The sequence below is a fragment of the Salvelinus namaycush genome, chromosome 7, assembly GCF_016432855.1.
Source record: "Salvelinus namaycush isolate Seneca chromosome 7, SaNama_1.0, whole genome shotgun sequence".
Taxonomy (NCBI): Eukaryota; Metazoa; Chordata; class Actinopteri; order Salmoniformes; family Salmonidae; genus Salvelinus; species Salvelinus namaycush.
Window position 1 is genome coordinate 42,400,790 of NC_052313.1, and position 122,214 is coordinate 42,523,003.

The 122,214-nt window shown below is 44.7% G+C and overlaps 3 protein-coding genes and 1 pseudogene across 3 annotated transcripts; all 4 read left to right on the top strand.

Annotated features, from left to right (window-relative positions):
* The first annotated feature begins 471 nt into the window (after positions 1–471).
* On the top strand, positions 472–71,346 carry ahr1b (aryl hydrocarbon receptor 1b). The gene is made up of 13 exons (XM_038997047.1): positions 472–512; positions 1,308–1,328; positions 1,452–1,642; positions 25,648–25,763; positions 31,081–31,170; positions 33,297–33,420; positions 35,815–35,948; positions 48,248–48,450; positions 51,356–51,465; positions 59,384–59,525; positions 65,390–65,878; positions 66,115–67,276; positions 71,179–71,346. The coding sequence occupies exons 1-13, from the start codon at positions 472–474 to the stop codon at positions 71,344–71,346; spliced, it is 2,991 nt and encodes a 996-aa protein (XP_038852975.1).
* Positions 44,878–46,750, top strand: LOC120050263 (polyadenylate-binding protein 4-like). The gene is made up of 3 exons (XM_038996841.1): positions 44,878–46,111; positions 46,193–46,388; positions 46,633–46,750. The coding sequence occupies exons 1-3, from the start codon at positions 44,899–44,901 to the stop codon at positions 46,748–46,750; spliced, it is 1,527 nt and encodes a 508-aa protein (XP_038852769.1). The 5' UTR covers positions 44,878–44,898.
* A 10,536-nt stretch (positions 71,347–81,882) lies between the features above and the next one.
* Positions 81,883–97,938, top strand: LOC120050726 (annotated as a pseudogene).
* A 693-nt stretch (positions 97,939–98,631) lies between these two features.
* On the top strand, positions 98,632–115,588 carry LOC120050460 (major facilitator superfamily domain-containing protein 6-A-like). The gene is made up of 11 exons (XM_038997048.1): positions 98,632–98,855; positions 106,141–107,483; positions 107,605–107,675; positions 107,904–107,949; positions 108,083–108,405; positions 109,372–109,469; positions 113,431–113,592; positions 113,868–113,966; positions 114,172–114,251; positions 114,359–114,559; positions 114,986–115,588. Exons 2-11 carry the CDS (start codon positions 106,143–106,145, stop codon positions 115,235–115,237), a joined length of 2,673 nt encoding a protein of 890 aa, XP_038852976.1. The 5' UTR covers positions 98,632–98,855; positions 106,141–106,142; the 3' UTR covers positions 115,238–115,588.
* Positions 115,589–122,214: the final 6,626 nt, after the last annotated feature.

Below are 122,214 nucleotides of genomic sequence, written 5' to 3' on the forward strand. Positions count from 1 at the left end.
CACTTATGTTAACTTTGTATCGAAACGAATGATGACATGGACTTTGCATGATGAGGAAGGCATTTAATATCGGATGTCAACAGCATTTTACGCACAGGTTCAACACCGTGGAAGGGATGCATTTGCTGTCACTTTTTGACGAATGTCAATTTAGCATTGCTTATTTGTTGGAAAACTATATTTCATTGTGATACGGCGTTCAGTTGCATGCAATGGCATTTATATAATCGTTGTCAGTATTTGTTTGTAGGCTTAATTATTTGAACCGCCTGACAAACATCAACGTCATTGATGTAGGACAAGAGGACTGATGAATCGGTGCATTGCTTGATCCAGTTCCTTCTGGACAAGATCTGGGGATGAGTAGATAGGCTATTAGACAACCATTACCGGGTTTATGTAGATCGGCTCGGTCTTCACTTAACATAGAATAATTCGGCTTTACCGCAGGCTGCTAGTAAAGCCTCAACCATGTATGCTGGACGGAAAAGAAGAAAACCGGTGCAAAGAGGGTAAGTGAGAGTTTTTTGAACGTTGTATTAGCTTGCATAATGAACTAAAATGGCCCACAATAAAGTTGTTATTCTTTTTTATTATTTGATAATATATGAGTCAACGCTATATGACATGATAGTCACTCACGATCCATCCAAATAGCATGTAAATATCTTCAATATTCTTTGGTGCAGACAGATGTGTATATATATATATATATATGCAGTATGTTTATCCTAGATAGTATATTGTGTCAGGATAATGATGCATAATGTTATGCATAATGTCCTAAATAAAAATAACTCAACACATAATTTGACTCATAATCATGATGAGGTCAAATGGTTGAAGTGATGTTCAATTCAGATGGAGAGAGATGATTCAATATGATGATTCAATTTGATTCAATTCGAATCTTAATGGACCCATGCCAGTGCTCCGGGCACAGGTGCAAGGCGCGCAGTGCTCGTGCTCATCATTCTCAGGCCTTTTGTATCTATTTTCGTTTCAGTATTTTTCATAGTTCAATGTGCCCTTATTGTATCGTGTGAAACGTTCAAGTACTTGACTATTCATATTTTTTTCACACTGTATTTCAAATGTTATTATTGCTTATCTATAACTGGTTAAAAAAATTATCTAAAAAAGGAGCAAAAATAATAATTAAACTTAAGGAAATAAGAAAATTATTATAATAATATTATTGTTATTATTATTGCTATTAGTATTATTATTGATATGATGATTATTTATTATTAAACGTATAGTATTATTATTAATACCAATATTTAATTATATGATTTATCATTCAGCATCGAAGTGAAAGACCAAAAGTGAGTACGAGTGGCAATATGTCCACTGTTTACCTTCTTATCAACATTGAGAGAATTAGCCTACTGGCTTCATAATTTCCTCTGTGATTCCCTAATAAACCTCATGTCTCTTCTACTGCTCAGAGAGAAACAGACAGCTCCATCTGAAGGGACCAAGTCTAACCCATCAAAGCGCCACCGGGACCGTCTGAACTCTGAGTTAGACCGTCTGGCCAGTCTACTGCCCTTCCCAGAAGAGGTCACCTCCAGCTTGGATAAACTCTCTATCTTACGGCTCAGCGTGAGCTACCTGAGGACCAAGAACTTCTTCTCAGGTGATTGTGTGTGTGTGCGTGTGTGCGTGTGTGTGTGCGTGTGCGTGTGTGTGTGCGTGCGTGCGTGTGTGTGTTGGCTGCAGGTAACTGTGTGGAGGTTATAAGCTTAGGATATGCACTGTAGTGACATACATATGACCAACTATTTGGACATTTTCTTAAAAGAAAATACAATTATTATATATTATATATTATTTTTTTTAATTGTACTCTGCTGAAAATAATGTATTAGGTTGTATTATTCAATTCCTTCTAAATGTATTAAATAATTGTGTTATCTTGGCAAGGCCTTTCTAAGAAATGTTGCAAGGCTGTATCCTTTCACATTTTCTTCTCAAGACACACCACATACATGATGTAAAGACAATACTGAACTACTCAATAAGCTAATCAATGACATACAAAAACATATTTTTATACACTTTCAATATGGGGTTTTCTATGTCAGAATCCCAACCTTTACCGCCCTTCCTGTCTTCGGAGGACGCTGCAGTGCAGGCGCTGAGTTCTGGTGGTGGTGATGCATCATGCATAATTAAAAGAAAATGAGCATAAATCATTTATAAAACGGAGGGAGGAAAATGTTTGTTTTAGACAGTCAATTTTAAAATGGCCGTTGAGGTGAGTCGAATGGAAACAGTGGGCATGACCCGACTCTGCCGTGGGTAAGAGCTGTGTTGGAAGATGCTGCATGGGGAATGGAAAGTGCATAGCTGGGGAGGAGAGGAGAGGAGGAAAGGGGGCAGGGTTGAGATTGCTTATGGGACTATCTTCAAGGCACACCGAAACAAAGCTAAAATATTGTGGAGATGTTTCACCTCAATGACTTCTGGACCTTACTACCCAACATTTATGGTTTTAAGAGAAATCATCTGAATAAATGAATAACATCAAGTAGGTTCCCTCCATCTATTTGGAAATGGAAGGGAGATTGGAGGTTTGCGTTTGAATCAGCGTGTGTCTGTGGAGACAATAACAGGTTTAATATTTGAGAGGACTCCACTAGGAGTTGTTTTAATTAGAACACCAGGAGCAGAGACCCCCAGGACAGGTAGAGAGATTAACCAAGGAGAAGTCCTTTCCTTCCCTCCCATCCAGCACACTGCTTAACATAAACTGGAGGAGAAGAAAGAGGAGAGAAGGATAGGGGAGAGAATGAAAGGAGGAGAGAGGAACTAAAGGGCTATATGTAATGAAGTTTGAGTCCTCCATTACGGTTTTCATGTGATCAACAATATGATCATGTATGAACATGTCTCGTCTCTGTCTCGTCGCTTTGGATAAAAGTCGCTGCTCAACAACATATATGATACATTATGTTACACTATAAATCAACAATTGATTAAATGCAATTGGAAGAAACTGTGTTTCATTCAATTGATTGAAAACTTTATATTTTATAGCTGCATTATATCAGCAGCAATGTAAATGAACTTGGACAATGTAACACTTGAAGGAAAAATACAAATCTGATCAAATTTTTTGAATAAATCATGGCTAGCTACAATAAAGCCTAGTTACAGAAAATAGCTGTGTGTCTTTCTGCATTCGATGGCACCATTTTGCACCATTTCTCCCAAACTGCTGTACCAGTGTACCACTATAGATAAGGGTACAACATGTGTATAACACTCTTGTGTAGCCTTTGCAGTGAACCATTTTTTTTATGTGAAAATAGTACAAATGCTATTTGATGTACAGGGATTAGATGAGCTATGTTATGTTTAACAGGCTTTTAGTGAAGAACTTGTGTGGTTTTTAAATGGAAGTTTAGCAACATGCCAGCATAGCTCTTTAGATTCAACTGGCAACTAATACTTCATCACAGCATTTGTGCTGCGCAGTAGGATGGCTTAGGATTCTGGGTATTGGAATGTGACGTGGCTTTGATTTGATAGGTTTTGACCAATGGGAGCTTGACTGAGGTACAGCAGCCTCGTACTGTACATCATTTAACATTGGTAGATCGCTAGTTCCATGGTTGTCCACTTTGCCCTGGGTCTGACAGAGACTGTTAATGAGTCTGACCATTGGAGATATTCAGAGTGGCATTGGAGCACACATAGGGCAATCTTTACAGGCTTTTGTCACAGAGAAGGAGCGATCATGAGAGAGAGAAAGGGAGAGGGAAAGACAGGAAGGGTGTGTGTGGGGTTATGGGTCACATAAGGATGGAAACAATTAAGCCAGACCGTAAAGCCTGACTTATTAGAGTTTTTTGGTCATGTTTTTGCTAATGTCATGGTAATAGTCTTGTGTGGCTCAGTTGGTGGAGCATGGCACTAGCAATGTCAGAGTTGTGGGTTCAATTCCCACGGGGTGATCAGTATGAAAATGTATGCACTCACTACTTTAAGTCCCTCTGGATAAGTGCGTCTGATAACTGACTCAAATGTAAATGTTAAGCTATTACATGACTCAGCTGAACTGTTTCCAGATGTGCAGCTTAGTGTCGATAATCATTCGTATGGTGACAATTAAATATTGTGTAAAGACCAGTTGTCAAAGAAATGTTCACACACTAAGTGCTCTATTTTCGTTTGGTGCTAAGGAGGCGCAAGTGTCAAACGCACGTTAGTTTGCAATTTCGTCATCACTGGCACACTGGCATTTTCCAGCCATAACGCGAAGTTCGGTAATTTACCTGTCTTAACATCGGCTCCCTTGGGCTGAGGTGGTAGGGTTGGCAATATTTGAGTTGTTTCCTTGAAAACAATTGTTTTCTCCCAATTTAATTTAATTTGATTAAAAACCAAACATAGCCAACCCTCCCCTTAATCAAGACTGGTTTAGCAACATCGCATAGGAGCCTATTTTTATCCTGGCCATTAGCCAACTAGCCTATGAATAAAGAGGCTTTCAGTGGTCTACTGAGAGTGCTTTGAAATATTTTGAAGGTTTTTGCTTTTTCATTATTCACAATTCACATACCTGCATACTTCGTTTCACTTATTCAGTAGCCTATCCAGCCACATTATCAAAGAGCGCCCCTGATTCGATTACCGAAGACACGCTACTCCAAACTATTCAGTCATCCATATCAACGGGTGATATTTTAAAAAATCTGCCTCAAACATAATCAACGATACAATTGACAGAGGCCTAGTATTTTGTATAGACTTGTGAATGTTATGCTTAAAACCATTTAGGACTAAGTTTAGGCCCATTTAGGCCCAAATTTTATTGGTCACATTCAAATGGTTATCAGATGTTATTGCGAGTGTAGCGAAATGCTTGTGCTTCTAGTTCCTACAGTGCAGCAATATGCAACATCGAGAGCATCCTGACTGGTTGCATTACTGCCTGGTACGGCAACTGCTCGGCCTCTGACCGCAAGGCACTACAGAGGGTAGTGCGTATGGCCCAGTACATCACTGGGGCTAAGCTGCCTGCCATCCAGGACCTCTACACCAGGCGGTGTCAGAGGAAGGCCCTAAAAATTGTCAAAGACCCCAGCCAACCCAGTCATAGACTGTTCTCTCTTTTACCGCATGGCAAGCGGTACCGGACTGCCAAGTCTAGGACAAAAAGGCTTCTCAACAGTTTTTACCCCCAAGCCATAAGACTCCTGAACAGGTAATCAAATGGCTACCCGGACTATTTGCATTGTGTGCCCCCCCCAACCCCTCTTTTTACGCTGCTGCTACTCTCTGTTTATCATATATGCATAGTCACTTTAACTATACATTCATGTACATACTACCTCAATTGGGCCGACCAACCAGTGCTCCCACACAGTGGCTAACCGGGCTATCTGCATTGTGTCCCACCCACCACCCGCCAACAGCCCTGTTTTACGCTACTGCTACTCTCTGTTCATCATATATGCATAGTCACTTTAACCATATCTACATGTACATACTACCTCAACCAGCCTGACTAACCGGTGTCTGTATGTAGCCTCGCTACTTTTATAGCCTCGCTACTGTAAATAGCCTGTCTTTTTACTGTTGTTTTATTTCTTTACCTACCTATTGTTCACCTAATACCTTTTTTGCACTATTGGTTAGAGCTTGTAAGTAAGCATTTCACTGTAAGGTCTACTACACCTGTTGTATTCGGCGCACGTGACAAATAAACGTTGATTTGACTTGATTATTAAAGTGACTAGTGTTCCACTTATTAAAGTGGCCAATGATTTCAAGTCTGTATGTAGGCAGCAGCCTCTCTGTGCTAGTACACTTTGTGTACACAGTGCCATGGAACGAGAGAAGCCATTTAAGAGATCATGCGTCTGACCCCATCCTGTTGAAAAGTATTGTGGTGTTTTTAAAAAACGATTGTTTTCCATTTCATATCAAGCCCTCTGCTACCCTAAGCCTAGGCTACTAAGCCTGGTTCAACAGCAATGTGTCGTGTCTTCCTTATCCTGGCCTTGCAAAGTAGCCTATCCTTAAAAGGTGTTTAATGCTTTATACGTCAGAGTGCCTTGAATTGAAAATATACTGCACATCCTAAAACATGCACACATGTGCCTACCTGCATACTTCATTTAGCTTGTTCAAGTATCCGTCCCCATCTCCAAAGAGGGCATCTCATTGGGTTAACAAAGACACTCTCCTCCAAACGTATTTAAATGATTCAGTCCTATAATGCAGTATCAACGGTAGGCCTAGGCTATATTTTTGCTATTTGAAAACGTGCCTCACACAAACAATATAATTCACGGGAGCCTAGTATTTTTGTTTTAAGGAGAAGTGCGATGCGTAAAGACATGTAGGCTAGGCTCTGACTGCCAACACTCCAAACATAGGCTATTGAGCAAACATTGTTTTTTGTTGTTGTTGCTATTACTCGTTACTGTAGCCTATGCTATTTAACATTTAACTGTAGTATCAATCCACAATGGACCAGGACAAGAATATTCCGTTCCCCCAGCAGAATTGGAGTTGATGACGACGCAAAGACGCCAATAACCTACAGAACTTGAGACAAAAGCCCTGCAGTATTAAGCCAGTGAGTGGCCGAGCCCTCGACACATCTACAACTTGTTTATCCATCAAAACCAAGCCCTTTCACGCCACCGCCAGCTATTGTACTCATAATTCCGGGTGTGAAAATAGCAAAAATATTTCTGACACACCCTCAGAAGCGCTTAGATTAATCTTTGCGTTAGGTTTGTTAAAATAGAGCCCTAAAAGTTGTATACTGGTAGACTGTAAATTATGAGATAAGATTTACAAATATGTTTCAGATGAAACTGGCCGTAAATGATGCCTATGATGCCTCAAGCAACCTCAGAGACATGAGGATATACTAAGTAAATAGAACATATTTTAAACTCGTTTATCAACCATTGTACCCTCCATATTGAATGTTCTTAGTAATTTGAAAGAGGGCTTGAGATTGCGTTATACTGTAGCAAAGAAAGACTACAACTGGAAATGATTTAGGCCCTGACTGCAGATTATTGTAACAGTGTGTGTGTGTGTGTGTGTATGTGTGTGTGTGTGTGTGTGTGTGTGTGTGTGTGTGTGTGTGTGTGTGTGTGTGTGTGTGTGTGTGTGTGTGTGTGTGTGTGAGACCACTGTCCAGGTGTTTTCAAACGCTGGAAGTGTTCTGCCTCACAACCCTGTAACCCTGCTACTTTCTCTCAAACGATCTCTCCAACGGGGTGTTTGATCATACTCTTGTCCTTTATTTAAAGTATTTTATCTGGATACTGGGTAGAGCCTCTGCATGTTTCCCTTCTGCTGCCACATGACAGTATGCAGGACCGACGCCAGCTTCAAAAAGATGGAAAACGTTGATTAGCACAGTTAGGGTGGAGAACAGAAGACCGATTATCAACTGGTCATTTACTCAAAATCAACCATCATGTCGTAGTTTGTTCACCATTGATAAACGTGATAAACTGTGTTGATAAGTTTTACCCAGTTTAAAACTCTGCAGTCGTTCCGTTTCAGTTTACCCTCCTGCTTCTGGATTTTGTTAATATACCGTTTGATTTAGATAACGAGTATTCCGTCTTTTCGATGTCTCTCTCCAACCAGCGGTGATGATGGTGTTGTTGTATTTTCTGGTTGCCTCGTGCCGTTACACTAACCCGGTCACCCCCGACTGTGCCTGCCCCCTCTCTAAGCTCTGTTTAACTGAGTGTATCTCCATGTGTCCTATTCCCACTCTGTTGTAAAAGCCTCCCACAGACCGTTGCCACGGTTGTCTCGCTCACAAAGGATGGATTCCCCACTCAACGTGGGTTACAAATGTGCCCGACTGTCTTAAGACAGCTTACGGCACAGCCTTTGTGTTGAGTTACAACGAAAGCTTAACCTCAGTGGCCGGAGTAGAGTAGATCTGTCGTCTAGATCTGGTGGGTTTTTGCCTCAGATCGCCTTGTCTTCTTACATCCATGGTTCGATTGATTTGAATGAGTCTCAACCATGACGGTTCCAGATCACATTGGTAAATGAACTCCCAGTGATTTTGCATGAGACCCCTTCTCTTCTCACATGGAGAGAGAAGGGGGCCTTGTGCTAACTATCTTATGACTGGTCCATGATGAATTGACAAGAGCCAATGGAAAAGTCATGGAGGAGGACTTTGTGGACCACACAGAGCCAGAGAACCAGACAGAGATTTGACTAAAACTGGTTAAAAAAGCAAAAACAAGTGGGTGGCTAGAGAGCAAAAACTAACAAAGAACCCGTACTAGAAAGTTCAGTTCCAGGGCTTGGATATTAAAGAAATATAGCTTTTATAAGTGTAATATTGTTAAACAGTTCTCAGAACTGAGACACAAAATAAAGTGTCGCTTTTGTTTTCAATGTCTTACTAACAACGTATTGTCATTACATAGAGCTGAAAAGGAGCATTTGAGGATGAAAGTATTTTGTAATAAAAACAACAGGGTTAATCCACTTAAAGAGGGTTTATACTCCTTTGAAAAAGAAAATAAGAAAGGGGGTGGGTGAAAAAACCACAGCAGCACATCAGAATCAAACCTTGTGGACACAAAAGGGCCAGTCTTGTGCTGCTATGTCAAGGTAGCCAGCCAGGAATACATTGATCTTAAAAGGTCACTTTGGTGTGATTACCAGAGTGTACCTTCCCATCAACTGTCCTATTTTCTCATGGTTCAACCTACTGTAGTGCCCAGTGCTATTAGAGAGAGAGATAATGAGATTCGGTAGATGAAGAAGAAACTGAACTAATAGTCTCTCTCTCTCTCGCGCTATCTCTTCCTGCTCTTTACCTTACACCATCAGTCTGTCAACAAGCTTTTCTTAATTCCTGGAGAAACTGATCCCTTAGAATGCACTCCTGCTAAATAGGTGTGTGTGTGTGTGTGTGTGTGTGTGTGTGTGTGTGTGTGTGTGTGTGTGTGTGTGTGTGTGTGTGTGTGTGTGTGTGTGTGTGTGTGTGTGTGTGTGTGTGTGTGTGTGTGTGTGTGTACAAAGCACTGTCGGTATGTTCCATCAATGAACCCCCTCACACACACAGACACACACCTTGCTCCAGCCACAGGCCTCCATATTTTCACAACAACGGCCATGTTTATTTTGGCTAAGCCTGACCCTAGTGCCCCGTCCCTCCCCAGTGTGATTGTGTGTTTGCGTGTGTGTGTGTGTGTTGAACTGATCACAGCCCTGGTCACTTATTAGACTGAAGCTTCCATACAGATCAGTCAAACTGTTTAATGTGAGGAGTAGAAGAAAACAGACCCCTGCCAAAACAGCTTACAGTTCTCTTAATTGCTTTGGTGGCTTTCGGGTAAACTTTGAGCATGATGACAATTTTAGCCAGAGAGAGGCTTACTGTAGATTTGAAATAGAGACATGATGACCTACCAGTTCCCTCCTCCTTCTCCATCTCTCTGCTCCTGTTAGCACTAGTCACAGCTATCTCTCCCCTCTCTCTCTCTCTCTCTCCATCTCTCCCCTCTCTCTCTCTCTCTCTCGCTCTCTCTCTCTCTCTCTCTCTCTCCTCCTGTTAGCACTAGTCACAGCTACCTCTCTATCTCTCTCCCCTCTCTATCTCTCTCTCTCTCTCTCTCCCTCTGCCATGACTTGTGAAACAGTAGAATAACTAGAGACAGTGTTGGGACAAAGACTCTCTTATCTGAGCAAGAACCCGTCCCAGCCATGGTACCCACTATTAAAGGCCAGGGAATCGTCGATCATTGTGTGTCAGTCACACATTTTTCTGCTTTAAGTGGCAATTAACGCTCATTAAAATCTGATGGAGTGGGGACCGTTCCAGTGCTCTGCTGCCGAGCTGTCACAAGGCAGTCTCCTGATAGCTATCCACTACTCTACTCGCTCCAATAAAAACTAAAGGGAAAACAGTCTCCACAAAGTGAAATGGAGAGGGAATGCGCTGTGACAAAAGCGTCATGCTACTGAAATGAAATCTTACCGTTGTTTAAAAAATTGTAATATGACATTTTGTGACATTCATTTGGCCTAGCGTGTTCTTTTGACCTCTTATGATCCGAGTTTTGTTCACGTAATGTTTTTTTTATTTGGTCATCATGACTGGAAGCAGGAGCTTTATTGCCTGTGCTCTGTGTTGGTTTTCAGCTGAGATGCTGCTGAATTAATTGTTGGACCAATTAACATTTGACATGCAGTCTCAGCCTTCTCCAGAGCAATGCCAGGCCACCAAAGGTCCTTCTAAACCCAGATCCCAGATTCAAGTCAAATCAAGTTTATTTGTCATATCCACAGGATACACATGGTGTATACACAGTACAATGACATGCTGGTTTGGAGGTTCGCCTCTCAATAATGTGACAACAAGAATATAAAAATTTAAAAAAGTAATTAAGTATACACATTTTTTTCTATATAATATAAATACAAGGAAGGCATTCAACACATTTACAGCACAGTATTTACACGTGTGTCAGGAAGGGAGATATTGAGAGCAAAGTGTTTAAATTGTGCAGTTTAGCATTAATAAATAGATGTCTTAATAGCAGCAGTCGCGATGTGTGTGTAGCTTGAATGTGTGTGTGTGTGTGTGTGTGTGTGTGTGTGTGTGTGTGTGTGTGTGTGTGTGTGTGTGTGTGTGTGTGTGTGTGTGTGTGTGTGTGTGTGTGTGTGTGTGCGTGTGTGTGTGTGTGTGCGTGTGTGTGTGTATACGTACCAGCAAAGCAAAGCGCTGGGAAGGAGAGCGAAGGCTGTACAAACCCACACTGACAGATCCACTACTACCTGGGACTTATTGGTCACGTCAATGTTTACATTGACAGATAGCTGCTTCTGGCAGACATGTAGTAGGGCCAAATAACGTACATCTCGGTGTTTGTGCGCGTGTGTGTGTGTACATGTGTTGTGCATATGTGAGGCTGTGCGAGTGAGTTCATGTGTGCTAAGGTGTGCAGAGTCAGTGCAAATGGTCAGTCCCAGATCAAGTGTTTAGCAGTCTGATGGCTTGTCCTAGACCCCATGCTCCGATACCGTCTGCCAGGCAGTACAGGAGTGAACAGTCCGTGGCTGGGGTGTGTGGGGTCCCTGATTATGTTGCGGGTCTTCCTCAGACAACGCTTTGAGTAGATGTCCAGTATGGTTGGGAACACGGCCCCAGTGACGGACTCGTTTATGTGACTATTTCCCGCCTGATCCCTGTCACTTTCACGGTGTGTTTATCAGACCCTTTTCTTCTGTCTACTGTGTTTACTCCCAGAAACATTTCATGCGTTGTCCACATGAACAATATTTCATTTCTTCTGCTTTTTAACTATCGTATGGTGTAACCCGACACCCACATGGTACACTGTAGGCCTATAGAGCTTATGGAGTTGACTGAAATTGATACATAGGGAGAACGGTGGTATGCTGTACATTGTTGGGAGTCACTGCTACGGGCGGTTACAGAGCATAAACAGCTTTATTTAATCAAGAGGCATATTGATGTTTGTCTTTTGTAATTAGTGTGTAATGAAACCAGCAGACAAACAGGAGATCCATCATTTAGTCCGGTTAGTGCCAGGGCCTCTCTTTCTCTTCCAGCAGGGCCACCCCAATTGTGCCTGCCCTGCCCCGTCTGGCCACCCAATGGCGCGTGTGTGTGTGTGTGTGTATGTGTGTGTGTGTGTGCACTCCCCTCTCTGCCACCCCATGAAACAGTGAGAACCCATGTCAGTGCTGCCAGTTGGCTAGCTACAGTATTGGCGCCCTGTAGGCAACATCAAACAGGATCAGTGTGTGTGTGTGTGTGTGTGTGTGTGTGTGTGTGTGTGTGTGTGTGTGTGTGTGTGTGTGTGTGTGTGTGTGTGTGTGTGTGTGTGTGTGTGTGTGTGTGTGTGTGTGTGTGTGTGCGTGTGTGTGCGCGTGCACGTGCACGTGCGTGGTGTTGCCCTGTAGGCTACATCATCCAGCGTCAGACACTCCTAGTGGAACTGGAATTGCCGATGCATCAGTTCTTGGAAGTGTTTTGTTGTTAAAGAGGAAGTGTTGTTGATGACGAGTGGTGCACAGCGCTGAGGTTTGGCTCAGCTGGATTCAGAGCTGCTATTCCATTACTCTACGTAGTGAAATTTTACACATAAGAAAACACAGTTACAGTTGAAGTCGGACGTTTACATACACTTTAGCCAAATACATTTAAACTCAGTTTATCACAATTCCTGACATTTAATCCTAGTACAAATTCCCTGTCTTAGGTCAGTTAGAATCACCACTTTATTTTAAGAATTTGAAATATAGTATTTATATATACTGTATATATATTTATATATATAGAATAATATATTTCTTTCATCACAGTTTACATAAACAGTTTACATACATTCAATTAGTATTTGGTAGCATTGCCTTTAAACTGTTTAACTTGGGTCAAACGTTTCGGGTAGCCGTCCACAAGCTTCCCAGAATAAGTTGGGTGAATTTTGTCCCATTCCTCCTGACAGAGCTGTTGTAACTGAGTCAGGTCTGTAGGCCTCCTTGCTCGCACACGCTTTTTCAGTTCTGCCCACACATTTTCTATAGGATTGAGGTCAGGGCTTTGTGATGGCCACTCCAATACCTTGACTTTGTTGTCCTTAAGCCATTTTGCCACAACTTTGGAAGTATCCTTGGGGTTATTGTCCATTTGGAAGACCCATTTGCGACCAAGCTTTAACTTCCTGACTGATGTCTTGAGATGTTGCTTCAATTTATCCACATACTGTAATTGTCCTGCCTCATGATGCCATCTATTTTGTGAAGTGCACCAGTCCCTCCTGCAGCAAAGCACCCCCACAACATGATGCTGCCACCCCCGTGCTTCACGATTGGGATGGCGTTCTTCACGGTTGGGATGGCGTTCTTCAGCTTGCAAGCCTCCCCCTTTTTCCTCCAAACATAACGATGGTCATTATGGCCAAACAGTTCTATTTTTGTTTCATCAGACCAGAGGACATTTCTCCAAAAAGTACGATCTTTGTCCCCATGTGCAGTTGCAAACCGTAGTCTGGCTTTTTTATGGCAGTTTTGGAGCAGTGTCTTCTTCCTTGCTGAGCGGCCTTTCAGGTTATGTCAATATAGGACTCGTTTTACTGTAGATATAGATACTTTTGTACCTGTTTCCTCCAGCATCTTCACAAGGTCCTTTGCTGTTGTTCTGGGATTGATTTGTACTTTTCGCACCAAAGTACATTCATCTCCTTGAGACAGAACGCGTCTCCTTCCTGAGCGGTATGACGGCTGCGTGGCCCCATGGTGTTTATACTTGCTTACTATTGTTTGTACAGATGAACGTGGTACCTTCAGGTGGTTGGAAATTGCTCCCAAGGATGAACCAGACCTCAGAAAATTCTGAGGTCTTGGCTGATTTCTTTTCATTTTCCCATGATGTCAAACAAAGAGGCACTGAGTTTGAATGTAGGCCTTGAAATACATCCACAGTAAACCTCCAATTGACTCAAACTATGACAATTTGCTTATCAGAAGCTTCTAAAGCCATAACATCATTTTCTGGTGAAATAATCTGTCTGTAAACAATTGTTGGAAAAATGACTTGTGTCATGCACAAAGTAGATGTCCTAACGAACTTGCCAAAACTATAGTTTGTTAACAAGAAATTTGTGGAGTGGTTGAAAAACGAGTTTTAATGACTCCAACCTAAGTGTATGTAAACTTCCGACTTCAACTGTATGTGTTCTTGTATTACAGTATGAACATGTACACTTAAGGCTAGTGTTCCAAACTGTACTTCAATGTAGGTTACAAAAGCAGTTCTAACTTAGCATGTCCTCAGCTCTGTCTTACCATTTCAGAATCCGCTTCCTTCTGTTACCGACATCAGGAAGAGAGACTCATGGTGTTGCGTTGCTAAGCATGGGGGGCTGAAATCCCCCGGCTCACCCAAAATAAATGACCCCCATATCCAGCTATGGGGTGTAATGTGGGAGCTAGCCCTGACAGCCAGGGATTCATTGAGTCCAAGGAGGTTGAACGGTACAGCATGGCTATGTGCTTGGATCGGGTAACCTTGGCAATGAGAGTCATCAACGAACCACTGTAAGCCAATGTACAGCTCATTGCAGCATCAAAATGTATCCCAGGTATTCCAGGAAGAGGAAGGAGTCCTCTTAGCCAGCTACATAGTCCTCTCCAACTGTACTGTGTTATACGTTCTGCACTACTCAACTGTCCTGATCGGATCAGCTGATTCAAACCACATTATACGACAATAGTAGCATTGCTTGTTGTGACCATGATACAGTGGTACTGTGATCATGTTAGCTGTCTGTTGTTGCTGTACAGCTGTCCTCACCCTCAGATGAACAAAGTGCTTTAAGACAGTCTTGAAGAGGAAGAGAATATAATAGTGTACTTTAATATCCCTTTGGGAAATGCTTTGCAACAAGGTATGTGCTTTTGAAGACAGAATCACAAAGAAGTACCGGGGGGAAAAGAGAAACAAATAACACATTTTCTCACTCAGGAGACCAACTATCTTTTGATGAAATAAACATCCTAATTTTAATCAAGTTGACAGCCTCAAGGACATTTCACGGTATATGTTTTTTTTTTAAGTGTTGTTTATACAGACAGACAGCGGGATCTGGCAGGGAGCCAAACACACATGTTCATTAGTCTCTGAGGACAGCTTGCTTCATCAAGTTTTCTTCCTGGACCATTTCTTTAAGCCATGTGTGCGCTTTCCTCTCAGTTGAATGTCATCATGATTCATGGATTGATTTATTCAGTCGAGTGTGGTGGAGGTTATTCAACTGTGGGCTCTCCCTCTCTCTTTAAGCTTTCAGTATTGCCTGGGGTAGTCAGTCAGTCAGTCACAAAAGCACTTCACACAGATGTTGAGAGTCTTCGAAAACAAATCATAATCTTGTAACTTGTGACCTTCGTATTGTTTTCCATAAAAAAATAAAGACTGCGTACTTGGTGGTTGTTTGGGATTGACAACGGTACGGTAGTGTTCTAGTCCAGGATTCAGTCCGAACGCTCTTTGTCGACTATGCACCTTTTAAAGGCGATGTTCCAGCGTTCACGGTAAACACTGCATATGTCAGCTCAATCGGAAATGACCTTTAAATGGCGCATAGCAGACAAGACATGATCCGATTGAACCCTGACCTAAGTTGTATTGTAGTTGTATTTGGCTGCAGGTACTCTAGCGGTTAGAGCGTTGGGCCAGTAACCAAAAGGTCGCTGGTTTGATTCTGTTAATGTGCCATTGAGTAAGGCACTTAACCCTAATTGCTCCTGTAAGTCGTTCTGGATAAGAGGGTCTGCTAAATGACGTAAATGTAAAATGTTGTATTTACACTGTGTTGTCCTGATTGCCCTTTATGGGCATCCAAACACCACTGTTTCCAGGATAGGCCATCTGCTCTGCTGTGATCTGAGAGCAGGCAGATTAGGGCTTATGTAACACTACATCGCTTTTCAGTTCATGTTATTATCATCCTCGTGTGTGTGTGTGTGTGTGTGTGTGTGTGTGTGTGTGTGTGTGTGTGTGTGTGTGTGTGTGTGTGTGTGTGTGTGTGTGTGTGTGTGTGTGTGTGTGTGTGTGTGTGTGTGTGTGTGTGTGTGTGTTGTAGCAGTACATACTGCACTCTTCAGATGTTGTTTATGCTAGTGGTTAATTCATTCATTTATGCTAGTGGTTTGTTTATGCGAGAGGTTCTGTGTTCTAATATAAAGGATGGTTTGGGTGGGGAAGGGTTTGTGAGTGTTGTGCTAAGCTACACCTGTTCTATTTCTACTTCCTGATCCTAAGCCTCCCTGGTGTGTGTAGAGGGTTAAGTCGATCCTCCCCACCCCGAGAGCCACTGATCTCCCGCTAGAATGGAGAGTGGAAGTAGCCTGGGTACCAGTCCGTTTGTGCTATCATTCCACTCCTTGCCACTCCTTGTTTGGCATGACAACAAAGCACAAAGACTGGTACCAAGGCTAAAGTGGAAGCCCTGTAGAGCAACTTTCTAGTGCGGTGTCGTAGTACAGCATTAAAGTATCCTGGTCCCAGATCTGTTTGTGCTGTTTAACCAACTCATATGGTCAAGTTTGGCATGACAGTGACCGTAGCAGTTGGCAAGACAGCACTAACAGATCTGGGACCAGCCTGTAACGTTGTAGTAAAGTTGTATTATTGTTGTAGTAACATTGTAGTATTCTTGTAGTGATGTGGTATAGTGTTGTGTCCCAGGCAGCATCGCTCTCTCTCTCCTCTACTGTACCTGCTCAGCCACTCATGAAATCCATGTGCCTTGTCGCATGGAATACTAGCTGTATAATTACCATGTTTTGATTTATATTATACAAAAGCTCACATCATGTCATAAGCATAGAATGAATGGCCTTAATCACATCTTAATAATGTTCCTCATTACCAAGCTAAATATAGGGTCATATAACGTGATTCAAAGCGTTTAGCATGTTATTGTGCTGCACAGCATGACAGAGATATCAATGAGGCTAAAATACGAATATACTGATATGTCCGGTTCTAGCATCTCACTGACAGGAGAAGGGAAATAGCATAACATGAATGGAACAGTCCTCTAATGAGTGAACTATCTCAATATTGTACCATTTCCGTTCAGTCCTGGAGTCCTAGTGCTTTATATTTATCCAGAGTTTACAACTAGACAGTCAAGGCCTATGCTCGGGGCTTGAACTATCACTAACAACCAGTGGTGTAGTGGTGGGTAAACGCAGGTAACCTTTTAAAAAAAATTGAGAGCGTTTACCCACTTTTTGCAGAAAATAATGTATTGAAAATATAGGGAGCGTTACTTTACTTTCCATTAACGGAAATCAGCGTTTTCCTACCTATTTTTTTTTAACCTCTACGTCACTGCTAACAACCTATGATTAGGTTGAATGTTCTCTCCCCTACGGTTAGAGATGGGGTTTAGCAGGAGGATTTGGGGACCTCAACTGGGATTGACCTTGTTTGTTTGGGCCATTAGCTACATACATATTTCACACGTCCCATTGGTGTCTCTTGGCCCATGGTGTGCTGGCGGGCAGTTCACTCCTTCCCCTGTTCGTGTGTGTGTGTGTGCGTGTGTGTGTGTGTGTGTGTGTGTGTGTGTGTGTGTGTGTGTGTGTGCGTGTGTGTTATCCCCACCCCTTTTCCCAGTGTGCGCTCTAGCTGCTTCCCCTGTACACATACACACACACACAGACACAGACAAACAGAAACACACAGACACACACACTTTCTGGGTAATTTTCATTAATGATTCATGAATCGGGGGGGTTGGGTTGGAGGGGTGCATGTGTCCCCAACACAAGCTGTCACATTTAACGGGTCACTCTTTATGTCACACACACACTCTATTGGTGATGTGCGATTTGTGGGAAGGCGGAGGAAGAGGTAGAGGGGGGGAAGAGGGTTTAAGAGAAGGAGAGTGAGAGCTAACTGTAAATTGATTCATTTGTGTTCATGGTTGAAAGCTATCAGTGACACTATTTAGTAGAGTAGTTCAGAGAGCTTTAAAATAGTACAGTGCAGTAGCTGTTTACATTAGTACAGTAACCATCTTTAAAATAGTACAGCGCAGTAGCTGTTTACATTAGTACAGTAACCATCTTTAAAATAGTACAGCGCAGTAACTAATTACATTAGTACAGTAACCATCTTTAAAATAGTACAGCGCAGTAGCTGTTTACATTAGTACAGTAACCATCTTTAAAATAGTACAGCACAGTAACTAATTACATTAGTACAGTAACCATCTTTAAAATAGTACAGCGCAGTAGCTTTTTACATTAGTACAGAAACCATCTTTAGGGTTAGTCACAAATCAAATGAAATCAAATTTTATTTGTCACATTAGCCAAATACAACCTTACGACCTTACGGTGAAATGCTTACTTACAGTGGGGCAAAAAAGTATTTAGTCAGCCACCAATTGTGCAAGTTCTCCCACTTAAAAATATGAGAGAGGCCTGTAATTTTCATCATAGGTACACTTCAACTATGACAGACAAAATTAGAAAAAAAAATCCAGAAAATCACATTGTAGGACTTTTAATTTATTTATTTGCAAATTATGGTGGAAAATAAGTATTTGGTCACCTACAAATAAGCAAGATGTCTGGCTCTCACAGACCTGTAACTTCTTCTTTAAGAGGCTCCTCTGTCCTCCACTCGTTACCTGTATTAATGGCACCTGTTTGAACTTGTTATCAGTATAAAAGACACCTGTCCACAACCTCAAACAGTCACACTCCAAACTCCACTATGGCCAAGACCAAAGAGCTGTCAAAGGACACCAGAAACAAAATTGTAGACCTGCACCAGGCTGGGAAGACTGAATCTGCAATAGGTAAGCAGCTTGGTTTGAAGAAATCAACTGTGGGAGCAATTATTAGGAAATAGAAGACATACAAGACCACTGATAATCTCCCTCGATCTGGGGCTCCACGCAAGATCTCACCCCGTGGGGTCAAAATGATCACAAGAACGGTGAGCAAAAATCCCAGGACAACACGGGGGGACCTAGTGAATGACCTGCAGAGAACTGGGACCAAAGTAACAAAGCCTACCATCAGTAACACACTACGCCGCCAGGGACTCAAATCCTGCAGTGCCAGACGTGTCCCCCTGCTTAAGCCAGTACATGTCCAGGCCCGTCTGAAGTTTGCTAGAGAGCATTTGGATGATCCAGAAGAAGATTGGGAGAATATCATATGGTCAGATGAAACCAAAATAGAACTTTTTGGTAAAAACTCAACTCGTCGTGTTTGGAGGACAAAGAATGCTGAGTTGCATCCAAAGAACACCATACCTACTGTGAAGCATGGGGGTGGAAACATCATGCTTTGGGGCTGTTTTTCTGCAAAGGGACCAGGACGACTGATCCGTGTAAAGGAAAGAATGAATGGGGCCATGTATCGTGAGATTTTGAGTGAAAACCTCCTTCCATCAGCAAGGGCATTGAAGATGAAACGTGTCTGGGTCTTTCAGCATGACAATGATCCCAAACACACCGCCCGGGCAACGAAGGAGTGGCTTCGTAAGAAGCATTTCAAGGTCCTGGAGTGGCCTAGCCAGTCTCCAGATCTCAACCCCATAGAAAATCTTTGGAGGGAGTTGAAAGTCCGTGTTGCCCAGCAACAGCCCCAAAACATCACTGCTCTAGAGGAGATCTGCATGGAGGAATGGGCCAAAATACCAGCAACAGTGTGTGAAAACCTTGTGAAGACTTACAGAAAACGTTTGACCTCTGTCATTGCCAACAAAGGGTATATAACAAAGTATTGATATAAACTTTTGTTATTGACCAAATACTTATTTTCCACCATAATTTGCAAATAAATTCATTAAAAATCCTACAATGTGATTTTCTGGATTTTTTTTTCTCATTTTGTCTGTCATAGTTGAAGTGTACCTATGAAGAAAATTACAGGCCTCTCTCATCTTTTTAAGTGGGAGAACTTGCACAATTGGTGGCTGACTAAATACTTTTTTGCCCCACTGTACAAGCCCTTAACCAACAATGCATTTTTTTAGAAAATACCTTTAAAAAAAGTAAGAGATAAGAATAATTAAAGAGCAGCAGTAAATAACAATAGCTGGGCTATATACAGGGGGTACCGGTACAGAGTCAATGTGACAATGTGCGGGGGCACCGGTGTCGAGGTAATTGAGGTAATTATGTACATGTAGGTAGAGTTATTAAAGTGGATAATAACAGAGAGTAGCAGCAGCATAGCGGGGGGGCCTCTTTTAGAAGCCTCTTGGACCTAGACTTGCCACTCCGGTACCGCTTGCCGTGCGGTAGCAGAGAGAACAGTCTATGACTAGGGTGGCTGGAGTCTTTGACAATTTTTAGGGCCTTCCTCTGACATCGCCTGGTAATGAGGTCCTGGATGGCAGGAAGCTTGGCCCCGGTGATGTACTGGGCCGTACGCACTACCCTCTGTAGTGCCTTGCGGTCAGAGGCCGTGCAGTTGCCATAACAGGCAGTGATGCAACCCATCCGGAACAGCTGATGCTCTCATGCATGTTTCAGTGTTACTTGCAAGCATAGAGGTTATTTAGCTCATCTGGTAGGCTCGTGTCACTGGGCAGCTCTCGGCTGTGCTTCCCTTTGTAGTCTGTAAGCCCTACCTACCACGCTTTGTCTGTTTGATGGTTCGTCAGAGGGCATAGCAGGATTTCTTATAAGCTTCCCAGTTAGAGTCCCGCTCCTTGAAAGCGGCAGCTCTACCCTTTAGCTCAGTGCGATTGTTGCCTGTAATCCATGGCTTCTGGTTGGGGTATGTACGTACAGTCACTGTGGGGACGACATCCTCGATGCACTTATTGATAAAGCCAGTGACTGATGTGGTGTACTCCTCAAAGCCATCGGAAGAATCCCGGAACATATTCCAGTCTGTGCTAGCAAAACAGTCCTGTAGTTTAGCATCTGCTTGCCTGACCACTTTTTTATAGACTGAGTCACTAGTGCTTCCTGCTTTAATTTTTGCTTGTAAGCAGGAATCAGGAGGATCGAGTTATGGCCAGATTTGCCAAATAGAGGGCGCGTGAGAGCTTTGTACACGTATCTGTGTGTGGATTAAAGGTGGTCTTGAATTATTTTCCCTCTGGTTGCACATTTATCATGCTGATAGAAATTAGGTAAAACTGCATTAAAGTCCCCGGCCACTAGGAGCGCCGCCTCTGGATGAGCGTTTTCCTGTTTGCTTATGGCGGAATACAGCTCATTGAGTGCGGTTTTAGTGCCAGCCTCAGTCTGTGGTGGTATGTAGACAGCTACGAAAAGTGCATGGGTATGCACACAGCCATATATTTACAACAGTACAATGCTGTTTGCTGTTACAGTATGCAGTACAGTAGCCATCTATCCCCAGTGCACTCAGCCACAGAGTCACAGCCAGAGGTAGGGAGGTTAGAGAATGCCGGTGGTGGACCGCCTCGATGGAGTCGGTCATCTGTACACTGGAACTGAGGAGCTCCTATTCGGATGTTTATATTGCTTGTTGGCTGCCACCACATTATGCCAACAGGGAGTGTGTGTGTTCAGTAAGCGGGCGGCAGGCAGGCACTCCCCTTGTTCTACGGAGTCAAAAGCACTTTCTGTTTCCTAGGCGCCCCGGGCGCTGTGTGTGTGTCACAGGCATCTGCTGCTTCTGTGGTGTCATCAACACGTAACGCGGCGCACAAATAGGCCCTGGTGTTAACGTTTGATGGCTGACATGCCTCTCCTCTCCCGGCTCTCCCTTCAACAGCAGCAGCAGCCTGTGTGGTTCCACGACACTGCACTCTGTCTCAGAGAAAGCTCTCATCGCTCCCCTGTTCATTCACTTAGACCGGTGTGATGTAATGGCGCTTGTCGTCAAGCTAACACCAGCTACAGCTGACGTTATAGTGGATTTTCTCTTGTCTGGGCTGTTGATTTCTAGGGCTAAGTACGTCGAATGTTTGTCAAGCGCTGGGTTAATTATGAGCATTCCAGAATCCAGTTGATCTCTATGTTGAATGAAAGAGTTGATTGTGTTGGCGAGACGGGATGGATATGAGTTCCAGGAGCCAGGGTTCTAACTGAAACCTGTTCTGTTCTGTCCCGAATAGCAGCACGGAGCCGTCTCTTCTTCTTCTTCAGAAAACCACCGCTACGCTATTTGCACCAGCGTGTTAATTCATGTTTTGTGAGGATGATCCGACCGCCCACTTTCACCCAATTGATGTTCAGCCTCTCTTCCACATGCTTCACTAGCTACCTGACTCGAGATTTCATGCAGCTTGGGAATCATCCCCGCTAACTAGGAATACTCTTCCTTGTTGCCCGGAGAGAGAGAGGAAGGCAGACTGACACGCTACTGCTCTACTGCTTCATTGTGGAAATGAGATACAGGTCCGTGTTCGTGAGAGCAACATTGGGTGTGTGAGAGAGAGGGTAGCACGCTTTTAACCCCAAGCTGACAGATAGACAGGCACTAGACCCTATGTAGTGTAGGATAATGTACTGTAATGTACTGTAGTGCACTGTAATGCATTGTAGTGTAATATACTGTACTGTAGTGTACTGTAGTGTACTTGTAGTATGTCCCTTAGCTTGTTCTGTCCCTCATAGAGCAGCATTTCCCAATCCCCTTTTAAACAGGGACTGCTATGAGGGTCATTGGTGATATTGTGCGCCAACACCAACCTCACATCAATATCAGCGGTTTGTCTTTGAAGCCATTATCTGTTGTCCACTTTACAGATGTGCTTGTTCATTTGCGGTTTATTTTTGAATTTTTTTACCGTCTGTAAAGTTCTGTCTGTGATCAGAGAGGCTACAATATACAGCTCATATCACTTCAACTCATTTTCACTCGTCTTTACAATAAGGAATCGCTGAGTAAAAGGTTAAGTATACTATTTCTGTTGTCTCTAGTCACGGTGAACCTGCGTTTCCCAACCCCTTTTATACTGTACGTGGAATGCTATCAATTCTATCATTTCAAATCTTTATTACTCGTTTGGACAATGAGTTTCAGGGGATCTCTGCATGCAAGGTGAAGACGGTTAGTATCTCTGTTTTGCCTTCCAGTCACAGAGACTGTGTTGGGGTCCTGAGGAGTACCATTGGTTGCGTGCTGGCCGCCTGGCCTTTTAGCCCTGTCGCTGGTGGGATCCAGCTAAAGCCATGGGAAAGAGGCCACAGAACTCCCACAATGCCTTTGAAGGAACAGACCGATGTAGACGAGGCAGAAAGCCTTCAATCTCTTTCCAATGCTTCCCCTTGGCTTTTAACGTATAAACTTCTCCATTTGTCTCCGTCAAAACAGAGTCAAATCTTTCTCATTGAGGAGCAGGGGAACATTGTTTGGTCGTGTATTAATTAAACTGTGTTAGAGTGCCTTTTTTTTCTTTTTCTAACAGATTAAACAGAGCTGAAACTTTTTTCTATCAAGTTGAACTTATCTTCACCAAACAGAAAAGGAATGCTGATTTGTATTCTTTTACTGATACTTCCCAGTAGATGAGTTTATATCATTGCCAAGCAGAAGGGTTTAGTGTGTCAGTATGAATCTGTGTCTGGGTCTGATTATGAGTCTGGGTCTGAATCTGAGTCTGAGTTTGGGTCTGAGTTTGAGTCTAGGTCTGAGTCTGAGTATGGGTCTGAGTTTGAGTCTGGGTCTGAATATGGGTCTGAGTCTGGTTCTGAGTTTGAGTCTGAGTTTGAGTCTGAGTTTGAGTCTGGGTCTGAGTCTGGGTCTGACCCCCAGCACATTGACCTGATGGCGATAGACTTAACCCCCACAACTGAGTCCTAGGATGGTGGGTGTGTTGACCTTGTGACCCCTCTACTGTCCCCTCTAGCCTCAACCCCCAGCCCCCTCAATCAAGTCCTACTCCAGATCACTATAGACCTGTGTGTTGGTCATTTAGAGCATCATGTCCACACACTGCTCAGGGGTCAGGGAGTTGTATAGGGGTCATGCTGAAAGACTCTAGAGTCTTGTGTTACAACTCAAACTTCATTTTCTACAGTTGAGCAGTAGCCTACATCCAATATGATACGTTCATTTTGATTCCTAATATGTGTTTCTTATAGCTATATGTGTGTGGTGTTTAACGGTATATCAATATTGTAGGGCCAGGCTACTGGTTTGAGCCTGTGATCCAGACTGTGGACCATGTGGGATGTGGAGGGGGTACTGTGGGTAGAGTACTCCTAGTTAGTTCTCCGGTGAGGGCAGACTGAGTGATGGGCATACACACACACACTCACACACACACACACTGGACAGAGTGAGGCTCCATAGTGATGCTCCAGCTTTAGAGGTGCTGTGGAGATGTCACACCTGTTGGTGACCTTTCTCTCGCCGTACAACACTAATGCCTTTTCCACGTCTCACACAAGTGAAAAAACGACACTGTCCTGTCTGTCCTTCACTTTTCTCTCTTTCACTCCCTCTCTTTGTTTTCTCTCTCTCTTACTCAGTTTTTTCTTTCCCTCTCTCACTCCCTCATTCTTGTATTTTCTCTCTCTGTCTCTCTCTTTCTCTCTTTCTCTCTCTCTTTCTTACTCTCTCTCTCTCTCTCTCTCTCTCTCTCTCTATTTTCGAAAGCATATTCAGTATACTAATAATTCAGAATACTTTATCTCAGTGTCTAATTGTAAGGCTTTAGCTCTTTTCATTCCCACATCTCCTCCTTCTCTTTCTCCCCCTATCCCCTCCATGGCCTTCTCCTCCCCCTATCCCCTCCATGGTCTTCTTCTCTCCCTATCCCCTCCATGGGCTTCTCCTCCCCCTATCCCCTCCATGGGCTTCTCCTCCCCCTATCCCCTCCATGGTCTTCTCCCCCTATCCCCTCCATGGTCTTCTCCCCCTATCCCCTCCATGGTCTTCTCCTCCCCCCTATCCCCTCCATGGTCTTCTCCTCCCCCTATCCCCTCCATGGTCTTCTCCTCCCCCCTATTCCCTCCATGGTCTTCTCCTCCCCCTATCCCCTCCATGGTCTTCTCCTCCCCCTATCCCCTCCATGGTCTTCTCCTCCCCCTATCCCCTCCATGGTCTTCTCCTCCCTCTATCCCCTCCATGGTCTTCTCCTCCCTCTATCCCCTCCATGGTCTTCTCCTCCCCCTATCCCCTCCATGGTCTTCTCCTCCCCCTATCCCCTCCATGGTCTTCTCCTCCCCCTATCCCCTCCATGGTCTTCTCCTCCCCCTATCCCCTCCATGGTCTTCTCCTCCCCCCTATCCCCTCCATGGTCTTCTCCTCCCCCCTATCCCCTCCATGGTCTTCTCCTCCCCCCTATCCCCTCCATGGTCTTCTCCTCCCCCCTATCCCCTCCATGGTCTTCTCCTCCCCCCTATCCCCTCCATGGTCTTCTCCTCCCCCCTATCCCATCCATGGTCTTCTCCTCCCCCCTATCCCCTCCATTCTGGGGCAGCAGGTAGTCTAGTGGTTAGAGCGTTGGACTAGTAACCGAAAGGTTGTAAGATTGAATCCCAGAGCCGACAAGGTAAAAATCTGTCGTTCTGCCCCTGAACAAGCCAGTTAGCCCACTGTTCCTAGGCTGACTTGTCTAGTTAAATAAAGAAAAAAACAATCCTCCCCCTATCCCCCCCATGGTCTTCTCCTCCCCCCTATCCCCCCATGGTCTTCTCCTCCTTCTGTCCAGGCCAATGTTGTCTGCTTCACTGGATCATCCTCCTCTCATAATGAATGTTTGTAAACACATCAGTAGTACTTCAAACTAACATGGGCTCAGTCAGAGCAGACATGAGCCATTAGCACAGCTACAGAGAGCGAGAATAGACAGCAGCATGTGCTAGACTAGGCTAAAGAAAGCACCCCGCAATGCCTGCTGGGAAAACCTGGAACGCTGGCAGAACCCACATCAGCCTTTAAACGGTTGAAAGTTTTCATTATCAATGCCATATGATTGGTTTCATATTTGTGGTGGTGGATGGCGTTTGTTGTTTGCTAGTCAAAGTAAATGAGCCTGTTCAGAGATGGTGTTTAATGAATTGTTAATGAGCTAGGGACTTGTCATGCCTGTGTGTTTATAAAGCACTCTGACATTCACAGCAGTTCTCTGTAAACACTATTTCAAAGACTTAATCTCTCTCTCTCTCTCTCTCTCTCTCTCTCACTCTATAGTTGCCCTGAAGACCCACGCTTGCAAGGGTTTGAAGGCCAACGGTGGTAACCATGACAACAGCAAGACAACGGGATTGGTGGATGGCTGGATGCCCGAGGGTGAACTCCTATTGCAGGTTGGTGGGCAGGCCCCAGGTGCAGGGCACAAACACATGACAAGCAGTGGTACCCAAGCTGGCGCCTGCACTACACCATACATTCTGTGCACTGTAACTGTATCAAAATATGTTTCAAATCATTGCATCAAAATGTTCCATTATGTCAAGGAATACTATGAGCTATCTTTCCACATACACACACACATGCACCCGCATACACACACATCTATACACACACCACCACCTGCAGCCCAGGCACATCTGGTCTACTCCTCTCTACTCCAAACTGACCAGGAGACATAAGAAGACAACTCACTCTGTGAAGCTCATCTCATCTAGCGTGTCTCGCTTCAGATCAGGGCTGGTTTTATAGAGCACGCTGCCTGCCTGCCACAGTGCATAGCTACATGTCTTAGCATTTCCCCAAACTCTCTGGACTTCTGTTCTTTCCCTTAAGCATGCCACGAGCTTGGAGAGAGAGAGAGAGAGAGAGAGCCTGGAGAGAGAAAGCCTGGCGAAAGAGAGCATGGCGAGAGAGAGAGAGAGAGAGAGCTGTCTGGCTGAAGCGTAGCTAAGTTAAGTGAGCAGTGCTTAGATTGAAAGCCTTCCCAGGCAGGCACAGTAAGAGCCTTGATAGAGAGGCAGGTGAGACAGGAGACTGCAGGGCTCTCACACACAGCAGGCACAACATGGCAGACATGGAAAGTCTGTCTTGTAGAGGGAGTGAGCCACATGGGGACAAGCATAGATATATACAGCTGAAGTCAGAAGTTTACATACACCTTAGCCAAATACATGTGAACTCAGTTTATCACAATTACTGACATTTAATCCTAGTAAAAATTCCCTGTCTTAGGTCAGTTAGGATCACCATTTTATTTTAAGAATGTGACATGTCAGAATAATAGTAGAGAGAATTATTTATTTATTTCATCACATTCCCAGTGGGTCAGAAGTTTACACACACTCAATTAGTATTTTCTATGGGATTGAGGTCAGGGCTTTGTGATGGCCACTCATACCTTGACTTTGTTGTCCTTAAGCCATTTTGCCACAACTTTGGAAGTATGCTTGGGGTCATTGTCCATTTGGAAGACCCATTTGCGACCAAGCTTTTACTTCCTGACTGATGTCTTGAGATGTTGCTTCAATATATCCACATAATTGTTCTGCCTCATGATGCCATCTATTTTGTGAAGTGCACCAGTCCCTCCTGCAGCAAAGCACCCCCACAACATGATGCTGCCACCCCCGTGCTTCACGGTTGGGATGGTGTTCTTCAGCTTGCAAGCCTCCCCCTTTTTCCTCCAAACATAACGATGGTTATTATGGCCAAACAGTTATATTTTTGTTTCATCAGACCAGAGGACATTTCTCCATGTGCAGTTGCAAACCGTTGTCTGGCTTTTTTATGGCGGTTTTGGAGCAGTGGCTTCTTCCTTGCTGAGCAGCCTTTCAGGTTATGTCGATATAGGACTCGTTTTACTGTGGATATAGATACTTTTGTACCTCTTTCCTCCAGCATCTTCACAAGGTCCTTTGCTGTTGTTCTGGGATTGATTTGTACTTTTCGCACCAAAGTATGTTCATCTCTAGGAGACAGAACGTGTCCCCTTCCTGAGCGGTATGACGGCTGCGTGGTCCCATGGTGTTTATACTTGCGTACTATTGTTTATACAGATGAACGTGGTACCTTCGAGTTTTAATGACTCCAACCTAAGTGTATGTAAACTTCTGACTTCAACTGTATAATGATAGTGTTCTAATTCTATTTCTATGGGGGAAAGTTAAGTATTGCTGGTGGATATTGGCAGATTGGGCTCTTTCCTTAACATACAGGATCTCAGCCTAGAAAGAAAAGGTTGTACCAGGCCTGCTGAGACCAGCTGATTAGTTTGGACATTTAGAGTAGCTTCAAAAGTTATGTCCATGCCATAGCCTACTTTGGTGCCATCAAAGACAATGTTCTATTCTGTCCTGCACTTACAGGGCCCTATTTGGCCCTGCACTTAAAGGGACAGTGCCCTATTTGACCCTGAACTTAAAGGGGACAGTGCTCTATTCTGCCCTGTTCTTTGAGACTGTATCAACAGTTAACTAATGAAACAAATACCAAAATATTGTTTTGGAGTGGAATTGTCCTTTAAAGGGACAATGCTCTATATTCTGCCCTGCTCTGTGCTCTGTACTGGATGTTCAGTCAGGGGAGATGTGATCTGCTTCCTCTGCAGCATCCCCTGTTGTGCCATCAAGCAGAATCACACCGTGTCAGAACAGTCAACACAGAATCTCTTAAGACAGGCTGAGCTACGGAGGGAGGGATGGAGGGAGGGAGGGAGGGGGAGAGAGAGAGGGAGAGAGAGGGAGAGAGAGGCTTGGGGGGGAGGAAATTAGGGAACTATTGTATTTGAGAGAGAAAGAATAGTAAATGGAGAGAGAGGGGGAGAGAGAGAGAGAGAGAGATGCTAAATGAAGGCGAGGTCCTTATTCATGACATTGCTGTTGAGAGGGCCGGAAAGAGAAGGGAGGAGAAGAGATGGGGGAAGCAGAGGGGAGGGGGAGCGGTGGAGAGGAGAGGCTATTTCTGACCAGGGCTGGCTGTCTTGCTATGTTCCATTTCAGACACTTGGCCATGAATTATCGAGTGACTGTGAGGACATCCATTATTGAAAAGGGCGGTAAAATGAGAGCAGAAAGGTGTTATTTGATATTCTCCATATAGCCTAATGTACTTGACCTTTTTTTAGTCCACGTCATTCAGGTTACTTTTTCAGTGGATCAAAATATAATTCCACAAGCATTTTAAAGTTCACTAAAGGCATGGCAGAATCAATATCAGTACAATATCAGTACATACCAAAAAGTAAAACAACTGATTGTACAAAAAAGGAATGCACCCGTGTGTGTTCCCTATGGCCTGCCAGTCTGTGACATTGTTTGCCCTGCCAGTCTGTGCCAGTGTTTGGCCTGCCAGTCTGTGACATTGTTTGCCCTGCCAGTCTGTGCCAGTGTTTGGCCTGCCAGTCTGTGCCAGTGTTTGGCCTGCCAGTCTGTGCCAGTGTTTGGCCTGCCATACTGTTCCAGTGTTTGCTCTGCCAGTCTGTGCCAGTGTTTGGCCTGCCTGTCTGTGCCATTGTTTGGCCTGCCTGTCTGTGCCAGTGTTTGGCCTGCCAGTCTGTGCCAGTGTTTGGCATGCCATACTGTTCCAGTGTTTGCCCTGCCAGTCTGTGCCAGTGTTTGGCCTGCCAGTCTGTGCCAGTGTTTGGCCTGCCATACTGTTCCAGAGTTTGACCTGCCAGTCTGTGCCAGTGTTTGGCCTGCCATACTGTTCCAGTGTCTGGCCTACCATACTGTTTCAGTGTTTGGCCTGCCAGTCTGTGCCAGTGTTTGCCCTGCCAGTCTGTGCCAGTGTTTGCTGTCACTCTGTCAGGGGGCATACATCCAGACCAGATAGCATACAGGCTGGGAAAACAAACAACTAGCTGTGCCATGTTGCAGACTGGAACAGGCTTGCTCTCCCCCTCTCTGATCTTTCAACCAGTCTCTTTCCCTCTATCCATTCCCTGTTCTCTCTATCATTCCCTTGTCCTGTTTTTTTCTCTCTCAATCTCTCTCTCACTCCATCTCTCTCTTTTTCGTAGCCCTCTCTCTTTCAATCTCCCTTCATCCTTCCTTCCTCTCTCGTGATCTTTTCTCTCTCTCCATTCCCAGTGCGCCTCTCACATCCCCTTGCCACTCTGTGTTTTGTTCTGTCTGTCACGGCCGCTATAACTACAGCAGGCAGCGTTCTTTCATCCTGGACAAGTGCATGATGTCCACAGCCCCATGAAATATGAAAAATACATTTTTGATCAAGATTTTTGGTGACTGCCCAAGTCCCCCCCCCCCCCCAGGGAGGGGGCTGTGTGTTCTTCAGCTAGACAGAAGAGTCTAAATATTTATACAGAGAGCCTGAACACCGCTCTGCTTTCTGAGTGTTTATGTACGGTGTGGGGGCGTCGGGCCACGGAGATAGAACTAGGAAGTGGAGGACGGGGCTGCTGAGGAGGAGAGGTGGAAGGACTTACAGATGGCCTGGGTTGACAGTGGCAGCTTTCTGGGTGTTTTTTGAGAGAGCGTAGGCCTGCATAATAAAGAAGAAACTGAGCGAGGCTCCTCGGGATCCCATGGATGTCAGGGTTTCAGACAGGACTAGGAGCCTTCAGGCAGCTGCGAGGCTCCTCGGGATCCCATGGATGTCAGGGTTTCAGACAGGACTAGGAGCCTTCAGGTTTAAAGACAGAAATAAAGGCAGGCCAGGACAAGCAGTGTGTGGCCCTTGAGTTCATTATAGCTTACCCAGACAAACGCTAAGTAGTACGCTGCACAGCGCTAACTGGGGGAATATGATTTTGGGTCTGCCAGGTAGAATTTGAGTCATATAGCTATTTACTTGCAAAAGGGATGGAATCATCCAACCTGATATTATCTGGGTGATGTTTCTCTGGGTACCATCCGTGGAAAAAGGAAGATAATGACCGTGTATGGTAGGCTATGAGGCTATAGTTTCCATCCACTGTAGCTTGTGTAATGGGGTTCTCGTTGCTGACATGTCGGTTGGTTTAAGGAACGTGTACCCACGCACGCATATACACCTAGAGCGAACAGAGTGACGGAACGACTCCTTTGCCCCTGAGCATTGTGGGGGGAGATGGAATAGCAAAGTGTGAGACACTCTGTATGGTTCTGTGACCTACACCCCTGCCCCCTCCCTTTCTCTCTCACACCTCCCCCTCTTCCTCCCCTCCTCCCCATCTCCAGCCTGTCTTTGTGTTCAGGTGACACGTTCTCAGAGTGGGGCCGCTTGCCTCTCCTCCTCTCCTCTCCTCCCCCTCTCCTCCACAGCCTGAAGTGGTGTCATGCCCGTGTCATTGCAGTTTCTCTTTTTTGTTGCCCTCTGTTTCCCCCCTCTGTTTCCCACCTTCCGTTTCCCCCTCGCTCAGTTGTGTCTGTCAGAATAGACCAGGTTTGATAGGACCACCTGTCCTCAGGAATCTATCTTGTCTGTCTGCACGCTGTAGTCTGTCCTGCTGTTTTATACACGCTTGGTGTTGGCAGTGAAACACAAAACACACCAAATGGCACAAATGTATCACTAGAATATGGGTTGTCACTGTCTTCTCGTGATGGATACCGAACACAATCATTCAGAAGCTGTTATTCATTTGCGTCAATCTCCTCTATATCCTCTTTGTCCAGCCAAAATAATTGCCCTCTCTAAACGTCTTTGATAGCAGTACGCAGTGAAGGACATTCCCTAACTTCCTGTCTGTTGTGACTTGTTCTCCCTCCTCAGGCCCTCAATGGTTTTGTCCTGGTCATCACTGCAGAGGGGATCATATTCTACTCCTCTCACACCATTCAGGATTACCTGGGATTCCACCAAGTAAGTCTCTGCTGCTGATCACAGGGCTCGTAGCCACTCAAACCCACTGGCACACGCACCACACACGCCATACATCGTACACACACACACTGCTGCTCAAACGCGTGTGCACGCACGCACACACACACACACACACACACACACACACACACACACACACACACACACACACACACACACACACACACACACACAGCAGAGAGAGGAGGATTGGGCCTGCCTACAGAGCCACAGCATGGCACAGAGGGAGTCTGGAAGAGGTTAGCCTAGGCCAAGCCAGTTGGACTAGGCTTTACATGACTCTGCCCTCATTCTATTTACTATAGAACGACCCAGGGAGTGCTGGGACACGGACTGAAAACTATAGTCCTACAGGTTTTTGTGCCAAACCGAATCTAGCGCACCTGATTCTAATAATTAGCTGGTTGATAAGCTGAATCATGTTAGTTACAACTGGGGTGGGAGTGAAAACCTACAGGAGGGTAGCTCTCCAGGAACAGGGTTGGGAGAGCCCTGTAATACACTCTACTGCATCCTGCCCCTTCTTTGCCCCAACAGTTACAGCCAGAATGAGGGTGGACATAAATATGCTACTGTACAGTGCCAACATTCACCCAACAGTGCCTTGTGTCCTTGCCTGCCCTTTTGCCCCACCTCCGCCCCCCTCCGTTCCCTAGTCTTGCCCTCTCTGCCCTCTGGTACCCAGCCCTGCTCTGTGCTAAGCGCTTTAGCTTGCTTGAGTCCGGATTTCCACTGGATAAGAGTTTGATAACCCCGTCCAGAGAGGTCAAACGCGGGTTAATCAGTTAATAAGAGCTGATCGATAGCATATTTAATCACAGACCTCTATAAGCATGCATACTGTCTGTCCTGCGTTTGTTTCATTGATTTAACCCACAGCAGCTGATTAACTGCTCTAATAGCCTTATTTATTCAGGTTGGATCAGTTTTTGATAACGCCCATGCTTGCGTACCCAGACAAGCTGTATTAGCAATTACTATCACCCAATAAAGCTCTCTCTCTTTCCTTCTCCCTTTCCTTCTCTCTCTCTCGCTCCCCCTCTTTCTCTCTTTCCTTCTCTCTCTCTCTCTCTCCCCCTCTTTCTCTCTTTTCTTCTCTCTCTCTCTCTCTCTCTCTCTCTTTCCTTCTCCCTTTCCTTCTCTCTCTCTTTCCTTCTCCCTTTCCTTCTCTCTCTCTCTCTCTCTCTTCCTTTCCTTCTCCCTTTCCTTCTCTCTTTCTCTCTTTCTCCCTTTCCTTCTCTCTCTCTCTCTTTCCTTATCTCTCTCTTTCCTTCTCTCTCTCTCTCTCTTTCCTTCTCTCTCTCTTTCCTTCTCTCTTTCATTCTCTCTCTCTCTTTCCTTCTCTCTCTCTCTCTCCCTCTAGCTCTCGCTTTCTCTCTCTCTGTGTTCATCAGTGGAGGCTGCTGAGGGGAGGACGGCTCATAATAATGGCTGGAAAGGAGCAAATGGAATGGCATCAAATGTATATGATTACCATTCCCTTAATTCCGCTCCAGCCATTACCATGAGCCCGTCCTCCCCAATTAAGGTGCCACCAACCTCCTGTGGTGTTCACATTGCTGTAACTGCAAGCTGCTGTAGAATAAATGTTCCCAAAGTGTGAACCACACCTCTCAAGGCCTTGTTTCATTTCAACAACCATCACTTCACATCTACAGCGCTAACCGAAATCCCCTTGGATGTGACTGCCTGTCGTGGAGCTGTGTGTATGGTAATGAGAGGTAGCACTGAGATGCTAGTGTGACACGGAACCTCGGGCTGTGCTGTGTCCATGTCACCACTCTCTGTGTCCATGTCACCAACTCTCTGAGGTGGTCCAGCTCATGCCCTAACCTTCCTCCTCGCCGCAAGCCCACAAAACAAGGAGGTGTGTGTGTGTGTGTGTGTGTGTGTGTGTGTGTGTGTGTGTGTGTGTGTGTGTGTGTGTGTGTGTGTGTGTGTGTGTGTGTGAGAGAGTGTGTGCGCATCATCTTACTGATTCTACAGGAGTGAATTCAGTTGTGTTTAGATCCTTTTTTCAGTAAGTCAGACACAATAGTTCCCAGTCCTATGTGTTGGTGCACGTAACCGTTCCAAAGACCTCTCTCTTTCTCTCCTTGTTCCAGACGGACGTGATGCACCAGAGTGTGTTTGATCTGATCCACACTGAGGACCAGCAGGAGTTTAGGAGGAACCTCCACTGGGCTCTCGACCCCCCGGCCGCGCCCCAGCAGGCGGAGTCACCCCCAGGTCAGTCTTACACTGCGTCTCACTGTCTATCCCGGGCCGACCCATTTTCACAAATCTGTTCGAAGCCACTGTGAGCCTTTCACATGACTGAACTCAGCAAAAAAAAAAGAAACGTCCTCTCACTGTCAACTGCGTTTATTTTTAGCAAACTTAACATGTGTAAATGTTTGTATGAACATAACAAGATTCAACAACTGAGACATAAACTGAACAAGTTCCACAGACATGTGACTAACAGAAATGGAATAATGTGTCCCTGAACAAAGGGGGGGGGGTTAAAATAAAAAGTAACAGTCAGTATCTGGTGTGGCCACCAGCTGCATTAAGTACTGCAGTGCATCTCCTCCTCATGGACTGTACCAGATTTGCCAGTTCTTGCTGTGAGATGTTACCCCACTCTTTCACCAAGGCACCTGCAAGTTCCCGGACATTTCTGGGGGGAAATGGCCCTAGCCCTCACCCTCCGATCCAACAGGTCCAAGAACGTGCTCAATGGGGTTGAGATCCGGGCTCTTCGCTAGCCATGGGAGAACACTGACATTCCTGTCTTGAAGGAAATCATGCACAGAACGAGCAGTATGGCTGGTGGCATTGTCATGCTGGAGGGTCATGTCAGGATGAGCCTGCAGGAAGGGTACCACATGAGGGAGGAGGATGTCTTCCCTGTAATGCACAGCGTTGAGATTGCCTGCAATGACAACAAGCTCAGTCCGATGATGCTGTGACACACAGCCCCAGACCATGACGGACCCTCCACCTCCAAATCGATCCCGCTCCAGAGTACAGGCCTCGGTGTAACGCTCATTACTTTGACGATAAACACGATTCCGACCATCACCCCTGGTGAGACAAAACCGCGACTCGCCAGTGAAGAGCACTTTCTGCCAGTCCTGTCTGGTCCAGCAACGGTGGGTTTGTGCCCTTAGGCAACATTGTTGCTGGTGATGTCTGGTGAGGCCCTGCCTTACAACAGGCCTACAAGCCCTCAGTCCAGCCTCTCTCAGCCTATTGCGGACAGTCTGAGCACTGATGGAGGGATTGTGCGTTCCTGGTGTAACTCGGGCAGTTGTTGTTGCCATCCTGTACCTGTCCCGCAGGTGTGATGCTCGGATGTACCGATCCTGTGCAGGTGTTGTTACACGTGGTCTGCCATTGCGAGGACGATGAGCTGTCCGTCCTGTCTCCCTGTAGCGCTTAGGCGTCTCACAGCACGGACATTGCAATTTATTGCTCTGGCCACATCTGCAGTCCTCATGCCTCCTTGCAGCATGCCTAAGGCACGTTCACGCAGATGAGCAGGGACCCTGGGCATCTTTCTTTTGGTGTTTTTCAGAGTCAGTAGAAAGGCCTCTTTAGTGTCCTCTTTAGTGTCCTAACTGTGTCCTTAATTGCCTACCGTCTGTAAGCTGTTAGTGTCTTAACAACCGTTCCACAGGTGCATGTTCATTCATTGTTTATGGTTCATTGAACAAGCATGGGAAACAGTGTTTAAACCCTTTACAATGAAGATCTGTGAAGTTAATTGGATTTTTATGAATTATCTTTGAAAGTCAGGGTCCTGAGAAAGGGACGTTTCTTTTTTTGCTGAGTTTAGCTAGCGATGTATGTTTGATGCTTTGTTGCAAATGTACAGATGGCATACATACAGTATATATGCCATACTGAAATTGAACTTGTGGAAGGGGCTGAGGTGAACTACTAGCAGAAAAAAAACAAAGATAAAAAGGAGATGCTTTGTTTCAGTATGGTAGTTAGTCGTAGTGAAGTCGTCATTTAACTTTAAAGTGACACATACGGGGACAGCATACACCACACTGGTTGACGTTCACGACTAGCAGAGACAAAAACATGGAAACATGATCAAACGAAGATCTGCAATGAGTCAGCCTGAAGTCACTCAGACCCAACGGGTTAACTCTTCCCTAAAAACAGCTGACCCCAATTTCATCCAGCTGAGCTCTGTACAGCGAGGGAAGGAGATGAGAGAAAGAGAGAGGAGGAGGGGGAGAGAGAAAGAGCATGGAGAGGAGGAGGAGAGAAGATGGAGAGAGGGAGGTGACCTTTATCAGGCTCTCCATGGCATTGAGGGTAAATGTTAGAACACACACACATCCGTCTGTTTTAATTAGGCAGGGGTTAGAGCTAGCTACCGTAGCGTTACCGTGGTACTTTAGAACAGGGACGGAATGGACAAGAGGCAGGGACAGACTGGAGCTACACACCCACACACACACATAAGTGCACAACACACACATACACACACTCACCAAACATAATGTGGGAGCATCTGGACCCTGTTAAACTCTGTTCAACAGACATATTAATAGACCACAAATGACGTAGGCATTGAATATAGTGATTTGACTTGGTCCTTGACCTGTTTCTATTCCTCAGATGGAAAGCCAGTCCCCAGCTCATCCCTGGTGACCTATAACCCCGATCAGTTGCCTCCAGAGAACTCCTCCTTCCTGGAGAGGAACTTCGTCTGTCGCTTCCGCTGTCTCCTCGACAACTCCTCTGGCTTCCTGGTTCGTAACCAATCATATTCCTCCTCTCTCAACCTCATATGCACAGGAGTACTGGAGACTGACATGTCTCCTTTTAGGAATATTATTCTTGCAATGATGTTTGAGCTCATGTTCAAGATTTGCCCTCCATTGAAGACAGCCATTGTTGGACTTATGGCCTGTGTATGCGTGGATATAAGGGAGAAGGCGTGTAAGTGTCTGTGCGTGCGAGCGTCCTTACTTCCATGTGTACTGCATTCTTTCTTGCGTGCGTACGTTTACAAGTGTGTGTGTGTCAGATCACACCTCGAGACATCAACTTTATTAGAAGAGAGTGTTCCGGCCTACTTTACCACTGTGACTGTGTCCCATGACTGTACTGAGGGAGGCTGAGCTGTACAAGAACAAAGGCCTCGGAATACCCAGACACTTCTAGTCTGGCCCCTGGCGTGGGGTGTCCCGACTCCCGCCAGAGAGCCCCAGAGGCAGGCGCTTTACAGTGCTACTGTACCACCTCCCCCCTTATCCCAGAGCTACCCTCCATTACTGACCCCTGAACTACTAAATCTCCCCTACCCCCCTATGCGGGGGCACCTATCCTCCCTCTGCAGAACTCTGAGCATTCTACTTTCCAGGGCTACCTCCCCCATTCAGACCCCTACCTCCCACTTCCTCTGTCCCCCCCCCCTCTCCTCAGAAGCCCAGTGGTGTGAGACCAAAATATGCTATTTTCTCCCAGCTAGAAAATACAGGGCTCCCGTTCACTTCTGACTCCTGCACCCCTGCCTCCCCCTATCCTTCCTGGCCCTACCACCCCCTTTCTCCACTTCTCCGTCAGAAGCCCAGCACTCTGAGGCCAAAGGACACTATTTTCTCCCAGCTACAGTAGCTAGAGAGCTTATTAGCCTGGTCAGCGTGGTGTCGTACCACTTCAGACCACGGCGGGATCAGAAGCCACTACCCACCCTCAGTAATCCAGCTTAAAGAGCCACAGGGTCGTGGGGAAAGGGCTTTAATCTGCCTTCCAGAGGAGGAGAGCACCCAGAGAGGAATTTGCTTAGTCAGAGTAGCCTCGAGGACTCCCAAAGAGCTCAATCTTCTCCTCAGACTAAAGGGTGAGAGGGAGAGAGAGAGAGAGAGAGAGAGAAGGACAGAGCCAGAGCACATTGACTGGGCTAGAATACAGTAACATACAAGTAAATGTATTGCTGTAGGGGCCTAGAGTATAGTCCGCGTGCAGTTAGTATAGCATACTCAGAGAGCTGTGAGGGATATCAGCCTGTGCTTGCTGTTAAATCTGGCATGCAGAGCTCATGGTGGTGGCGTGGGTGTGTCATAGTGGGCCCTCCTGCCTGGTGAGCAGAAGGGGGAGACCCCCTCGCGCCCTCCTCTCCTGCGCTCTTCCTAGACTCTCCATCTCACCGGTACAGAACGTGACCATGCAGAGTAGCGGGGGTCTGGTGGTAGGGGAGGGGAAGGGAAGGGAAGAGGAGAGTAAGATCGGGGTACTTCCCAACTCTGTGGAGGTCATTTGCGTGAGCGGTAAGTCCAGGGTCTGCCTCAGTCTAATTTCCATAGCATTGTTTTGGTAATCCTATTGCTATTTGAGGGTAGATTATTGCACCTCGCCTTATGCCCAGCAGGATCAATTAACAAGTGCTAGGGGGAGATTTTTAATTTTTTAATTTCACCTTTATTTAACCAGGTAGGCTAGTTGAGAACAAGTTCTCATTTACAACTGCGACCTGGCCAAGATAAAGCAAAGCAGTTCGACACATACAACAGCACACATGGAATAAACAAACATACAGTCAATAATACAGTAGAAGAATAAGTCTATATACATTGTGTGCAAATAAGGTAAGGGAGGTAAGGCATGGCCATGGTGGCGATGTAATTACAATATAGCAATGTACAATATAGATGTGCAGAAGATGAATGTGCAAGTAGAGATACTGGGGTGCAAAGGAGCAAGATAAATAAATAAATACAGTTTGGGGATGAGGTAGTTGGATGGGCTATGTACAGGTGCAGTGATCTGTAAACTGCTCTGACAGCTAGTGCTTAAAGTTAGTGAGGGAGATATGAGTCTCCAGCTTCAGTGATTTTTGCAGTTCGTTCCAGTCATTGGCAGCAGAGAACTGGAAGGAAAGGAGGCCAAAGGAGGAATTGGCTTTGGGGGTGACCAGTGAAATATACCTGCTGGAGCGCGTGCTATTGTTGGGTGCTGCTATGGTGACCAGTGAGCTGAGATAAGGCGGGGCTTTACCTAGCAAAGACTTGTAGATGACCTGGAGCCAGTGGGTTTGGCAACGAGTATGAAGCGAGGGCCAGCCAACCAGAGCGTACAGGTCGCAGTGGTGGGTAGTATATGGGGCTTTGGTGACAAAATGGATGGCACTGTGATAGACTGCATCCAATTTGTTGAGTAGAGTGTTGGAGGCTATTTTGTAAATGACATCGCCGAAGTCGAGGATCGGTAGGATGGTCAGTTTTACGAGGGCAGCATGAGTGAAGGATGCTTTGTTGCGAAGTAGGAAGCCGATTCTAGATTTACTTTTGGATTGGAGATGTGTAATGTGAGTCTGGAAGGAGGGTTTACAGTCTAACCAGACACCTAGGTATTTGTAGTTGTCCACATATTCTAAGTCAGAACCATCCAGAGTAGTGATGCTGGACGGGCGGGCAGGTGCGGGTAGCAATCGGTTGAAGAGCATGCATTTAGTTTTACTTGCATTTAAGAGCAGTTGGAGGCCACGGAAGGAGAGTTGTATGGCATTGAAGCTCGTCTGGAGGTTAGTTAACACAGTGTCCAAAGAAGGGCCAGAAGTATACAGAATGGTGTCGTCTGTGTGGAGGTGGATCAGAGAATCACCAGCAGCAAGAGCGACATCATTGATGTATACAGAGAAGAGAGTGGGCCCAAGAATTGAACCCTGTGGCACCCCCATAGAGACTGCCATAGGTCCGGACAACAGGCCCTACGATTTGACACACTGAACAGAGAAGAGAAGTAGTTGGTGAACCAGGCGAGGCAGTCATTTGAGAAACCAAGGCTGTTGAGTCTGCCGATAAGAATGTGGTGATTGACAGAGTCGAAAGCTTTGGCCAGGTCGATGAATACAGCTGCACAGTATTGTCTCTTATCGATGGCGGTTATGATATTGTTTAGGACCTTGAGCATGGCTGAGGTGCACCCATGACCAGCTCTGAAACCAGATTGCATAGCAGAGAAGGTACAGTGGGATTCGAAATGGTCGGTAATCTGTTTGTTAACTTGGCTTTCAAAAACCTTAGAAAGGCAGGGTAGGATAGATATACGTCTGTAGCAGTTTGGGTCTAGAGCGTCTCCCCCTTTGAAGAGGGGGATGACTGCGGCAGCTTTCCAATCTTTGGGAATCTCAGACGATATGAAAGAGAGGTTGAACAGGCTAGTAATAGGTGTTGCAACAATTTCGGCAGATAACTTTCGAAAGAGAGGGTCCAGATTGTCTAGCCCGGTTGATTTGTAGTGGTCCAGATTTTGCAGCTCTTTCAGAACATCAGCTATCATGATTTGGGTGAAGGAGAAATGGGGGAGGCTTGGGCGAGTTGCTGTGGGGGGTGCAGGGCTGTTAACCGGGGTATGGGTAGCCAGGTGGAAAGCATGGCCAGCCGTAGAAAAATGCTTATTGAAATTCTCAATTATAGTGGATTTATCGGTGGTGACAGTGTTTCCTAGCCTCAGTGCAGTGGGCAGCTGGGAGGAGGTGCTCTTGGGAGGAGAGGGCCATAAGACCTACCACACCATACTGACCTCGCATGAGAGGATACATGCCGAGAGGAGAGGAGGAGGAGAAGTAGGAAAAAGGAGAGCAGAGGAGGGGTGGAGAGAGTTAGGGAGAGGTTAGTTGAGATGAGGAGAAGGGAGGACGAGGCCCAACTTCAACTCATCAATCAGAAGAAAGAAATGAATTCCACCATTTACCGCTCTCATAAACTTTGTGTACTATTTCTATCTCATCTTTGAATTGTTGATGTAATCACTACAGAGGACTCAGAGCGGAGGACAAAGTATCCAGTTACATTACAGTACTTTGGTGTGTTTTATCCCTTCCTTGCATGTTCTCTAATCTTCAATGACTTCCGTCTCCCCTCAAGGCCCCCTCAGCCTTGTACAATGTTGTGTTCCAAATGACACCCTATTCACTATATAGTGCACAACTTTTGACCAGAGCCCTATAAGCCCTTGTCAAAATCAGTGTGCTAAATTGGGAATAGGGTGCCATTTAGGACGCAGTCCAAGTCTCATCTGGTGACATCAATTCCATCCTAAACATCATGCTCCTATTATATGATGGTTATTACATACAGCATGGTGTATTGTATCTGACTCTAGTAGAAGAATAGTGAACAAGTTAATTGAATCATTTTGCGTTTCCTCATTTTGCTGAAGTACTGGGAACTCTAATGACATTCTCCCTTGAGCATTCAACTGTTATAGAAGGTAAAAGAGATGCAAGTCCATTAATGTTAATGTTTCTTTTGTTCCATTCTTGTTTTTTATATGGGAAAATATTCAACATGACATTGTTGATTATAATAATGCATGTTGTCTAGATCCTTGCACGGTTTTTGTTGCTGTTAGAATCCATCAACTAGTAGGCCATGAAATCTTAAGAGGCTACCGTTTGGCTCAGGAAAAAGCTATTTCTTCCTGTGAGAATGTCTTGCTTCGACATTCACTCATGTGCAATGTTATCTGACTAAAGATTGCACTGGAGACTGACTTTGAGCAGGAGACACAGCCCCATCAATATTCCAGTAGGATATTCAAGCTGTCACACAAATCAAGCTCAAAGAATGATGCTTTTGCTGGTTTGACAGTTGCATGTCCCAGTGAATTGACACACATACAGTAGTTTCATTAGTTCGTCCTGGTCGTCTGTGCTGTAGTCTCTCTTTGACACACTGTTAGCTGACCAGCGCATTCAATATTTGTTTCTGGTTCCGTGATCATTTGTAACCTAGTAGTAGCAAGTCCAGACCTTCATTAAATAAACAAAAGGTATGTTCCCCAACCAGAACCAAATCTTGCGTGCTGGCCATGTAAACGAGAGACTAGGTCATTTGTACTGCTCTAGTAGCGTTCTATTCAACTACAGCCCTTCATTACATAAACAGAAGGTCCAGTATGTTCCTAACCTGAAGGTCCAGTATGTTCCTAACCTGAAGGTCCAGTATGTTCCTAACCTGAAGGTCCAGTATGTTCCTGACCTGTAGGTCCAGTATGTTCGTAACCTGAAGGTCCAGTATGTTCGTAACCTGAAGGTCCAGTATGTTCCTAACCTGAAGGTCCAGTATGTTCCTAACCTGAAGGTCCAGTATGTTCCTAACCTGAAGGTCCAGTATGTTCCTAACCTGAAGGTCCAGTATGTTCCTAACCTGAAGGTCCAGTATGTTCCTGACCTGAAGGTCCAGTATGTTCCTGACCTGAAGGTCCAGTATGTTCCTGACCTGAAGGTCCAGTATGTTCCTAACCTGAAGGTCCAGTATGTTCCTAACCTGAAGGTCCAGTATGTTCCTAACCTGAAGGTCCAGTATGTTCCTAACCTGCAGCTTAAGCAGAAATCCACAGGACAGGCGTGAACTCAAAAATACCGTCCCAGTGCACCTCAACTCCTAGTATTTACCCAAAGCCAATTAGCTCTAAGTCTTGATGTTTTAACAGGGACAGAAGAAGAAGTTCCCTTTCATTAGCTCCATGGCACTCCATCACTGTCAGGAGAGGGACTGATGTGTTGCCGTGGAATCGCACCACGGCGAAGGAACAGAACATAACATGGCTCTCGAAGTATCTTCTCCGATCCGTCCTGTCCTGTCCTGTCATGTCACACAAAGAGCTCAGAGCGAGCCTGACACTGACATGTCGTGCACGTCACATGTCGGTTACTTACTGTGAATGTAAATAAGTATTCCTGCCCCTCCAGCGAACCGTGCGACCTGCGTGCTCTGCTGTTCTGTGTTGTTTCTCATCAAGGTGTACCACGCATCCACGTGATGGAGATAGATGGATGGTTCTACTGTAGTGTAGTTTGTGTATGTGCGTGTGTGTTTAATGTAGTGCAATGTAATGTACTTCTACAATGTCCCTCTGGGGCTCTGGCAGGCAGGGGAGGAGGAGAGTCTGAAAGTTTTATCAGCCCAAAAGCCACATGCAAAGGCTTCCCTGACTTTTCTAATTAGCAATTTGACGAGCAACGTTATGGCCTGCTAGGTTATCACTGGGGATGACGGGGAATCTTGGATGTTTACAGTGTGATCGAAGGGCCCCCAGGCCTCCAGCCAGCCTAGCGAGGGACAGAGAGACAGGCTCAAAGACAGGCTCAGCCGTTAAGACTGGTCTCTCTCTCTCCATCTTCCTCTCGCTCTTTCTTATCCTGTCTCTCTCTTGCGCGCTCTCTCTGTCTCTTTGTCTTTGTCGCTCTCTTTCTTCTTTCCAGAGGTGACTGTTGTAAATAACGCTTGATTGCGTGCGACAGGGAGAAAACGAAACAGGCACTCTGAGTGGAGTAGGGAGAAGAGAGCACGTGTGATATATCATTTTCATTGTCACAGAGGCAGCAGGGGAATGTGTCATGCAGTTGAATGGGAGAGCGAAGGGAGAGTCCTAGTCTCTCTCTAGTCTAGACTGCTGTGGTTGGCTAAGGGAGATTGTTTGAAACATTTACTCTCTCCTGTCACTCCTCGGCTCTCATACAAATGAATAACACCCCCACTGTAGTATACAACCAGATATATAGCAAACGGTTCAGTTTTACAGGGGTATTGTTCATTCAACCTCTCACTGAAGGCGCAACGACTGTGAACCAACCGCTATTCCTCTAACCTGAGTGCGTGGTTCCTCTCTCTGTCCGATTTGAGTATAGAAATCATTCCAACCTACTATTTTCTATTTTATTATTTGTGTTTTATCCATCGATAAAGAGAACATGCTTAGTGTTGGCCATGTGTATCCTGTGTTGGAGTTATAATCGTCATTTATATCTACAGTTGAAGTCGGAAGTTTACATACACCTTAGCCAAAGACATTTAAACTCAGTTTTTCACAATTCCTGACATTTAATCCTAGTACAAATTCCCTCTCTTAGGTCAGTTAGGATCACCACATAATTTTAAGAATGTGAAATGTCAGAGTAATAGTAGAGAGAATTATTTATTTCAGCTTGTATTTCTTTCATCACATTCCCAGTGGGTCAGAGGTTTACATACACTCAATTAGTATTTGGTAGCATTGCCTTTAAATTGTTTAACTTGGGTCAAACGTTTCGGGTAGCCTTCCACAAGCTTTCCACAATAAGTTGGGTGAATTTTGGCCCATTCCTCCTGACAAAGCTGGTATAACTGAGTCAGGTTTGTAGGCATCCTTGCTCGCATATGCTTTTTCAGTTCTGCCCATACATTTTCTATAAGATTGAGGTCAGGGCTTTGTGATGGCCACTTCAATACGTTGACTTTTTTGTCCTTGAGCCATTTTGCCACAACTTTGGAAGTATCCTTGGGGTCATTGTCCATTTGGAAGACCCATTTGCGACCAAGCTTTAACTTCCTGACTGATGTCTTGAGATGTTGCTTCAATATATCCACATAATTGTCCTGCCTCATGATGCCATCTATTTTGTGAAGTGCACCAGTCCTGCAGCAAAGCACCCCTACAACATTATGCTGCCACCCCCGTGCTTCACGGTTGGGATGGTGTTCTTCGGCTTGCAAGTCTCCCCCTTTTTCCACCAAACATAACGATGGGCATTATGGCCAAACAGTTATATTTTTGTTTCATCAGACCAGAGGACATTTCTTCAAGAAGTACAATCTTTGTCCCCATGTGCAGTTGCAAACCGTTGTCTGGCTTTTTTATGGCGGTTTTGGAGCAGTGGCTTCTTCCTTGCTGAGCAGCCTTTCAGGTTATGTCGATATAGGACTTGTTTTACTGTAAATATATATACTTTTTACCTGTTTCATCCAGCATCTTCACAAGGTCCTTTGCTGTTGTTTTGGGATTGATTTGCACTTTTCGCACCAAAGTACGTTTATTTCTAGGAGACAGAACCCGTCTCCTTCCTGAGCGGTATGAGGCTGCGTGGTCCCATGGTGTTTATACTTGCGTACTATTGTTTGTACAGATGAACGTGGTACCTTCAGGCGTTTGGAAATTGCTCCGAAGGATGAATCAGACTTGTGGAGGTCTACAATAAAATGTTACTCATGTCCAAGTTGGATATATGATACAGAGGTCTTAGCTGATTTCTTTTGATTTTCCCATGATGTCAAGCAAAGAGGCACTGCGTTTGAAGGTAGGCCTTGAAATACATCCACAGGTACACCACCAATTGACTAAAATTATGTCAATTAGCCTATCAGAAGCTTTTAAAGTCATGACATCATTTTCTGGATTTTCCAAGCTGTTTAAAGGCACAGTCAACTTAGTGTATGTAATCTTCTGACCCACTGGAATTGTGATAATGAAATAATCTGTCTGTAAACAATTGTTAGAAAAATTACTTGTGTCATGCATAAAGTAGATGTCCTAACCGACTTGCCAAAACTATAGTTTGTTAACAAGAAATGTGTGGAGTGGTTGAAAAACGAGTTTTAATGACTCCAACCTAAGTGTATGTTAACTTCCGATTTCAACTATATCTATCTCTCTCTTTGACTTCCCAAACTGTTAAAAAATAACGATTGGGGTACATTTATTTATGTGTTCAAATTGTAAATATTTCTGTTTGCTATCTAAATCCTGTTAACTACATGACTATGATGCAATAAAGAAAAGATGGAACATCAGAATTGCATTTCACGCTACATCACTTATGACATCACAAATGAGTTAGTTCCGGGAATTTAAGTACATGACAGCTGTTCATTCACCTGTCATTCTGTGTTATTGAGCTAGCTTCAATACGTGTGAATTAGGTCCAAAATCTCCAAAATGAATTCTTTGTATGTTGGTGACCTCCACCAAAATGTCACCGAGGCAGACCTAAACGAGATGTTTAGTGAGGCTGGACCAATCTTTTCTGTCCGTGTATGTAGGGATCGGCATACACATCGTTCCCTCGGGTACGCCTACGTTAACTTTTATCAGCAAGACGATGCTGAGCGTGCCCTGCTCATGTTCAGCAATGATATGCTCGAAGGAAGATATCCACGCATCATGAGGTCTGATCCTGACTGTACCCTGAGGAAGAGTGGGGTGGGAAACATCTTCATCAAGAACCTGAACAAGAAGTCTATAACAAACAAAAACCTGTACGAGACCTTCTCAGCATTTGGAGACATCTACTCTAGCAAGGTAGTTTGTGACGAGAATGGCCATTCCAAGGGTTATGGTTATATTCAATACAAGACCCAGGAGGCTGCTGATAGAGCCATCGAGAAATTAAATGGCATGTTAATGGATAACGAAAAAGTGTTTATCGAGCGCTTTAAGTCACGCAAAGAGCGAGAGGAGGTGCTTGGAGCCAAGGCCAGAGAGTTCAACAACGTGTTTGTCAAGAACCTTGGCAGAGACACGAACGATGAGAAACTGATTGAGCTTTTTGGAAAATATGGACCAACCGTTAGTGTCAAGGTTATGAAAGACGATAACGGGAAGTCGAGTGGGTTCGGTTTTGTTTGCTTCGAGAGGCATGAGGATGCACAGAGAGCCGTGAACGAGATGAACAGGAAGGAGCTAAACGGGAGACTGATATATGTAGGCCGCGCCCAGAAGAAAGCAGAGCGCCAGGCGTTGCTGAAACTCAAGTTTGGGCAGAAGAAGCCTGAGCCCAAGGCCAAATACAGAGGTATAAATCTCTTTGTAAAGAACCTGGATGATGCCTTTGATGATCACCGTTTAAGGAAGGCGTTTTCTGCATTCGGAACAATCATCAGCGCCAAGGTGATGACGGAGAGCGGCCGCAGCAAAGGCTTTGGCTTTGTTTCCCTCTCATCCCCCGAGGAGGCCACCAAGGCTGTGACGGAGATGAATGGCCGTATTGTGGGAACCAAGCCACTTTACGTGGCCCTGGCTCAGAGCAAGGAACAGCGCCGACAATACCTGGCAGAGAGGTACAAGCAGAGGATGGTCAGTGTCATGGCAGTGCCTAACCCCATCATCAACTCCTACCAGCCTCCTATCCCACAGGTAAATCCAAACAAGAGTCCATGCAGAAAATCATATATCCAACTTGGACATGAGTAATGAACATTTTATTGAGAAATGCTAACTTCGAATTCCATAGCCTTTTACTTCAATGTGTACATTCCACAGGCCCAGTCCCATGCAGCTGCCTACTACTTCAGCAACCAACTGGCTCAGCTGAGTTCCAGCCCTGGCATGATGCCCGTTCAGCGGATAGCAACTCAGGCCTTGGGCCAGCGCCCACATCATCCTGCCAGTGCAGATGCAGCCACTGCCATGATCAAGCCTCAGTACAAGTATATGTGATACAATTAAATGTGCCTTAAATAAATACATAAGTACAGTACCATAAAGTGTACCAGCAATCAATATGCTCATCATTCATAGTGTGAGCTGTATTGATGTCTAAGCAGTTTGATTGTTGATGTTTAGGAATTCCTATATGTGGAACATACCGCCAGCTTCTCATTCATGAACAAACGTGACTGAAGCAAGCTTTGTTGTGCTCGTGAATCATTTCTCATATCTTCTCCCTTTCAGGAATTCAACATTCGCAGCTGGCGATGGCGTACGCAATAATCCTCTGCTCCCCACGGCAGTCCAGGAGCCTCACCAAGCTAAAGCCGGACAGAAATCTGTCCCAAACACTGGAGCTTGAAGCCAAGAGAGGAACAGGGTCCTTCAAACTTCTTTCACAGAAGAAGAAAGAAACATTTTAACAAAATTATATTTTACAGTAAAGGCCCAGTGCAGTCAAAATTATGTTTCCTGTGTTTTGTGTCATATAACAGCTAATGAAACTAAGACTGTAAAAGTATGAAACATATTTATCAGTGTTATATCCTAATAGTTGCTGGTTGAAAATACAATCTACACAGGACCTTGTAATCAGCATGTTTTGCATGGGTGGAGTTATAGCCTGCCTAGTGACATCACCAGGCAGCATAAGTTAATATACCAATAACAAAGAGAGTTCCAAACCTAGCTAGTTTTCAGGTTACATATCACTCCCACTAAGCCCCTCCAATTAGGTCCCTCACTCAGACCACTCCCAGACAGTCCTAAAAAATGTGTTGTTTTGCTAAAAAGCTATTTTGGATTATTTTTGACTATTTTATTGGAAAACTATTACAGTAAGGCACTTAATTGTTACGCAGAAATGATTTAATATTGAGATGAAAACGGCTGCATATGGACAAAAACAATTAATGTCATAAAATAAGCTAGACCTTGAAAGAAACAAGGGTCATTTTAGGTCTGGAGAAATGTGAATATGAGTTTCCTTTGTTTTCCTTTTTTTTTTTTATGTGTGTGTTTGTGTGTAGCTGACATGAGTCGTGCTCATGGTTGATCATGGTCTCGTGATGGGGAAGCCATGCCTGCGACTTTAAAAATCATTGTCGGCCCATGGCCCTAAAGGGAGTTTCCTCTTGGTCTAATGGATATGATGGTGTTGTTGCTTGGCACCATGTAGACACTTGTGTACTCCATACCCATGTTCTCCACCAGCTTACAGCACAGCTCCACGATCTGAGGGACAAACTGGGGGAGAGGGAGAGTGGAAGAGTGGGAGAGTGGAAGAGTGGAAGAGGGAGTGACTTAAGGGATGGAAAGTTGCCAAAACACTGTTCTTCAAAGCACACACTGTGTTTTCATCCATCAGTGTGTCTCCCTCCAGGATGCAACAAACCTCGGCACATCTTAAAGGCCATCAATGGGACGACAGGCCTAAATACTGCGCAGTACATCCATGTCTTACAGTAGCTGCACCGCTCTACACCAGACCCGGGATCAATTAGTATCCATTTTCTTTCAAATACTTTAATCTTTTCGATTTCCTCTGTCTGTGGTGTCAGATGGGCAGGGTTTACACTTTGCACTTTTGAAACTATTCCATTGGTACCAGACAAGCTCAGTCAAGTGCACAAACACTGGTATTATTTACATACTACTATTTTATTTTTTTATACTAGTAATACAATAGTATACTTTCAGTATTTACTAATAGTATTATCTAATAGTATTTACTATTAGTACTACTGTTGTCTCACGTTGCTATCCTTCCAAGTCTCGCTCATTACTCGGCTATTGGTTTCCAAACGAATACTGTATGAGGAAGCCTGGACCAACCAGCTACATTTTTTTTTCTCCCCAGGCCCTGACCCTCCAGGGCCGTCTGAAGTTCCTGCATGGCCAGAACTGCCACCTGGATGACGGCTGCAACGTGCCCCCCCAACTAGCCCTGTTTGCCATCGCTACCCCCCTCCAGCCTCCATCCATCCTGGAGATCAGGACCAAGAACATGATCTTCAGGACCAAACACAAGCTGGACTTCACCCCCATGGCCTGCGACGCCAAGTATGCCACACTATTTAGTCTTACTTCACATTATGATGGAATGTTGTTAAAGTTCCACCGGTTATAGCTGGTTGAATTAACCTCATTAGAACCCCTTTTAAAAATGGAACTCGTTGTAATCTGGTTTTAATGATGTCATTTCAACCAGTTTTGCCTGCTGGGGTGTTGCTAGGGTGTTTGTTACTGTGAAGAGCAATTTCTTGTCATATGGCTATAATATGTTTGAAGTAGTGGTATTTCAAACATATTTTCACTGCCATTGATGTCCTATTGGATTATGGTCTTACAATGATTATTCAGTCTATATTCTGTCTCTAATAAAAATACAAATAAGTGTTTTAAGTGAGAATAATCTGAAGCCGAAAGAGAAAGGAAATTCACGAGCACCACAATACCTATTCCGCCCATGCTCTACTAAGGTTTTCAGGCACACAGCTTTGACCTACTACAATAACTATGTTGGTATTGTACTTCAAACTATGTGTAGGCAGGATAAATAGGATTCAAACCTTCTCAAACAGTCTAATTCATACTCTTACAGGAGGTGCTTCCACGATAATGTGATTTGTACCACATGCAAGGTAAAGTATTTGATTCTTCACACTCCACAGTGAGAACGTTCTCATTACACTACCTTTTCATGCATTTTTTATTAAATGAAAGCAAGCTTTGCTATAAATACTTACAAGACCTTCAGGCTTTATTGAGCTGTTTTGTCTTGTAGTATATGGTGCATGCCTGTATTTCCTAAAACCTTTATTTTAGCAAAACATGTAATTGAAAAAAATATACCATAATAACATCCTTTTTTGGTCAGTAGGTGCCCAACATATCAACAGGTGGTGTGTTGGACATAGTAGCTCAGATAGATAGAGCCTGTCTGCATGCCTGATTTCTGTAACCGTTAGCTAACCTGTGTAATATTGACATAAGCTCAGAACCAATTGTGTTTCAAACAAGTTATGTTTGTACTTGTATTTCTTTTTGCAGTAAAGATGGTGAAGCAACAATAATACAAATTTACAATAGGCCTAGGTCTAAAAATACATACAGCCAAATGATACATAGTTTGAAGTACAATATCAACATAGATAGTAGGTGAAAGCTATGTGCTGGAAAACCTTGGTAGAGCATGGGCGCTCGTGATTTTCTTTTCTTTTTTCGGCTTCAGACCAATGCCTATTCTCACTTAAAAATACATATATTTTATTTCCGTGTTTTTTACACTGGAAGGTGATTATGCAACATTATTATACAACATTATAATTAAGCAATAAGACCAGAGGGGGTGAGGTATATAGCCAATATACCACGATTAAGGGCTGTTCTTTACCACGACACAATGCGGTCTGATATACCACAGCATTCAGCTGAGCATTCAGGGCTCAAACCACCCAGTTTATAATACAGCATAAAACATACTCTCCTTGTGAACCCTCACAATGTCATGTGTTTTATCAATCGATTTATTGATAAGATCCCAGCTTATACTCCTACTGATCATTGCTCAAAGCAAATTGGCAAGAGCAAGGAAACAAAGACTGAAGCAAATATTTACTATGCGATTACACAATGTAGCTGGCTAGATGACTAGAGAAGTGCAAAATATGGATGAGCTGTTTTCAATGGAAGGGTTCTGAAAAATTATTTCTTGCAAAGGCGAGGAGTGATTGTGAATATATCATAGTTATCCACCTCGGTGGAAACGTCTTGGGACACATAAAGGGGACAGCCCTGGTGCATGAGACACCAGCTGATTAGGAGGTAGTCATCCGAATGTTCCCAGGACATCGGTGGTCTACTCTGTCATCACACAGTAGAGGAGTTGGATGTTTCAGTGGGAGGAGGACATCAACAAGCGCATAGAGATGGCCCGGCACTCTGTCAACCAGCTGGTGTTTGCATTTCTCCGTGACAGGCGCATGCACACAATTGGCCACTTTGCCATAAATCACTATGTCCTTGGGCATTACCGTAGGGCAGGGTTTCCCAAACTTGGCACCCTGGATGCAAGTTTTGGTTTTTGCCCTAGCACTACAAATTCCAATTTGTTATGGCTAATGTTAGCTAGGTGGCTAACACTAATGTTAGCTAGGTGCCTAACGTTTGCTAGGCTATGGGTTAGGGTTAAGGTTAGGAGTGAGGTTAAAGGGTTAGCTAGTTAGCTTTCAGCGGACTGGTGTTAGTTAACTAAAGAAGCTAGCAGCTGGACTTTGTACAAGTAACGTTAGCTACCTAGCTAATCAAAATATCCGTTTGCATTCATTGATTAACCTTAGCTTGAATACCACGATATAGCTAGCGATATACATTAGACTAGGTTTTGTCATATACACTTCATATGACTGGCAGCATGGTGCAAGCAGCTCTGCTGTTGCCAGGCAACCAACCCAGTGTTAGAACTATGAGTTTCGGCTAAAGAATATGTTAGCATTGTCAGCTACAAAAAGGTAGATGATCGTTATTTCTTAACAGACGTAAATGTACACGTGAGAGCGATAAATTATACATTTAATAAAAACTGCTGCACCTGCAAACTTAGTCAAGCCGGCGCTTTTTAAGCCCAATAGTCACTTTATGGACTCTTTAGTCTTGTTTTAATCCAGCGTCTAGAATTTGAGCTAGGTAGGCGCAATAAATACTTTTAAAAATCAATTGCTAACTGCTTTATAAAAAAATCTGCAGTTAAAAAATCTGACATGTGCTTCTCGGTAACGGATGAAAGGCTCATGACGAGAGGCGGATGAGTGTGTTGTGTACCTACAAGTTGATTTTGAATTTTCATTGAGATTGGTGTCATATTGGCTTACATATATTTAACACTGAGCTTCAACCAATGCCTACAATAGACGATTATTGTCTCGTCTATAATAATGGTGTTTTTGTGTATCTTATTTCATTGCAGGGGGAAGATCGTGCTGGGCTACACTGAGGCTGAGCTCCGGGTTCGAGGCTCTGGATACCAGTTTATCCATGCAGCTGATATGCTCTACTGTGCTGAGAACCACGTCCGCAGTAAGGCTTTTACTATGACGTCTCTACCTTTAATAATAATAATGGAATATTCCAAATAACATTGGTTTAGAACAGTAACTTGACAATTTAACTTGATGTACACTACATGGCCAAAAGTATGCTTGTCGAACATCTCATTCCAATATCATGGGCATTAATATGGACTTGGTCCCTCCTTTGCTACTATAACAGCCACCACTGTTCTGGGAAGGCTTTCCACTAGATGTTGGAACATTGCTGCAGGGACTTGCTTCCATTCAGCCACAAGAGCATTAGTGAGGTTGGCACTGATCAGTCGGCGTTCCAATTCATCCCAAAGATGGATTTGAGTTCAGAGCTATGTGCAGGCCAGTCAAGTTCTTCCACACCGATCTCAACAAACCATTTCTGTATGGACCTCTCTTTGTGTACGGGGGCATTGTCATGCTGAAACAGGAAACTTTTGTGAAACATCACAGCACAGTTGAAAAATATATGGAAATCAAAAATGGATGGTGTTAAGAGACAGATGGGAGGGTATGAGTGGAGCTGAAGGGTGGGATTAATAACAAGATAACTCATGTCAAATATACTGTGTCTGTAAAATGTGTATAGGTTCAGAGCTTTTGTGAAACAGCACAGTTATATAGCAAAATAGAAATCAAACTGGATGAGCTTCAGCGATAGATGGGAGGGGTTGATGGTAGCTGAAGGATGGGATTGAAAACCAACAAAAAATAACTATTGTAAAATACATTGTGTCTGTAAAATGTACAGTACCAGTCCAAAGTTTGGACACACCTACTCATTCAAGGGATTTTCTTAATTTTTAGTATTTTCTACATTGTAGAAAAATAGTGAAGACATCAACACTATGAAATAACACATATGGAATCATGTAGTAACCATAAGTGTTAAACAAATCAAAATATATTTTATATTTGAGATTCTTCAAAGGTGAATAAGAATATTTTGAAGATAAATACACAACGCAGAGGATGAGAGGACTAAAAACTAGAGTACTAATGGTATCTGGCCCAGATGTACTGCAAGGACTTCTGATTGGTCAACCCCAGGCTAGGGTGGGGGGTTATAAATGGCATCCTGTCCTTTGTTCTGTGGAGAAAAGCTGAGGACAGGGGAGACTGAACATCTACCTCTTAGCATAACGTCTATGGTATGTCCTTCTCAAATAAACCAATTTTTCTCCCCCTGATTTGCTTTGGAACTTGTGTTATTGAAGAATTACATAAATTGCTAACAGTAGCAACCCCTTGCCTTGATGACAGCTTTGCACACTCTTGGCATTCTCTCAACCAACTTCACCTGGAATGCTTTTCCAACAGTCTTAAAGGAGTTCCCACATTTGCTGAGCACTTGTTGGCTGCTTTTCCTTCACTCTGCGGTCCAACTTATCCCAAACCATCTCAATTGGCTTGAGGTCGGGTGATTGTGATCTGATGCAGTACTCCATCACTCTCCATCTTGGTTAAATAGCCCTTACACAGCCTGGAGGTGTGTTGGGTCATTGTCCTGTTGAAAAACAAATGATAGTCCCACTAAGCGCAAACCAGATGGGATGGCGTATCACTGCAGAATGCTGTGGTAGCCATGCTGGTTGTGTGCCTTGAATTCTAAATAAATGATTGACAGTGTCACCAACATAGCACTGCCCACACCATCACACCACCTCCTCCATGTTTCACGGTGGGAACCACACATGCGGAAATCATCTGTTCACCTATTCTGCGTCTCACAAAGACATGGCGGTTGGAACCAAAAATCTCAAATTTGGTCTAATGTCCATTGCTTGTGTTTCTTGACCCAAGCAAGCCTCTTCTTATTAGTGTCCTTAAGTAGTGGTTTCTTGGCAGCAATTAGACCATGAAGGCCTGATTCACACAGTCTCCTCTGAACAGTTGATATGTGTCTGTTACTTGAACTCTGTGTAGCATTTATTTGGTCTGCAATTTCTGAGGCTGGTACCTCTAATGAACTTGTCCTCTGCAGCAGAGGTAACTCTGGGTCTTCCTTTCCTGTGGCGGTCCTCATGAGAGGCAGTTTCATCATAGCGCTTGATACTTTTTGTGACTGCACTTGAAGAAACATTCAAAGTTCTTGACATTTTCCAGATTGACTGACCTTCAAAGTAATGATGGACTGTCGTTTCTCTTTGCTTATTTTAGCTGTTCTTGCCATAACATGGACTTGGTCTTTTGCCAAATAGGGCTATCTTCTGTAAACCACACCTACCTTGTCACAACACAACTGATTTGCGCAAACGCATTAAGAAGGAAAGAAATTCCACAAATGAACTTTTAACAAGGCACACCTGTTAACTGAAATGCATTCAAGGTGACTACCTCATGAAGCTGGTTGAGAGAATGCCAAGAGTGTGCAAAGCTGTCATCAAGGCAAAGGGTGGCTACTTTGAAGAATCTCAAATATAAAATATATTTAGATTTGTTTAACACTTTTTTTTGTTGCTACATGATTCCATATGTGTTATTTCATAGTTTTGATTTCTTCACTATTATACTACAATGTAGAAATTTGTAAAAATATAGAAAACCCCTCGAATGAGTAGGTGTGTCCAAACTATTTACTGGTACTGTATATAGTATGAATAAGCTGGAAGTAGAAGCCTAGGTGTTGTTGTCCACTAGTTTACTTCAATTATGAGAGGGGTAGTAGGGTTAGGGGAAAATAAAAATCTATTTTAAAATCTATATTTGGGAATGAAAATCATGCAGACAATTAAATTGATGGAATCTACAATCTATCTGCAATATTACAGCAGATCTACCCCCAAAAATATGTTTTATAAAAAATTTAAAAAACATGGAAAGGGCCTTCCCCAAACGTTGAAAGCACAGACTCGTCTAGAATCTCATTGTATGGATGTAGCGTTAAGATACGTTCTCCTGGCATCCGCCAAACACAGATTCGTCCGTCGGACTGCCAGATGGTGAAGCGTGATTCAACACTCCAGAGAACGTGTTTCCACTTTTATTTTTATTTCACCTTTATTTAACCAGGTAGGCTAGTTGAGAACAAGTTCTCATTTACAACTGCGACCTGGCCAAGATAAAGCAAAGCAGTTCGACACATACAACAACACAGAGTTACACATGGAATATACAAACATACAGTCAATAATACAGTAGAAATAATAATAAAAAGTGTATATATACAGTGTGTGCAAATGAGGTAAGATAAGGGAGGTAAGGCAATAAAATAGGCTATAGTGGCGAGGTAATTACGATATAGCAATTAAACACTGGAGTGATAGATGTGCAGAAGATGAATGTGCAAGTAGAGATACTGGGGTGCAAAGGAGCAAGATAAATACAGTATGGGGATGAGGTAGTTGGATGGGCTATTTACCGATGGGCTATGTACAGGTGCAATGATCTGGGAGCTGCTCTGACAGCTGGTGCTTGAAGTTAAGAGTCTCCAGCTTCAGCGAGTTTTGCAGTTCGTTCCAGTCATTGGCAGCAGAGAACTGGAAGGAAAGGCGGCCAAAGGAGGAATTGGCTTTGGGGGTGACCAGTGAAATATACCTGCTGGAGCGCGTGCTATGGGTGGGTGCTGCTATGGTGACCAGTGAACTGAGATAAGGCGGGGCCTTACCTAGCAACGACTTGTAGATGACCTGGAGCCAGTGGGTTTGGCGACGAGTATGAAGCGAGGGCCAGCCAACCAGAGCATACAGGTCGCAGTGGTGGGTAGTATATGGGGCTTTGGTGAAAAAACAGATGACACTGTGATAGACTGCATCCAATTTGTTGAGTAGAGTGTTGGAGGCTATTTTGCAAATGACATCGCCGAAGTCGAGGATCGGTAGGATAGTCAGTTTTTTACGAGGGTATGTTTGGCAGCATGAGTGAAGGATGCTTTGTTGCGAAATAGGAAGCCGATTCTAGATTTAATTTTGGATTGGAGATGCTTAATGTGGGTCTAGAAGGCGAGTTTACAATCTAACCAGACACCTAGGTATTTGTAGTTGTCCACATATTCTAAGTCAGAATCGTCCAGAGTAGTGATGCTGGGCAGTCGGGCAGGTGCGGGCAGCGATCGGTTGAAGAGCATGCATTTAGTTTTACTTGCATTTAAGAGCAGTTGGAGGCCACGGAAGGAGAGTAGTATGGCATTGAAGCTCGTCTGGAGGTTAGTGTCCAAAGAAGGACCAGAAGTATACAGAATGGTGTCGTCTGTGTAGAGGTGGATCAGAGAATCACCAGCAGCAAGAGCGACTTCATTGATGTATACAGAGAAGAGAGTCGGCCCGAGAATTGAACCCTGTGGCACCCCATAGAGACTGCCAGAGGTCCAGACAACAGGCCCTCCGATTTGACACACTGAACTCTATCAGAGAAGTAGTTGGTGAACCAGGCGAGGGAGTCATTTGAGAAACCAAGGCTGTCGAGTCTGCCGATAAGAATGTGGTGATTGACAGAGTCGAAAGCCTTGGCCAGGTCGATGAATACGGCTGCACAGTATTGTCTCTTATCGATGGCAGTTATGATATCGTTTAGGACCTTGACCATGGCTGAGGTGCACCCATGACCAGCTCGGAAGCCAGATTGCATAGCGGAGAAGGTACGGTGGGATTCGAAATGGTCGGTGATCTGTTTGTTAACTTGGCTTTCGAAGACCTTAGAAAGGCAGGGTAGGATAGATATAGGTCTGTAGCAGTTTGGGTCTAGAGTGTCTCCCCCTTTGAAGAGGGGGATGACCGCGGCAGCTTTCCAATCTTTGGGGATCTCAGACGATACGAAAGAGATGTTGAACAAGCTAGTAATAGGGGCTGCAACAATTTCGGCAGATAATTTTATAAAGAGAAGGTCCAGATTGTCTAGCCCGGCTGATTTGTAGGGGTCCAGATTTTGTCGCTCCGGTGTCCAATGGCAGTGAGCTTTACAACACTCCAGCCGACGCTTGGCATTGCGCATGGTGATATTAGGCTTGTGTGTGGCTGCTAGGCCATGGAAACCCATTTTATGAAGCTCCTGACGAACAGTTCTTGTGCTGACGTTGCTTCCAGAGGCCGTTTGGAACTCGGTAGTGAGTGTTGCAACCGAGGACAGATGATTTTTCACGTCAGTCCCATCTGTGAGCTTGTGTGGCCTACCACTTTGCGACTGAGCCGTTGTTGTCCCTAGACCTTTCCACTTCACAATAGCAGCACTTACAGTTGACCGGGGCAGCTCAAGCAGGGCAGAAATTTGACGAACTGACTTGGAAAGGTGGCATCCTATGACGGTGCCACGTTGAAAGTCACTGAGCTTTTCAGTACGGAGCATTCTACTGCCAATGTTTGTCTATGGAGATTGCATGACTATGTGTTCGGTTTTATACACCTCTCAGCAACGGGTGTGGCTGAAATAGCCAAATCCACTCATTTGATTGGGTGTCCACATACTTATGTAGTGTATACTTGTGGGGTGGCAGGTAGCCTAGTGGTTAGTTGGACTTGGAACCGAAAGGTTGCAGATCGCATCCCCGAGCTGACAAGATAAAAGATGGTGGTCTCCCGGGTGGCGCAGTGGTCTAGGGCACTGCATCGCAGTGCTAGCTGCGCCACCAGAGTCTCTGGGTTCACGCCCAGGCTCTGTCGCAGCTGGCCGCAACCGGGAGGTCCGTGGGGCGACGCACAATTGGCATAGCGTCGTCCGGGTTAGGGAGGGTTTGGCCGGTAGGGATATCCTTGTCTCAGTATGTAAATGTAATAAAATGTATTCACTCTACTGTAAGTCGCTCTGGATAAGAGCGTCTGCTAAATGACTAAAATGTAAATGTAATAAAAAATCTGTTGTTCTGCCCCTGAACAAGGCAGTTAACCCACTGTTCCTAGGCTGTCATTGAAAATAAGAATTTGTTCTTAACTGACTTGCCTAGTTAAATAAAGATTTAAAATATATATATATTAGTACTACATACTACTAATTATATTTATGTGCAGGATGTTAACTACATGTGGGTTAGAAATATTACCTCAGAGGCAGACTGACACCACCCACTCCTGACAGAGAGAGAGAGAACAATCGTTCAGCAGTAACAGTGTCCTACTTACAGTAGCATGTAAACACAATGACCCTGTTCTAACCATGGAACATTAAGCATCAGCATCACTGCTCTTCACACACTCCATACTGCTCTCTACAGCTCAGTGGTTGATGGCAAATATAACTCCCCCCATCTCTCGAAGTTTACAATATCACTTCCCCTTCCATCTCTCTTGAGTTTTTATAGTACAAAACAAATCGAGCTCTCTGACTCTGAGTTTAAATACTGGAGGGGACAATTTGCCTAATGAAAGTGTTAAAATATGCTAGTGAGCTCAAAGACAAGCATGATGTTATTCATATTATTGTTATTGGTCAATATCACTCCCCCAACTTTCTGACTCTTGAGTTTAAACGCCCGAGGGAACAATTTGCCTAATGAAAGTGTTAAAATTAATCTAGTGAGTGCAAAGACAAGCATGATGTTATTAATATCAACAACAAAAAATCCAGTATTCATTGTTGGACAGATAGTTATTTCAGTACAGTATATGCTGCCTTTTCAAACTTTTGACTCACAACCTTTCATTGCTTTTAGAAAGTAGTCCAGGGTAGTAGGTCGGTGTGTCTAAAAGACATGTAGGCAGAACTTTGATTGGCAAACTGTCAGAGAGTTAGTGGAAGTGTCTGGTTGCATCCTAATAGTCTCTCCTTTCTCCCAAAGTGTACACTTGTTCACTTCCCTTCATGGATTTGAAAGGAAATGACTGGTATATTAAACTCCCTCTAGCCCATGCCTACACCAATCCAATGCGTTTACATTTGTTGAAAGTAATGAACCAGTGCACACTTCAGGAGGGAGGAGGGATTATTGGGACAAACCATATAGACGGCGTTGGCTGACAAACGTCACAAGAATGATGCGCGCGCATCGATGTGGCCTGAAGCAGTGTGTTTTTATGATTATGAGCGGTCAGATAACTAGCAACAATGGCTAAAAGCTACCTTGTGGGGAACCGTAGGATGCTTGTTTCAGCTATTTTATCTTGTTGATACCGTGTCTTGTTATGAGGTGTTTTGACAGATTTTCAGTCAATTCTAATATGGCAAAAATTCACTAGCTAGTTAACCAGCAACTCTTAATGATGTATTTGAGAGACAGGTGCTCATTGTGCAAATTAATTAATGTTTTCAATTAACATTTGGAAACAAAATATAGTTTACATGTTGTCAGCAATTTAAGCCGACCCCCGTCTGTTTTGCCCCATAGTTGCGCACTCAACGTTTTTGTTAGAGTGGAGAATATGTTTACACATAATCCAGATTTTGGAGGAGATTGTGCAAAGCCCAGAGTAGAGCAGAGTACCGGTGAACAGAGCAGAGTGGTGAACTGGGACCACATATCCATCTCAGGAATGAAATAAAGATCCAAAGTCCACCAGTGTCCACAAAGTGACACAAGAGTTTCAGTAGCACTGCAGGGGAACACATTGGGTGTACATCTGCAGTGTCTGCAAATCTCTTTACTGCACGCCTCTCTTTAGAACAATGGGTCTACAGTGCCTCACACCTGTGTCCATTCACCACGATGAACCTACTCCGGAAGGCTGCACAGTTGAGACGTGCTCAACAACACGCCTTGCAAAGCCAACAATAGGCCAATTGGGTGAAGGATCAAGGAGTGTGTGTGTCTGTCTGTGTGTGTGTGTACATTTAGAGGTGTGATTGTGCCTGCATGCATAGGTGCATGCAAACAGCATATTTCGGCAGACTTGCTTTTGTAAGCGTCATGAGTGTGTAGGGGTTGGTTCCATGCATGGGTGCACATATACACTGCGTTGCCTATGTGCATAATAGCCTATGTTCAGTTATAACCATGCAATCATTGGTTCTGATACATCCCCCTGACTCAGTGTCTTATGTGATTCCAGTGATCAAGACAGGAGAGAGCGGGCTGACGGTGTTCAGACTGCTCACTAAGGATAACCGCTGGAGGTGGGTCCAAGCCAACGCCAGACTGGTCTACAAGAACGGCAAGCCTGACTACATTATCGCCACCCAGAGGCCCCTGGTGTAAGTGCAGCTTTAACTTCTCCCCCCCTCCATAACCCAATGATGTTTTGAATACATTTTTAACCCTAAACACTTTTCTGAGTGTTAAATGTAACACCAGAGTTGATTTAGCACTGGAGATTTTGCTGTGTCTGTTTGTATGAATGATTTCAATGAGGTGAATGTAATATGTAATCCTAAACAGTCAGAGCTCTTTAGTCCATAGTGTTGGGGACTTTTGTCCATATAGTTGTACATAGTAGTCCCTAGTGTTCTAGTAAGCTATGTCTCATCCTGCTCTTGTTCCCAGTGAGTAAGAGGGAGGACAGTAGATTGGATTTCATCACGTTAATAAAATTCTCGCGACCCCAACTATATGAGAAAAAAAATGTAATTCACAGGAAATATTCACTTTTTTAATGTGGGGCTTTGACAGTCAATCATTTAAATAATTTATCTTATCTCACCACCACTAATGAGATGGGTGTTCTTGATCCATGTCGGAGCATCTCAATGTCAGGGGGCGTGGTCAACAGTGCAATACCGCATCACTCCTGTCACATCCAACCTGGATCGATATTTGGTTTTAATGCAGATGAGAGCACTGAATCAGCGTACCATGAGTTGTAATGCTCTGAGGGAGACTGCATTGTATTCCCTTTGAGTCAAGAACCAAAACGTCTCCATAGTGACCGGTGAACGCATTGTCTGCAGCATTCGGTCACATGGCAGCTCGTTCAGCCGTTCAATTTCACTTCCTGGCATGTCAACTGACCCAGGATCACACAGATTTCGCTGATTCGTTCACTTATCCGTGTTATTTGTTTGTATTACCCCTGCATGCTTGTGTTCAATTCGTTCCGTTCCCCAAATATGTCTGTTACATAGGCAAGGAGACACGTTTTCTTTTCATTACACAGAAAGTCAGCAAAGTTTGTCATTTAAATCCATTGCGAATGACAACAGTTCCTCTCTCAATTCGAAAAAATCTTTCCAACACTCCCCCTCAATAACCACCAAGCTTCGGTGTGAAATAGAACATTGTCATGCTCTGATCCCATATCCCCAAATAGTTTTGTGAACAGGTGCGCACAATGTAGTTTACAATGTTCTACGCTCAGCTCTTTTGCCGCCAGTTGCTCTCGGTGTATCCAATATAGCTCAGTGGGTGTTGTCACGCCCTGGTCTTGTGATTGTCTCCACCCCCTCCAGGTGTCGCTTATTATCCCTGATGTATATATCCCTGTGTTTCCTGTCTCTCTGGGCCAGCTCGTCTTGTATGTTTTTCAAGTCAACCAGCGTGTTTTCCCGTACTCCTGCTTCTATTCTTTTGCTATTCCTCCCGGTCTTGACCCTTGCCTGTCCTGTCTCTGAGCCCGCCTGCCTGGCCACTCTGCCTGCCCCTGAGCCTGCCCGCCGACCTGTACCTCTGCCTCCCTCAGGATTACCGACCTCTGCCTGCCTTGACCTGTCTTCTGCTCGCCTCTGTTGGAACATTAAACATTGTTACATCGACAGTCTGCATCTGGGTCTTACCTTGATTCCTGATAGTACGAACTGGCCATGACAGACCCAGCAGACTTGGACCAGCTCCGCCACGCTGTCTCCCTGCAGGGAGCCACCATTGGGAGGCATGAGGAGCTACTACAAGACCTTTTGGAAGGGCTTCGTTCCCTGACGGAACACCACGGACCAGGGGTTTAAGGCTACTATGGAGCAAATCAGGGAGTTAGCTCATAGGCAGCCTGCCACCTCTGAGAACCCCCAACCACCCAGTAACTTTTTCCCTATTAGTGGTGAGTTTGTACAGCCTACCCCGGCTCCCCGAGAACCCCGCTTACCTCCCCCGGAGCGCTATGATGGAGATTCCAGAACCTGCCGGGCCTTTCTCTCCCAGTGCTCCCTCGTTTTCGAGCTGCAGCCTTCTTCTTTCCCCTCGGACCGCTCGAAGATAGCGTACATTATTACGCTGATGTCCGAGAGGGCACTCGCCTGGGCCACGGCGGTGTGGGAGCAACAATCCGCCGTCTGCCTCAGTCTGGAGGTATTCATGGCGGAGGTGAGAAAGGTGTTCGAGGTTCCGTGTCCGGGAGAGAGGCTTTCCGGAAGTTACTCCAGCTTCGGCAGGACACCCTCAGTGTGGCAGACTATGCGGCGGAGTTCCACACGCTAGCAGTGGAGGGTAGCTGGAACCCAGAAGCACTGTTCGACACGTTCCTGCATGGATTATCGGAAGAGGTAAAGGATGAGCTGGAAGCCTGAGAACTACCGACGGATCTCGACTCACTCATCGCTTTAACTTCTCTGCGCTACGGATCCCTTTTACGGGATCATTTTCCTAAACAACCGCTGAATTGCAGGGCGCAAAATATTACTAAAAATATTTATAATCATGCAATCACAAGTGAAATTTACCAAAACACAGTTTAGCTTGTTGTTAATCCACCTATCGTGTCAGATTTTGAAAATATGCTTTGCCAGCGAAAGCAATCTAAGCTTTTGTGAGTGTATCAATCAATGCTAGAACAGCTAGCCCCAAATTAGCATGGTCACGAAAGTTAGAAAAGCAATAAAATGAATCGCTTACCTTTGATAATCTTCGGATGTTTGCACTCATGAGACTCCCAGTTACACAACAAATGTTCTTTTTGTTCGATAAATATTACTTTTATAACAAAAAAACGCCATTTGGGTTGCGCGTTATGTTCAGAAAACCAAAGCCTCGTTCCGTTCGACGAAAATTCCAAAAAGTATCCGTAATGGTCGTAGAAACATGTCAAATGTTTTTTATAATCAATCCTCAGGTTGTTTTTAACAAACATAATCTATAATATTTCGACCGTAACCTATTCAATAAGAGGGAAAAAGAAAATGGAGAGCTACCCTCTCGCGCGCAGGAACTAATCAGAGGACACCTGACTAGTTTTGAAAAATCTCGCTCATTTTTCAAAATAAAAGCCTGAAACTATGTATAAAGCCTGGTCACAGCCTGAGGAAGCCATTGGGAAAGGAATCTGGTTGATACCCCTTTAAATGGATGAAAGACAGGCCAGGAAACACAGATAAAAAAATATAAAAAATCACTTCCGGGTTAGATTTTCTCAGGTTTTCGCCTGCAGAATCAGTTTTGTTATACTCACAGACAATATTTTGACAGTTTTGGAAACTTTGGAGTGTTTTCTATCCTAATCTGTAAATTATATGCATATTCTACGATCTGGACCTGAGAAATAGTCTGTTTACCTTGGGAACGTTATTTAAAAAATAAATAAAAAATCTGACCCCTAGCGTCAAGAGGTTAACCATCCGGATCGATGGTCGACTACGGGAACGTAGAAGGGAGAAGAGGTTCGATTGCGGTCCCAATCGCTCACTCGGGGATCCCACCTTGCAGCTGATAAACTCCGTAAGTCCCTGGCTTCTACGTCCCCGAGAGGATCCGAGCTTACCCGAGTCCCTTCAAGGGCCTCAGGAGACTGCCATTTCACCTCTTCCCGAGCCGATGCAGCTCGGCAGGACTAGGCTGCCTTCAGCCGAACGCGCACACAGATTTAACACCCAGAGTTGTCTGTGTTGCGATACTGTCGGTCATTATGTGTCTACCTGTCCCTTCAAGAGACCCAGCTCATACGTTGGAGTGAGTACTCTGGTGGGTCTTAAAGATAATTGTTCTTCTCCCCTTACTCGCCCCCCTCTCCATGCCACCCTGCTATGGGGCGACCAGTCCAACTCTCTCCAGGTACTCATCGACTCGGGGACTGATGTAAACCCCTCTCCATTCGCATGGGTGTTAGAGGTCTGGACGGGTGCTCTATAGGCCGGGTCACCCACCAGACCACCCCCGTCAACCTACGACTGTTGGGGAACCACAGCGAGACGATCCTATTCCTGCTGGTTGAGTCTCCGCAGGTTCCCATGGTATTGGGATTATCTTGGCTCCAGTGACACAATCCCTCCATTGACTGGGCTACTGGTGCCATCGTGGGCTGGAGCCTGTACTGCCACACTCATTGCCTAAAGTCAAGTCTGCCTGCCCCGGAACGTCTTCCCGGGGGCTTGGAAATTGCCCCAGACCTCTCCGCCAGCTCCGCAGAGTACCAGGACCTCCGGGAAGGGTTCAGTAAGGCCCGGGCCACTTCGCTTCTGCAGCACCGACCTGCATCCAAGAAGGTCAAGTCTGGGGCACTGGCACGTCGCTATAGGGCCGCTGCTACACCCTCGGAAGCCGAGACCTGTCCCCCCCCCCCCCCCGCTCCAAGATCATTAGCCCCTCTGCTGTACGTCCTCTGTTGCCCTGTACCCTCAGTATTTTTCCTACCTTTTCTGTGTCTAGAGTCAAAACCATGTCTGACTGCCCCTTGTCTTCTGTTTCTAGGCCCATCCCTCCCCCCTGTGTCATCGATGGCCAGCCAGCGTACACGGTGAGACGCCTCCTGAGGGTTCAACCACAGGGCAGGGGTTTCCAGTACCTGGTTGATTGAGAGGGTTATGGCCCGGAGGAGAGGTGCTGGGTTCCCGCTAAAGACATCTTGGACCCGGCCCTCATCGCCGACTTTCGCCGCCGGCACCCCAGTCAACCAGGTATCCGCCCAGGTGGAACGCCAGGTGGCGTCCCTAGAGGGGGGGGGTACTGTCACGCCCTGATCTGTTTCACCTGTCTTGTGATTGTCTCCATCCCCTCCAGGTGTTGCTTATTATCCCTGGTGTATATATCCCTGTGTTTCCTGTCTCTCTGGGCCAGCTCATCTTGTATGTTTTTCAAGTCAACCAGCGTGTTTTCCCGTACTCCTGCTTCTATTCTCTTTTGCTATTCCTCCCGGTCTTGACCCTTGCCTGTCCTGTCTCTGAGCCTGCCTGCCTGACCACTCTGCCTGCCCCCGACCCTGAGCCTGCCCGCCGACCTGTACCTCTGCCTCCCTCTGGATTACCTGACCTCTGCCTGCCTTGACCTGTCTTCTGCTTGCCTCTGTTGGAAAATTAAACATTGTTACTTCGACAGTCTGCATCTGGGTCTTACCTTGATTCCTGATAGGTGTATCATACAATGCGTCCATTTGGCAGAGGAAGACACATTCATAACTAAAGTGCAGAGGCCTGCCCACCGTCCCGTATGATAGATGGAGCCCCATCTGTGCAAAAGCCCACCATTCGATCCCATGGAATCTGTTTTTCAGCACATTGAACGTCCCCTGTGCCATATCATGCTTGGGAATCATGAGACAACAATATGTCCTCATGAATAGCATCCCCCCGGCAGCGAACCAAAGTCAATGCATGGGCATCTCGGCCCGCACAGCTAACATCTATTTGGAGAGCATAAGGTGGGGTGTTTTTGAGTCGTTCAGTCGGTTTCCTCTTGATTGCTAGGTATAGCATTAATTCTTAGTTTCACAGTGTTATCTGACAAAGGTATTGATGTGAGTTTCTGTGCCTCTGTCTCCCCACACATTGTTTTCCCCATATCAATTACGGCCGGTAATATCAGTCTCTGCAATAGTGTGTGGTTTCATAGCGTAGCGGCTTAGCCATTCACCGTGGAAATGATTCAAGTGCAACCGCCAAGAGCGGCCTTTTCCCACGATCTAAGGGCGCTCTGTCGCTGAGTTTTAACTTTTCGATTTTAATAATTTTAATTTCGATTTTTAAAGTTAACCACATTACAATGATTTTGAGAGACAAAGGATTTTGGAAATTCTCCCACGACCCCATTTTCATATAAGTCGACCCGACATGGGTCACGACCCCTAGTTTGGGAACCGCTGCTGCACACTGTTAAAATGAAGCTGCCACCAACTTTAAGGACACAAAACCTTAACTTTGCTGGAGTTTAATCCTAAACAGTAAGAGTGTGTTCTGATTGGTTTTCTCCATCCTCTCGTACCCAGGGAGGAGGAGGGAGGAGAGCACCTGAGGAAGCGTTCCATGCACCTCCCCTTCACCTTCGCCACGGGCGAGGCGCTTCTCTACCAGAGTAGCTACCCCATCCATGGCCTCACCGACTCACTCCAGACTAAAGGCAAGACCAAGTCCAAGAAGGGCAAGCTGGACAAGAACTCGTCGAAGGATCACGGTGGACTGGACCCGAGCTCCCTGCTTGGGGCACTGATGAGGCAGGATGAGTCCGTATACGTGTGCCAACCAGCCGTCGAGCCCAAGATGTCCTTCCACAGTAGTCTGTTTAGTGAGCGAGGTGAGGGGGAAGGGCAGAGCAGTGGAGGCTATAGCGGTGGGGGTGTGGGAAAGAGCTGGAGCTCCTTGCCCAACGCGGTCACCACCTCCACTGGCCCCAACGGGGAGCCTCCATCCAGCTTCGACCCACTGCTCACCACCCTGGACTCACTATCTCTGGAGGGGGACGAGACATGCTCTAACAGGTGATTGTATATTTGTATGTATAGTATATTATATATAAGTCTTTTCCAATTGAATTGAGTGTAAAGTCCCTTTGGACTGCCCAATGTACAGCCAGTCTTGCCCAAGCTTTCCATTCTTTTTCCCTTCTGTATTTAATTCCAATATTTTTTTATGTATGCATTGTTGTACTCCCATGGCTGAGGAAAGTCTATATGTATTTTGAATTTGTCAAATAAAATAAATGTCTTCATATCAGCGAGCTGTTCTCTGCTCTGGAGAACCTGGGTCTGAACGCAGAGGATCTGGAGCTACTGCTGCTGGATGAGAGGATGATCAGAGTGGAGATGGATCCAGACTACATTCCCTCGCTCAACGACCTGCTCACCAACAACGAGATCCTGTCCTACATCCACGACTCGCTGGAGAACAAGACCGAGGAGGACCAGAGTCGGGACAGTCACGTGTCCATACCACCACCCTCAACCACAACCCATCCCCCTGACCCTATCCTTAATTCCACCCTTATCCCGAACCCTTATAACCAAGCCACCCCCACGTTACCCCCTCACAGACTACCAAAGCAGCCACCCATAGTGCAGCTCTCCCAGCAGATGCAGATGCACCTCAACTTAGTAAAGCCCGTTCTGGCAAAATACCCCTGGCCCCCGACACAAACGGACGTCCCCACGCCAAGCCAGCCAGACACACTGCAGCACACAAACTCACTAACTGTGGTCCATAATGGTCACTGGCTTCCCCAGCAGCAGCATATGCATGCGGGGCTGGACGACCACTGCCACAGCATTCACCCCCTGGTCAACGGTAAGACATCCCAGCTAGGGCCTCAAGGGGCCGGGCAGCTCAAAAACCACCAGCACCAGAACATCATCCATCTTCAGAGCCAGTGGCAGCAGCAGAACCAGCACCTACAGGTCCAGCTTCAGTCTCAGTGCCATTTCAGACAGCAGAAGGCTAGTAGCAGCAGCAGTGCCACTCTCAACGGCGTGCACCCTGATCCCGATTGGCAGAGGTACGGCTACAACGACCAGTTGGGACTGACAGCTAATGGAGCTAACGGAGCCTGCACCGTCTCCTACACCAACGGGCGCGCGGACACCCTCTCACATGCTACAGGAGGTGAGGTCACCCGCACGGATTACGGTATGGGTGCTTCCACTACCGTGGGCATGGTCATGAACTGGGGTACGGTAGGGGGCACAGGTCACTACCAGGGACAAGGAGGGGTGACTGCTAACCCCTCAGACCATCTGGAGCATCACAAACAACATTATCCACAGGTCCCATCCACCTACTTAGATGACATCCTGGGGCTATCACAGCCTCAACACACCACGCCTTCTCTGGGCGCCTACGGCATTTTGAATAGCCCCGCTTCCCAAGATGCCACTCACTGCAAGGTAAGAGTCAAAGAATAAAGCAAGATGCTCGTAGATGGATAATAAACCTAATGTATTTTTCTTGTGTAGTATTTGGTGAATTTCTGTGACTGTATGCTTGTGGGGACTGTCTTGTTAATGGTCATTGACATCCCAGCATTAGGAGCGCTATGTCGATGTCATAGCATGGGAGGCCCAGCCTCGGGCTTGTTTTGGCTGCTGCTTTACAGTTCAATGTAAGAGAAATTGATGTGAACAGACATGTAATGTAAACAGATGAGTGGAGAGCGAGGCTCACGGCGGTGGAGACTCTATTAATGGAGAGGAAAGTAGGTCTCCCACGGAGTGGCGTTGATCTTTGAGGATTGCACCACAGTCAAGTCGACTGTTGAAGTGATTCTGTCAACTTAAGCATCGACTGCAGTAGGAATACCCTCTCCTACCAGGGTTGGTTCCTTGCAGGTAGCACAACATAGCCTTGACCTAAATGCCTGGTCTGATCCTACCGCAAAGTGATTGTGAAGAAAGCAGCGCTGGTCTGTAGGACCACTTTACAATCTGTTCAACGCTGATCATGTAAGCATGACTTCAGATCAGGACACTGACTGGAAGGGAATTAGTGTAGGCGTTGGAGAGAACCGTAGGCTATTCCACTTCCATGACTGCTGCTTAGGGTGTCGCAGTATAGTTACAGTATATGTTGTGTTCAGTGATGTAGGGATCCAGCTCAGTTGAGTATTGAATGAGGTTGCTTTAAGAGTGTATCGCGCGCGCGCGGATGTCTGTGTGTCACACAAGTTTGTACCCGTGGCTAACATGTTGATCTGAAGTAAAGACGTTCAGTTTTATTGCACAACAAGCCTCCGTATATTTGGCGACGAAGATGAGATTAGGACCCACGCGTCCCTCTGTGCATTTGTAACTTTTTATACAGTACAGTAGTCTTGTCAGGGAGGGACACAAGGGGCCCAGTCAGTCAAAACAAGACCTCAGGGCAAGACAAACTGGACTATAGAACTCCGCTCATTAGTACAGCACACAGTCCATTCTGTATGCTGGACACCATCTTTCTCTCCTTGTTGTTTGTTGTTGAATTAATGTTTCAAGATCCATGAAGGGTAACGAACGATAGAGTTGGTTGGTCTCTTTGTTGAGAGAGAGAGAGAGAAGAGCCGATGGTGAAGAACTGTAATGAATAGAACAAGGTTGAGTCCCACAGTGAGAGCTATAGCTCCCAGGCAGCGAACGCTAACCGGACCGGCGGCAATTCATGCCCCCATCCCACTCCGCCTTCCCTGTGTTTTCCTTCAGGGTCAGCGACCACGCCCCAGAGGAACATAGAGCCAAGCTGGCCAGTCAAGCATGAGCTGTCCTGACCTACAATTTTCCCATCGTCATTACCTAATACATAGAGGGGCAGAAAAATGTGTGGCAATGTTGTGTGTATGCGCATGGGTGCGTACCTACATGTGTGGTGTCACATCCCACCACAGGGGGTGCTGTTTCCCCCGGGGTGGGGGTGTTGATGTGATTTGGAATTGAGTAGCATTAGAGATAAGTTGAGTTTGGCCTACCTTAACCTGACTGGGTTTGTCCTGCTGTAGGTGCTCAGTGTCCTGCTGGCCTGCTCCTATGGGGGGCCTATATAAGGTGGCCCTATTATGATTTCTACATGGATGATGCCTAGCTAATCCATTTAGGGCCCACTAAGCAGGATTACAATTAGGCCGATGGTAGGAACTGTCACAACAGACACTCTGTCCCCACACACACACACACACAGGGGATTCCCTCATACAGGGAAGCCACAAAGTACATACTCACACCTACAGTGGGGAGAACAAGTATTTGATACACTGCCGATCTTGAAGGTTTTCCTACTTACAAAGCATGTAGAGGTCTGTAATTTTTTATCATAGGTACACTTCAACTGTGAGAGACGGAATCTAAAACAAAAATCCAGAAAATCACATTGTATGATTTTTAGGTAATTCATTTGCATTTTATTGCATGACATAAGTATTTGATCACCTACCAACCAGTAAGAATTCCGGCTCTCACAGACCTGTTAGTTTTTCTTTAAGATGCCCTCCTGTTCTCCACTCATTACCTGTATTAACTGCACCTGTTTGAACTCGTTACCTGTATAAAAGACACCTGTCCACACACTCAATCAAACAGACTCCAACCTCTCCACAATGGCCAAGACCAGCTGTGTAAGGACATCAGGGATAAAATTGTAGACCTGCACAATGCTGGGATGGGCTACAGGACAATAGGCAAGCAGCTTGGTGAGAAGGCAACAACTGTTGGCGCAATTATTAGAAAATGGAAGAAGTTCAAGATGACGGTCAATCACCCTCGGTCTGGGGCTCCATGCAAGATCTCACTTCGTGGGGCATCAATGATCATGAGGAAGGTGAGGGATCAGCCCAGAACTACACGGCAGGACCTGGTCAATGACCTGAAGAGAGCTGGGACCACAGTCTCAAAGAAAACCATTAGTAACACACTACGCCGTCATGGATTAAAATCCTGCAGCGCACGCAAGGTCCCCCTGCTCAAGCCAGCGCATGTCCATGCCCGTCTGAAGTTTGCCAATGACCATCTGGATGATCCAGAGGAGGAATGGGAGAGGGTCATGTGGTCTGATGAGACAAAAATAGAGCTTTTTGGTCTAAACTCCACTCGCCGTGTTTGGAGGAAGAAGTAGGATGAGTACAACCCCAAGAACACCATCCCAACCGTGAAGCATGGAGGTGGAAACATCATTCTTTGGGGATGCTTTTCTGCAAAGGGGACAGGATGACTGCACCATATTGAGGGTAGGATGGATGGGGCCATGTATCGCGAGATCTTGGCCAACAAGCTCCTTCCCTCAGTTTTTTTATTTTTTTATTTCACCTTTATTTAACCAGGTAGGCTAGTTGAGAACAAGTTCTCATTTGCAACTGCGACCTGGCCAAGATAAAGCATAGCAGTGTGAACAGACAACAACACAGAGTTACACATGGAGTGTAACTCCACTTACTTAAAAATCATACAATGTGATTTTCTGGATTTTTGTTTTAGATTCCGTCTCTCACAGTTGAAGTGTACCTATGATAAAAATGACAGACCTCTACATGCTTCGTAAGTAGGAAAACCTGCAAAATCGGCAGTGTATCAAATACTTGTTCTCCCCACTGTATAGAGAGTGGAGCTCAGTGCGTGTACCAGTGCCAGTACTCTGTTGGTTTGGCGGATATGCTACTTTGTGTAGTTAGCTAGTGTATTAGCAACTACTACAAGCTACAGTTAGCTACTCTCTCTCTCTGCTGTCTAGTCCACCCATCCTCTGCTGTCCACTGCCCAGAGTGTGTGTGTGTGTCTGTGCCCGCTCTGCACCACTCCGCTCTCTGGCTGACCTGACCTGCAGTAGCCCTTGCAGTCAAATGACCTAGTGTCCTCATGGGTAGAATGTTATTCATATTTTTTACAATAAACATTATTTCTAAAAACCCACAGAAAATCTGTTGTTTTTATGTCAAACGGTTTTGTTATATTTCCGTCTTCTGTGATGTATATAAAGTGTAATATTGGGATGCAAACTCAAAATGTAAAACATTTCAACTCTATATCTGATATGATAAAGGTATCTTCTTTGTTTAAGCCCATAACCATGTGTGTGAGGTGTATACTTCTGTTTCAAAGTAGATTTGTTTAAGACTACCAAGAAACACTCTGTGTGACCCTGATTCAGCCCACTGCAGTGAAAGGTTGTGATTAGTGTCAATGACCTCAACATGCCACAGAACAGAGCCCAGTGTAGTGATTAGAGTTAGTTTGTCTTTTGGGGGGGGGGGGGGGGGGAGAAGGGCGGGGTTGTGTCCTATCATATGCATACAGCTCTAACGATATCTTAATGTTGTTCTGTGTTTTAGATGGAGAGCGGCTGCATCCTCAACAACACCAACGTGGCTTACACAGGGAGCTGTCTACTGCCCAATGTGAACGGCCAGACAGCCAGCGACAGTCTCCACCCCCAGCCCGACGCCCTACAGACCCTGCCCACCCTCCCAGACCCACAGACTACTGGCTTCTACCTCTGAGAGGGGGGACGAGGGTGTGTGTGTGTGTGTGTGTGTGTGTGTGTGTGTGTGTGTGTGTGTGTGTGTGTGTGTGTGTGTGTGTGTGTGTGTGTGTGTGTGTGTGTGTGTGTGTGTGTGTGTGTGTGTGTGTGTATCAGTGCAAAGAGAGACCATTGGACCATTTTGTCAGGGGGCATAAAAAAATAAACAGAGAGGTATAGAAGCAAAAGAAGAAGAATCAAACTGAACTGTGGATGTTACGACTTTCGATGTAACATTCTCTCCATTTTCATTTGTGTACGACGGACTCAGGACTCCGGGAAAGAGCTCAGGATAGTGTCTCTGCACTCTGACAGTCGTTTCCCCACTAGCACACAGCTCAGGGGAAACCAAATACATCTTCTCATGTTGTTACACATTTCTTTTATGAAGGGTACGGTTGGTTGAGAGAGCGGCGGTTTCTTCACCACTGTGAATTTCATGGTTTTTCTTTATGGTTTACAAAATACAGTTTCCGACAAAGATTTTAAACAAGACTGTGAGAAGAGACATGTTTTACCACTGTCATAGCTACAGTACTGCGCTTCAGTATAACTTGTTAAAGGAGGGAAAGTGAATGTGGGTATGGAAAGGATGGAGAAGGATTGATATGGAGATTAATATTCATTATGAAGAATGATGAGACGTATTGATTGATTGAAGGAGCTGGATGTCTGAAATTATTGTGAGGTAGATTACAAATGTTCTGTGTGTTTTGTTGTGTCATCTGTCCATAGAGAGGAAGAGGAATTGATTCAGGCCTATCATTTTGGTTTTGGTGATCTACGTGTTGGTAAAATAGTATTTAGGTTGTCCTCTTACGTGTTATTGAGATTGGATATGTGAAACAGATCCCATATTATGGTCAAATGGTATCTAAATATGAAGAGGGAGAGCAGATCGGAGGAAGGGATGACCGTTTTGGTGTTTGTTTATTTCCATGCTGCATTTTAGCCTGGAAGAAGTTTACGTTACCAGTACAATGATGTTGTGTATTTATTTAAATGGCACTCAAATCAACCGAAGCATTTTCTTCTTTTCTTGACCGGCTACAGTGTGAAATCACTCAGTAAATTAAGTTCCGGAATACAGTAGATAGCTTTAATTCACTAAATTCAGAAGTAAACAAACAAATTCCAGATCCATCGTTCCTCATTGAAAAGCGTTGAGAAAAATATAAATTTGGATTTAAGTCGATTTCCTGAATTGAAATGAAATTGAGCTAAACAAACCGTATTCGCTGCCGATGCCAAGAGGCAGAGGAACGGGAACGGCAGTTTCTGACGTTACGAGAGAGGTCGTTTCAGTGGGCCTCCTCGCTTACAGGGCCCCAAGTGATTCCATCATGGTCATCTATCACAGTGGTTCTCAAACCTCTCCTCGGGGACTCCCAGAAGAGTCACAACTCCGTTGTAGCCCTGAACTAGCTCACCTGATTCACTTGGTCAAAGGCTCGATGATTAGTTGACGAGTTGAATCAGCTGGGCTAACTTTAGAATAGATCAAAAGCGTGGAACAGGTGCGGGTCCCCAGGAGAGGTTTGAGAACCACTGATGTATCGCACTGAAGACCTATTCCATGAGGATTGACTCTGTCATACGCAGACTCATGAGCATTGATACAAAAACCAAATGAGAGGACAAGTCTTTTAAAGAGATTCTGTATTGAAAAGTTGCAATGTTGAATGTGTTGTGTATATTGTAAAAGAGTTGTAAAAATATCCTATTTGCAGTATTTCGTTATTAAAAAGTGCTGAATTTTATTTATTAATATTGGTAGCGTTAGAATTTTCTCCGTCCTAAATGGCACTCTATTCTCTACATAGTGCTCTACTTTTAACCAGAGCCCTATGGACCCTGGTCAAAAGTAGTGCACTATATAGGGAAGGGGTTGCCATTTGGGATGTAACTTATTACATAAATGTCACAAACAAATGCATTTACAGACTTGCCTCTCTCTTTATATTTGTTTGTTTGTCTTTTTTTGTATACAGACATTTCTTATATGAAATAGATTTATTTAAATCAACCAGGAGGTATATGTAAAAATAAAAAAGCAAGGTGACAATCAATAACAACAAAAATTGCTTTTTCAAAAACTGTTGTGTAAATAGTAAGGTAATTTTTTATGACATTTGTTGCAAACACTACTTTAAAAGCACTGCTTCTTTCAAGCAATTTTTCTCTAGCACAAAAAAGTAGGCTTGTAGAAAATAATTTTGGACTCAATATTATATGACTACAGTACCTACAGTTCTGTGTTTTATTTCAAAGTCATGTTTGGAGAACTTTTTGTGACTTTTACTCAAAAGAATATGGTGCCATAGTGGTGACATACTGGAGACACATCACAGATTTTAATGTTTTATGTTTAAAGATACAATGGTGTCATTGTTCTTTTTTTATCACGTTGAATTTATTTTGATATTCTAACACACAAAGTTATTGTAAATGTAAAAAATAAAAAAAAATAAAAAAAGCAGTTCAAATGTTAAAATATACTATTTGATCCTGGAAATAAAGGATTTGTGCAATCACAGTTCATCCTAATCATAGTATGTTTGTGCTCATATTGTTTTGTGCCTCTTTGAAAAGTGTTAATTGAACAATTATTTCTGATTGGTTCTGTACTGTACACTTTGAACTTAAAGGTGTTGATTTTAACATTGGGTGTTAAAATCACAATTGAAAATGGGCTGTGTATGTTCTAATACGAAGGTCCATAATTTCTTCATCCACAAGTCTCACAGCTCACTTGTGTGCCTATACAGTAGCATCGTTAAAGGCAATGGCTGCTGTGCTGTCTGGACAGTAGGTTATAGACAGACAGATAGACTTGTGGGGGAGAGACAGACATTTAGGGAACAGACAGACATTGAGGGGACAGACAGTTATGAGACTGATGGTCAGACAGACATTTAGGGACAGACAGAAAGACTTGTAGGGGACCAACCAAGGCACCAGACTGGAAGCGTGCTTTCGAATTCCTAGAGGACAGCTTCGTTATTGCATTTCAACTGAAGTACGGCCCAGAAAGACAATTCCCATCGACGGCACCATAATTCGAAAATTCATAATAAAACACTTTAGTCATCACCTTTGTGCACCAAAAAATCCATTGAATTATTCAAATATTCAAATATTAGTTGCTGAGGCCAATTTTTTATTTTTTTATCACTCAGCCGAAGATATTTAAATGTTATATTCATGCTCTGATGTCATGAGCCCAGCTGGCAGAGTTTCCGGAGCATGTTCGCACGATCCTGCTGTCTAATCAGTAGTCCCGGTAAAAGAAGATGTCAACAACCACGAAACGGCATATGCGAACGCGAGTAGATTACGTTGAAAACAACGGGCGTCCATCTTGGACGCTGTGTCCGGTACTTCTATACCTAAGTGGGACAGACAGACGTTTGAGGAGACGGACAGACTTGCCCTGGAGACAGGAGTGACGCGCGCTATGCACCACGCAACCAGGAAGTGAGACAGTCTCTCTGAGAGTGCTTCTATCTCCATCCTCATTGATCGCTTCTCTCCATCCATCCCCCCTTAATCCCCTGGACAATCTCTCCCTTTTTCCACAATGGCAATGTGTGAACACTGACCCAGGAGCAAGCAAACAAACACATATTGATATCACAGTCACCCCCGCTGGAGACTAGAATAACTAAACCTACCAACATAGGGGGGGACACAGTGACAGGCATCCATTTTCTCTCTGCATGTCTGACTGACTTCCCTCCATGAAACTAGCACGCCATTTTCTCCATCACTTCCTATCTCCTTTCTGTCTCTCTCCTATATGTCTCCTGTATGTGTATCATGGGCTGTGTTCAGAAGCAACGAAATGGGAGAACATATTTTGAAACTGAGTGAGTTAGACCTGTATTTCTGTGGCAAAACTTTTTGGTACGCTTTGCCCTACTGAACACAACGGACCATAATTGACAAGGTGTTGGTTGGTGGAGACAGGAGAGAGACCCTCTGTGGCGTAGCGAGACAGTCCAGAGTCCAGACAGAAACAGCCCCCTGCCTCGTCACTCTAATGCCTGCCAAGTTACAAACAATCTGTCTAATGAAGTGAGACAGCCTGACAAATTTTATTGAATAGAAACGCAAAGGGCTATTTTTGAATGTTCACAAAAAATCTTAGTTGAACCATCTTGGGAGCATTAATTCAGGAATATGTCAATCTTTCACTGGGGGACTTTTACATACAGTATTATCTTGGAAGTAGTTCCTGCTTTACAAAGCTTCTCCATTACATTCGCCTTTAGAAATTGATGTAATAATAACATGTCTTTATTCCAGTCCCCGGCAGCATATATCCTGTACATGTTTATCTACTTTAGAACGATGGGGAGAGTGTTCAGAAACCAAAGAGCGACGCAATGCCCAATGACAGATGCGCAGGGTCACCAAAGCCAACCAATCCCTCCGGTCTGCCTCTGCCTCCCTCACTAGCTGTTTTCATCTTTAATATGACTCACATGAAATCATTTATGAGAGTTTTTCTTCTCCTTTGGTTTCCTCAGTTAGCCATGCGTGCTTGTAACATAATCGACAGGAGGAAGCAGGGCTAGCCCGTAGGTCCTCCCCAGTGTTTTCCAGCATGTCACACTACATTCCAGGGGGGAATGTTTTTAAGGTGCGGATGGAGCTCATGTGTATAGAAGGCAGTTCCTGGGGTATAGGAGGAGAATGGAGGGTGTGTGTTCATGTCCTGGTCATTGAGATGATCCCTCTCTACACCATACCTAGCCCCTGTGTGAACAGTTGAAAACAGAGGCGGTCCAAATGGCACACTATTCCCTACAAAGTGAACTACTTTTGACCAGAGCCCAATGGTCCCTGGTCAAATGTAGTGCAGTACATAGGAAGCCATTTGGACACAGCCGTAGCGCACAACACTATATGCATTATAGATTCACCATCAACCCTGGAACTGAACCACCGAGCCCCATTAGGTCACGGCAACTTACTCCTCAATTAAGAAGCTTTCCAGGTTTTATGTCACCACAGCAGCCGAGTGCATAGAAGGCATATAAAATATTCAACGGTTGCTCCATACCATTCAGGGCAGGCCATTTCCCTAATGGCAAATATAGGATCTGTACCTATGCTTTGCGAGCAGCAATCTTGAGAAAGAGAGTGGTGACCTGGTTTTTGAGTGACCTGGTGACGGCAATGGTTACATTTTACATAACATTTGAGTAATTTAGCAGACGCTCTTATCCAGAGCGACTTACAGGAGAAATTAGGGTTAAGTGTCTTGCTCAAGGGCACATCAACAGATGGCCCAACGCTCTTAACCACGAGGCTACCTGCCGCCCAACTTGAATAGAATACAATACGCCAATACCTGACTACAGACAATCAAAGATAACTGCAGGGTAGGACTGAGAGGGCCTGAGATATACTGCAGTTATTTTTTCCAAAAGCAACAGAAAGATGGCTGTTTGCTTTAGTAAGGATAGAGTTCGATCTTGGTTTCAAGTACTTTATCATTGAGTCTTGCGTTGTGTCCTGGAGTATCCTCTCTCCTTTGTCCACTCCAGGGACTCTGAGTTCTTTATAGATCGGTTTCTGTGTCGTTTCTTCTCTCTTCTCTTTTTATTTGTCTTCTGTGCACTTGACACACTGTGTTGCCCAGGAAGAGTGTTGCTGCTGGAGACAGGTCTCTCCATCGACCCCTCCCTACCTTCATCCATCCCTCCGTCTCTCCCTACATCGCTCCCTCCCCACTGGTGCCCCGTTGTTCAGCCCCCCATCCCCCAACACACACACACACACACACACCGTTCCCCCCCACCCGTTCCCCCCCACCACCCCATGGGCTGTCACTGCACATTACTTCCAGCTTGTTGCACACACTCCCCTTTCTCTCTCCTCCTCATAGCAACATTGATTTTTGTTGGGGTTATATATCTTTTTTAAAGATAATTTTCACTCTTTTTAACTCTACTGAAAAGTCGTAGAGTTGAAACAATGATATTCCAAGAAGTTGGAACGCTTTTGGCGTTTGACTGTGACTGTGACTCAATTCTGTAGCGGGGAGGTGTGGCGGAGGCAGAGTCGAAGGGGATTTCTCTCTCTCTCTCTGTACTTTACAACTGTAGTGCAGAGCACCAGTAACCTGAAGCCACAACAGTAGTTATCTATGCTGACACTGTGTTTCGAAACAACATTACTTTAACAGCAGAAACAAGCCAGCGTTCCATGTTATGTTTTCTCTAACGGAATGCGCTTTCACTCACACAAAGAAGAGAAAAACAGAAGACTCTGTTGGTGCATCGAGACACTTCACCTCTCTTGGCTCCCGAAGGTTGTACAGAACGTTGTATGCTCTTGACATCAACTACGAAGATATCAAATCCCTTTAGCTCAACAAGCCAAAGCATAAAGCAGACATGGGTCCGCCACACCTCCACATGTGGAAGAGGGAGCTGTCGTGAAGGTTTAAAGAAGAGGCATGGCCAGTGTGGGATGAGAGGGAGGAAAGCTCTTATGGACTTCCCCTCCCGGGCATGATGCACCCCTCCCTCGGAGTATACAGACCGTAACCTAGATCCTGAGATCCCCCCTGAGAGGTGTGGAGCACAGTGGAGCTAGCCTGCCATCTAGACTGCTGCTAATGCAGTAAACAGACACCGTGCATTCAAAGGTAAATGCGACATGTCGGCTCAATCGGAAATTACCTTTATTTTTCTATTGAGAAATCTGTAATGCTTCAGCGATACAGATTGAACAGAGCCTTAAAATGTATATTTGTCATAATCCATGTGTTTTCCATTTTGCAATTGCGAATGCAAATGAATGAAGAAAACAAAAACGGACCGATTTAGCTATGGAGAAATTACTTTAAAGTTAACTTTTGTCTCCAGTGGAAAAGGTACAGTAATATTTTCATCAGAAACACTGTCTTGGTGACTGAAGAATTCTAGACAGGCAGGAACTAGGATGGTCCAGAGCCATATATTTATTTGTTCTAAATATATGCCTATTGGACGGTCCATTTCCTGGCTGTGTGGGAGAGGTCAGGAATTGGCCAACTGAAAGCTTGCACTTAGTGTCTAGTGGGCCCACAGGGGGTGGGGTGGGGGGTGGTTGCTAAGGGAGTCTGAATTGGTCATCAGTCAGCTAGCATCCACCAAGCCAGTTGGACGCCCATTCTCCTGACCTTGTACTAGCTCCCCTGTGTGTAGACTTCAGCAGCACTCAATACTCTGCTATACTGTAGGGACGGCATTTAAATGTCGTATGTAGAGAGACCAGTGATTCCACAGAATGTACTAAACATAAATGGAAATGTACATTAAGACAGATCCCACAGTTTTAATAGCAGCTTTAATGATGTGTAGAATAGAGCTGAAATCAACTCAAGCATATTGTGCCAAATGTTACTTGCACAGGAGGTTGGTGACACCTTAATTGGGGAGGATGGGCTCAGGGTAATGGCTGGAGCGGAATAGGTGGAATGGTATCAAATACATCAATGGTTTCCATGTGTTTGATACCATTCCATTTGCTCCGTTCAAGACATTGTTATGACCGTCCTCCCCTCAGCAGCCTCCACTGGTTACTAGGGCTATGTAATGTCCATGTTGCAGTACAGACAATGAACGAATGGCTAACAGTCAGCATATACAGTGATCTCCAAAAGTATTGGGACAGTGACACAAATATCATACTCCCAAGACATGCTAACCTCTCAACCTTAAAATAACAGGGAAGGTCATCATTATTCACAATTCATTCAGGTTGATCCGTAATCATGGTAGCATGCACATTAACGTAGAAGTGTTTAGAAACATATTCTATTCATAAAAGTGACTCCAAAATTACACAATACATTATTTACCGTTCACAAACTTGTAGAGTCACAAACTAGAAGTAGTCATTGTGGGCTATGAATATGGGACCAAATACTTCACTTTTTGCTACTTTATTACACAAGTGAATTTGTCCCAATGCCTTTGGTCCCCTAAAATGGGGGGACTATGTACAAAAAGTGCTGTAATTTCTAAACGTTTCACCCGATATGGATGAAAAGTCTGTACTTTAACCTCATCGTCATTGTATCATTTCAAATCCAACGTGCGGGACTACAGAGCCAAAACAACAAAAAATCTCTCACTATCCCATACTTTCGGAGCCCACTGTATTAGCAAAAGACACAGTCATAAATCATTTGCTGTCCCCTTTTACCTTATGTTAGAAATAATGTTTTTTTTTAAAAAGCCTTTCGTGAACTAACACTCACACTTGACTCTTTTCCCTCTTACTAGCTCTGACTTTGCTGATAACTACTTTATTGAGGAAAACATTGACTTACTATGACTTTGATATGTGGTTGTCCCATCTAGCTATCTTAAGATGAATGCACTAACTGTAAGTCGCTCTGGATAAGTGCATCTACTAAATGTCTAAAATGTAAATGTCACTCTTCATCCTCCTCATCCGATGGGATCAGCCTAATACAATGTGATGCCTCAGGACACAGAGTGACATCACTCAACAACTTCACTTCCCGTGGCATCTTAATGAAGTCATACAAGACATTATCATCATCAGGAAGCAGGAAGCCATCCAACCAGCCCAGGGGCTCTGCAGTATCTGGATGTGTCATCAGCTAATACAATGTTATTCCTCCCAGCAGGGGGCCCAGCCCTGCCACCATCCACTCAATGAGTTAGCACATCCAGGGGGCACCTTCAGCAAATGGAGGCTGTGCCAATAATAACCCTGGCCCGCTCTCCAGCCAGCAGCCAGCCTAGTGCTTTAAATAGACACAGATCAAATCAAATTGGCAGTTTTTTTCTCTGCAAAGGTCAGTGAGTGCTTTCTCTGATAGACCTGGAATCCCAATGTACTGTAGATAGGTAACCAACAGGATATAGAGAGAGGACTTCTTGGTAGAAAAGGTGTAGACTCTAGAGATCTTCTGCTGCTGGGGTTAACTCTTAGCACCTCACCGCTGTGGCCCAGGTGTAGTGACAGTCTGTCATATGTATTCTCTGTCACAGCTCTGTTCCCTGCAGTTCAGCAAGAGACCAGCGGCAGCACTCTGAGAGCGGTTGGCTTAGCGAGAAGGATGGTTCCAGCATCATGGATCCTTGCTAGAGTAGATGCTGTATTGGATGTCCTTGGCTTGACACACAATGGTTTGCATCCCAAATGACACCCTATTCCCTTTATAGTACTCATTTGGGACACAATCCATGGAACCTGACCTCATACTCTCACATAAAGCAATACAAAATAACATTGATTCAAGTTACCTATGGGAGCCCACTGTCACACATACAGTACACTGTTTGTCCATTGGACAATAGGAGACATTCCTTCTGCCTTTGTATAATGCCTCAGTGAGCATATTCTGCAGCACGGTTTAACTTACAACCTTCTCTGGCAGTGTGTTATGGGTGACTCAAAGCAGCGGGCAACCATTAGCTTGTCTTTTGTGTCAATATGCCACAACAGGTTTTGATCAGCTGCTCAGTTGGTGAGCCCCAGTGGATGTGGAGGGAGGCAGTCGGATACAGGAGGAAACATGAAATATTCATTGTGTGGAACTAACCAGGGTTGGGGGTCAACTCAAATAGAAAGCAATCAATTCAAGAAGTAAACTAAAATTCCAATTAAAAAAGGAAAAAGAAGGATATGTTTTAAATTATTTCTCATTAACTGAAGGTATTTATGTAATTGGTTTTTACATTTTTAGAGTTTAAATGTAAATTTGAATTGACTGATAATTCGAATTGACCACCATGCTGGTCTGAGATCTTCTCTGTGCAGATATTTTGACATAAGCAATCAACTCTGTGTACTTCCACTCATGATGCAATCATTTGTAAATTTAGCTAATTGAAATCTCTTTTCTTTATAATTTATCCAAATTCAATCAGGTGAGACCCTTTGTACAGACAGGATATCCTGACACAGCCATCAGCCTGTCTACACAAATTGTATTTGCTCCTGCATCTCTTCATGGACTATGATAAAATGTCAAAAGACCCCAACCACCCAAGCCATAGAATGTTTTCTCTGCTGCTGCACTGTAAGAGGTACCGGTGCATCAAGTCTGACACCAACAGGCTCTTAAACAGCTTCTATCCCCAAGCAATACGACTGACAAATAGCTAACTGTCACGACTTCCGCGCGAAGTCGGTCCTTCTCCTCGTTCACCGGTCTTCTAGCCATCGCCGCTCCATCTTTCATTTTCCAATTGTTTTGTCTTAGTTTTCCGCATACCTGGTTCACATTCCCTCATCTAACTAAATGTATATTACCCTCTGTTCCTCCCATGTCTGTGTGTGGAATTGTTTGTTTGTTACGTATGGTTCGCATCAGGCTGGTTTGCGCCGGGTATGTGTTTGACCCGTGTGTTTTGTTTATTGCACCGTTTGTGTACTTTGGGCGTTTTCACTGTTTTCCTTGGGCATGAATAAAGTGCACCTGTTATCACCCATCTCTGCTCTCCTGCACCTGACTTACCTTCAACCAGTTGCGCACATCATGACAGAATTCCACACCCTTTATGGAGTCAGCAGGAGCAGGTACCCCTGTTGTAGGTGTCTCGGCACCGTCATGGACTGCGTCGTCCAGACAATGGACCGCTGGGAGAGACAGGGAGTCCCTCAAGCGCCTCCACCAGCACAACAGGGGTCTCCACTACTCGCCTCTCCTGCACCCGGTCCCAGTGGGATTCGTCTCGCCCTTCCCGGGGAGTTTGATGGGATGGCGGCACGCTGCCAGGGGTTCCTGGTGCAGCTGGAACTGTATCTGGTGACCGTCTACCTGGCTCCTTCGGAACGTGAGAGGGTGTCCGCCCTCATCTCGTGCCTCTCGGGGAAAGCCCTGGAGTGGGTCAACGCCGTGTGGGTAGAAGGAGATGCGGCGCTGGACCACTTTGAGGAGTTCAGCCGCCGCTCCCGGGCAGTCTTCGACCACCCGCCCGAGGGTAGAGCGGCGGGTGAACGTCTTTTCCACCTGAGTCTGGGGACGAGGAGCGCCTAGGAGTTCGCCTTGGACTTTTGGACCCTGGCCGCCGGAGCGGGATGGAACGACAGGGTCCTGATCGACCACTATTGCTGCAGCCTGCGCGAGGATGTCCGTCGGGAGTTGGCCTGCAGGGACACCACCCCCACGTTTGATCAGCTGGTGGACCTGTCCATCCGGCTGGATAACCTGCTGGCCACCCGCGGACGTTCAGACGCAGCTCTGTCGGTTCCATCTCCCAGCACCCCCGCTCCGGTGCATATGGAGCTGGGAGGTGCTGCGCTCAGGGAGACCGGAGGAGGGGCCTTCACGTGCACCATCTGTGGCCACAGAGGGCACACTGCCGGTCGGTGTCGGGTTGGTTACTCTGGGGGTCGAGGCAGCAGGCAGGGGACTATGGCGTCACCCCAGGTGAGCCTGCACCCTTCTCATCCAGGGCCCTCTGATGCCCACTTGTTTTTGCAAGTTAACTTTCCTGAGTTTTCCCTGCATTCCCAGCATAAGGCGCTCGTCGATTCAGGCGCGGCTGGGAATTTCATAGACAGATCATTTGCCCATAATTTAGGGATCCCCGTTGTTCCAGTGGCTAAGCCCTTCCCAGTTCACGCCTTAAACAGTCGACCTTATAGGGTCAGGGTTAATTAGGGAGGCCACCGCTCTCCTGGGCATGGTGACGCAGGGGGAGAATCAGTCTCTTCCTCATTGACTCTCCTGCGTTTCCCGTGGTGCTAGGCCTACCCTGGTTAGCCTGTCATGACCCCACTGTTTCATGGCAACAGAGGGCTCTCACGGGGTGGTCTCGAGAGTGCTCGGGGAGGTGTTTAGGGGTTTCCATTGGTGTTACTAAGGTGGAAAGTCCAGACCAGGTCTCCACCGTGCGCATTCCCCCCGAATATTCCGATTTGGCTCTCCATCGTCGGGGGGATTGTGCGATAAACCTCCAGGCAGACGCCGCACTTCCCAGGAGTCACGTGTATCCCCTGTCACAGGCGGAGACGGCGGCTATGGAGACATATGTCTCCGAATCTCTGCGTCAGGGGTACATTCGGTCCTCCACTTCACCTGCCTCCTCGAGTTTATTTTTTGTGAAGATGAAGGAGGGAGGTCTGCGCCCGTGTATTGACTATCGAGCCCTTAACCAGATCACTGTGCAGTACAGTTACCCGCTACCTCTCATAGCCACAGTGATTGAGTCAATGCATGGGGCGCGCTTCTTCACTAAACTAGATCTCAGGAGTGCTTACAACCTGGTGCGTATCCGGGAGGGAGATGAGTGGAAGACAGTGTTCAGTACCACCTCAGGGCATTATGAGTACCTCGTCATGCCGTACGGGTTGATGAATGCTCCGTCAGTCTTCCAAGCCTTTGTGGACGAGATTTTCAGGGACCTGCACGGGCAGGGTGTAGTGGTGTATATCGATGACATTCTGATATACTCCACTGCATGCGCCGAGCATGTGTCCTTGGTGAGCAAGGTGCTTGATCGACTGTTGGAGCATGACCTGTATGTCAAGGCTGAGAAATGCCTGTTCTTCCAGCAGTCCGTCTCCTTCCTAGGATACCGCATTTTCACCTCAGGGGTGGAGATGGAGAGTGACCGCATTTCAGCCGTGCGTAATTGGCCGACTCCCACCACGGTAAAGGAGGTGCAGCATTTTTCAGGGTTTGCCAATTACTACCGGAGGTTTATCCGGGGTGTTGGTCAGGTAGCGGCTCCCATTACCTCACTGCTGAAGGGGGGCCCGGTGCGTTTGCAGTGGTCGGCTGAGGCGGACAGGGCTTTTGGTCACCTACGGGCTCTGTTTACCTCGGCTCCCGTGCTAGCGCATCCGGATCCCTCTTTGGCGTTCACGGTGGAGGTGGATGCGTCCGAGGCTGGGATAGGAGCCGTGCTCTCTCAGCCTCGGGAATGCCACCGAAGCTCCGCCCCTGTGCCTTCTTCTCAAAGAAGCTCAGCCCGGCGGAGCGAAACTATGATGTGGGGGACCGGGAGCTGTTGTTAGTTACCAAAGACACCTGCAACAGACAGAGGACATAGCTGTGCTGTGCTGCACAGAGAGGAGGTAGAGAGGAGAGGAGGAGGTGGAGGAGGAGGTGGAGGAGGAGGAGGAGGAGGAAGAGGAGGAGGAAGAGAGCAGAGAGAGACCATCTCCTGTTGCCTTGATGAGATAGGAAGTGACAGCAGAGTGCTTCATAGACTGGCACTGGGAGCCAATTATAGGTTTAAAAAATATCCACTGCCTACAGATGTAGGATCTTAAAGGAAAATTCCACCCAAAAACGTTATTTTGGTATTTGTTTCATTATTCCATTGTTGACATACTGTAGTCCCAAAATGTTTTGCTTGTCAGCATTCAAGATTTCAAGATATGTAACTTTCAAAATACAGAAATCATCCTCTGATGATGCATTTTGCATCATATGATCTAAAACGCAGCATCATTTTTCGTGAGGGAAAATCAAGTCTGAAATTTGAAAGTGGAAATTACAAACTTCAAAAGCCTTTTTAAACCTAAAATACAAACCTCAAAAACATTTTCTGCGTTGCATCAAGGTTCCCCTGCAACAGGGTGATCAAATTAAGATCCTACATCTATACCTGGCTGTCCAGTCTTCCTCCCATATCCTACACACACACACACAAACACATTTGTGCGTACGCACACGCACACACACACACACACACACACACACACACACACACACACACACACACACACTTAACACATGCACATTCACACATCATTTACTGAAAATTCCAGAAAATTGTTACAGACACTATACAAACACACACACAAACATACATACTTCTCTACCCCGGAGGTGTTTTCTTTATCGACCGAGGTTCTGTCTGGAGAAGTTCTCTGTCTCACCTCAGTTCACTCAGCTGTGTAATGTGTACCGTCAATTTAATAGCCTGCCTGGCAGCCTCCTTCCTCTGTAACCCCAGCCCCAGCCGCATGACAATGACCTAACTTACCTAGCTACCAACCAAAAGGATGGTTGGTTCTGTGCTCTACGCTGACCACCAAGCTCACAGCCCTGGGTTTGAACTCCTCCATACGCAACTGGGTCCTGGACTTCCTGGCGGGCTGTGAATTAGGCCGTGAATTAGGCCGCAAGTGTGCGTCCTCAGTCCTCCCCTGTACTCCCTGTGTACCCACGACTGAGTGGCCTCACACAGCTCCAACTCCATCATCGAGTTCGCTGATTACGCGACAGTAGTAGGTCTGATTACCAACAATGACGAGATGGCCTACAGGGAGGAGGTAGGCACTCTGATGGCATGGTTCCAGGTAAACAACCTCTCCCTCAATGTCAGCAAAACAAAGTAGCTGATCGTGGACTTCAGGAGGAACCAGGCTGGGCATTGTTAGGGATTTCTGCCTTATGTGCACTCAAGAGACCACAGGAAAACTTATTTGTTCAGAGGTTAGTTTGTTTAATAAGAATTACAACCCGGAGTATACACTTACAGCAATTTGCAAGAAAGACACTCAGTTCTCAAGATGGTGTTTTCCCTTTTTATCCTCAACTGAGGTTCACCCCGCCCAGGGTGATGTCCCTTAACTTTAATACCATATAAGCTCATAATGAATAGTTGCTAATACAAAGATGTTTCTGCTAGGCGGAGTTCAGCTTATTGTTATTTGCAGTTAGTTTCCCAATCCTTCTTCCTCCTGTTGCTATCATGTGCTAGCAAAAGTAAGACTGGAACATAGTATCAACGGGAACTGAAAGTATAGTTTCAACAAACAGGCATATGACTTTTGTACCGTTGATCTCTTCATGCACTTACAAAGTCTCTACCGCTGATTCTTCATCTGAAGCTAAAGCAAAACATGAATCAGTGTACTTTTGTAATTACAGGTGTTCCTATAATGTACAGATATGATCAAATTCCCTTTCAGCATGTCCCCATCCTCATCAACGGGGCCGCCGTAGAGACGGTGAAAAACGTCATGTTCCTCGGCGTACACGTCTCAGGGGAGCTGAAATGGTCAAAGCACACCCACACCCCGTGGTGAAGGCACGACAGCGACTCTTCAACCTCAGGATGCTAAAGAAATGTGTCCTTTCCCCGAGGGCCCGCACAGTGTTCTACAGGACCACCATCAAGAGAAAACTGTCAGGCTGCATCGTAGCCTGGTACAGCAACTCCACCCCTGTCGGACCGCAAGGCGCTCGGGTGCACACAGCCAGCCCTCCAGGACACCTACAACACCAGGTGTTGCAGGAAGGCCAGGAAGATCATCAGGGACCCCAGCCACCCGAGCCATGGCCTGTTCTCCCCGTTTCCATCACTTATTACAGGAGCATCATGTAAGACTGGCCAATCAATAGCTTCTAACCCCAGACCATCAAGCGGCTGAATAGCAACCACTAGTCAGCTACTCTGCTGCTCCCCCTATAGACATCCCCCCTCAAGAATTTCACTGTACCCTGTAACTACATCTGCAACCTTGTACATATGACTATTAAACTTTCTAATCTAATCTAATAAAGGACAAACAATTAAGTATTAAGAGAAAAATTCAAGAAGGGACATGAAGCAGGTTTTAGCCTTGATGACACAGTTGGTCCCCTCTCTCCACTTCTCGCCTCCTCTCTCCCTTCTGTCCCTCTCTCTACCTGTCTTCCCATCTCTCCCCTCCCTTCCCTTTCCCTCTCTCCCCTCTCTGTCTCACTTCCCTCTCTGTCCCCTCTACCTTCTCCCCTACTCCTCTCTCCCTCTCTGTCTTCTCTCTGCCTCTAAACCCATAGGAATTCATTCCTCCCCTCTCAACCCAGATGGAACTCTGAGTCAGTCTCTCCAATCAGCCTCTGACGCACGGATGCAACCTGTTCCTCAGCAGAACGACACATCCAAATATTTATGTATGAATTACCCCATCACCACAGTGACCTTTCTCCAAAAATCCCCTCCTGGTAGTTTTCCCACCTCAGTTCCTTCTCTTCCATCTCGGCCCGTTTCTGTGTGTCATCTTGCTCTGAATTGTCAGGTTCACTGACCATCTGGGTTAGCCAAGGGAAAGTGAATCTCTCTTGGTTTTATCAAAGGCTTTCTGAGAGGGAGCAAATGTTCCTTGGTCCTCTGTTGTTCTGATATGGTTGTTATTCTGATCTTATCTACTTATGATTTATTTTGTGTAATTTCCTCCAAGGACAGCGTAGATAAAAACCTAAGGATTAAGACTTATGTAAGGTAACATTAAAACCCTGTTTGTGTGTGCGTGCGTGTGCACGTGTGTGTGCGCGCGCGTGTGTGTGTCCACAAGGTCAAATGCTATTTCTAGGGGGTTTAGGGTTAAGGTTAGAATTAGTGTTAGGGTTAGAATTAGGTTTAGGGTTAGGAGCAAGGACTAGTTTTAGGGTTAGGTTTAGTAGCTAGGGTTAGGGTTAGGGTGAAGGTTAGGGGTTAGGGTTATGGTTAATAGGATTTAGAATGGGACTGAATTGTGTGTCCCTACAAGGTTAGTTGTACAAGACTCTGTGTGTGTGTGTGTGTGTGTGTGTGTGTGTGTGTGTGTGTGTGTGTGTGTGTGTGTGTGTGTGTGTGTGTGTGTGTGTGTGTGTGTGTGTGTGTGTGTGTGTGTGTGTGTGTGTGTGTGTGTGTGTGTGTGTGTGTGTGTGTGTGTGTGTGTGTTCATGCAGTCAGTAGCTGACTGCATGAACCAGTGGGATCTGTTGCATAACTTTGCCAAATACCACACAAGAGGTCTCCACACAATCGTATACCGTGTAGAAAAAATACACACCATTTGGCAGACGCTTTTATCCATAGCAACCTACAGTCATGCATGTGCACATTTTTTTGTATTGGGTGGCCACAGCAGGAATCGAACCCACAACGTTGGTGTTGCAAGCGCCGTGCTCTACCGACTGAGAGCCGCACAGGACAAGAAAAACGTGGTCCATGTTATTCAACATGTCTCTATGTAACACATTGTAGTATCCGCATAATAGAATAAGGAGGAGTCAAAACAAATTCCTCTGGGTCTTTTTGACCCACATTCAACAATAAATTACTGGAAAATAGAATAGAGGATTGTGTGTGTGTGTGTGTGTGTGTGTGTGTGTGTGTGTGTGTGTGTGTGTGTGTGTGTGTGTGTGTGTGTGTGTGTGTGTGTGTGTGTGTGTGTGTGTGTGTGTGTGTGTGTGTGTGTGTGTGTGTGTGTGTGTGTGTGTGTGTGTCTCTGCAGCTCTCTGTATGTGTGTTATGCGTTATGCGAGCGTGACTGAGCATGTGTTTGTGGGTCGGTTGGGCCTGCGTGTTTGGTGTGTTTCACTCAAACAGCGGATATAATTTGTTGGGCCACAACAACACATACGCTGCGCAGCTGAAGCAGGGCTCCAGTCATGCGTGGCTTGCTGCCTGCCTTAGTGTCTCTTTACCGCTTGGCTGGCTCGCCGCCCGGTGCCACAGGGCGTTATTTACCACCACAACTAACCTAACCGTTCATATCCATACACACGGACATGTCCTATCTATGCTGCCTTAGCTGATATTCCTCGAGCTTTCTCTGTCAAACTCCTTTGTAGGATTTGAGAGGCACGGGAGAGGCGGTACACTGCAACAAATAAGGCTGCTTGGCATTTCTAGCTGTCTCTGAATCTTTTTTAGGTCCATTTAGGCTGCGAGCCATTGAACCATTGAACCAGTTGAGCCATGTTAGTTATATAGCCTATAGCACCGCTTCTTCTAACTGAAGGCTGTACTGTATTTGAGGGACATGTTTTCTACTAATTCTTCATAGGAATGAGTCATGGCAGTCCCGGTCCCGGTCCCAGTCCCAGTCCCAGTCCCAGTCCCAGTCCCAGTCCCAGTCCCAGTCCCAGTGCCACATCTGTGGATCCCTGGCCCACTGCTCTTGTTGTGGCTGGATGTTGACCGACATGAGTCGCATACAGCCTGAACTGGCTACGTTAATTCCCTCCATCCTTCCACACACACGTGCACGCACATGCACACGCACACACACACGCACACACACACACCCTCTTCTTCGCTGTCTGTCTGTGTGAGGTGCTACATTTGATCTGTCGGTTAGTGTGAACGTTCCGTCTGGCCATCCTGCTGCTCCCAATCTGTTCCTACAGCTAAGAATAATAACATTGCATTAAGTTACGTTACACTGCTGCAAATGTTACCAAGTTTGTTGGACAGCCTGGACAGCTTAGACAGCTTGGCTTGCAGTGCAAAGTGGCTGTTTTCACAGCTCTTTCTCTCACACATTCCCATAAACTCTGATGACCCCACACATATTTAAAATTAAACTGCTCAAATTGGCCATAAGCTTCTGTCTGTTGAGTGAAAGTGCACAGGGTCATTGGTAGGTTCACTTACTTGTTTTAAAAATGCTTTGTGACCTTTAACCTATTGTTTTTTGTTTGTTCCTCTGTAGTTCTCCTTTCAGTCGTAAAGCTCCGTATGGACCCCCTGTTCCTCATTCTTGTCAAACATTATAAGGCAAATGTTTAATGAGTCCCACTCTCTCTCTCTTTCTCTTTCTCTCTCTCTCTCTCTCTCTCTCTCTCTCTCTCTCTCTCTCTCTCTCTCTCTCTCTCTCTCTCTTTCTTTCTCTGCATCCTTCTCTCTCTCACTCTCTCTCTCTTTCTCTCTCTCACTCTCTCTCTCTCTCTCTCTCTCTCTCTCTCTCTCTCTCTCTCTCTCTCTCTCTCTCTCTCTCTCTCTCTCTCTCTCTCTCTCTCTCTCTTTCTTTCTCTGCATCCTTCTCTCTCTCACTCTCTCTCTCTTTCTCTCTCTCACTCTCTCTCTCTCTCTCTCTCTCTCTCTCTCTCTCTCTCTCTCTCTCTCTCTCTCTCTCTCACTCTCTCTCTCTTTCTTTCTCTGCATCCTTCTCTCTCTCACTCTCTCTCTCTTTCTCTCTCTCACTCTCTCTCTCTCTCTCTCTCTCTCTTTCTCTCTCTCACTCTCTCTCTCTTTCTTTCTCTCTCTCTCTCTCTGGTCTCATTTTCAGGCTAATGCATGCAGGTAGAAACAGGTCTGATGGATCTGTGAGTGTCACACCCTGATCTGTTTCACCTGTCTTTGTGCTTGTCTCCACCCACCTCCAGGTATCGTCCATCTTCCCCATTATCCCCAGTGTATTATACCTGTGTTCTCTGTTTGTCTGTTGCCAGTTAGTTTGTTTCGTTAAGCCTACCAGCGTTTTTCCCATGCTCCTCTTTCTCTAGTTCCTCTTTAATAGCTTTCCCGGTTTTTGACCATTCTGCCTACCCCAACCCTGAGCCTGCCTACCGTTCTGTACCTTGTCACACCACATTGGATCACTGACCTCTGCCTGCCCTGACCCTGAGCCTGCCTGCCGTTCTGTACCTTACAGACTTTGCTCTGGACTACTGACCTCTGCCTGCCCTTGACCTGTCGTTTGCCTGCCCCCCTGTTTCTGTAATAAACTTATGTTACTTCAAAACTGTCTGCATCTGGGTCTTCTCCTGAGCCTTGATATGTGAGGGTCATTGACAGGACTAGAGGTCCTCAGACAGTCATTCTAATGTGGTTCAATGTGCTGATAAAATGTGACCCAAACTGGTAACCCAAACATTGTGTGATTCCAAAATGGCACCCTATTCCCTTTATAGTGCACTACTTTTGTTTGGGGACCATAGGGCTCTGGTCAGAATTAATGCTCTATATAGGGAATCGGGTGCAATTGCGCTGGGATATACAATGAGGATAGGAAACTATCTAAATACCACATGACACTCTTCAATTGACATGATCAACATGACAGCAAAAATGCATTAGCAGTTGCTACATGCAGTACCAAAATCAAAGGTAGAAGGTGAAATAGAATGGTGTGTATTGATTGTAAACGAGTGACTGATACCCTCTGCTGGTCAAAAACAGAAGCACAGGAGGAGTCATTACGTCACAACCACCACAACCCATTTAGGCCCTGTTTGTTTAGGTTAGATGATGGTTCTAATAAAGATTTGATTCAGGCATCCATGTAGATGTAATGTATATTTTTACACACATTCATCCACCATTGTCTTTAATCCTTAGATGGCTGTGGAATGGGTAGAATTGGAAATAACTGGATCTAATGTTGGTAACTGGGTCTAATGTTGATTTCATTCACTCATTATTTCTGCTGCCACTGATACGTCCATTGTCCCTACAGCTCTGCCAGCATGGTGAGTAGAGGTGTATCCTACTACATAACCATGATATAGTATGTTTAGAGAGGTCATCCCAGCACCTGTGAGCTTCCATGGGACGTTCTCTCAATCCAACTGCTCCAGCTGTCATGTCTTTAATCAATCATGTATCCCACAGCTAGGCTGGAGCAGGTGACAGACGTCTCCATGACAACCCCTGTTCTATCACACCACAGTGACAGATGGGACTCTGGGAGACAGGGACAGATCAAGAGCAATGTGGAGCATAGGGACGTCACTATCACTGTGTCTGTGTAATTCGGGGCAGGGATGAGAAATTCATCACTGGTATTCTTACAGTAATTCACAAATCTTCTGATGCTACTGGCTACTTAGAGAGATATTTACATTGATTTAAGCCACTGTGAGGTTGTCTTTTATAGCCGTAATCTTGTGGCTCTGACAGAGACGATCCTTTGTTTATAGGACTTATAAGGGGAGGCTTACCGATGCACTCCTTCCAGTACCGGCCCCCTCTCTGTTCTTACATGTGGACAACAGATAAAAACACTGGATGTCACTGGATATCAAATACTGTTTCAAAGGACAAGCAGGAAAAGGTATGTGTTATTTCCTTTACACTGCCTGTTGTTGTCCTCCACCAACATGACATTATGTGTTTGACTTTTGGCTCTCTCTATTGAAATCATTCAAAACATCTTGTTGATGAAAATGAAGTCAATCTACAAACGGAAAAGCCATAGGGGAAATTAAAGTAATGTGATCTTGTTTCAGTAAGATTGATAGTAAAATAATATTGGAAAAGTAAAGATATCCAAACACGATTAGGGCAGTACATTAGTAAAAAGTATATATTTTATGGACTGTTACAATAATGTAATAATAATTATCAATTGCACACGCTTACTTTTCTTTACGCATGTAACTAAATATGATCTATAATCTGTCCAGTCAGTCTTCTATAAGTACAGTGAACAAAAATGTTTCATGAGCTGAAATAAAAGATCCCAGAAATGTTCCATATGCACAGAAAGCTTATTCATTTCAAATGGGGCAGCAGGTAGCCTAGTGGTTAGAGAGTTGGGCCAGTAACCAAAAGGTTACTAGATCAAATCCCTGAGCTGACAAGGTAGCAATCTGTTGTTCTACCCCTGAACAAAGCAGTTAACCCACAGTTCCTAGGCCATCATTGTAAATAAGAATGTGTTCTTAACTGACTTGCCTAGTTAAATAAATGAATAAAATCTTGTGCACAAATTTGTTTACATCCCTGTTAGTGAGCATTTTTCCTTAGCCAAGATGGCGAATATCAAGAAGCTAATTAAACGGCATGATTACACAGGTGCACCTTGTCCAATAAGGCCACTATAAAATGTGCAGTTTTGTCACACAACACAATGTCTCAATGCAATTGGCATGTTGACTGCAGGAATGTCCACCAAAGAATGAAATGTTACATTCTCTATCATAAGCCGCTTCCCACGTTGTTTTAGAGAATTTTGCAGTACGTCAAACCGGCCTCACAACTGCACAACTCACAACTCACAACTGCAGACCACATGTCACCACACCAGCCCAGGACCTCCACATCTGGCTTCTTCATCTGCAGGATGGTCTGAGACCAGCCACCCGGACAGCTGATGAAACTGTGGGTTTGCACAACCAAATCATTTCTGCACAAACTGTCAGAAACCGTCTCAGGGAAGCTAATCTGTGTGCTCAACGTCCTTGCCAGAGTATTGACCTGACTGTAGTTCGGTGTCGTAACCGACTTCAATGGGCAAATGCTCTACCTCGATGGATGAATCCCGATTTCATCAGTATCGGGCAGTGTGTAGTTTGGGCGAGCGGTTTTCTGATGTCAACATTGTGAACAGAGTGGCCCATGGTGGCGGTGGCGTATGGTATAGGAATGCATAAACTATGGACAATGAACACAATTGCATTTTATCGACAGCAATTTTAATGCCATGACGAGATACTGAGGCCCATTGTCGTGCCATTCATTCGCCTCCCTCACCTTGTGTTTCAGCATGATAATGCACGGCCCATGTCGCAAGGATCTGTACACAATTCCTGGAAGCTGAAAATGTCCCAGTTCTTCCGTAGACTGCATACTCACCAGACATGTCACCAATTGAGCATGTTTGGGATGCTCTGGATTGACGTGTATGACAGCGTCTTCCAGTTCCCACCAATATCCAGAAACTTCGCACAGCCATTGAAGAAGAATGCAACAACATTCCACAGGCCATAATCAACAGCCTGATCAACTCTATGTGAAGGAGATGTGTCGCGCTGTAATGGTGGTCACACCAGAAACTGACTAGTTTTCTGATCTAAACCCCTACCTTTTTTAAAAGGTATTTGTAACCATCAGATGCATATCTTTATTCCCAGTCAAGTGAAATTCATAGATTAGGGCCTAATGATTTTATTTCAATTGACTGATTTCCTTATATGAACTGTAACTCAGAAATTGTTACATGTTGTGTTTATATTTCTGTTCAGTGTACGATTTGTGTGGCAGACTAAAGATCTGTTATATTGAAATATCAATACTTTGTTTCCAGTCACAGAGATAGAATTGTCCAGGTCAGGCCTTGCTGGAAAGTAAACCAGGGGCCAGAATGAAATTCAACCCCCTAAACAACTCTGTCTAACTTCTCTTTCGTAGCAGACACCTTATCTAAAGCAGGGTTTCCCAAACTCGGTCCTGGGGCCCCCTCTGGGTGCACGTTTTGGTTTTTGCCCTAGCACTACTCAACTGATTAAAATAATCAAAGCTTGATGAGTTGGTTATTTGAATAAGCTGTGTAGTACGGGGACCCTGATCTAAGTACAGTTCAGTGAATGCATACCTTTTTTGTAAGTTGTGTGGGTATTAGATCAGCCTTTCTTAAAGTATGAGTCGCGACCCAAAATGGGTCGCAGCCCTGTTAATGGTGGGTCGCGAGGTGTCAGAGTACATTTATAATTATTTCATTAATTACTGGAATTGATTTTGGCCAAGTGCAACTGCACTCTCTGTTCGGTACGCTCTCTACTTTGCAGCGGTGTTTCTGCTCAGTTTGGCAGCTGCGTGAGAGGAAGATGCCGGTGTGCTTCGCAGTTCAATTAACATATATTTTTTCGACAGTTTCTTGAAGATCACTCCGCGACCCACACGCTGCAGTGCTGTTGTTCAGCAGCAGATGATGCGCTGTCAGCAACTGGCTTGTAATTCCCACTCGCCATCACTCACCGCTGTCAACGAATGGACTCAAGCTAGCCACAAGTTATATTGTCATTAAACGCAAATACAGCGATGAGTTTCTCTCTCTTGGTTTCATACAAACTTTGAGAAATAACGAGGAGCGCCCACAATGTGGTTTGTGCAGGGAAGTGCTTAGTAATTAGTCTCTCAAAACAAACAAATTAATTCGACAGGTCCTGACCAAACATCCACAGCTTGACGGTAAACCCAGGGAGTTATTTTAGAACAGGGCAGAATACTTCAGGAAGCAGTGCTTTGACAGTGGAAAAGTAAGTCAGCTAGCAAGGTATTGTTGTAATTGTATAACGGGTGATGATAAGCAGAAATAAGGGAGTACTACTCTCATAGTAGTCGATGTGAGTTTCTCTTCAAACAACCCCCTGGCCTTTTACACAGCTAATAGCTAACATTAGCCAAAGCAAGCTATCTAGCTAACGTTACTGACAGTGCAACCCTAGTAACAGTACAGATGAAGATAGGGAAAAAACTGTTGCTGTTAAAATACAAGCAAACATTTTTATTCTGAACTGGAATACACTGATAGACGCAAGATGCTTTTTGAGGCTGAGAAACTGACTGAGAAAGCAGTAGATGTTCTGATCCAGTTTGGCACCACATACCTGTGCGAGTCAGGGTTCTCAACTGTCAAAAACTGAGCCCAGAATAGACCTGCTTGTTGAAAACGTCAACCAGTCACACACCTATCATTAGGACTGTGTGTGTGTGTTTTATGGTCTACATCTGTGTGATGTGATCAATCAGTTTATTCCAGTGATTTATTGTATTTGAACAGCAACAGGTCCAACCTAGACACATGTAAGAGTGTTTTAATGGGGGAAAATAAACATGAATAGCTATGTATATGGGTATTTCATTTAATTGTTCTTTGTCTATGTTGCATTTGTTATTGGGCATAAGGGCAATGAAATGTGCCGATATTTACATATAGTTGCATGTTTTTGTAACCACAAAATTTCTCATTTTGGTCCCAGGCTGAAAAAGTTTAACCTGTATTAGATACACCCAAGAATTGAACCCACAGCATTGTGGATGCTAGCGCCATTGCGCTTGCCAACTGAGCTACACAGAGCTACACAAGCATCCACCATGAGGTAGCAATTTCTGCCTTTTACATGGTGATCGGGAAAAGGCTTATGTGAGTAAACTGAGATGTCAGATTAATGTAGGTGGATGGATTGATTGAAGGATAGATAATGAAACTAAATTAGGGATTTGGTTGGAATTACTATAATCTGTCTCACTGCAGTTCAAGAGGTTCAGCAGATAAATATCTGATTCATCAACTAGGCTACATAAATGGAGGATCATCTCCCACCCCTGTAGACACCTGCTGTCCTTAAATCACATAACCCACACGCTCATGCTTCAGAGGGAAGTGTCGCCTTATTCTCAGATGTTGCCCCAGTTTACAAGCAATCTCTTTAAAACCCCTCTCATCTCCAGCCCCCTCCTCATCATAGATGTGAAGATAAGGCATTCATGTTTTCTCTTTATTTTATTATGGCCAAATTGCCATATTTGGTCAAAATGGATGCTTTGTTGTAGATTGTTGTGTCAGGGATACTTGTATAATGGTAGCCTACTTGCTGAACGTTTCAGGGCTATATTGCTCAACTCCATTACGCTATCTAGAATCCAGTTCCGAAATTACTACACAACAACATGCAAATAGACTGTTGTTGCTGGTGTACTTACAGCCTTAATACACAGGTACAACAACTTTATGTTAAGTGTTACCACACTTTCTCTGTCTCATTTTTACAGGTGTAAGGGGCCAAAATGCAGTACTTCTTTTTTCTCCTACTGTTGATGAAGGTTTACTCCAAGTCTCACGGCACCCATGCGAGAAAGGCTGCGACTGTCGCGAGGAACCGAAGCTCACCGCTTGCACTAACGCCCTCTTTGCCCAACCACATCCCTCCTTACACGCAACACCTGGACCTATCTATGAACCTTTATTCCGAAGAGTTCCTTCCAAATGGAACGCAAACTGAGGGTTCTGCTTATGAAGGACAACAACATCAACGCTGTGGCTGACGGGGCCTTCACCCAGCTAGAGTTCCTTCAGAAGTTGGACCTGGGCTGTAACAGGTAGTGGAGAGTTTTTCCTGGCCACCGGGCTCTTGTTTCTGATTTGCTCTTTGAGGTCTTGACCAGGTTATTGTAAAGCACTTTGTGGCAACTGTTCATGTCAAAGGGGCTTTATCAATTAAATGTGATGGTTGGATGGATAGATTCATTGATGTATTGATTGATTGAACAGGATCTCGTCCCTGAGCGAGAGCTTCTCCCTGGGCCTGAACGCTCTTGAGAGAGCTGCAGCTGAGCCACAACCACCTGCATACCCTGGACAGCAGGAGCTTCATGCACCTGGATGGCCTACAGAGGCTCAACCTTACTGGCAATGTTATCCATAACATCCAGGTAAGGTTGTTTTTACTTTTGTTGAACAACATCAAATAAGGTGATACAGGACTTATACAATTCTGTTCTGTTCTATTTTACTATATTATATTGTGTTTTATTTTATTCTGTTCTATTGTGTTTTATTTTGTTTTATTCTATTGTGTTCTATTTTATTCCATCCAGGTGAGGTCCTTTGGCTCCATGCCCACCTTGCGGCAGCTCTACCTGGAGGACAACCATCTCGTCTCCCTAAACAATGGGGTGTTCTCCATGCTGAAGTCCCTGGAGGTCCTCAACCTGCAGGGGAACCAGATCAACAAGACCCAAGAGGGTGTCTTCACCGCCATGATCTCCCTGGCCCTGCTCAACCTGGCCCACAACCAGATGAGCACCATCTACTTCAAGACCTTCCTAAGCATCCACGCGTATAGTACCCATATCCTGTTGGAAGGAAACCCCTGGAACTGCAATCGTGACCTACAGAAAGTGTAGGCGGTTCTTGGACGATTACTATAATCTTAGCTGTAATGCTCCGACAGAACTAGCGAACTACAGGTTGATGGATGTGGATACGGAGCTGTGTATCGCCGAGATGGTTATTGTGCTGATTATCACGATCACCGTGGTGATAACAGTGTTGGGGGCCATGGTCATGGCGGAGAGGAAGAGAAAGAAGAAGAAGAGGGGAAGGCATTGGACGGAGCAGGGCAACTTGTCAGACTCAGATCACTAGGGATTGACTTCTTCTCGGCAACACAATCCTTTTAATGCACTTGTACAGTAACATGAAGAAAATATCTCTCAGAGACAGTTAGAAACATTGCCATATTTTAAAGGACATTTAGTAGGTTATTGTACAATTTCACCAAATATTTATTGTACACAAATGTATTAATCAATTACTCAATATGTACACTTTCTGCATTTGTAATAATACCAGAATTTGTAGTGTTTTATTAGATACTTTGATTTACAATATTGTAATGAAACAGGCAGGGAGCAGGCCTCGAACCCTCGACCCCGAAGTCCAGCGCGCTATTAACTGTGCCGCAAAAGCATGCTCAAGCGGCAGAGTCGATATCCGCGCTTATAAACCCAGGGTCGTTACAATATGAACAATATTACAGGTGTGAAAAGTATTAAATTAAACGAAATTGAAAGGTGCACAAGCTGCATTGTATTCTATCTATTTCCTTTATTATGTAGGAAATATACATTTTATAGATTTTAGAAACAATAACAATTGCACATATTGCCTTTACAGTTCGTTATAAACATGCTCTTATGCATTTACAGTAGTTGGTGTATGTTGAGGGGCAGTGGGACAATATTTGTGAGGTTGGGTTCACTTTAACAGATAGCACAGACGTCACACGAAACCCATCCTCTGGGCGTATCGAGTTCGGAGTTCCCATCTGAGCGAAATGGCCTAAACGAAGGTGTGGTTATAGGTCGGAGTATTTGCATGAGTCTTAAAGGATATTACTTACGGTGTATCATTCATCTGTATCATGCATGCATAGGAAAACGACTAAATAAACTGTATTGTAGGCAATGCAGGAAGCGTTCGATTTACGACTGGGAGACACAACTGCCACCGCCGAACCTGCGTAGTCATAGTTGAAAGAATAGGAATACGGACCGGTGACTTTGGCAGGTAAGCTTGATGAGAACACGGGCGTCTAAGCCCATGTTAAAGAGAAACTGCGCTAATTTGTAATTGTATTGCGAATCTACAATATGTTGATGTAAGTGCTCTGTTTAGCACTGCTTAAAGTAAACATTGTACTTTTTATGTCTTCAATTTGGTGTGAAGTGTTCATTATTTGACAGTGAAACATGCATTTCGTTCATACTACCGCATTGGACGGTGAAATGTATTTTCTCACCGATTTCACCGGTTCTTCTGATATGACATACCCACTCACGAACAACATGAGTTCTTAGGTTGTAACAATGTTACTATATTTCATAGACCCCTTGTGCAACTTGTGGGTAGCCTACTCTTTATTGTAGCCAATTCTAGCCATGCTAAACATATTTACTGTATAACATAGTGTTTCAATATGCTTTGTGTTGTAGTCACGACAGATATATAGTTAAGCAAACTTTAGTATGCTTGTTGTAAACCAGCACATCAAGTACACGAATTCGGTAAGTAAAAAGTGGTTTCCGTTTCCTGTGTAACATTAATATGAGTAACATCAATATTGCTACACGTTCTCTTCTTTTTTTTCTACAACAAAGGCAGACTCCACCTAACTTTGGTATGTCATTTTGAATGTGGACTGAATGTTTGTTTGTCTCTCACTGTCTATGTATACACACACACACACACACACACACACACACACACAGTACCAGTCAAAAGGTTGGATATACCTACTCATTCAAGGTTTTTCTTTATTCTTACTGTGTTTTACATTGTAGAATAATAGTGAAGACATCAAAACTATGAAATAACACATGGAATCATGTTGTAACCAAAGAAGTGTTCAACAAATCAAAATATATTTTATATTGTACATTTTTCAAAGTAGCCACTCTTTCTCTTGATGACAGCTTTGCACACTCTTGGCATTCTCTCAACCAGCTTCACCTGGAATGCTTTTTCAACAGTCTTGAAGGAGTTCCCACATATGCTGAGGACTTGTTCGCTGCTTTTCCTTCACTCCGCGATCCAACTCATCCCAAGCCATCTCAATTGGCTTGAGGTTGGGTGATTGTGGAGGCCAGGTCATCTGATTAGGTCAGCACTCCATCACTCTGCCATCTTGGTCAAATAGCCCTTACACAGCCTGGAGGTGTGTTGGGTCATTGTCCTGTTGAAAAACAAATGATAGTCACACTAAGCGCAAACCAGATGGGATGGCATATTGCTGCATAATGCTGTGGTAGCTATGCCGGTTAAGTGTGCCTTGAATTCTAAATAAATAACGACAGTGTCACCAGCAAAGCACCATCACACCACCTCCTCCATGCTTCAGGGTGGGTACCACACATGCGGAGATCATCCGTTCACCTACTCTGCGTCTCACAAAGACACGCCGGTTGGAACCAAAAATCTCAGATTTGGACTCATCAGATCAAAGGACAGATGTCCACCGGTCAAATGTCCATTGATCATCTTTCTTGGCCCAAGCAAGTCTCTTATTTTTATTGGTGTCCTTTAGTAGTGGTTTCTTTGCAGCAATTTGACCGTGAAGGCCTGATTTCACGCAGTCTCCTCTGAACAGTTTATGTTGAGATGTGTCTGTTACTTGAATTCTGTGAAGCATTTATTTGGGCTACAATCTGAGGTGCAGTTAACTCTGCTGCAGAGGATAAGTTCATTAGAGGTAACTCTGGGTCTTCCTTTCCTGTGGCGGTCCTCATAAGAGCCAGTTTCATCATAGCGCTTGATGGTTTTTGTGACTGCACTTGAAGAAATGTTCAAAGTTCTTGAAATTATTGACTGACCTTCATGTCTTAAAGTAATGATGGACTGTCGTTTCTCTTTGCTTATTTTAGCTGTTCTTGCCATAATATGGACTTGGTCTTTTACCAAATAGGACTATCTTCTCTATACCACACCTACCTTGTCACAACACAACTGATTGGCTCAAACGCATTAAGAAGGAAAGAAATTCCACAAATTAACATTTAACAAGGCACATCTGTTAATTGAAATGAATTCCAGGTGACTACCTCATGAAGCTGGTTGAGATAATGCCAAGACTGTGCAAAGCTGTCATCAAGGCAAAGGGTGGCTACTTTGAAGAATCTCAAATATATAAAACATATTATTTGATTACTACATGATTCCATATGTGTTATTTCATAGTTTTGATGTCTTATTCTACAATGTAGAAAATGGTACAAAATAAAGAAAAACCCTGGAATGAGTAGGTGTGTCAACTTTTTTGACTGGTACTATATATTTTTTTTTACTTTCTTTGATTTACATTCAGTCTTTCAGTTGTATACAGTAGGTCTTCGGATCACCCTACCTGTGAGCGACTCAACTCTCACGCTGTCATCTCATTGCAACTCTGTGAGATCCTTAGCAGAGGGATTGTAGTACTTTGCCTGTCTCTGCTGACTTTCTTTGAACTTCTCTGCTGACCATTAATTTTGTAATTCCTGGTCTCAACAGATTTTCAATCGTTAGCACTATTGTCTTTGTACGCCTTTCCATCAGTGCCATTGCAGGGCTGCTGTCTGTTGCCTGTGACAGGGTATTTCTGTGATCCAGCATGACTAGGTATGGGTCAGCACCTGCTCTCTTTGCTTTTGCTATCAATCTTTCGGCTGTTTTCGCTGCCAATTCCACTTTCCCATTATTTTGCGAGTATACTGGAGACAATGTTTAGGGTTTAAAGTCCCAGGCCTTGCTGACATTTCGGAACTCGTCTGAAGAGTACTGGGGGCTGTTGTCTGATTATAGGATGTCAGGTATGCCGTAGCGAGCAAAGTGTGTCTTCAGTTTTCAAATGACCGTTTTCGACTGTGTGTTCCCCAAATGGTCCACTTCCCAGAAGTTTGAGAGTTTTCAATCCAACTGTGACCATGGAGTCTCTGTTGTTGAACTCGAACAGGTCCCTATTTTTCTCCCAGGGAAGCTTTGGTGCTTTGTGTGGTCTCAGCGTCTCTTTCTGCTGCTGCACAACCCATGCAATGCAGGTGCTACATTGTTCCATGTATGTTCTCAGCTGTGCATTCATGCCCGGTCAGTAGACACACTCGCGAGCTCTTCTCAGACATCCCTCAATTCCTATGTGTGAGGAATGGATTCTTTGAGAGCAGCAAGCACAACGACTCGCTCACCTCTGAAGATAACTCCACTTTGCACACTCGACTCATCTTTCTGTGAAAATACATTGCTACTTTCAAGGGTACATGGTTTTTCACTCCTGCAGGATCACATTCTTCAGTGTCTGGAGCTTCAGTGGCTCTCTGGATGGCCTTTAGTCTCTCGCTTGACACAGGCAGGTAGTGTATCATGTTGATTGATTCCACAGGGCCTCTGTTCTCTTGTTCTGTGAGGCACACCCTGCTTAGGGTGTTGCCAGCACCACTTTTTCCAGGAACCTATCTGAGACAGACCACAGGGGTCTGTGCAATGGTGTCAGCTGATTTTTTTCTTGAAAGCCAGCTCGAGTCTTTCTGACCACTCCCACAGCGAGTCCTTGTGTGGTAGGTGTCACAGCGGCTTGCGGTGCTCCGTGGCGTGGCTGCAGAACTTGGATAGGTCGTTTACCATGCCCAGGAGGCGCTGCACCCCCTGCACATCTGTAGGCCTAGGCATCTGTCTGATGGCTGTCGCTTTTCCCGGGTCCACTTTCAAACCCCTCTGATGTTAGCAGGTGACCAATGTATGGCACATCCTTCAGCCTGAGCTGCAGCTTCTCTGGATTCAGCTTGATATTGAGCTTCCTGCATCTGTCCAGGAGCATTCACAGGTTCTTGTCATCGTCCCGAATTGCTGCTTCATCGTTGTCTCCTTTCTCCCACAATCAGGATGCCATCTGCAGTGATTTAATTTTTTTGACTCCTCGGCAGATCTTCCATTCCCTGTTTCAACTTCCTCTGAAAGGTCTCTGGGGCTGAACTGATTCCGATTTGGCATGCGCAGCCACCTGTAGCGTCCCATGGCAGTAGAGAACGTGGTGAGATAGCTGGATTCCTCATCCAGTTCCACGTGTCAATTGTTTTTTTGTCATCACAGAGAACACACGTGCTCTGTTCATGTCTGGCACCACGTCTTCAATAGTGGGTAATGGCTCCACTTGAGCGCCTTGAGAGGTTTTGGATCAATACATTGGTTTATGCAATGCGATCAGGCTGCCAATCCAATCTGTGCTTTTTCTTTCTTTCCCCCAACTGCTTTTATCATCCTTTTCTATAGACTACCAAGCTCCTCTCTGAGTGGTTTATATAGTGCTACTGGACAGGCTCCACTCGCTCGTCCACTCCCAGCTTCAGTTTGCCGGGTAAGCATCCATCTCCATGGAATACATCAGCGTACTCCTGTTTTATTTACTATTTAGTCCAGGACCTTGTTTTCTTGACGGCCAGGATGCTGTGATGCTGCACAGTAAGCAACTCCATTGCCTGGATAGCCTTGCTGCCTACAATGGGCCTGTGCACGTTCTTGTTGACTACGATGAACTCGCCTCTGTAGGTTTTCTTATTGCGTGGATTGATCACTTTTTTAATGTGTGCACTTCCCCAGTGGCGTCAGACTACTCTTGTTATACATCACCAATACCTGACTGCAGGGCTCTAGGTGACTGTCTTTTTGTGAGGTTTGCAGGGATAACATTACAACTAGCACCACAATCTAGCTGAAATCATTTTGTTGACCAACATGGTTGCAAAGACACTTCTCTGATTCAGCTGACGCATTTCACATTGCCAGGACTGTTTCTCTTGCTGGTCCCTGCACTTTTTCAAACCGTAGAGAAGGGATTGGTTTTTTTCTCCACAGGATTTACATTTTTGTCCATATGCAGAGCTTTTTTCCCCCTTTTTTTCTCATGTATCCGTCCACAGTATCTGCATTGTAACAGTGCTCTGCTCCTCTAGTCTCCTCTCGGTCTCTCTTCCTGTGTTACTACATGTACTGCACACAGGCAATCTTGATTTACAATCTGTATGCACATAATCCAGTCCCTGATAAATCTGTGATTACTACAAAGTTGCAGGTGGCCACTAGAGTCCTCAATTCAGTGAGATATTTGTCTAAACTCTCATCTTGGCCCTGACTCCGCATGACAAAAATGTATATCTCTCAATTGTTACATTTTTCTTGGGATCACAAAATGCATCTGTGCTGCAATTACTTACTCAACAAAGAGATTGTCTCTTGTACTGCCCACACCAAGGGTCTCACAAATCTCTCTGCCTTTTTCCCCAATTAGATAGTACAGTAGCTTCACTTTGTAGTCATCAGGTTTTTCTCCCATTGTAAGAGCTATGTACAAATTGAATTCCTCTTTCCATCTTTTCCAGGTAAGTGCTAAATTACAATCGTCAAAGTAAAAAAAATTCTGTGGATTTTCCATGGCGATTTATTTTTAGAATGGAATGTTAGCTACTCACAAATCTGCTCATGTCCAATAGCCAGTTAGCTTTTAGTATAGTCATTCTATAATCAGCTAGCATTGATGTTCGGCACGATGACTAGCTTGTAAAAGCAGAACTTTTCCAAACTGGCACCTGGGACGTATTCCTTTTTTCTTTTCTTTTTTCACTGCCACCATGTTTCAATATGCTTTGTGTTATAGTCACAACAAAGATAATTCGTAAAAATTCTAATAGCTTCACAGATCTTCATTGTAAAGGGTTTAAACACTGTTTCCCATGCTTGTTCAATGAACCATAAGCAATTAATGAACATGCACCTGTGGAATGGTCGTTAAGACCCTAACAGCTTACAGACGGTAGGCAATTAAGGTCACAGTTATGAAAACCTAGGACACTAAAGAGGCCTTTCTACTGACTCTGAAAAACACCAAAAGAAAGATGCCCAGGGTCCTTGCTCATCAGCGTGAACGTGCCTTAGGCATGCTGCAAGGTGGTATGAGGACTGCAGATGTGGCCAGGGCAATAAATTGCCATGTCTGTACTGAGACGCCTAAGACGGCGCTACAGGGAGACAGGACGGACAGCTGATCGTCCTCGCAGTGGCAGACCACGTGTAACAACACCTGCACAGGATGGGTACATCCGAACATCACACCTGCGGGACAGGTACAGGATGGCAACAACAACTGCCCGAGTTACACCAGGAACGCACAATCCCTCCATCAGTGCTCAGACTGTCCGCAATAGGCTGAGAGAGGCTGGACTGAGGGCTTGTAGGCCTGTTGTAAGGCAGGTCCTCACCAGACATCACCAGCAACAATGTCACTTAAGGGCACAAACCCACCATTGCTGGACCAGACAGGACTGGCAAAAGTGCTCTTCACTGACGAGTCGCGGTTTTGTCTCACCAGGGGTGATGGTCGGATTCGCGTTTATCGTCGAATGAATGAGTGTTACACCGAGGCCTGTACTCTGGAGCAGGATCGATTTGGAGGTGGAGGGTCCGTCATGGTCTGGGGCGGTGTGTCACAGCATCATCGGACTGAGCTTGTTGTCATTGCCGGCAATCTTGACGCTGTGCGTTACAGGGAAGACATCCTCCTCCCTCATGTGGTACCCTTCCTGCAGGCTCATCCTGACATGACCCTCCAGCATGACAATGCCACCAGCCATACTGCTTGTTCTGTGCAAGATTTCCTGCAAGACAGGAATGTCAGTGTTCTGCCATGGCCAGCGAAGATCCTGGATCTCAATCCCATTGAGCACGTCTGGGACCTGTTGGATCGGAGGGTGAGGGCTAGGGCCATTTCCCCCCAGAAATGTCTGGGAACTTGCAGGTGCCTTGGTGGAAGAGTGGGGTAACATCTCACAGCAAGAACGGGCAAATCTGGTGCAGTCCGTGAGGAGGAGATGCACTGCAGTACTTAATGCAGCTGGTGGCCTCACCAGATACTACATTCCTTTTGATTTTGACCCCCCCCCCCTTTGTTCAGGGACACATTATTCCATTTCTGTTAGTCACATGTCTGTGGAACTTGTTCAGTTTATGTCTCAGTTGTTGAATCTTGTTATGTTCATACAAATATTTACACATGTTAAGTTTGCTGAAAATAAACGCAGTTGACAGTGAGAGGACGTTTCTTTTTTTACTGATTTTAGTTAAGCAAACTTTTCTATGCATATTGGTAACCAGCACATCAAATACATGAAGTCGGTAAGTAACAAGTGGTTTCTGTTTCCTGTTTAACATCAATATGAGTAACATCAATAATGCTACACATAGACTGTATGGTTATAGACTGTATGGTTATGATAATCAATGTAGCCTATTGTTTAGGTTACAGTAAACATGAATCTAACTTCCTGTCTTCCAGAGATGGCCGCAGACGACAAAGTGGTCATCCTATCGGATGATGAAGAAGATCAAAAGAGGAAGTACGTCCTGGACGAACCCTTCAACACTCTTTTCCTGGAGCTTCAGACCGACCGAGAGCCAGGCTCCACTCCAGTGTCCGCTGCAGCATCAGACACACAGTCTGCTCCAGAGACACCCATGGCCTCACCACTGAAAGACCTAGGCTGCTTTGAGAGGATGTGCCTTAGAGTCAACTCCCAGCTCCTCATCTCCAAGATCTTCTACTTCTTCTTCTATGCAGCATACGGTTCCCTGCACCCACTCCTAGCCGTCTACTACAAACAGCTAGGGATGTCACCAAGCCGTAGTGGACTGTTGGTTGGGATCCGGTACTTTATAGAGTTCTGCAGTGCGCCATTCTGGGGAGTGGTGGCCGATCGTTTTAAGAAAGGGAAGCCATTGTTGCTGTTCTCTGTGCTTTGTTGGTTGGTGTTCAACTGTGGCATCGGCTTTGTCAAACCAGCTGCCATGATCTGTAAGGAGAAGGTGGACATCCCCACTGTGGCCCCACCAATACTGCCCTTGACAACTATGACACCAATTAACAGCTCGCTACCGGACGCTTCCACCAATCACACGAGGAGAAGTCGTCGGGATTTGTTTCAAAGTTACTTTCCTAGCTTCCCTTTTGTTTTGGATGGCCTTGATTCTGGCTATAGCGTACGCCGCAGGCATAGGAGAGGTGCTGATAGCAATACCACTCAATCCACTGCGGTGCCTTACGAGCAGAATAATGATACAACCACAGCTACGACAACAGCAACTCAAACGCCAACCGGTGGCCAACCTAGAGTGGTGCCTAATGAGCAAGCCAATACCACTCAGCTCTTACCGAATACCACAACTATGCCACTGACCACTAAAACCCCTACCCATACACCTACCCATGCCCCCACCACCACCAATTCCACATTGATGCCTCACAAGCAGGGCAATACCACTCAAGCTACTCCAAATACAACAACAACTATGGCAACCCCTACCACCACCCCTGCCCCCACCCAACCTAAAGAGTACATCATTGAGTACAACGAAGATCAGGTCGAGAGCATTTTTCTCCTGATCCTCTTGGTCATCATCGTGGGGGAGTTTTTCAGCGCGCCGGCGGTCACCATTGTGGACACAGTGACGTTACAGTACCTGGGGAAGCACCGGGACCGTTACGGCCTGCAGAGAATGTGGGGGTCCCTTGGCTGGGGTGTGACCATGCTGCTAGTGGGTATCTGGATAGACCACACCCACATTAAGCTGCTCATCGACGGCGTGGTCGGCTGTATCCTGCCCGAGTACAAGAACTACCAGGTAATGTATGACATTGAAAAGGTGACAAATAATAAGCAATGGGTCGCTAAGGGCAACATAGTTGATACCTAAATAAAAAATGTAGTTACTTTGTTCATTTCTTCACTCGTTCCTTCCCCAGGTGGCCTTCATAGTGTTTGGAGTGATGATGGGTCTGGCCCTGGTGGTAGCAACACAATTCTACTTCGACAGGTAATAGGAGCAGACCCAATTTAAACTGTTTGAAACCCCACCTTTTTTTAGCTTTTCCTTAAATCAATGATTTTATTGTTATTTTATACTTTTTGTTTTAGGTTCTTTTATTAATCTATTTTATAGAATTGCTGTTTTGTTTTTAATATCTTCTATTTGATTTATTTTACTGTAAAGTGTGTGGTGATTTTAAATTGTCTTTAAATTAAGTTTGATTTGATTTGACAGTGGGGACTACAGACAGGAGGTGCCCCAGGAAGTAGAGATACCACAGGTAAATCAACTGGAAAATTAAAACTCACACTAAGTGGAAATAGTCTTTCTAATTTCTTTAGCCGAAGTAAATACTGCTTTAAATAGAAAATGGTTAATTATTTTATTCGTTTTACACAATTTCTTTCACACAGGTAGATGGGAACGTGGCATCTCCAGAGGAGAGCTCCACCTCGGACCAGACCCCCATCACCCCAGAGTCCACCACCACCGAACAGCCTTTCTATTACAGTGACCTCCTCAGGCTGCTGTGTAGTGTTCAGTACAGCACGGTGCTGTTCGTCGCCTGGTTCATGGGCTTCGGTTACGGCTTTGTGTTCACCTTCCTGTATTGGCATCTAGAGGACCTGAAGGGGACCACCACGCTGTTCGGTGTGTGTTCAGTTCTGAGTCATGTGTCGGAGCTGGCTGCTTACTTCACCAGTCATAAGTTTATCGAGCTGGTGGGACACATCAGGTAAGAATGGGGTTGTTGGTGTTCTTGTTTTTGGAAGGGTGGTGGAGGAAGGGATATCACATTATCCATCTCTTTTAACCAAATCTTTTACCAAAAACAGCAGCAGCAACAACAACAATAACAACCAAAGCACACAGTATTTTCTGAAACTGAGGATTTCCACATTTGCTATCCCGTTTCACCTCAACTAGACATGCTGCATGTAAACAATCGTGTTCGTTTAGAGTGCCTCTTGCTTGAACGTCACACAGGCCTTGTGCGTATACTATAGTCAGACAGACAGACAGACAAACCTAGCACAGAGCAGGGACATTTGACAGTGTGGTGTTATGTTAAAGGAGAAAGGCCCATCCATCTGGCAGCTCTGTGCGACCAATGTCATTTTGACGCACCATTTTAAAGCATTCTTCTCTAACATCATGGGTGGTTATAACCCTGCAAGTAATACAGTTACCTATTAGTGCAAAGGTCTCAAGAAGAATTTTTGTGCTTTTTGCCTCACCAGTTCAATGGGCACTGTGCACAAAGAGTAATACTAACTATACCTAGTAAGGCATCTCTTTAAATCAGGGGTGGGTAACTCCAGTCCTCGAGGGACTGATTTGGTGTCTCACTTTTTCTCCATCCCTAGCAAACACAGCTGATTAATCCAATTGCATTCTAAACTGAAGATCATGATTAGGTGATTGTTGGAGTCAGGTGTGTTAGCTGGGGCAAAACTGTGACGCCAATCAGGCCCTCGATGACTGGAATTGCCCACCCCTGCTTTAAACCTTGGATGAGTATTCTGCGATGGAATCCTAATTAACGCAACAAAAGACGCTCTAAGCCTGAAAAGCCTACACATTCCATACATCACCCTATTTGATCTGTTTTGCTTCTTCTTAATAACTTTTGCTCGGAGTACCTAACCTCTGAAAATCTCATCACTAATTTCTTTCTTTCCTCCCTGTTTTCCTAACTTAGGGTCTTGTACATTGGCTTGGCATGTAACACAGCACGCTACCTGTACATTTCTTACTTGGAGAATGCATGGATAGTTCTGCCTATGGAGGTCTTACAAGGTAAGAGAGAGCAGGTCCGACGTTGACATCACTTCCTGTTGACATCTGACTGAGGAAAGGTTCAAATTTGAGTCCGTAGTTAAGGGCTGTATTATTGAGCCTCAGTAAAGTACATCTTAGGACAAGAATCTCTGTTATTTCAAGCAATGGCTGCTTTATAAAACACCTTTTCCCGTGTCGACTAAACACGAACACGATAGTATAATTTAAAAGAATGTTAATATTGATTTTATATTGAAAAGTCTTTTACAGTATCACATCAAACTGTCAAATTAAATGACAGTATCAACAAAAGGAAATTCAATAAGGATATCCTGGTAATGTCATATGACTAGTGAATAGGCACCATGTTACCCCTGTTTGTCTATCTGTGGTTACAGATGAGAGATTATTTATGAGCAGGTTGGATGGGTCTTGTCAAACACTGGACAGGAGAATATATTGTTCCACTCCCTCTTTCAGACAGCTTGGGTACACAATAACAAATAGGACAGAGGTAGGCAACTAGATCCAGAGTGGGACGAATATTGTTGAAGAGAATGGTCGGGACCCAGAAAATAATTATAATCAATTGTACACTGCAAATTGAGCACAACTAAGCCCAAAAATAGATTGTATTTTGAGACACAATCATGTATTCGATTTGTTGGGATGTGGGAACACTTTGGAACAGACTTCCTAAATTAAACACATTTTTAGTTGAATTCCTGGTGATTTTACACTTTGTTTACCATAAACTATGCATAGTACCAACTGTAAAGTTTGGTGGAGGAGGAATAATGGTCTGGAGTTGTTTTTCATGGTTCGGGCTAGGCCCCATAGTTCCAGTGAAGGGAATTCTTAACGCTACAGCATACAATGACATTCTAGATGATTCTGTGCTTCCAACTTTGTGGCAACAGTTTGGGCACTGTTTCAGAAAATGCCCCTCGCACAAAGCGATGTCCATACAGAAATGGTTTGACTGGCCTGCACAGAGCCCTGACCTCAACCCCATTGAACACCCCTGGGATGAATTGGAACGCCGACTGCAAGCCAGGCCTAATCATCCAACATTAGTGCCTGACCTCAGTAATGCTCTTGTTGCTGAATGGAAGCAAGTATCCGCAGCAATATTCCAACATCCTAGTGGAAAGCCTTCCCAGAAGAGTGGCGGCTGTTATAACAGCAAAGGGGAACCAACTCCATATTAATGCCCATGATTTTGGAATGAGATGTTTGACGAGCAGGTGTCCACATACTTTTGGTCAGGTAGTGTATATAATGATTTTTTTATTTTTTTTAATCAAAAGCGTTGGGGGGGGGTGGCGGGAAAAAATAGCCTGTTGCCGACCCCTGCTCTCGGACAGAGGCCCCGACTTATAAAGTGAATGTACTCATCCATGATTCTTGCAAGGAATTTAACTATGGCGTTTTGTTATGAATGGTGGCGGATAAAATGTCTTATAGGCCTACGCCTCATGACAATTTTTCTAGTAATAACTGATAATGCGCTCAATAAATACGTAAGAATAAGCTCGTTATTACTGGTCATAAGTGATAGACACTGTTTGCTTTGGTGCTATAGCTTGTGTCTTAGAGAAGTGTTTTGCAACCCCAGCCCACAAAGCAAAGTACGATGACCATCCCGTTACTTCAGCATAAGGGTGTGTGTGTATATACAGTTGGAAGTCGGAAGTTTACATACACCTTAGCCAAATACATTCAAACTCAGTTTTTCGCAATTCCTGACATTCAATCCTCGTAAACATTCCCTGTCTTAGGTCAGTTAGGATCACCACTTTATTTTAAGAATGTGAAATGTCAGAATAATAGTAAAGAATTATTTCTTTCAGCTTGTATTTCTTTCATCACATTCCCAGTGGATCAGAAGTTTATATGCACTCAATTAGTATTTGGTAGCATTGCCTTTAAATTGTTTAACTTGGGTCAAATGTTTTGGGTAGCCATCCACAAGCTTCCCACAATAAGTTGGGTGAATTTTGGCCCATTCCTCCTGATATAGCTGGTGTAACTGAGTCAGGTTTGTAGGCCTCCTTGCTCGCACACGCTTTTTCAGTTCTGCCCACAAATTTTCTATAGGGATTGAGGTCAGGGCTTTGTGATGGCCTCTCCAATACATTGACTTTGTTGTCCTTAAGCCATTTTGCCACAACTTTGGAAGTATGCTTGGGGTCATTGTCCATTTGGAAGACTCATTTGCGACCAAGCTTTAACTTCCTGACTGATGTCTTGAGATGTTACTTCAATATATCCACATAATTGTTCCTCATGAAGCCATCTATTTTGTGAAGTGCACCAGTCCCTCCTGCAGCAAAGCACCTCCACAACATGATGCTGCCACCCCCGTGCTTCACGGTTGGGATGGTGTTCTTCAGCTTGCAAGACTCCTCCCCCTTTTTCCTCCAAACATAATGATGGTCATTATGGCCAAACAGTTCTATTTATGTTTCATCAGACCAGAGGATATTTCTCCAAAAAGTGCGATCTTTGTCCCCAGTGCAGTTGCAAACCGTAGTCTGGCTTATATGTGGCGGTTTTTGAGCAGTGGCTTCTTCCTTGTGGAGCGGCCTTTCAGGTTATGTCGATATAGGACTCGTTTTACTTTGGATATAGACACTTTTGTACCTGTTTCCTCCAGCATCTTCACAAGGTCCTTTGCTGTTGTTCTGGGATTGATTTGCACTTTTCGTACCAAAGCACGTTCATCTCTAGGAAACGGAGCGCTTCTCCTTCCTGATCGGTTTTATGGCTGCGTGGTCCCATGGTGTTTATACTTGCGTACTATTGTTTGTACAGATGAACGTGGTAGCTTCAGGCATTTGGGAATTGCTCCCAAGGATGAACCAGACTTGTGAAGGTCTACAAAAAAAAAGTCTGAGGTCTTGGCTGATTTATTTTGATTTCCCCATGATTTTAAGCAAAGAGGCACTGAGTTTGAAGGTAGGCCTTGAAATACATCCACAGGTACACCTCCAATTGACTCAAATGATGTCAATTAGCCTATCAGAAGCTTCTAAACCATGACATCATTTTCTGGAATTTTCCAAGCTGTTTAAAGGTACAGTCAACTTAGTGTATGTAAACTTCTGACCCACTGGAATTGTGATACAGTGAAATAATCTGTCTGTAAGCAATTGTTGGAAAAATTACTTGTGTCATGCACACAGTAGATGTCCCAACCGACTTGACACAACCTATAGTTTGTTAACAAGAAATTTGCGGAGTGGTTGAAAAACGAGTTTTATTGACTCCAACCTAAGTGTATGTAAACCTCCGATTTCAACTGTATCCCTCTGATGATTTGAATCTGTGGTCACGGAATGAGAAGTCCGTCTGCCTGACTGATGACGAATGGATGTGTAAGTGTCAACACTTCCTAATCCATAGGACTTAAATAAAGTAGAGGTGAGGTTTCCTGTTCGATTGTTTTTCCAATTTTTGCTAATACTACAAGACGGACTGCTTTTTTCTTCTGTATGACATTATTTCAATACTAATGTATAACATTTTATATTTAGCAGACACTCTTATCGAGAACGACTTACAGGAGCAATTAGGGTTGAGTGCCTTGCTCAAGGGCACATGAACAGATTTTTCACCTCGTCGGCTCGGGGATTCAAACCAGCGACCTTTCGGTTCCTGGCCCAACACTCTTAACCGCTTGGCTACCTGCCGCCCCTTCTTTGAAGAAGCATTTTTATCCTATAGGCTGTGTAATGTTTAACACCTCCATCAATGTTTCTCGTCTGGCATCATTTACATTTTAGTCATTTAGCAGACGCTCTTATCCAGAGCGACTTAGTCGTGAGTGCATACATTTTTGTACTGTTCCCCGTGGGAATCAAACCTACAACCCTGGCTTTGCAAGCGCCATGCTCTACCTTTGAGCCACACACAGTATTTCACTTTTCTAACCTTTTGTTTTGTCTGTCTTTCTGTCTGTCTCTTTGTACTGTAGGTGTGACCCATGCGTCGGTTTGGGCAGCCTGTATCTCCTACCTGAGTGCCGCGGTGCCCCCAGCTCTGAGGACCTCTGCCCAGGGTATCCTCCAGGGTCTACACCTGGGGCTGGGACGGGGCTGTGGGGCCATGGTGGGGGGCGTCTTCGTCAACTATTTTGGTACGGATGCGACAACAACGGCCCCTTTTGACAGTCCCATTTGAGTAGTGAAATTTAGCAACTCCTGCCATACAGCCATGTTTTTATTTTTTAACATGATTTTGAGAACCAATGAGTTATGGTTTATTACATATTTATAAACTACATATCCACTAATAATCAACTGTCTATAAACTATGTATAAACCATTCATAACCCTATTAAATGACACCTTAATATAAAGTGTTACCATTATGTTTTGTCTGTATCTGTAAATTGCATCTTTCTTTTTCCAGGAGCTGCAGAGACGTTCAGAGGGATTGGAATGGCTTCCCTGGTTATACTCCTCATCTTCTCCTTCATTCAATGTCTGACCGGACAGAACGAGGAAAAGGGTGAGGGAGGGGAGAGCACCTCAGTTCATATTTTTTACAGACCCTGCATCAGTGCACTGTTAGAGGAATTTGTTCTGTATAGAATGGTTTAATGGATTGCTTCATATATTGCACTAAAAACAAAATATTTATACAACTGCAAACCACCCTTATTTTTAACAGTGTACCATACAATAATAACCTAAATTTGTATTCCCCTCAATAGAGGACAGGATGCTAGCAGAGAACATTCCGGTTCCTTCCAGTCCAGTTCCCATCGCTACCATAGACTTGATGCAGAGCCAGGTCAGAACTCTCCAAATTGTTGTACTCATCCTGCTTCTTTCAGCAAACCAATTTCCCATTGTGGGACAATGATGTGTACTACTACTAATTACTACTACAACTACCAGGTTGGTGTGATGGTGCCCCGTCCTGACCCTAGACCCCCGGCTAAGAAGACTAAGCACCAGGAGGAGCAGGAGGATGTTAACAAACCGGCCTGGGTGCTGAGTGGATCCCCCTGGGTCACCATAGCCTTCGCTGTCTGCCAGATCCGAGAGATGTACTGCATGGCCAAGAGTAGTCTACCCTCGGAGACACAGCCACTGCAGGTAGGATGATGAACGATAGTCCTTTTTTAAAAGATGTGTCAAATCTCAATGAGAACTCTTGTCCTCGGAGGTGCGACTCGAACGTTTTTAAGAATTTCAAGCCAATTCATGTTATTTTTTTATAACCTTTTTAAATATTTGATTTCAATGGGATTTATTTTTATATTTTTATATCGTATGATTAACAGTGACTGTGTGAACGATTTCTCCCCACGCCTTCATGTGAACTAAAGAAAGGTGAGACCGTGTGTGCACTGTAGAGGTGAATTCGTCACTGTCTTTGTGACGTGCTGTGGTGAATGTGGTCAAATGTCCTACGTGCCTGTGTTTGGTTTAGTGCATGGTTTGGTTATATCTTTAGTGTATCCAAAACATTTTGTCACGATGGATCAGCCAATGATGTTATATTATCTTGTCTGTTGCCAGGAGCAAAATGATCAGACCTCTTCTGAATACCAGGCGGTGGAGACTGAACACAGCACAGAGCAACAGGAGTCGCCACACCACCATAACGGTTCCTTAAGCAGCGTATCGAGCAAGGCACACCCCGCAGAGCACCCCGAATCCCAGCACTCTCCCCTACCAGACCAGGGGAACTCTGTGGCGCACCCTGCTTTTTTACCTGGTAATTTTGAGGCTTCACATCAACTGTCTAGTACCAACCCTTTCCGGCAGTAGATTAAAGGCTTGAGTTGAGTTTAGAGACGGAGCAGGTACTTACATTGTCGCGGGTCTCCTTTGGTTCCTGCGACATGTACAGTAGGGAGGGGGTAAGGAGCATTGAGCACTACTCCACATCGAGGACTGTGCTGTAAAAAGTACCGAATGATTGCTTTCTGTGTGTGTGTCATCTGACATGGTGTAAATAGAATTTGATCTAGAAAGGGTCAAAAGGGATTGTTGCCTTCTAGAATGTAATGTATTTATTTCCTCTGTGTCTTCCTGCGCGAGCTTCTGACAATCATGTTATTATTTTGACTCTTGGGATGAAATGATATGTATATACAATAAAAAAAAAATGTATTTGTAGATAAATCATTCACTTTCACTGCTTTTCTGGTGTCTCAGTTATATTACAGCTGTCTATTCCAGCATGTTTTTACAAGCCCAAGAGTAGACACTTGGTGGCAGTAGTGTACCGTGTTGAAGTACTAACCCTAAGCATGCGTGTTGTGTGAAGGTTGAGGTCAGGGTGTGCTTGCTGCTGATGGGAGTGTGTGGGAGGACAGTAATGGTGTTCTCTTCAGAAACTACACCACAATGCCATCTGCAACATCCCTTGTCTCGGCAGAGAATATAAGCTAATATTGATGTTGAAGATGGGGGGGGGGGTGTACTCTAAATAGTGATTACACTACAACAGTCTCAAGAGACAACACTGACCGTGGCAGCTGTCTTATCCAATATTGTTAAGCATGTTGTCTACATCTAAGGAATTAATCATTTGTAAATTTTACCTTAAGGTTTCTCCATCAGCTGCACTCTATGAATCAGTTCATTTGAAGGTACTCTATGAATCAGTTCATTTGAAGGTACTCCATGAATCACTTCATTTGAAAGTGCTCTATGAATCAGTTCATTTGAAAGTCTAATAAAAAATTATGATATTCCCATGTTCCTCAACGATCTTATTGAGGCAAACACCAGTATAATATTTGTTTACTCTTGACCACACGGACTCGCAAATACATTAGTTTCGCTGCAATGCATTGTGGGTACGTATGGCTTTGCTGAAAGTGTTGAGTCATGGACTGTAGTGTGGACACTCCAACATGCTAGGACATGATAGGACCAAACAGCTGCCATGTTCAGTAGGGCATCATGGGACTGTTGCGGTACTGTGGCAGCATCTTTTATTTACACACTACACTGATAATGCTGCACTGATGAAATAGCTACACAATAGTCATGCTGATCATTGGAATGATAGGTGTGATCTGGTGTAGGCCTAAGTGATCTTTTAAAAACACTCCAGGATAGTACAACGTGTGCTGTAGCGGAGAGGTAGTGAATTGATTATTGGAATGTTCCGACTGTGTTGGTTTCTCTCTGGCTGTACCATCGATGTCCCCTCCCTCCGCTGAAGCTACACTGCCTTTCCAATCCAAACTGCCTCAACTCCTAGCTGTTCATCCCAAGCCAAATAGAGAGATTCAATATCCATCTGTACCATCAATTTTAAATGTGGTGTTTGTTTCTTTTGCTTTTTATGCGTTTTGAGATTAGTTTATTTAATGAAAAGCGCTGTGCAAGTAAAAATTGTATTTGTATTATGTGTTTTGTGTATATCGTAGGCCTAGGACCTTTTGACAACATCTAGTAGATGAAAATGCCTGATTTGATTTCCAACGCAACTGATGCATTTCTACACATTAGAGCTCATACAGTCACCAGGGTTAAGATGGTGGAAAACGTTTTTAAAACAGAGTGAAAGTGGTAGCCTAGGCCTACTAGCTGAATGTGTCAAATTAGAGCACGGATTGTCGCTTTCCGTTGCAAACAGTTATGCTACGGTGTCTGTGTGCCCTACTAAGTATGACCCAGGATGTCCTGCAGAGTGAGGAAAAAGTGCCCTGTGTGACACAGTGCGAGGCTTTGTCTCTACCGTCATCAATACAACCATACATAACGCCCACAGGGCCAGCCTCTCCGTGGGCTGATCAGTACAGCCCACAGCCCACAGCAGCCCCAGCCTTAGCCTGCAGGAGGCACAGCAGGGGAGCTCAGAGCCATGGTTACTCCCACCAATACCCTGTTGGGCAGCAAAGCCATAGGATCCAAGGAGAACGAGCAGTGTGGAAGAGTAGAATGACTTCACAGCCGTTTAGGCCTAAGTACTGTAGTGGTTCATTGAGGTCGAAGCAGTTGATCTTTGACTTAACATTTCAGCACTTACAGTGGGGCAAAAAAAGTATTTAGTCAGCCACCAATTGTGCAAGTTCTCCCACCTAAAAAGATGAGAGAGGCCTGTAATTTTCATCATAGGTACACTTCAACTATGACAGACAAAATGAGAAAAAAAAAATCCAGAAAATCACATTGTAGGTTTTTTAATGAATTTATTTGCAAATTATGGTGGAAAATAAGTATTTGGTCAATAACAAAAGTTTATCTCAATACTTTGTTATATACCCTTTGTTGGCAATGACAGAGGTCAAACTATTTCTGTAAGTCTTCATAAGGTTCATACACTATTGCTGGTATATTGGCCCATTCCTCCATGCAGATCGCCTCTAGAGCAGTGATGTTTTGGGGCTGTTGCTGGGCAACACGGACTTTCAACTCCCTCCAAAGATTTTCTATGGGGTTGAGATCTGGAGACTGGCTAGGCCACTCCAGGACCTTGAAATGCTTCTTACGAAGCCACTCCTTCGTTGCCCGGGCGGTGTGTTTGGGATCATTGTCATGCTGAAAGACCCAGCCACGTTTCATCTTCAATGCCCTTGCTGATGGAAGGAGGTTTTCACTCAAAATCTCACGATACATGGCCCCATTCATTCTTTCCTTTACACGGATCAGTCGTCCTGGTTCCTTTGCAGAAAAACAGCCCCAAAGCATGATGTTTCCACCCCCATGCTTCACAGTAGGTATGGTGTTCTTTGGATGCAACTCAGCATTCTTTGTCCTCCAAACACGACGAGTTGAGTTTTTACCAAAAAGTTATATTTTGGTTTCATCTGACCATATGACATTCTCCCAATCTTCTTCTGGATCATCCAAATGCTCTCTAGCAAACTTCAGACGGGCCTGGACATGTACTGGCTTAAGCAGGGGGACACGTCTGGCACTGCAGGATTTGAGTCCCTGGCGGCGTAGTGTGTTACTGATGGTAGGCTTTGTTACTTTGGTCCCAGCTCTCTGCAGGTCATTCACTAGGTCCCCCCGTGTGGTTCTTGGATTTTTGCTCACCGTTCTTGTGATCATTTTGACCCCACGGGGTGAGATCTTGCGTGGAGCCCCAGATCGAGGGAGATTATCAGTGGTCTTGTATGTCTTCCATTTCCTAATAATTGCTCCCACAGTTGATTTCTTCAAACCAAGCTGCTTACCTATTGCAGATTCAGTCTTCCCAGCCTGGTGCAGGTCTACAATTTTGTTTCTGGTGTCCTTTGACAGCTCTTTGGTCTTGGCCATCGTGGAGTTTGGAGTGTGACTGTTTGAGGTTGTGGACAGGTGTCTTTTATACTGATAACAAGTTCAAACAGGTGCCATTAATACAGGTAACGAGTGGAGGACAGAGGAGCCTCTTAAAGAAGAAGTTACAGGTCTGTGAGAGCCAGAAATCTTGCTTGTTTGTAGGTGACCAAATACTTATTTTCCACCATAATTTGCAAATAAATTCATTAAAAATCCTACAATGTGATTTTCTGGATTTTGTTTTCTCATTTTGTCTGTCATAGTTGAAGTGTACCTATGATGAAAATTACAGGCCTCTCTCATCTTTTTAAGTGGGAGAACTTGCACAATTGGTGGCTGACTAAATACTTTTTTGCCCCACTGTATATAATTAGTACGTGAGTTTCTTATCAAGTGCAGAGAAAGAGAGCGAGAAACAGACCCATCCCTTTGGTTAAGTACATATGATAAGTACTGTAAAGTACATGTGAGGCAAACTAAGTTGCTGAGGTTTTGTGATTGAGTCAGGGACTTGTTTTTGCGGGTGGGCGTGTGAGTAGGGGGGATCCTAATCCCTAGCGTCTGCTGTTGTTTTTCATGCCTGTTGGGTTGAGATCAAAAACTCAACGGCAGTAATCATGCAAAATTGTCTGGCTTTCGCTTCAAAGAGAACACCAACATTAGTTTTACTCACTTTCTTGTTTGTATAGTTTGTTTCATCACTTCTACTCGTTTTTATAAAAGGGAACTGGGTTATCTTTGATGGACTGAGGATACAACACAATGTCTCTGAAATAAATGAGACATTTAAACTGTCACTTAAGAGCACATGAGTCTAGACTTGGCATCTGCATGAGGCGATAGTTAGAAATATCCCCCTGCGTGAGCAGATTGAGCTCCAACACCATCGGAGCTGGTGTACAGCGGGGAAGATGTCTGAAGACCGGCAGAAGTGGAGAGCCTTTGTTGCTGCCCTATGAGCCAGCCCAGTCGTGATGTGAGAGTGAGTGAGTGAGTGAGTGAGTGAGTGAGTGAGTGAGTGAGTGAGTGAGTGAGTACATTGGAAGATAATCTGACACACATTAGCTGGGCTAGGCAGTGGGCAGTAAGGGGGGTCTCTGGAACCTGCGTGATCGTAGGCCCACCCACATGGGTAAAACCCCCGGGGTTTAGAAATGTAATCTCGTTTCATTATGACTCTGAGAAGCCCACTACGGACCCTGAGTGTGGGTCGATCATTCCTAGCCTGCCTCTGTATTCGTCATTAGGTACTAGTTTGGCGTATCTGTTTTGTATAGAGAGATTGCTATTTACTGGGAAAATTCCCTTAATTTTCAGCTGCTGCATTTATGAACATATAGATGCACATTCAACATGGTAACATTGATCTAAAAATGGCCTGAAGATTTTTGTAGTAATACTACCACATAATTTCTAAGATTGTAGTACTTATTATTATTTTTTCAGACAATCCCCACCCACACAAAAACACCCACACACACACTTCCGCCCACACACACAGCACACTCTGCCGCCCACATACACACTTCCACCCACACTTAGCTCGCAGACACATGTTGACAAAGACATAAGATGCTCATGGCATCGAACACAAAAACACACACAAAAGAATGGGTTATACATTACATACAAATATTATATTTCACTTAATAACAAAATATTGAAAGTAAGCTGTTCACTTTTCTAATGTAATAGTGTGCAATGCATAACACCTACATACGTGTTCATGTCTGTCGATATTGAATTGATCCTATTCTAATTGATGTGTTATTCATGTCCTGCATCTTAACCATTTTGAGACCAGGAAGCTTCCTCTGGTGTGTGTGGGGGTGTTATCACAGGGTAAGGCAAGGGGATGACAAGCGCACACGTGCGTGGGTGTCGGTGAAATGTGTTTGTAATTGGTACAACAGTGAAAATGTACAGAACACTTTTAAAAAGAACACGTATGTAAATCTGAAATACAGTACCGATAAAACAATTAGAGGCAAATGGAAAATATATATGTTATCTCATCTCTAAAAGTGGACATATTCAATGGAAAATATATAGCCTATATGTAGCCCTGTGTATTCGGAGAGTGTGTGTGTGGCCCTGTGGCCTCTGATGTAAGGCCCCCCAATCGTGTGTGTGTGTGTGTGTGTGTGTGTGCGTGCGTGCGTGCGTGCGTGCGTGCGTGCGTGCGTGCGTGCGTGCGTGCGTGCGTGGGCTCTGACAGGTCAGGGCCGTCCACAGACAGGATTAAAGGAGTGGGTGTGCTGCTGGAAACTATCTGGGCTGAACTTACCTGTTCCCTGTTACCCTGGCCCTGCCTGGCTGTATGGAAAACACATCATTAAAACCACACAACAGCTGCTCCTATACTCTGTCTGTGTCCCGAATGGCTACCTATTCCCTATTCCCCATAGGGTTCTGGTCAAAAGTAGTGCGCTATATGGGGAATAGGGTGCCATTTGGGACACATACTCTGACTCAATTACCTATCCTCATCATTAATCTTCTTCATAAAATATAACGTAGTAAACTACTGTAAATAGTAGCTAGTCGGATCTTTTCTCTGTTCTCTGGTCTCATAGCTTCACAAGGATGGGAAATACAGTATATACTCCTCTACTCAATTATCCTGATAATTCATCTTCTTGGTAAAAAAAAACTTAGCAGCTAAGTTAGTAGCCTAGCTCTGTAAATAGATACTCATAATTATACATTTTCATGAAAAAAATTAGCAGCTGAAAAAAGTAGCTCTGCAAATATAGATAGTAGTTAGTAGGTGTATCATGCTTCTGAGTCTCTTTTCTCATGAGTACAAGAAATGTGCACTGAGAGTTTGTTCAGTAGCAGTGTGTGTAGATTCTAGATATTCTAGATCTATTTTTCAGGATAAAAACAAAGCCTAATCATCTCCCTAAGGCTGTACTGTGTGCTGTGGCTGCATGGCCTACTTGCCAGAAATAGCTCATTGATACAGAAGCAGATTGAGTTAATATAACAGTAAGCAGGAAGCTTTCTGTTGTGTCTCTAGAGAGAGCAATCCTTCCTCCTTTCTATAATTTGTGATAATAATGTGAAAATAAGAGTTCATATTCACATGACAGTGAAGGACACAGAATGAACATCTCATTCTATGAGTTGATTATGTGTATTGTAGACAGTCCACGCCCAAAGTGAAATGGGCAATGCACAAGTCTGAGAGTATATTTGGAAAGGGAGGAAAAGGGGCTGGTGCCAGCCAAAGATTTGTGTGGGTGTGTGTAAGTTCTTAGAGAAATGTTTGTGGTTCCCATGCACACATAGGACAAAGTCCCCCTTCTCTCTCTGCATATATTTCCACGTACTGCCTCAATACTGAGAGTAATCTGATGGGTAAAACACAAGGAGACACTAAAGTGTCATGGCAAGAAATTCAAAATAAATGTTTGCATAGAAACATCAATTTGCATATAATAATGTGTTTTATCCAAAGAGTGAAGGAGTAAAAAAAAATGTAAATCAAGAAATTAAATGATCAAAGAACCTAA

What these genes read in the sequence shown, in the direction of transcription:
- ahr1b (XM_038997047.1), top strand. Translation starts at nt 472, where the DNA reads ATGTATGCTGGACGGAAAAGAAGAAAACCGGTGCAAAGAGG. An exon ending in ATCGAAGTGAAAGACCAAAA is followed by an intron (nt 1,329 to 1,451) that starts GTGAGTACGAGT and finishes TCTACTGCTCAG; the next exon opens with AGAGAAACAGACAGCTCCAT. An exon ending in GCAGGCGGAGTCACCCCCAG is followed by an intron (nt 33,421 to 35,814) that starts GTCAGTCTTACA and finishes TCTATTCCTCAG; the next exon opens with ATGGAAAGCCAGTCCCCAGC.
- LOC120050263 (XM_038996841.1), top strand. Translation starts at nt 44,899, where the DNA reads ATGAATTCTTTGTATGTTGGTGACCTCCACCAAAATGTCACCGAGGCA. An exon ending in ACAGGTAAATCCAAACAAGA is followed by an intron (nt 46,112 to 46,192) that starts GTCCATGCAGAA and finishes CGAATTCCATAG; the next exon opens with CCTTTTACTTCAATGTGTAC. An exon ending in ATGATCAAGCCTCAGTACAA is followed by an intron (nt 46,389 to 46,632) that starts GTATATGTGATA and finishes TCTCCCTTTCAG; the next exon opens with GAATTCAACATTCGCAGCTG.
- LOC120050460 (XM_038997048.1), top strand. Translation starts at nt 106,143, where the DNA reads ATGGCCGCAGACGACAAAGTGGTCATCCTATCGGATGATGAAGAAGAT. An exon ending in CCGAGTACAAGAACTACCAG is followed by an intron (nt 107,484 to 107,604) that starts GTAATGTATGAC and finishes TTCCTTCCCCAG; the next exon opens with GTGGCCTTCATAGTGTTTGG. An exon ending in CGGAGACACAGCCACTGCAG is followed by an intron (nt 114,560 to 114,985) that starts GTAGGATGATGA and finishes GTCTGTTGCCAG; the next exon opens with GAGCAAAATGATCAGACCTC.